At 42.2% G+C, this 120,621-nt stretch overlaps 3 protein-coding genes and 1 long non-coding RNA gene across 6 annotated transcripts in view; 1 reads left to right on the top strand and 3 right to left on the bottom strand.

Annotated features, from left to right (window-relative positions):
* The first annotated feature begins 5,245 nt into the window (after positions 1–5,245).
* On the top strand, positions 5,246–41,881 carry SLC2A12 (solute carrier family 2 member 12). 2 transcript variants are annotated; one of them, XM_034765613.1, is made up of 5 exons: positions 5,246–5,532; positions 12,137–13,474; positions 32,925–33,047; positions 35,991–36,123; positions 39,189–41,881. In XM_034765613.1, exons 1-5 carry the CDS (start codon positions 5,406–5,408, stop codon positions 39,286–39,288), a joined length of 1,821 nt encoding a protein of 606 aa, XP_034621504.1. In that variant the 5' UTR covers positions 5,246–5,405; the 3' UTR covers positions 39,289–41,881. The 2 variants fall into 2 exon arrangements, with proteins under 2 accessions (XP_034621504.1, XP_034621505.1); XM_034765614.1 differs by lacking the exon at positions 35,991–36,123.
* A 4,103-nt stretch (positions 41,882–45,984) lies between these two features.
* Positions 45,985–66,116, bottom strand: TBPL1 (TATA-box binding protein like 1). 2 transcript variants are annotated; one of them, XR_004645112.1, is made up of 7 exons: positions 65,949–66,116; positions 56,937–57,123; positions 55,451–55,533; positions 53,413–53,476; positions 51,282–51,385; positions 51,004–51,181; positions 45,985–47,997 (listed from the first exon to the last, which is right to left on the bottom strand). XR_004645112.1 is itself a non-coding variant. In XM_034765615.1 (7 exons), exons 2-7 carry the CDS (start codon positions 57,069–57,071, stop codon positions 47,918–47,920), a joined length of 561 nt encoding a protein of 186 aa, XP_034621506.1. In that variant the 5' UTR covers positions 57,072–57,123; positions 65,949–66,115; the 3' UTR covers positions 45,985–47,917. The 2 variants fall into 2 exon arrangements, 1 of the variants encoding a protein (XP_034621506.1); XM_034765615.1 differs by having other exon boundaries at positions 51,087–51,181; positions 65,949–66,115.
* Positions 66,117–77,226: 11,110 nt separating this feature from the next.
* On the bottom strand, positions 77,227–79,953 carry TCF21 (transcription factor 21). The gene is made up of 2 exons (XM_034765616.1): positions 79,319–79,953; positions 77,227–77,413 (listed from the first exon to the last, which is right to left on the bottom strand). The coding sequence occupies exons 1-2, from the start codon at positions 79,766–79,768 to the stop codon at positions 77,324–77,326; spliced, it is 540 nt and encodes a 179-aa protein (XP_034621507.1). The 5' UTR covers positions 79,769–79,953; the 3' UTR covers positions 77,227–77,323.
* Positions 79,954–103,657: 23,704 nt separating this feature from the next.
* The window catches only part of LOC117875617, a 52,925-nt gene continuing 35,961 nt past the window's right edge, over positions 103,658–120,621 (bottom strand). Inside the window, exon 3 of the long non-coding RNA XR_004645306.1 lies at positions 103,658–104,651. This is a non-coding gene — a long non-coding RNA (uncharacterized LOC117875617). The remainder of the gene's footprint in view (positions 104,652–120,621) is intronic.

Below are 120,621 nucleotides of genomic sequence, written 5' to 3' on the forward strand. Positions count from 1 at the left end.
GGGCACATTTTTAGGGGCGACATTCTGGCGCCGGCCATGCCACCCCTAAAAATGTGCCGTCCCAAGCACCAGCTTGTTTTGCTGGTGCCTAGAGCCGGCCCTGTCTGTGGACCACCAGCGAGTGCTCTGTGAACATTCTGGTTTATGACATACTCTTCCTATGATCTTCTTGGCTGTAGAGTTTGGGCATGAACTGCCAGCATTTCCTCTCTTTGTTTGTGTTCATTGACTACAGCTAGTCCTTTTCCAGTTCCTTCCTATAGTAGGATATCAATTAACATTAATATTATTGATGTCTCAGTTTTTCAGCCACTACTGTATGAATAGATTCTCTCAACTGCTGAGTTATGGATTCACTTACTCTCTGCTTGATACTGATGACTTGGCAAAAAGCCCTTTGTACCTGGCTGAGTGCCAAGCCATTCATCTCAAGACAAATGAGTAGTTCCCATTCCCACTGACAGAGAAATGCTCATCGTTCAAATATGAACAATGAATATAGTCTTGCAGTTTCTTGGATTGGGGCATGAAAAACCCTGAAAAATAGTAATGCCGAACAAATCTTGAGAGGGGTCACTTTATACAATGCTCACAGATGTTTCTGTCTTCTCACTATGCCTCTCCAATTGTCACTTAGATACATCTTTATCTCACCTCAATATTTAGAACCACTTAAAAATCTTTGTGAGCCACTTCAGTTATCTCTTATCTCTACTCCATTGACCTGTGCCCTATCTCATCTCCAAAATTAAAAGTTTCTCAGAACCAGAGACAAGGAAATTGTTTTTTGTTCATCTTTGCAAATCAGTCAGTTTTTCCTTTGCATAACCTTGTCTATTTTTATACAGCAGTCACAAATTCACCAACATGGAGAGCCCAATGCTTTTATGATTTCCATGTGTCATTTAGACATTCCATATGTGTGCCACAAAGGGGAGTAGGGGAGAGATGGCCAATGGCAGTGGTGACTTTCCCCAGTGCCCCATTCTAAATCCAAACAGCATTGCTTCTGAAGGTGACTCACATTCATATCCTTGATCTTCTTGTTATTTATATAAAATTGTAGGCAACACACTATCAGAAGTTTGGTAACAAATATTGGCCCTAGCCCCGAGGTCCTTACTATGTTTTTACTCAGCCCTTATTCAAGTAGACTCTTACTCATGAGTTTTGCCAGAGTAAAGATTAAGCAAGGATCTGACCCAGAGAGAATAAAAAATTAGCAGCAAATAAGTGGTTTGGAAAGTCTGACAATAGAGGAATGATGAAGAAAATATAACTTATATACCATAAAGAAACGGATGGAAAGGGCCAATAACATACAAGAAAATAATATACAGGAGGGAGGGAGGCTCATTCAATGTTGACTAAGGACATATTACAAGAAAGAATAGTCTTAAAATGGAGAAGTTCAAGTTTAGGTTAAAAATAAGAACAAACTTCCTAATGAAAGGAAGAATTCATCTATCTGAAGTACCAATACGGTCCCCATCATTATATTATCTGAGCATCTCAAGTCTTTTCTGTATTTACCCTCACAACTCCCTTGTGAGATAGGGAAGTGCTATTATCCCCATTTTACAGATGGGGAACTGAGGCACAGAGAGATTAAGAGTGTGGCTGTACTTTGAGCTGTGGGAGTAATTCCTAGTTTGAGGAGATACACCCACGCTAGCAGTGATCGAGCTAGCATGCTGAAAATAGAATGTAGTTGCAGCAGCACAAGCGTACATACTCGCTTCAAGTACAGACTGCTTCAAGTACATACTCGCCCAACACACTAGGTACGCACTTGAGAAGGCTACCATCTCCTGCCACCCACACCATTATGGCTACACTCTATGTCTACCACGCTAGCTCAGCCATAACTAGTGCAGTTACATCTCTTTGAGCAGGGAATTACACCTCCAGCTTTAAGTGTAGACATAACCAGAGAGACTTTCCGAAGATCACACAGGAAGCCTCTGGTGGAGCAAGGAACTGAATGCGGGTTTCCTTAAGTCCCAGGATAGCACCCTCTCCTCTGGCCAGACAAGAGAGATGCTATTAAGGCATTATCAGCGGAAATATTCAGAAAGGGATTTGAGGTAACACTCTAATCAGAATGATGAACAAGGCAGTTCACTGTTTTAGACTGAATATCATGTATTATTGTTTGTGTTGCTTAACAATCTGCTTAAGTAACACCATGTACAGACTGCTGTCCCACAAATGAAAATAAGAGCTATCTCTTGAGGCTACCTCAGTGGGAAAAGTTAGGTAAAGGCTGCCCGACAGCAGTGTTACATGGTAAAATAATGGCATTGCTTGGAAGAGAAACTGGGGCCCTGGTCCTGCAAAAAACATACATATGAGCTTAACTTTAAGGACTTGTGGGTCCCTTTGGCTCTCAAGTTAAGCATTCATGTAAGTGTTTTAAAGGATAAGGCTCTAGACCTCCTGACTCTTAGTCCATTTCTCTAAACTGATCAATTGGGAATTTTCTATTGAAATCACTAAATTTTATGTCTTTATTTATTTTGCACGTGTAATGTAAAATCTACCTAACAGAAGTTTTGGAACCTTGATGAGAAGCAGCCTCTTCCTTTTATTACCTAGACTGGCAGCAGAATCCTTCTCATACGGGGGAAGAGGGCCTTGAGAGAGAATGTTTTTAGATGGGGAGAGTAGGTAATAGCCCTCCTCCCAGTGCCACCACCTCTACCTAATAAATATGCCTTTCTTTAGCACTCTAAATGGAGAGATACATGTGGAAGGGAATGGAAGAATGGAAAAGGGATACAGTCATAGGGTCTCTCTCCAATCCTTGTGTCCATTGAAACTCCACAGAAAACAAGAAAACCCCCCACTTTGTCACACCTTGTAAAAAATAAACAAAAAGTAAATAATACTTGCACAGACTGCTGAAGCTGAATCGGCTCAAAGCTGGGAGTAAATATTTTATGAAGATTTGCAGTGTCCCCTTGAGGGGGGAGGAAGGGTAGAAGTTCTAAAAATTCTTGACATTTGTGAGGAGGGAGGAGATAAACCTAATTATAGTGCTTTCAGTGCTGCCGCCTCTGTTTTCTCAGAACATCCTTAGAACTCCTCAGGGGTTGTCTTTGTTTCCAGCAAAACAGCCTCTTATTAGTTGGAAGGCAAACATAACGATAACCCACAGAAACAAAATCAATGTAATCTCTGACATACATGATTATCTAGAGATGTGCCATATTTTCAGACCTGCTCCATCACTCATCCATGAACTCAAACTTTAAGGTTTGACAAAGTTTTGATTAGCCCCACCACCAAAGGACAATGAGATGGGGGAAGTCCACCATGGATATTATTCTACCTTTATGATTTTCTACTAGGCCCTTCTCCTCACAAACACAGCCCTCATCTTTGCTAGACAGCAGGGAGGGCCTAAAGGTCCTCTGATAACCTTTCTGTGGGGCCCCCGCTGCCACTAAACTGAAATCTCATATACTCTTGGCTACGCAATATATTATGGTATGTATCATCTCAGAGTTTGAAACACTATAGAGGGTCAAACAAAGAATCTAGCTTCCCCACAAACTAGCAGTCAAGAGAGGGGAATTGAGCCACATGTTCTCCCGAAGACAAGCATCCAGGATGAGGGACTTGTTTCCAGCCAATATGCCACATAGGATAATGCCCTCAGGCATCACCAAGATCATTAATGAGAGGGGTTAGGGATTTTGGACACTAGAAGAAACCAGGATCTGTGTAGGGATCTAACTGAAAAAGAGTCTGAGTTTTGTCTAATAGGAGGGAGGGAGCTATTTGAGAATCACGCAAGAAACAGGACAGGCCCTCAGAAAAGGCTGGGTACAAGTCAGATTGTCACAGGGAAATCTTGCCATAGATAAAATCATTTTCATAATTAAAACAGATTTTTCAAAACAAAATTACAGCTCCCCCCACCATAGAAACAGCGCCCCATTTTTATCAAAAATTCAAAATAAACATGATTTTTTTTCTTCTTTAAATGTACCCCATGAAAACATATCTCGCTGGAAGTAGTGAGTATTTTTTTTTTTACAGACTCTGACAGCATCCAATAGCTGCTGACTCCTGGATATGCTCTTATTTGATTTTCTTTCTAAAAAAAAATTTACTGGTGGCAGAAAGATTAGTCTGACTCTTGTAAGACAATGCCAAATGTACTGCCAAAAAAAAAAAAATAATAATAAGGCTGCAGCAAGAATCTTCGTTATTTTGGAATCCAAATGTTCCTGCCTCTAGACCTTCCTGTGACCCACCTGTCAGAAAAGACATTTATTTTCTCTTCTGTAGAATGTCCTTGTCAAGCAAAGACTGATAAGGGGTGTTTGGTGTCTGTTTTAATTAAGGTGAAAAATGTTTAGGAATGCTCCTTCCTGAAAATGGTACTAGTGCAAGAGTTACCAGCCTTCCACCTCTGCCCTCTGCCCTAGCCTTCACTCCCATTCTATCCCCACATGTTAATGCATTAACTGCAACAAAAACAAACAAAACAAAAAAGAAACAAAATTAAAAGTCTACACCACACTACCGGCTCACTTGGTGCGTGCCTACATGAGCAGCTAGCCTCACTGATGCCAATGGGCCTACTCAAGGGAGTATGTACATAGCTCTATGTACATAGCTCCTCTTTCACTGTTGTAACCCTTGTCTTTCTCCCCCCCCCCTTTGTTTATTATTGCCCCTTTCTTCGGTTGTAGTTAGTGGGAATTGTGGGTACTTAGCAGTGCCCAGGATTGGGCCCTTTGACTCTAAACTCATGTGGCAGGCACCTCTTTATTAATCTGTAAAGTGCCATGCGTAACTGTGGCACGGTAGAAATGACTAAAAATATACCATCACTACCACTGGGTACTGCACTCAGAGGCTGAAAGACTGACACTGCTTTGCTCTCTAGAATTTCTCTTAATAACTTGTTCATCATTCAAAAGAATTAATTGACACCATCTGTGTGTATTCAGTGCCCTAACTTTAGCTGACACAGCAAATAGTTTAAATTGCCCTTCATGTTCCTTCTCTGTTTTTTTTTTAAAAGGTACATTAACACAAGAGAGATCCTTTAAGCTAATGGCTAAAGAATGTGCCTTGAGCTCTGTGTGAATGCCTAATGGCTTCAACTGTTTGTTTAAAGGCAAAAACAATACTTCTGCAAGATGGCCCTCCCACTTGACTGTGATAGGCTACCAAAAATAGCAACAGCCTGTGTCACTAGAAAGGGCAAAGCCTTCTGAAATAGAAACAAAGTTGTTCACAAATCACTCTGTGCCATACACCCTGTAAGCTTCTGTATCACGCTGCCATGAGGAAAATAACCTGTGCGTTTGTTGGCAGCACAGGACGGACAATTGCCCTGTGAAGTGTTTCTACCCTGAAGTGTGGAATAGAGCTGTTAAACGGCAATGGTACCTGTGCAGAATGCGGAGGACCTCAACCAGCAGTGCAGGAAAATGAGAACAGGGGAGAGTGATGATAACAGAGGCGACAGCAGCAGCAACGCCAACCTACACAAGCTTCCCACTCAGACAGGTAATGTGGCACAGTTTGAATGCCAGCTGTGACTGAATGACAATAGGAGCAAATATATGTAAATAACATTCGGGTTTGGAGGAAAATAGCCTGGCAAAAGCCAGGAGAGTCTAAATTAACACTGTCCGTCTGCCCCCTAATTCCTGGCATTGCAAGAGAGGGAAAATGTGAGCAAAGAACGAAGTGTCACCTTTCCCTTTGAATGAGGGTGTTTGAAATACTTTCCCCAGAAGGCCTTGATCCTACAGCTCATGGATGCACCCTCTAATGTGTAAATCCTTCTCCTTTTGCAGATTAGTCACCTGAAAGATCAAAAGAGCCACTGATGCCCACAATGTCTATTCTATTGTGACCCATGCACACTGAAGACCAAATTCAACCCTCCTCTTGAAATCACTGGAGCTCATTGACTCCAATGGGAGTTGCACCTGCTTATGGCAGTTTGACTTTGGGTCTGCGGACTAAGAATCCAATATAAAATTTCTACTGAAAAAAATATTTGCAATCATAGAACAACTTTAATCCATCTGCACTTTGCTGTTTTAACTGTCAGTTTCTCCCAGCCTCTGGTGTAACACATTTTTTACACCTAGAGATTCTTTTACTGAGATCAGAAGGAGGTGACACAAAATCGTTACATTCTGTTACCATGATTTAAAGCTGAGGCAGAAAAAAGAAAACATTACTGTAAGCCAGAGAGGGCTATGCCTGAGTTAATGTTCGCTTAGAAATAAATGAATTGAAGTGAACTAACTAACCCAACTATGTTAAGATATTATTGGCACAAATAATATTGTTGGAGTGTAATAAAAAGTTATTGATGAGGCCAGCAATATCCACTGATATCTGGGATCACAGGGAAGCTAAGGTTAATGAACAAAAAGCCATTCAGTTTGCAGACACACTATTGAACTATTGTTTTTACAATCTGTACATTATTTATGCAACATAATCTTCAGGTTACAATGTACCCAGTACCCAGTACTTTCCAACACCTCAGTCTTTTGCACTAATGCAGCCACAAAGCGTGAACTAGGTTGGGTTTTCTTTTTGTTTTTGTTTTCTTTTTCAGTGACATAACAATTGTACAAATTTCAGTTTTAAAGTACTGTATTTTCAGCAAGATTTTTAGAAATTATTGTTAAAGGGCTGTAGAATTATGAATATATGAAATATATTTTCCACCAGCTGGCCTGAAAATAATCTCCAGTTTAAAGGATCCATATCCTTCTGAACTGTTTTTACTTCCATGGGAAAGTAAAACTTTTTTTCAACCCTCTTGAATCCAGTCTAACTGTCCAGCTCTCAGAGGAAGAAGAAAGAGATAACCAGAGGGAAATGAAGGAATACATTGTAGAAATCTCTAAAAATTACTTAAAATCAATTTTCCATATAAATATTGCAGTTTTAAGGTTTGATATCTTATGATCTACCAAGGCTACAAATAAATGCCTTGTCCCATTGGAGAGGGGGAATCCCATTGTGTCATATAGTCATATCTATGTGACAAACTCCTTTTATCATGCACTTTTGACTGCCTGATCTATTTACCATTAACCTATTTTTGACAGAACTGCACCCAACTTTCCAAATCTCTGGATAGTTGTAAATAGCGAACACTTTAAACAAACAAACAAACAAACCTTTCCAAAAGCTGTTTGCTTCTTTCCCGGAAATGTGAAATTTCTCACCCCAAATTACCCTTGAGACAGTTCAGGAAGGTGAGGGATTGAAAAAACAACCCATCTATTTCCAGACATTATGAAAGTGGGCTGGATTTGTACCAGGGGCGGAGTGATGAAAGATTCCACATCCCATAACCAACATATCCTGTTTGGGGCAGCAATTTCCTTCTGTCTGCATTGTGGGCATTACTGTACTACAAATAATAAATTATAACAACAAAATCATTTTATTTACATTTTTTTTTAAATTGTGTCATTATGGAGACAGAGAAACTGAAATGTGCTTTTTGGAGTAATTAAAAAACAATGTAGAAACATTTGTGCACAAAAGGAATCTCCATGCCTGGAGTAATCTTAGATGTGAATCTGCTGTGATGTGCTGGACAGGGTTCCGAAATGCCCATAGTCAGGAGCCTGCTACAAATTGAAGGGCAGATAAGGATGGTTTTACCTGCCTCTGACGGAATCACCCTTCCCCCCCGAATGCTTATAAACCTTCCCTGCAAGAAATGACTTACCTGTGCATCTCATAATATACAGTTACCTTTGAAATGGCTCAGATTGCACCAAATGACAGGTTAAAAAAATTATGGGGAAGGATGCACACCCTCCATAACATCTTCATCCCTCATCTCTACCCCTAATTTCAATTACACATTCTGAACTCTAGGCAATATTGTTACTATCCTCAGTCTGATTTTCAAGAACAAAGCATAAACATTTTAGAAAATGCTCTTAAAGATAAGTTTGTTTGTCAGGCAGTGCTGCTTTCTTCCTTGGTTGTGAGAAAGCATTTTTGTTGAAATGGAAAAACAAATGAATAGCTTTCTCAATCCTTTTTATTTTTAGTCACACACCCATTTGCCATGGGGTTTATCCAGAATTTTTTACAGAAGCCTCCCATTAAAATATATATATTAGCAGCACATGACAGTGAATTGCTATATATATTTTACGGTTCTCACAAAAACAAAATAAATAAATATATTTTTAAAAGAAGCGTTTTTAAAGGGAATGTCTAAAACCCTCTCTGCCCAGAAATATCACAAAAAGCCTGTATTTAAAAGGAATGTCTGTAAAACTACTGGAAGTCTAAAGCAAAAGTCACATTGAAGTCAATGGGAGTTTTGTCGGGGAAAGACTTGAAGCTTGTCTTCATATACAGCACTACAGATGCGCAACTGTAGCGCAAGTGAAGATGCTACTACGCCAACAGAAGAGCTTCTCCCGTCAGCATAGTTAATCCACCTCCATGAGAGGCCGTAGCTATGTTAACGGAAGAAGCTCTCCCGTCAACAGAGCACTGTCTACACCGGGAGTTAGGTCGGTATAACTACGTCAGTCAGGATTTTTGACACCCCTGAGCAATGTAGTTATACCAATATAACTCTATAGTGTAGACCTGGCCTGAGTGGAAGCTGAGTAAAGCTCTCAGGATTTAACCCAATGAGAATTTTGCCCAAGTAAGGACTGAGTATGGTAAGGGACATTAAGATTTGGCCCAGTAATAATAAAACCACGTATAGGCTTCCGGGAAAAGCAATGACTGCAGATTAAATGTGATTCACGTAGAACTGCTGAGAGAGTTTGCTGCTGAGATTGTAGAATGTTCTATTTGCCCCTTTCATGCCAGAAGGTGCTGTACATTCAAGGGCCAAATTTGAAAAGGCAGCACAATTCATTTCAAAAGGCTGCCAGGATTGACAGATGATAGGCTCATCTGCAGAACTGTGGTGGGTGGGGGGCACTGTCAGACAACAAACGGGAACCAGAGGCTTCCCTAAAAATTAAAAACCTGCTCTACTGGTGTAACTAGCTGTTCCCAAACCTGCTTGGTGGAAGAGAGAGGAGGTGAGAGTTGTAGCTCAACAGTGTAACACAAGTTTCTGCAAGTTTGTAAAACTGGGTAGATCTAATAACATGATCGTCAGGCCCTATAGGAGGTTCTCCAACTAGTAGTGAAAAAACAAAGCTAACATTTAAAATTACCAATACAATAACCATCCTATTCTTATTAAACATTGGCATGCATCAGTGGTGCACAACCTTTGTGGCCTTGAGTCCCACACTGGTAACTTCCAAGCTGTCTGAGGACCATACCAAACTGGCATACTTTTTTTAATCAAAAATAATTTATTTTAAAATAACCATAATATTTATCCCGGGGGCACAAGTCTTATTTCTGCCCCCACTGAATTCCTCCACAAGGGCATAACTGAAGGATTTCTCCCCCCAGCACTACTACTGAATTAAAAGCAGAGGATGAAAGGTGGGAGAAGGTTAGTTTCTGCAGTGAGGTTAACACCTGTATCACATATGTATACCATTAGCCAGATTTGTAGCAGGTGTAAATTGGGGTTGCTCAGTTGAAGCCAATTTATATCCCCTGAAGATCTGGCCCACAGATGCTTCCAATAAACCTATTGGTCTTGGATACTGTAGATATAAATGGAGAAAAAAGTATTGGATATAGTGCAGAGGAGATCACAGCAATTGAAAATAAATACAGAGCTATCCATTACTTTCAGATGGACTAGGTATCTTTCTACCATACACCACTCTCCAGCCAAGTTGACTGAACTATTCATCCAAACCTGCCCCAAAAGAATTAGTTGAAATACTGTCTGCACTATGTTGCAGAAGCCACTTCCCACTGGTACATGAGCTCTCTGCAACTAACTGGAAAATCAGCAGTCAATTCACTTGGCCTCCAATTGTATGGTAGCCAACATCATGCTGAGAAGAAAAAAAAAAAAAAAACTATGCTGAGTGGAAGAATTAACCCAACAATAATAAACTAGATTTATCCATCAAAGGATGGGGTGCAAAAGCTTCACAACAAGCAGAATATGATCAGTTACATCTTTCTTGTAGTAATAAACAATGAATTTCAGTTGTATAAAACACAGTTTATTTTAAAGTGGAGATACAATGGCATATGTTTCCATTTTGTCTATTCTATCACCATCTGGTTTTTATTCCCAATGGTGCAGCCATCAGAAACTATATGAAACAGAGGTGATGCTAGCCCATTGGGGGCCCTAAGCAGGAATATTTTTAGGGACCTCCCCACACACAACACATACTAATAATTAATTAGGGAGCTCCCTTGAGCTGCTCGGGCTCTAAGCAATTGCTTAGTCTGTTTATGCCTAGTGCTGGTTCTGATGTGAAATATCTGATCTTTTTGTTACAAAGAACCCAAGGATTAATGATGAGTGAATCCCAAAGTTTGCACCCCAAAATTCGGCTTATCTGAAATATCCAATCTATCTATCTGGAGCAGCAAAACTGGGTTGGAAATCTTAGTCTAGTTCCCAGTGGATAAGTGTCCACATTACAAAGGAACACCCCCAAAATCAGCAGCCTTAGCATTCTCAGCAAGGCCAGAGATTTAATGGGAGTCCAGGATAAACTATATTCTCCCATGTAGGAGTGGTCCCTCCAAGGTGGGATTGAAGCACTTTGGTTAGGAAGTATGTACTATTCTTGTCTATAATATACCAACTGTGTGGATAAGGGTTCTAGGGCTGTCAGTCTGATGCCTTTCGTGGTGACTAAATTCAACTTAGGAAAAATGTTGGAAATTTAAAAGGAAAAAATGCTTTCTTGGCAAAAGCCTCTTTATTGGATGTCTGTTCCATTGTCACTGTTGGGCAGGCTTACTTATTTAGGGTCTGATCTAAAAACCAGTGAAATCAAATGAGAGCTGGACAAATTTATGAGTGTGATTGTCTGATGGGGTTGCTTGTGATGGTAGCGGACAGGGCTCAACAGCCCTGGGGTTGGCCCATTTCTTGTTTACATCTTATGTTTCTAAAAGTTAATGTGTGAGGGCTTCAGCTGACCACTTGCAGGGGTCAGGATTGGAAGGGATTTCCCCCAGCACCAATTTATTTTTATCTTCTTCTTCTGGAAAATCAGGGATGGCCACGGCTGGAGATGGAACACTGGACAGAGAGCACCACGGCTCTGAGGTGGTGCTGAGCATTCTCTCTCTCAAGTGCTTGGCTGGTTGGTTTTTGCTCACATTCTCAGGGTCTAACTGATCACCATATGTGGAGTCAGCAGGTGGCAGTGACCTTGGGGTTTTTTCCTTCTCCTGCACTGTGTGGGTGTGGGTCGCTGGCCAGTATTATCTGCGTATATCTCACTTACTCATTCCCCAGGCACTGGTGCACCTTGGTCCCTCCTATTCTCTGTCTTGGCACATAATAGTCTAGTCTCCTGTGGGCCATAATACTTTGGTCTAATTTCAGGGCTTGTCATCATGTACAGCACTACGGCAGCACAGCTGCACCACTGTAGCACTTTAGCGAAGATGCTACTACGCCAACAGGAGAGCGTCTCCCATTGGCATAATGAATCCACCTCCCTGAGGGGAGGTAGCTATGTTGACAGGAGAAGCTTCCCCACCAACACAGCACTGTCTACATGGGGGGTTAAGTCACTCGGGGGTGTGAATTTTTCACATCCCTGAGCAACATAGTTATACCAATATACGTCTGTAGTGTAGACCTGGCCTCAGTCGTTGGGCTTAATATGCAGGTGCTGGGTAATGTTGGTGGCCTGTGATATACAGGAGGTCAAACTAGATGATCTGGTGCTCCCGCCTGGCATTAAACTCTATAACTGAATGGGAGTCTTTCTGTTATTTCAATGGGTTTGGGATCAGGTGCTTAAGAGATACTAAAAATAAAGGGGAAAAACGAAGTGCATTACATGATATATTTTTTCCTGCTTTCGGCAATGTCACTAGATATAACCAATGTTGTTGGGTTCTTCTTCATTTGATCATATTGTTGTTCCCCAAACTGAGACCTTAGAACAGGATTTTGAGGACAGATTTATAAAATAACTTTATTATTGATGATTAGAATGGTACAGAGCTCATTTTTGTTTTTCTTCTGTAATTCCAGGATGCGGAACGTTTACTTTTCTGTCATCTGCCATTGCTGCCATCAGTGGATTCCTAATGGGTTATGAACTGGGACTCATCTCCGGGGCTCTTCTTCAGCTAAGCAGTACACTAGCACTTTCTTGCAAACAACAGGAAATAGTCGTAAGCTCCCTCCTCATTGGGGCCTTACTAGCCTCACTTACTGGTGGATTCCTAATAGACCGATTTGGAAGGAGAATTGCGATTATTATAGCATCTTGTTTACTTGTACTGGGAAGCCTGATCTTGATACTCAGTACATCATATGGCATACTTATTGTAGGACGGATTGCTATTGGCATTTCAATATCATTATCCTCAATTGCCACATGTGTATATATCGCTGAGATAGCCCCACAGCATAGAAGAGGCCTGCTTGTATCATTAAATGAACTTATGATTGTGATTGGCATTCTTTTTGCCTACATTTCAAATTATGTATTCGCCAATGTTTCCCATGGCTGGAAGTATATGTTTGGCCTTGTGATACCAATAGGTGCCTTGCAAGCTATTGCCATGTATTTCCTTCCACCGAGTCCTCGGTTTCTTGTTATGAAAGGTAGTGATGAAGCTGCTAGCAAGGTACTGGGAAGGCTAAGGGCAACTTCAAATACTGCTGAAGAACTCACTGTGATCAAGTCTTCTTTGAAAGATGAACATCAGTACAGTTTCTTGGACCTGTTTCGTTCAAAAGACAACATGAGAGCCCGAATGCTAATAGGCCTCACGCTAGTGTTTTTTGTGCAAACCACAGGGCAGCCTAACATTTTATTTTATGCATCCACTGTTTTGAAGTCAGTTGGGTTCCAGAGCAATGAAGCAGCTAGCTTGGCCTCGACTGGAGTTGGAGTGGTTAAAGTGGTTAGTACAATCCCAGCCACTGTTTTTGTGGATCAAGTTGGAAGCAAAACCTTTCTGTGTATTGGTTCTCCTATTATGGCAGTGTCACTGGTCACCATGGGATTGGTGAATCTTAATATACACATGAATTTCACTAATATCTGTAGAAACCAGTTCCTGGAAGATTCCATTTTTCATGGACCAGGAAACGTGAGCGCCAGCAACGAGAGTCTCAAGGAGCAGTTTGCTGGTATGCCTTCCCAAGGCAGAACATCACTAACCACGCTGAGAAAATTTGAAATTGCTAAGGAGGAGGAGCAGAACAGCACATCCTTGGCAGGAGGAAGGACCTCTGCAGCAAGCCAAACAGCATCCCACATAGTAATAGACACTGTGGAAGTTCCAGCTGCTCTGAAATGGCTGTCTTTGGCCAGCTTGCTTGTTTATGTTGCTGCTTTTTCCATAGGTCTTGGACCAAGTAAGTATTTCATATTTTTTATTCCTTTTAAATGACTTATTTAAAAGTAAATTAAGCACTGGTGTAAGATGCCCATGTTGACATCACTGGAAATTGAAGTTCTCAATCCACAGAACAAACATCACAATAAGCAGCAGTATGTGTTTCCACCATGCTGCTCTGCCAACAGACTCTGATCCTATTCCTGAGAAACCAGTTCAAGGCGTGCGAGAGAGCAATTCAGTCTCCATTGCCCAGTCAGTCTTTGACCTCTCTGCTAAGATCGCCACTAGAGGCCCTAATAGTGATGAGGGCATGTTACCACTACAAAGTAGGTTGAGAAATTTTAAAATAGGGCTATAGAATATCCAACTAGCGGTAATTTTCAGGGTGAAATCCTCGCCCCATTGAAGTCAATGGCAAAGCCAGGATTTCACCCTCAGTCACTGCCAACTGGTGTTGATTTGAATCAGCGACCTATAAGTGAAAAACTCTGTATCCCATTGACTGTGTGTCCAGAGCCATTTTTAATTCCCCACACTCCACCCCTTTTCTTTTCTTTTTTCTTACCATGTAAACGATACTACATAAGCTATACTGTGATGGCTCATAAACCCAAGTTAAAAACATATTGCTAGATGCTTCAAATGAGCATAGCATCCCCAACTCGACAGGAGCTACACCTATTGACTCCAGCTGAGGTTCTGTCTCTCTGAGCATGTAGCCACACTGACCATGTAATCCAACCTACTGCTAGGAAATGGAAAACATTTAATCCTACTGAGTAAACTCTCTTGGCCCATACACTTCCTATTCTGAACAGACTAAGCAACAAAAAAGTTAAGAATTGTTCAATCTATAAAATATCAATTTAAACCAAAGCGAGCTTTTAGAAAAAACACCACAACAGGGTCCTCACTAATGACAGAAGACAACTTTCCTGTCATTCCCATTCCCAGTGACTAAAACTACTCTTTTCCTTCTTCTTTTTCACAAACTCTTTCATATTATTTTACCCATCGGATTGATTTTTTTAAAAATCAGATTGTAAAATGTGCATGCACAAAGCCCATTATTTATTAACAGACTTTGTGTGCCTGTGTGCCCTGACACAAAAATGGCTTGGAAACATAGTGTACTCCTTGCAGTTAATTACGATAAAGAGTTTACCATGAGCATAACAACCCTACTGTCATACTAAAGGCAAAAAAGTGAAGACAAAACCAACAATAGTTATTTATTTAGGATAAATAGCTCACTAGGATAGCTGCCTGAGATAAACATTCATTGCCGAGAGGGACCTAAGGGATAGCAGTTTGATAATTTTCAGAGTAACAGTCATGTTAGTCTGTATCCGCAAAAAGAACAGGAGTACTTGTGGCACCTTAGAGACTAACAAATTTATTTGAGCATAAGCTTTCATGGGCTAAAACCCACTTCATTGGATGCATGTTACTCCAGAATACTTTAGTACGTTATAACCAGTCTAAGGGCTAGATTCTGTTCTCGGTTACACTGGTATAAATCCTGAGTAACATCACTAAAAAGAGTTACTTCAGATTTACACCAGTGTAACAGAGAGCACAAACTAATCCTAGAACAGCAACCAGTAGGGAAGCATCACAATTTCAATTCCTATTCCATTAACAAGTTTTCTTAAAACAAGGAATTAAAAGGTTCTTCAAATGAAACAAAATGTGGACGTCTATTTTATTGGAAGGGGCAACTTATTCTAGCATCGGGGATGCAATTGAGTGTGCTTTCCACAGACACTTGAGTTCTAGGGACTTTAAAATAGATAGGTTTGAACAAGGGCACGTTTGCAATGTACACTGGCTATGAAATAAATGTGCCGGTGTATCTATACGGTGTAGTAAGTCAGTGTCCAAGGCTCAGTTAAAACTGATTAAATACAGAAAGTTCAGATTAACTGAATCAAGGAATTGCTGGAGTCTGTAAATAATAGAAGGTTTTATATATTGTAATTATATGTGCCGTGGCTGAAAGGCAGGATAAGGATTGAGTTTCATATGTAACTCCTGGCTTTTCTGCTTGCAGCTCAAACCCTTTAAAGATATTTCAAATGTTTAGATTTCATCTGTTAAATTCAGTTTTCTTAGTGTTAGCTTTTTAAAGAAAACAATCCCTCAATTATAAAAATTGGCCCATTTAAAATGTTTGGATTACTCATTCCCTCAACCTGTTACACTGGCTGCCAAATTGTTACTTTTAAACCACAATCCATGTGGGAAAGGGAGGGGCCATGCCACAGTATAAGTTCCAGAACATTCTGACTGACAAAGCCAGACAATCTCCATGGGGCCCCCAGATGGTGCAGACAGTAGTGGAGGTTTCACTACCTTTTCAGTGAGTGCAGCATGCAACTTCCCTTCCATGTCTGGCTTGCTCCGTTGGTTGATATGAAGGAGGGGAGCTGGGGATGACCTCACTTGGCATCTGTATTCTCTCTTGAGTAATTAGCACCCCCAGGCAGATGGGATTGTGCCTAGCCTTGAAAGGGGCAGAAGGTTTCCACCACCTCATCCAGTGGGACAAAGCTGGCCACAATAGCCTTCTATTTAGAAAATATATGATATTTAGAGTATGTGTAGTTCAAATTCTTATGGAGAGTACATATGAATCCATCTGGAACATGGCAATACATACATCGGACATATTATTCCAATCCAGCTCTTTAATCTTCCTTTTTTCCTACTGTGCAAGGAATTTTGGCTCTAATGTGAGTCCAGTTATTGCTTAAGCTTTCTCAATAGCCATTTTTTGTTTTATATTTTGTACCTCAGTGGTTTCTTCTTTTTACCAAATTACCAGAAGCAATTAGATTTTCTTATGAACTGATTCATTAAATATCACTGTCTATTACTGTTTATGAAAGCACTCAGACACAACCATTATGAAAACAGATAGATTAAAGCCTTTTTGCATTATAAAAGAGTTGTAGACAAGAGAGCAGCTGTCTAGTCCAATTTTAATTCCAATATACTTTATATTTATATAAACAAGCCCTTATGCAAGATAAGAGGGGCAGCTTTATTTGTCTGTTTTGCATTAAGTTTGATGAAGTGCGATCCAGCTTCTCGCTTACACTCGGTTTCAGACAATTATTAGGGTACATTACAAGCGCAATAAATCAGTGTTGCACCACACTGCAGGACAGCACACATTGTCTCACTGACAATACTCACATAAGCACCATGAGCGCCTATTAACTAAGGTGCAGATGTTAGACATACTTGACACACCTTTGGTTTTTTTATCTTCTGTCATCAACATCTGGCATTTCAAAAAGGTCAAATGGGGAGGAGCCCCATTAATCAGGAAACAAAAATACGTGCACAGCAGATAATTATCAATCCATAGTGAAAATGAAGCTGCAAAGGCAAAGTGAGTGAGGTGGAAACTTGTTTGATTTCAGTGAGTGTTTACAAAGAGATATGGGCCCTCAGGACCTATGTTCAGGCATAAGAACTTGCCATACACATAGGACATGAAAAATTAGAGCCTACAGATGACACTATGCCTAAAACAGAACACAAAACAGAAGTAGGATGCTGAGTTTAATGCTGTACGTACATGGATCACAGATAAGTTGCCTACATTGAAAGCTGGATGCAATAGTAAAAATGTATTTAATAGAGACTAGGAAACAAACGTCTTCTACAGAGGGTATCTGCTCATGATCACATTCTGAAGGAAAGAAAATTAATTGGAATAATAGAAAAGCAAGTCATATCTATGATGTGATAACCATTTGGGGACAGAAATAAAAAGTTCTTTGTTGTAAATAAAAGTAAACTCCATTGGTCACCATTAAGTTGTAAGACCGAGGCAATGGAAATTCCTGATGATGAAACTATTTTCCTAAGTGAGACCTGTGAATTTGAGTGTGATAATCCTGTTAGAATCATAGAATCATAGAAGATTAGGGTTGGAAGAGACCTCAGGAGGTCATCTAGTCCAACCACCTGCTCAAAGCAGGACCAACCCCAACTAAATCATCCCAGCCAGGGCTTTGTTTTTTGTTTTTGTTTCTTCCCTGCAAACAACAAGGCTACTTTCAGATCTGATATAAGTGTGTACAGTTCCACACTAACAGTAATGGAATGACACCCGTTTACAAAGGATCAGATTCTTTGTCCCAGTCTGCTCCCTTTGTGCCACATAGGACTGAAGCTCACGCTGTGCAAAGAGAATGGAAAACTCCAGTAAATCCCCTGCTGGGGATATTCCCAGCATCTGGAATTCACAAAGAAACAAACAAAAGTGATGGCAGAACCAGCTTCTATGTGTTCCACCAGACATCCTCTGGCCCAGGGGTTGTCTCATGGTTGAGGAGAGTGAGAGAATAGCCATATGAAGTGCAGTTATAGCCAACTGGTGTGTGATCTGTAGAGGCCCGTACCTAACTGGCATAAGTTAGAGCAGCGTTCAGGCAGCTCAAACCTGCAGCAGGGCCAAGGCCAGGGCAGATTATTAGGTAGCCATAACCAGTTCCTGATGGCCTCTCGCTAAGATGGACAAAGCACAGAAATGTATGGCAAGGTCTGAATTTATTCCAACAAGTGAAATTAAACTCATGGACACAGGAGCAATTCACAGTTTGAACAGAGCTGAGTTTGGGGCAATGGCAAAACTAACACAGATAAGGGGAATTCTGCATGCGATTCTGAAATTGCGGGGAAAAGTAATTGTCCAGATGAGGTCTACACATTTCCCAGAGCTTGTAAAGCTGTGAAACTGCCAACACTGACTTCTGTTATAGAAACACCAGATGCAGATCACTTCTCCCAAAAGGTGGAGGGACTTTTTCTGCTGTTTAGGAACATCATTTGGCACTTATTCTATGGTGAGGAATGCTTTTATTGAAGGGGAGCATGAATAATTTTCTGCATTTTGGTTATATATATATATGTGTGTGTGTGTGTGTGTGTATGTATGTAAACCCCGCCCCCCAGCATGTTCTCTAAATACTTCTAAATACTTTCACAAAGTGACTCCTCTTTCTAATGTAAAATCTTAATCTGTTTGCTTTGCAGTTGTAGAGGCTTTTAGGCAGTTGAACAATACACTTGAGGCCTAATCCTCTGCTGGTATAAATTAGTGCAGCTTCCTTGACTACAGTGGAGATGCAGTAATTTACACCAGCTGAGAACTTGGTCCTTTGTTCCCAAATATCATCCTCAATAAAATCTCACCTCTGGCTCTGTCCCTTCACACACTACGGAGGTCTGATCTTGCACACACTGACTATGATGAGTACTGCTGACTACCTTGATTATTCCTATTGAAGATCTATTACAAAGTAGGCATTTGCAGGATCAGGCCCTATATTTGTATTTGTTATCATTAGTTAAATAGTGGGATTTAATATCTGGGAGTCTTATCCTAAGAGTGGAATTGAATGTCCTTTACAGGGCTTCAGAGGAAAATTTATTTCCCAGTAAGCAGCTTTATAAAATTGCAAAGGCAAAGCCAACTTTAAGTTTTTGTTCTCAGGGGTGGGTTTTTTTAAAAAAATTCACAAGTTGACATTTTCACCAAGAAATAAATGGACATTCTGTTAACCTCAGCCATTCGTTATTCAGCACTGGGAGAATAGAACAGAATTACATATCGATTATTCAGTTAATCACTTTTCCCCCTTAACTTCTAGAGTCAGAATATGTTGTGTAGCTAAGCAAATGGGACCTAATCATGCCTCTGTGTCTGTGGAGTGGTCATGGCAATGCAATCACTGCACGAGGGGGAAGGGCAGTGTTGAGTTCAATTTCTTGGCCTTTGCATCCCACTATGCAGAAAGTGTTTGTGAGTGTGGTATAAGGGGACGGGGAGGGCCTAGGCAGTTACTTGGACCCTCCCCATTTCTGTCCCCACCCCGTCATGGAAGAAGTATGTAGAGGTCCAGTGCAGCCTCAGTGTTGCAGTAGCTGTCATGGAGCAACACCGCAGCTGCTCTGTAGGGAGAGAGGATTCCTATACTCACTCCCACCCATCTTCCGAGCACCCAACCTAGCTACTATGGCTTGGCAATGGGCCCAGTAAGATAAAAAATGATTCTATTTGGACTCCATTAGGTGCCCTTTTGAATTAATTTGCATTGAACAGAAGATTTTTTCTCACTAATGTCGTCACTGCAGAGCTAACTGTGTGGTCAGCGCCAGGGTTACTTTCGCTCGGGACTGAGCAGCCATACTGCAAAGCCATACCTGAGTTACTGAGGGTTCATCTACACTTCGAGCTGGGACGTAATTTGCAGCTTGAGGAGACATGCCTGAGCTAGCTCTCATGAGCTAGCATGCTAAAATTAGAAGCACAGTCAGACCAACAAAAGGGATGAGAGGGTCTCACAGCTCCATACCTGTCCTAGATGCTAGCTACATACTTGGGTAGCTCTCCCCTTCCTTTGCTGCTAGCCAAGTATCTACTTAGCATTTTGGATGTGTGTATACTGGGGGTGGCTATCCCCTCCCGCAGCCGCAGCTACACTTATATTGTTAGTGTGCTCTCTCGATCAGAGCTAGTGTGATATGTCTCCTCAAACTGGAAAATACAGCTTCCAGCTGCAATGTGGACATACCCCGTCTTCTCACACTGGTGCTGCAGTCACCTGTGTGTGTTGCTAGGACTTCTGGGGGCATATCTCATGGTCCTTTATTCCGCAGTAAGCTGAGCCACTCTCTGTTTCTATCCCAGTGAATTGTAGGACAATGTGTCTGTCCTTCTGGGCAGACAGGGAACCGTGGAAAAGCACTGAAGGATTAACAGCACTCCAGTGATTTAGCCCACATCCATGGCACAAAGGGGAGGAGGGTTACTAGTTTGAGTGTAAGAACCACTTGGGTTTTAGCCTATATCTCAGGAGAGGCCAGTAGCCTAAGTGTAAAGTACCACTAAGCTCTGATGAGAGGGTTTATGCGTGGATGGAGCCACATTAGGGGCAACCCAGTGAGAGCCTAAGTTAACTCTCCAATGAAGACATACTCTATGTAGGACCAATCTTTACTAGAGGCCTGTGAAATTTCTAATAATGAAATCTAACTAAAGCAGGATGAAACATGGCTAGCTTCAGGTTTTGCTGCAAACCCAAATTTGGGCCAGTTTTGCCAAACTCACCGAGAATGGGTTGAAATTCAGATGAGATGGAAGCCAAATTCTGAGTGAAACCGAGATCATTTATGCCTAATCTAGAAACTTCGGTTTTGGATGAGTTTTGCTGGGAGTTTCTGAGCTTATGTAAATCCAAAGACTTAAGGCAAGACGCAGGAGGCAGTGTGTGTGTATGTGGAAATCTAGTCAAAGCAGTGAAATATTAACCACTGGAGGAAATGAAAGGGACAAATCCCCATCCAGCTTTTTACTATTTTGGAGTAGTCCTCTTCAGTGGGGACGCAGATCTCATGTGTTTTCATGTAGTTTAGAATAATTAACTTCCAAAAATCCCAAGTATCTGCCTATACTGACATGCCCTTGCAAACCAAAACCATCATCCTTGCAGTAATTCCACTGAAGTCATTGGAGTTAAATCAGGGATGATATTGGCCCACTGCATTTTGCACATCTGTAATCATTAGTTTGACTTGTTACATGGTTTGAAGATGCTAAGTGTCTTGTTTTGTACATTTCTTTGGCATATTCCCTTCAAACACTTGGTGCAAATTTAAAACAGAACAAAATAGCCAGCTTCACTTCTGGCTTTGATCAACCCACTGATGTGATGACAAGGGTAATCCGCCATGCTTATATTTATGATCAAGCCACTATTTCCCTCCACCCCCAACATATTGCTGCAGAACCCAACTTTGACCAAATTTTAAATGGGGACATTGCGTCTCCTTCAAGACATTGGAAAATCTGGTAAAGAAAATAAGTGAGTGAGGATGCAGTGTTACTTGCACATCATTAGAGCTGTGCAAAGTTGAAAAATGTTTGTTTGGATCAAATGAAATGTTCCATTTCGTTTTTGCAAGGGGTGAATGCTTTTAAAAAGAAAACAAGTTAAATTCAAAACAAGTCATTTTGAATAAAAATATTTAAACATTTTTCAAAAATGTCAAAATGAAATGTTTTGATTTTTTCAGGGTTTTTTCCCTGACTGAAACAATTCTGCACATTTGACATTAATTTACAAAACGTTTCAGACAACCCAAATTTGCATTTTTCAGTGAAAAAGGTTTCAGCCTTAAAATTTTGCCCATCTCTAAACATAACCCATTACTCTCAGCAGTTGTTTTAGTTGGACATTATTCAGCTACAAAATAGTGTAAGCCACATTGCCTTACAATAGATTGGAAGACACTGGTAGAAGCTGAGTGTTCTACAGCTCTCATCAATATCTCTGACACTAGGCAAAGTAACATTTCAAGCTTTTATAAGACATCAATTTACTATATTTGTTTATAGTGCACAGAAATTTAATGTTAATCATTCGTGCTACAGTGTTCCCTTGTACATTTGTTTGAAGCATTGTATTTATGAGTTCATAAGTTTTACAAACTCTTCATGATCTTGCCTTACAGTTCACACAAATAAAATGTCCAGCGTTTACATGACTTAAAAAAAGCAAGGTGCTTAAAGTTAATCATGTGCTTAAGTGCTCTGCTGGACTGGAGCCAGAATGCTCAAACCTGGAAAATGTGTGTTTAATCAGTTTACAGCAGGGGTTCTCAAACTTCATTGCACTGCGACCCCTTTCTGACAACAAAAATTACTACACGACCCCAGGAGAGGGGACTGAAGCCTGAGCCCACTCAAGCCCCCCTGCCCTGAGGGCGGGGCAAAGCCCCAGGGCTTCAGCCCCATGCAGGGGGCCTGTAACCCTTGGGCTTCAGCTTCAGCCCTGGGTAATGGGACTTGGGCTTTGGCCCCAGACCCCAGCAAGTCTAAGCCAGCCATGGCGACCCCATTAAAATGGGGTCGTGACCCACTTTGGTGTCCTGACCCAAGTTTGAGAATAGGTTGACCAGATATCCCGATTTTATAGGGACAGTCCCAATTTTTGGGCCTTTTTCTTATATAGGCTCCTATTACCCCCCACCCCCTGTCCTGATTTTTCACATTTGCTGTCTGGTCACTCTATTTGAGAACCACTGGTTTACAGTATAGAAACCCCCATGCTCAAACGAAATAAAAAAGTGGCATATTTTAGGGTTATTTTTCCTAGAAAACAACTGATTCATCTTTTTATTTTGAGGTTCATAGCATAGCCAGCATGTACAGCAGAGTCATTTGAGAGTTTGCTCTGCTCTACTACACTGATGTTATTTTGGATTTGATGTAGATAGAACTTATCCAATTCATTGTTCATGTGCTAGTCAAATAACACCATATGTAGTCTTCATTTCATATTATGTCCACAGGCTGATATGCTGCTGTGTAGTGAGAGCACATGCCAAAACACAAGAGAAAACACTTGCTGTGGATTGAACACCATCCATCTGCCAGCATTCAGTTTGACTTTTCATAGAATACTTGATGCAAGTAAAGGGCCAGCTAGTTTGAATTATCCTTAGGTAGTCTGAAGCTGAATTATAAACATCAGAGAGCAGTGTGAGTTTTCTAAACTACTCCTAAAATAGATTAATCTGAGCCAAGGTGGTGGAATAACTAAATATTGTTCATTTTATAGCAAGAAAGGGATTTACTTAATCTATGCATGAGCACTGACAAATTTCATAGAAACAGGGCCGGCTCCAGGCACCAGGCGAGCAAGCTGGTGCTTGGGGCGGCAGCTTGTAGGAGGCGGCATTCCGCCCAATCCTAGGGCGGCACGGCTGCTTTTTTTTTTTTTTTGATTGGTTGGTTCGCCGATCCGGCCACCCTGTAGGGGGCAGCGGCGTGGAGGACGGGAGCACCCTGCAGCAAGCCCGGCAGGGCAGCCCATGTCCTTCCCTCCCAGCCGACCGGAGCAGTGTGGAGCCCTCCCGGCAGGGGGCATGGTGGGAGGGGCTGCGTGGCAGCGCCAGCTGAAGCCCTGGCTGCCCCCCTTCTCTCTCTCCCCCCGCTCCCTCTCCCTCCCCCCGCTAGCTGGGGCACATCTGCAAGGCAGGGAGTCCCCCTGCACCCTGGCTCCGGCCGCGCCGCAGGTTTTTTTTTTTTGCTTTGCTGTTCTGGCCGCCGCAGGTTTTTTGTTTTTTGTTTTTTGCTTGGGGCGGCCAGAAAGCCAGAGCCGGTCCTGCATAGAAATCATTTTTTAAAAAATGCTGAGATTCCAGAGTTTTCCCTTAGTTCAATTAGGATTCAACTCTGCAAGGTGCTGAGTAGTTTGGCCCAATTCAGCAAATCACTTAAGCAGTTGTCAAGCTTTTAGCGCAGGAGGAGTCCCTCCCAGTGACTTCAAAGGGCCCACTCAAGTCCTTAAACTTTAACCTGTGATGAAGTGCTTTGGTAGATCAGGTTGAAGTGCTCAACACCCTGAAGGATTAAGCCCTTAGCTACCTCCAAACAAATGAGTTGCATGTTGAGAGCATAAACCCAATTCTGCTCTCAGTAATATATCCCTGTAACCCCACTGAAGTCAATGGATTGCACACGTGTAACAAAGGGCAGAATTTGGCTTTGTGAGAAGAGAATTGACAAGGAGTAAGGCTAGCTGCCTATTTCTATAAAAGACCTTCAGTACAATGGATTAAAACTTGATGCTATAATGTTAGGTGTTCTGACCCCAGTTCAGCACGGTATGTAAGCATGTGTTTAAGCTTTGTGTAATCCCACTGACTTCAATGGAACTACGTGTTCTTAAAGTTAGGCATGTGCTTAAGTACCTTGCATAAGCAGGGCCTCTGGTAGGTGCAAATCCAGTTCCATATTGCTATGCCATAGAACACTACTTAGAAGCAGAACTGGTGTAGTTCCACTGTGCAAAGTGGGAGGTTGCATGTAAGGGAGCTGTGCAGGAGATGCACACAGGGGCTGAGAGGGATAGGACCTGGTTAGCTAACATGGGTAAAGTGTTTTGAAGAGACAAAGCATTACATTTATGCTGAATGTTATTTAGTAGTAGCAATAGTAATGCCACTGACCCAAACTCACGTCGAATGAATTTTACAAATGCATGCAGACCATCTCATTCATATATATATATTAGTGTAATAACAGTACAGTCTAACATTTTATTTTTATGTGACAGTGAAATTTTCTTCTGCAAGGCAGCACACAAATAAAAATATAGAACCTTTTATCTGCTATCAAAAGGCCACTATTAATTACTGAATGTTTGAATTTAACATTTGCCCTTCATGTAGTGTAGGTCAAATGTTACATTCAAATATGCAGTAAATAGTGGCCTTTGATTATCATAGTAAAGGTTTTACATTAATTTCACTTGACATTCACTGGAGCAAGTCTGTATGTGGTCTGTATGTGGTAATTCTGTGAAAAAGTTTTTTAAAAGTGTGTCAAATTCAACACAGTCCAGTTTCCACACTTGGGAAGATGATATTTTCAGAACTTCTTTGATCTTGAGAAGGCTTAGTACAAAAGCCCAGAGCAATTTTTATTCAATAGGACCCTAAGTACAAACACACTACTTGATTTCACCTGCAAAGATAAACACATCATATCTAGTATTGTAAGGTGACAAGGTGCGTGATGCCAAAAAAAAATATATTTTTTAAAGTCACAAGTTTATAGCTTATCCAAAGTAGAAAGTTCAAGGGGGCATGTTTTTCAAGATTGCTTCCCAAAGATACATGACATATGAAGGTAGATCAAGCCTGCTGCTGCATTTTGCTGTATGAGGCCTCGATCCTGCAAACATGGGTGGGCTTAAATTTAAAGCATGAAGCCAGCACACAGAGTTGTCTGCAGGATTGGGGCTTTAGGCTCCAAAGTAACTGCTTCATAAGGTTGGTCTGGATTTACAGCAGTGCACCTGTGAGAAAGATCTAATTCATTTGATCTGATTGTTTGCTAGGGGGAATATATGCAGCTTTTTTAAAGAAATAAAAAAGCATGTGCAGTATTGCCTGTATCAGGCCCAACTCTACAAACTTTCCATGCACAGAACTTTGCCTTCAATGGGACTTGTAGGATCAAACTTCAAAGGGAGATGCTCAGAAGACAATCAAGAACAGATATGCCCTGAACAACCTCACTTCATAGGACGGAAACATCAAAAACATTCATATTTTTTCCTGTTAAAAGAATACACTTTCTGTTTGAAAGCATAAAGACTAGTATTGCCCCTGTTCCTGGGTCTCAGTCAGCGGTCATTTCTATTCTGTGGTCCCCTCGGGAGTAGATTGTACCCCCTCTTCCGTACTAGAAAAGCAGGTACATTCACCCACCCAAGTTGTGTATTTTTTTCTCTCCATACTTTTCTGGAGTGAAATATGCAATAATCCTGAGTAGTTTGTGCATAACTTGTTTATGAATTAGAGCCTCTGGCTTCTATGGCCATTCCTGTGCGAATGCCTCCCAGGATTATCCTAGATTCAATATTCTGAACAAACACCCACAAGTAGGAATACATATTCCCTGTTTTAATAAGAAAGGCATTTCTTAAGCTACAGTACGTGACTTACTATAAGCAATCACATTTTCCATTGAAGCTTATTTTTTCATTCTTGTGTGCTTGCCTGCCAAGTGGGCTGTTTGTTGATGGGGCAGCATAAATGCCGACATGGGCAAGAACAAAAAGGAATCAGATTGTGCAGTAAGGTTACAGAGAGAACCTTTACCTCATACTTCAGGGTTTAAACCAATCTCTGTTAGAGATTAGGATGAAACCTGATGTGGGAAGCAAATTGCTCCATATCTGTCTACTGTGGGGGTTCTTACACTTTCCTTTGAAGCATCTGGTATTGGCCATGTTCAGAGACAGGATATTGGTCTAGGTCGGGGTGGACAAACTACGGAGTGCGGGCCACATCCGGCCCACCAGCCATTTTAATCCGTCCCTTGAGCTCCACTGGGGAGCGGAGTCTGGGGTTTGCCCTGCTCCGGCGCTCCAGCTGGGAAGCAGGATTGGGGGTCGCGCCAAGTGGCTCCCAGAAGCAGTGGCATGTCCCCCCTCCAGCTCCTATTCATGGGGCAGCCAGGAGCTCCGCTCCACATGCCGCCCTTGCCCCAAGCGTAGCTCCCATTGGCCAGGAACTGCAGCCAATAGGAGCTGCAGGAGCAGTGTCTGCGGACAGGGCAGCGCGCAGCAGAGCTGCCTGGCCGCACCTCCGCGTAGGAGCTGGAGGGGGGACATGCCGCTGCTTCCAGGAGTCGCTTGAGGTAAGCATCACCCGGAGCCTGCACCCCTGAGCCACCCCCTTTCCCCCCGCACTCCAACCCCCTTCCCCAGCCCTGATCCCCCTCCCGCCCTCCAAACCCCTCAATCTCAGCCCAGAGCACCCTCCTACACTCCAAACCCCTCATCTCCAGTCCCACCCCAGAGCCCACACCCCCAGCTGAAGCCCTCACCCCCTCCCTCCCTGCCCCAGCCCAGAGCCCCATCCTGCATCCTGAACTCTTCATTTCTGGCCCCACCCCGGAGCCCGCACCCCAACCCCAATATCATGAGCATTCATGGCCCACCCAGATGTGGCCCTCAGGCCAAAAAGCTTGACCACCCCTGGTCTAGGTGAACCTGAGTCCTGATGCAGGATGGCAATTTTTATGTTCTTGTAGAACAGCTCAGCTTTTACACAACAGTAATCACCTTTTACAGGGAAGCAATCCACATTCATGAATATTCTTTTTCTTCTACATATAATTGAATATATTCAAAGAAAAATATTGTATTGCTTCCCAAAGACACTAGAATTGCTACAATTCTTGTCAAGTATCGAGCACACAGAAAAGAGGCCCTGGGTTCTAATAGGGATGTTTAACTACTCTGTTCTAACATGAATTGGAGGAGCAGACAGAAGGAGGAATGAGGAAGAAGTACATATTTTATGGTTCAGAAAAGGGCTCCTCAAAGGGTGCTTATATTATTGCTCAGCTTATCTCCACATCATTGATGCTTATGGTTTGGACACAGACTAATTATTTGTAAGGACTTGAACACTGTTTTCCACAGTCCTGATTGTCATCCATATGGACTTCAGGGATTTGGCCCAAAGAATTTATCACAGCAGAAGAAAAAAAAAAGTGAATTTAAAATTTGCCTCACCAGTCCAGATCATTGGTCTATCAATTCTGGTATCCTGCTTCCAGCAATAGCTAATGCCCAGTTCATGTGAGGAAAGTAGAAATAAGATACCTAAAACATCAATGTACCTAGAAAACTGTAGAATGAGGTACATGGGAAAATGTTTATTTCCTGATCTCCCAAGGAGCTGGGATACACACTGAGGCATGACATTTGATTACCCTTGTCTTAACTTGCTAGTTTTACCAATGGTAATTAAATGCAGTCCTTTTTCAAATCTAGATACAGTTTTTGACTATAGGCAAAGTAATATATCCTTTCACTTGTTCCATATTTACTGACTATTAATCTTGAGTGACCACTCTTGTAATATTATGGGATAGAGCCAAAAAGGAGGATTGTGTTCATTTACACACATTTTAAGGCCAGGAGGGACTGTAATGATCATCTAGTCCAGGGGTTCTCAAATTGGGGGTCGGGACCCCCCAGGGGATCACAAGGTTATTACATGGGGGAGGGGGTCGCAAGCTATCAGCCTCCACCCCAAACCCCACTTTGCATCCAGCATTTATAACAGTGTTAAACATATTAAAAAGTGTTTTTAATTTATAAGGGGGGTCACACTCAGAGGCTTGCTATTTGAAAGGGGTCACCAACTCAAAAGTTTGAGAACCACTGATCTAGTCTGACCTCCTGAACAAGACAGGCCATTATTAACGCATCTTAACTATCTTACCTGGTTTGGAATAAAACAAACTGCCTCTAACTCTGCCTTTTTTCAAGTTTAAACATTCCTAGCTTTTGCACTTGTTTGTTTGTAAGCCTCCGCATACTTCTAGCAATCTTTGTTGTCCTTCTCTGGAGTTGCTGCTAAAGTATTTGCAAATGATCAAATTCACCGGGGTCAGTGTTAAAACACCATACCGGGTGATGTTAATGAGGGTCACATGGCTCTAAGCTCACCACACAATTTACAAGTGTGATTTTCCACAGTATGCTTTATCTGCCTCAGAAGAAAAAGGTTACAGAAAAAATAATCAATTATGGCAAGATTGTCACGTTTCCCATCCATGCAAGAGAATAAGGGGGGAAATGTTCCACCTTGTTTCTCTGCTTGGGCTACCAGCACCACTGGTCTGTAGAAGTGGGGAGAGAGCAGGCTCCATGGGCAGCTGCTTCTTCTTCCCACCCACCCCACTCCCAACATCCATTTAGATGGTGGAGAAACAACTGGAGAAGGAGAGAGAATGGGTAGAAGTAAAGTGCTGCTAGTATGGGGCAGTAGCTGATTTGTTCCAAGGGGGAAATAAAGGCAGACCAGGGAAAAAATTGTCACTCACGCTTTGAAAGCAGCATAAACTAAACCAGAAAAGTCTCTTATTCCAGAATAAGAGTGTCCACACGGGGAGTTAAAGTAGCATAACTGTAAAGGTATAATATCAGTATATCTCCTCATGTAGACAGGCCCTCAGAGCCACAAAGCTACATGTTCAATCTAGACCCTGTTACATGTATCTTACTCTGCAAGAAGTCCCATTGAAATCAGTGGAAATACCTGTGGAATAGCATACTATTTTTGAAGAGTAAGCAGAGCATCTGGCCCCAGGTAGTTTAGCAAAATGTGGAGATGTCCTTCACTCAAAGTACTTCATCATCTAACTCTTTGGAAATACTTAGAGCCAGGAGTCCCGCTGGAGAAAGACCTAAGGAGAGTCTGTCCTCAGAGCAAACTTTACTCATTAGCTGCACCCGCTGATTCATTGCTTCTCTGCGCAGTTTCAGTGTCGTGCCTGGTTTTTTATTTGCTCACTTATTTCTCTCCTTGACTTTGAAAGTTTGTTACATATTCTAAGAACCCTTTGCCTACAGATATTCTGCTGACATTGCTTATGAGATAATCCCCTTCTTATCTTCAGTTTGGACTTCTTGTTGCTAATAGACCATTCCATTCCTTTCAGTCTTGCATACCTCTACCTCTTTCATTTCTAAACTGTAAATCCTCCTAATCTCGTCTCACAATTTATGCTGCTAAAAGCCTGAATTCTTTCAAGTACTCTGCTTTTTAAATCTGTCCATCAAGGGCTTGATGCTGCACAACACAGGTGCAGGAAAGGAAAACACGAGCAGGGAACTGAATGCACAAGCCCAATTTCTCATTGAAAGCACTGCTGTGCAGCTACTTTGCTTACTAGAAGGAGTGAGATCAGAGAGGGGACTTCTTAGTCAAGTGCCTCATTTGCATATTGAGGATCACACTTAAAGCCATGTAATTCTTCAGATATGCTCATTTTTAGCACACCCTGCCCCTGGTGTGTGGTTTTGTTTGGTTTTTTTGCACTCCATGCTTGAGTGTAAGTGAGAGAACACACAGGGGCTGAGGCATACTTTCACTTAAGCCTCATCTAAAGCCCATTGAAATCAATGAGAGACTTTCCCTTTGACTTCAGTAGGCACAGGGCTTAGCCCTCAGCACAGAGGCTCACGCTTAGACTGCATCAACACTCAAGCTGAAGGCACAATTCCCACCATAGGTAAACGTACATGTGCTACCTTTGATCGCACTAGTGCACAAAAAATAGCAGCAGAGCCATGACAGCACAGGTGATGGGATGGACTAGCCACCCAAGGAAGTGCCTAGGATCCTGGCTGGGATTGTACTCAGGGCAGCTAGCCCCTCTCCTCACCTGCACCACCATTAATACGCTGCTATTGTTAGCATGTTAGCTCAATCAAAGCTAGCATGGCTCTGCTCCCCTAGCTGGAAATTACACCTTCAGTGTCAATGCACCCCCTATTCTTAACCTCACTCCGCCCTGGCATTCCTTGGCTCACACTCAAGTTGAAAAACCACAGCTTTGTGCTCTCTGCAGCATGCACACCACACAAGGACTGTCCAGACGTATGCTGTGTGATTATTACTATAATGCACACTTGAAGCAATGCTGGAATGCTATACATGTCCGGGAAGGGCATTATTTTCTGACCCGGAGTTGAGTTTTGGGCTTATTGCTATAGTGCCGAACATATCTGCTGAAGCGAGGGCAGGTGGAGCAGTCAGTTACTCTGCAGAAGTGGCTTTAGAGATAGGCAGGTTAGATTTTCCAAGCTTTGCATGAGGACTAGATTCACAGCTCTCGGTATTGATTATGATGACAAACAGAAGCTGACACCTAGTTACTGGTATCCCAAGAGGAAAACACAGCCCCTTTGTGCCTGTTGCAGCGGCTGTTTCTTGGCAAAAAGACAAACAGTGATAGTAATTCCAGAGAGGGGTCAAAAGCCAAGAATCATTCATTATTTACTATTCAGGTTAGGGGAAAAGATGGACAGAACATACACCACTACCTCGATATAATGCGACCCGATATAACACGAATTCAGATATAACGCGGTAAAGCAGCGCTCCGGGGGGATGGGGCTGCGCACACCGGTGGATCAAAGCAAGTCAATATAACGTGGGTTCACCTATAACGTGGTAAGATTTTTTGGCTCCCGAGGACAGCATTATATTGAGGTAGAGGTGTATTAGGGTATGTCTACACTGGCAAAGTTACACCGCCGGCAGTTACAGCGCCGCTCAGCGAGCGCTGAAGGGAAACCGCTGTTGTGTTCACACTGACAGTTGCCTGCGCAATAGCGTGTTCACACTTTCGGCACTTGCAGCGGTATTCTGAGCAGTGCACTCTGGGCAGCTATTCCACAGAGCATCTTTTCCTCTTCAGCCGCTAAGACTTGTGGGAAGGTGGAAGGGGTCGCGGGGCATCCTGGGTCCTGTCCCAATGCCTCGCGATGCACTGCTTCACATCCCAGCAATCCCTGTGCCTCCGTCCACATTTGGCACCATCTTTCAAGGGTTTGTGTATTGTGCCCCCTGCCTCTTCAGGCTGCAGGAATGGATCTCGAACTGTTGACCAGTATGCTGCTCAGTCTGACCAACACATCACAAGTGGCAGTGGAGTTATTCCTTAAACTACAAAGACAAGAGGAGTGGCTTATATTTCTCTACTTCTCCTGGATACTAAATCCAACCACTCAGAGCCAGCAAAGTACAGGTTATCCACATTTTCTTCCCAGAAATATCTCTCTTTTACCCACATTTGTCACTGCCGTGGAGCAATGAGTTCTGCCCCTGCCAAACAGGAATCCTTTCATCATACTTGGTGTGGCACATGGCCTAACGGGAAGCACTGGCAAATGTTCTATTTTAAAATTGTAATTTTCAGAGATTTTAGTGTAAGTGTACAGGAAACAAGCAATTAGTGATCTAAAGAAAGAAAATCATTAAGGGCCCAGTTCTGGTCCAGAATCATGGCTGTGACCAAAGACCTGAAGATGCCTGTGCCCCACCTGTGTGCTCTCCTGATGTTGTCCACGCCTCCTGCATAAGCTATCACTATCCTCCGGCTGATCTAAGTAATGCTCTGCTGCCAATGACCTAAAGGATCTGTTATGACAACAACAGATTGTCAGGGCACAAGAAAGGCCTAGTATTCTTCCTTGGGACAGGTGGGCTTAGGAGCTACTAAACCAACTCTCCACCACAGGAAGATCCCCCTATACTAGGGTTCTCCTCTTGTATCTGGATAACCCAGTTTTTGGATCATTTTGCACTGGTGGTATGAAACATAAAGCAGCCACAGCACAGCCATAGATCAGGGCCTCTGTCATCAGTTCCACCTGTGCAATCCAATTAAAATCACTGTGTGTAAGTGAAGTCAGAATTTGGCTTTATGTGTATATGGATATTAGAGTGATACAATATTTTATATAAGACAAAGGCAAGAGACTCATGAAACAAGAATAGAAATATATTAATCATATCTACCTTTACCTCAAGAGGAAAGAAAGCTTATATATATAGCATATGGCTGGAATAGCAAACTTGCTGTATTTTTGGCAGGTATTCATAATTCAACATAACATGCAGTGCTGCTCACAAACCAGTGGGTACTCTGTTTCACTGCTTCCACATACATTAACATGTATTCTGAGAGAGAGGTTTAGTCAGTTCCCTCTTTCACATTCAGCTGTGCAGGGATTGCACTCTCAAACCTAGCCTCACGCTTTTCAGGCATGTAGTGTTATGCATACGCTTGAAACAGGAAAAAATTGTTCTAGTGTTGGGTTGCCCCTGAAAACCCTATAGTACAGCAGTTGACAGGCATTTTATTGACTGAATGTGAGTCACATGACTAAGGTACCACACACAGCTTGGAGTTCGGGCCTTGGTCCAGTGGGAGCTGCTGGTATTCAGCACCACAAAACAAAATCAGGTCACTCATTCAAGTGCCTAATTGTGGATTTATGTCCCTAATTTTAGTCACCCAGGCTTCCTTTCAAGAATAATGTCTTTTTTTCCCTTCCTTTCAGTGACCTGGCTAGTGCTGAGTGAAATTTTCCCTGGTGGGATCAGAGGACGGGCCATGGCTTTAACCTCTAGCATGAACTGGGGTATAAATCTCCTCATCTCCTTGACATTTTTGACTGTAACTGGTAAGAATTCTTTGTTTCTTCTTGAGTGTATATGCCCATTACTGGGCATTGTGATGCTTTCTCAGGGTGTCTAGAATTGTATGTCACCGTGTTAGCCCTGTGCCTCAGCATAAAAGGGAACTGTTGATGTCAAACTGAGTGATGACTCCCTGCCACTCCTGTTGGTTAGCCAGCCCCACAGATCCCTCAGGACTCTGCCAGTCCTAACTTTGCCTTGCAAGTTAACCCTTGGTGCACTTCAGTTCCTGAACCAGAAGCATCTCCCTGCAGCATCTAGCCGGTCACTGGACCCTCACAGAAATTACGAAGTGTGCTGGCTCTAAAGAGACACACCTGCTTGCTTGATTTAACCAGGAATTCACACTCTACTTAACACAACAGCACTGAGATGTACTTACAATGAAACAAAGAAGTTTATTAACCAAGAACAGAAAGTTATGTGATACTAAGCAGAGATAATACACAGAAAATGGTTACAAATAAAACAAAAGTATTATCACACTTTCTAGTGACAAACTTAATGGACTACAATCCTTGTCTAAGGCAATCTTCTCAACTACAGCCACTTCTTAGTGTCACCAACCCACCATTCATGCATCGGTGGTTCATGATTACAAAGAGTACTGACCTCTCTGTCCCCTCAGTGATGGATAACCAACGCGTCTTTTTGCTTCTCCTTATATTCCCCAAAGTTGGTCCTTTTCACTAGTCAGGATGAACCCCTGGGGATCAGACTCCAGTGTCTTCCTATGCTGATTTCTCATCCTCATATTAATTTGCTCCTCCTGTTTACCTCCAACTCAAAATGAACTGCCCAATGTTTCTGGCATCACCATGCTCACTTTACATCAGAAAGAGGGAGATAACTGTTCTCCCTCTTGTCTGGAAGAAAACCTGTTTCTCCCTTTGGTTACAGATTTTAGAGCTTAATATCAGTAAGTATCCATAATTCCTCCTATAGTGTTAATACATACATTTCACAATGATACTAATGACCAGGGCATCACCGGATTTCATTTGACATCTCACACAACATTCTTTACAGATAAACACTGTGACAGCAATGTGTGAGGTGTGAGTTTTTCAGGCCTGACAAGAGTTGCTGATGCAGTAGTGAACTACCAATGTGCCTGTGCATCACAGGCACAATGAACCTTTCCCGTATGGACAACATAACAGTCACTGAAATGTTAGAAATAAAATGCAAGGGACAAATTCAGAGGTGATTTGCTGGTGAGTGTTCCAGACCCCACAAAGAATACACTAGATCAATTTAGACTTCAACTGAAGCCCTCACTGCCTTCCACTCACGCACCCGTAAGTAGGGGGTAAATATGCCTGAGGAAACGTAATGGAATCAGAGTACGGGACTAACTTCTATTACCTCTGAATCTGGCCACAGGTCTCTTACTCTGGCTATCAAAGATCTCTTCACTAATAAGCTATACAAATAATAGTTAGGACTCAATCCTGCTTCCCCTGAAGTAATGGAAGTTTTACTCTAGACCTGTGCTGGTTGAAAATTTTCCAGTCAAATGTTTTTCCATTTAATCAAAACTGACACGTTCCTGCCAAGTTTCAATTCTGATGAAGTTCTGTTTAGGAAAAAACTGGAAAAAAGTGTTTTGATAAGGCTGAAAACATTGTTTCAACCGTATCAGAATGAAATGTTATGATTTTTTGTTTTGAAAAAAAAAAAAAGACTGTTTATAAATTATAATATCACAAAATAAGAAGAAGAAATAACTAAAATGATTTGATCAACCTCAAACAGTTTATTTCCAGAACTTTATTTCACCAGAAGTTTAGAAATGTTTTGGTTTTAGACCATTTCAAACAAAAACAAGTTTCCAAATGTCAGAATTTCCTGTAGAACAGAGTTTCAACCAGCTAGAGTTCAGCAGAAGCAGAGTAAGCCCTCAGCTGGTTATCTTGGAACTCACTGCAGGTCAGTGATGTTAGATAGAGTGCTGAGATTAGATTATCAAAAAGAGGTAGGATCCAGACTTAAAACAGGGTAAGGAAAAATAGACTGCTTTTCCCTGGTTAAAATGCAAGAGAAATTTCAGGCCAAATTCTGTTCAGTTAAATGACTGTAAATCCACAAAAATTCGTCTAGCAAAAGTGGAGTTAGTCTGGATTTACACAGGCAAGCAAATTTGGCTGTTAGTCTTCAGTCAAAAGACTGAAGGTGCATTCAGGTTCCATTGAAGCAAGCAGGAGTTGTACTTGCATATCTGAGCGTACAATAGAGCCCAGAGTGTCAGCCTTAACTTTCAGCTCATGACACAAATTGACAGATGCTAGGAGATTGTGATTCTAATCTCTTGTATTCTCCATTGTTCCAAATGTATTTTCAAAAACTGGTTATTCACTGGAACCAACAGTAGTTAACTTCTTGATCCATTACTGGCACAGAGTGGACTATCAGCAATGGAAGTACTGGAAACTGCCAGCATGAAAGGATTAGTTAGAGCTGGCAACTACAACTATGTGAAATATGTTATTTTTGCATCAAAATGTTGGCATCAAAAATACATTTCAGAGCCTCTGACCTTTCTGACCTGCACCAGTGGTTACCAGACCTGCTATTGGGGGATAGCAGTTAAAAGTCAAGCCAGTAGAACATGGCTGAATTCTCTTTGTGGTTTCCTAGTTTGCTTGCACAAGGCTGGAACTACGGGTGCTGCCGTATCCCCTGGCTTGAATTGGTTTCCTTCCATTATAGGGTTTATAGTTTGGTTCAATGGCTCTCAGGACCCCCTCTATACACATTGTTCCAGCACCCCTGCACCAGGCACCAATTAAAAATGTAAGTTTTCCTTGTGGCATAACAGTTACTTACAGATACGAGGGCTCAGTGCTGTCAACCCTGAGTTCAGTGGGATTGCCAAAAAAAACCCTCTTGTAATACTAACAAAACATATTTTTTTTCTTTTATAGACCTAATTGGTCTGCCATGGGTGTGTTTCATTTACTCAATAATGAGTCTAGCATCACTGGCTTTCATCATTGTGTTTATACCAGAGACAAAGGGATGCTCTTTAGAGCAAATATCCATGGAACTAGCTAAACAGTAAGTATCAAGTGTATTTGCATCCTCACCACACTCCTAGTTAACTTGTGGCCTTTTACTGCCAGATTAATAAATGGAAAATTACTTTAGGTTTGCTTGCAAGATCAAACTCCTTGAGGGTTTGATCCTTCGTTCACTGAAGTCAATGCAAACCCCTCATTTATTTCAATGGTGAAGGACCAGGTCCCAAAAGAGGATTTAAAGTCTCCCACTATCAACTTCATTGTGATGAATAAGTAAACAGTAAGAATATCTAGACTAGAGGTCAGGTTCTCCCAGTACATTCCAGCTGCTTTGTATCAGAACAAAAGAGGAAGAGTGCACTAGTGAATCTGTCCTTTAATGATGGGGAGGACATCAAAAGCTTCAGAGATTCAGATGAGTTTTAAGCACACAAAAATCCTGATCTGAAAGAACCTTCCAGATTGCTCAGGTCTGCAGATTCGTTGCAATGAAGGCTGCTTCAAGCAGGGCTGGCTCTAGCTTTTTTGCCGCCCCAGGAAAAAAAAAAAAGGTGGCCGGACTGCCAAAGCAAAAAAAAACCCCCAAAAACCGGCAGCTGCAGGGAGCGCATGGAGGGCGGTCAAGGCAGCTTGCAGGGGAGTGAAGGGTGGCACCCGCCCGCGGGCAGCCAGGCGCTGCAGCCCGCTTGCAGCCTGGCGAGAGGGGCTCCCCCCTCCGGCTTGGGGTGCCTCTCCCGGCCAGGCAGGTTCCAAGGGGGCCGACACAGGCAGCGCTGGCTGGGGTCTGCGACCTCTGTGTGGGGCCAGCATTGCAGCGGGGCTTGGCACAGTGCAAATGGCGCCGGGATCAGTGGGGCCTGCCCCTCCGCTGGCCGCAGGGCCGCCGCAGAATCCTCCCTCCCTCCGGTGCCTGCCGGGCCACTGCAGAACTGTCCCTGCCACCGCTGCCCGCTGGGCCGCCGCAGAACCCTCCCTCCTTCCGGTGCTCGCCGGGCTGCCGCAGAACCCTCCCTCCATCCGGTGCCCGCCGGGCCGCCACAGAACCCTCCCTCCTTCCGGTGCCCAGGGGCTGCAGGAGGTGATGGCTCAGCTGCTCCTTTAAAGGTGGCTTGGCCAGGCCAGGCTCAGAGCGGTGCGGGAGGCGGAGGCCGATGCAGGTGGTGGGGAGTGGCGCGTCCCGGGGGGGATCACTACTTCCTGCCCCCCGGGTCGGGGTCCGTGCCCCTTCAGGGCTGGGCTGGCCGCCCCAAGATTGGCCGGAATGCCGCCCCTTACAATGTGCCGCCCCAAGCACATGCTTTCTCGTCTGGTGCCTGGAGCTGGCCCTGGCTTCAGGGCCTCACTCCTCTGATGGCGAGAAGCCTTTAGCTACACCAGCTGTCTGCTTTAACAAAGATCAGCCTCAAAGGAGTCCAACATCATGGAAAAAGGGATAGGGAAATCACAGAAAAATGTAGTTGGCCACTGTAATTCTTATGCGGTCATGTTACAAATGTTATAGGGTGAAATCCTGGCCCCACTGAAGTCAATGGGAATTTTGCTACTGTCTTTAGTGGTGAAATCCTGGTCCCATAGGATTCTTTTGGCTAATCAAACCAACCATTATTTGAATTTGAGTAGACTATTGCTATCCAATTTCTGCTGCTGCTCTGTGCCCCTTCATTAAGTACTACTAATTTGAAGGACAGGATATAACAAGTTCTACTGGCTGGATGTTGAAATGAGAAAAAAATCTTATAAGAAATAAGACATTTTTGACAGGGAGGGTAATTAGCCATTGGAGAAACTTATCAAGGGAGATTCTTTATGACTTGGAGTCTTTAAAGCAAGACTGAAGGTCGATTGTTCTCAGTGGTGGCAGATGACAGAACAAGAAGCAATGTCTCAAGTTGCAGTCGGGGAGGTTTAAGTTGGATATTAGGAAAATCTATTTTACTAGGAGGGTGGTGACGCACTGGAATGGGTTACCTAGGGAGGTGGTGGAATCTCCATCCTTAGATGTTTTTAAGGCCCAACTTGACAAAGCCTTGACTGGGATGATTTAGTTGGTGTTGGTCCTGCTTTGAGCAGGGGGTTGGACTAGATGACCTCCTGAGGTCTCTTCCAACCCTAATCTTCTATGATTCTATGGATGTCTTTCTGACCTTAAAAATCTGACCTTTCTGACCTTAAAAATCAATGAACTTGAGAATAGAATGGGGTAGTTGCTGACTACCAGTCTGAGAAATGCATATTTATTGGACAAGATTTAAGGACTCAATCTCCTTTGCTCTCACCTTTCTCCTCTATCATTAAACAAACTGCAGAAAGAGAAAGAATCATTACAAAGATCAAAGCTAGCAACATACAAGTGTCTGTTACACATGGCATAATAAAGTACACCTCTATCCCGATATAACGCTGTCCTTGGGAGTCAAAAAATCTTACCGCATTTTAGGCGAAACCGCGTTATATTGAACTTGCTTTGATCCGCTGAAGCGCGCAGTCCCTCCCCCCCATTCCCTCCCCCAGAGTGCTGCTTTAGCCGCGTTATATCCAAATTCGTGTTATATCGGGTCGCGTTATATCAGGGTAGAGGTGTATTTTCCTTTCTCCATCTAATTCAAATTTAAAAAGAAAAAAAAGTTAAGCAAAAACTGCCACCTAGTGGATAAGTAGGGTAACATGCTCCCACAGTTCATGGGACCATGTCTTTCTCTTCAAAGCTCCAAAGATATTTATGTTTCTGAATAAATAGTAAAGTAACTAAAATACTTACACAGACAAAAATTAAGCTGTAGGAATCCTGTGTCAAAACTAAAGCGGTCCGAATGATATCCCAACAGTCTAGTCAATGAATTTGCCAGTTTTTGTTCCTTACGTTACTCAGCAAATAATGTTTTACATGATAAGCTGTAAAAACTGCTTATTGAATAAATCTATTCAACAAATCCTTGAAGCAGTTATTGAATGTATTACTAGCAAATGATTGTGCATTATGTGACCAGCTGTAATCAAAACTTATTTCTGTGTCACTGAACTGGCCAAAGAGGTAGAAATATTTACAAGGGGAGAACAAACTTTGCCCATTTGATTGAATGCTAAATGTTTCTTCTCTTTCAGGAAGTATACAAAGAGCTCCATTTGTTGGATGGGCCAACATAGAGAGAAACTAGTGCCAATAGAACTTCCGAAGAGAGATCATCATGAGCCGTTCTACTAGACTGGAGAAGAATATTTGTCCAAGGGCAACCAAGACAGTTTCTCTAGAGAAATAATGCTCAAAACCATTCTGCAATACTGACACTACTACACAACACTTAGTCTGTACTCCATTCTTTAGTAGCTTTATATTGTCACTGAAAGAAAAACATTTAAGATTTTTGTAGTTTAAAGTTTATTAGAATGGCTTAAAATAAGTAAAGCCAACATTCCTCACCTCCTCCAAATTAACCCACCTCTGAAATATGGGAGGTGAATGGGTATTGAAATAAAACAATTACGATATTTAACATAGAGATAACCACACTCCTAACTTCTTCAACTTGTGGGGACCCTCAGGGAGATGGAAAGGATTGATATCGCCTCTATCCTAGCAACTGGAGTCAGGAACAATCAGAGTTGACTTCAAGATCACTTTGTGTTGCAGCACAGGTCACATTAGACTGGAAGCCTTGAATATATAAAAGGAAGAATCTATGCAGTGCAGTTAGCAGCTTTATTATTCACATCTGGCCATGCTGGAGGTCTCCATGACTCTCTCAGCACCCTTGGCCCAGCGTGCACAAGGTCTTGTGTGAAACGTGGATTGGATTTCACTGTCTACTTTAGTTATTCCAGAGTCAGGAACATGAAAGTGATCTTCCCCGAACAGTCACCACTCACCCTGCGGTAGGCACTAGCTAGCTCACGGTCAGTTGTTTTGCTGAGCAGTAAGCTTGATTAACTTTTAAAACAGCAGCAATAGCCATTAAAGCTACGCTGTTGAACTTCTAGACTTGGGATGCTTGCTGGACTGGTACCTGCTAAAGGAGTACTTGGAAAAAGCAAATCAGCAGGACACAAATAGCCATTTTCCAGCGCCCTCTTACATGCTGAAACACATAGGACTTCAATCTGTATTCAATGGTGACCATAACTAACTGGTTGTACTGCTTAGAAATGTCAAGCTGTAGCTTTCACCAAATGCAGCCTCCAGTACTCAACAAAAGTATATGGAGTGGCCATGGTGGTTACCCTGGACAGCTCAAGTGGAGAAACTTCTACTCTCTTTGCCTAGAAGGTCATTAATGTTCTGGTAGAGTGAGCTCTTAGAAAACAAATAAGTGACCCAAACATATGGGTATCAAGTCTTTTTTTTTTAGGGAAATCCTGATGGCTCACCGCAATCATACAGTGGAGTCTCTTCTCCTCATGACCAGGATTTAGTCAAGGAATCAGAAATGATACCTTCAGTTGATATTTGAATGCAACTTTGGGCAAGAAATGTGGCATTACTTTAACTACTCTCATCTCATTGAAAAACCAGATTTTTTTGCACAAGAGGAACCGTAATTTTCTGACCCATCTGGCCAAAGCTATAGGCCTACTCAGGATACAGGTTCTAAAGCAATTAAGGATTTAAGAAGTGCATATATTAAAGCATTGAATACTAAGTTCAAATCCCATAGAAAAGCTAGAGAATAGTCAAAGATACAATTTACTAGCAGCTATTAGGAATTTAGCTACCTCAGGCTGTGAGCCTACTGATCACAGCTTCACCTTATCCTGCAGGCAATGGAGGGCTACAGCCTGATCTCTCAGAGAATTGACATCAAAATGCTACCCAACCTTTTTATACAGGAAGTAGCAGTCATAGTCCATCCTCCTGCCAACACAGGAGTTTTAATACCATGATATTTTCCAGAGCTCTCCTTGTTTTAAAGGTCACAGGCCCTGGAACTTCCATCAAAGCCCTTAGATCATTGCTCCAGAGACTGGTAAAATCTCATGGTTGGCCATTTTTTCCTGTCACTGGTGTTGTCAATACTCACATTACCAAGCGTGTCAATTTTGGGCTGAATTCTGATCAATCAGACAGATCAAGAATTTTGCTTGAGTCATCTGCAGTTTCCCTTTTTGAGCAGAGCTATACTCACTGCTTGCAATACAGAGGTATTGCTGTGCGCTCTGAGTGGGGCAGAGCCCCAGAGCAGGCACAGCACAACAGGGTGAACCCAACCCTTCTATTGAGCCCAGCAGCAGGTTCCTCAAACTCCCCCTTTCCCTCCAAAAGCACTACACTGCAGAAAGAAGGAGTTAATAGAGGTTGGAACCTCACCTGCAGGCTGGAGCCAGGAGGCAGCTGTTGGAACTGTGGGGGCAGCTGGAGTTGTGCAGTGAGAAGCTAAGGAGTGGGGAGGGCCAGAGACAAATGGAATCCAGGAGAGCAGGATGTGTGCACACACATACATTTTGTAGGCATTCAAGTTTGAATTTTCAACCTGCCATTGTTATATACACTTTGAAGATGGCAAGGGGGTGTGCAAAAGCCAGACCAAAACTTACAATTTATTCACCTTTTGAAAGTCTCAGGAAATTTTGGGTTCAGACTCATGATTTTCAAACTCTTAGGGTTGGCCATACTGTAACTCAGCCTGAATTTTCGTTCCCTTAAGGCAGTATAGGCCGGTTAATAATTTAAAAATACTAGTGTCCTTCCCTATATTAAATGCTCCACTTTGGACTATTGAAACTGAAGAATATTAAAGGTTGTAGTGTACTGTTTATGCCATGTGTTTATTTTGTGTTTCTCACCACGTGGATAATAAAGAATCTAGGCTGTTACGTTTTATGTTTTGTTTGTGTGTTAAACACACACCAGACAGAAAAGCAAAAAGAGACAGATTCACTTTCATTTTCTCATGCATTAGCAAAATATTGTGCTAGGGCTGCAAACACTGCAATGTTGAAAAAATACAGTGAAATTAAACAAAGTCACAGAATATTCCTGTTGCTCCTAGACATTTGCACAAATGTACTTTTAGAAAAGAAGATTTGGACCACATGTAATGCAACAGTGCTCTATTATTTATATGAGGCTGTTCTCTGGGCTTCCACGTGCAACTAGTTTTCTCATTTTTAACTTTTTGGCACTGGAGGAGAGTGACTCCCCAATCAGCAGACCCCCTCATGGCTCAGGATGGGGTAGCAGGCTCTCATCACCTGGAACCTGCTGCCAAACACCACTCCAGCCCTACTGTAGCACACTTCTTCTCATGACTCAGCTCTTTAGCCAGGTCACTTATAGTCCCTCCTCTTCCTGGGGTAACAGGAGTTCCTACCAATAAATTATTCAATGACCTTGTGTTAGGTCTTCAGCCCCTGTCTCTGGTCTCTGTCATCCTTACACTCCTTGTCTCAGAGCCTCACAACATCTCTACCTTCCCAGGTTCCCCAGCCTCTCTAGGTTCACCTTTTTTTTTCAAGGAAGGGGCTTCCAGGTGTCCCCTCTAGAATTCCCAACAAATTCCAACTAAAACCACAAACTTAAACCGCTTCTATCCCCCTCAGGCTCAATTTCTCCTCTCTCTTAAATTACCCCTAGGTGCCATTCCTTAGCTGAACATGGAGTCCCAAGGCTATCTCTCTTAGACTCTAACTCCTATTTCAAGGCCCACCACAGAAGCTACCTCCCTCCTACATCTTTCTCCCAGTTATCCTGCTACCTAACTTCTATCAGACCTAGTTCAAAGAGAGGGAACTCTCAATCTTCTAGGTGTGTTCCCCCGCACTAAGCTCTTTCTCTGTCAGCCTTCCTTTCCCAGTTCTCCAATAATTGCAATCAAGCTACCAAGTCAGGATCAGCAGGAAAATAGTTGCTGCATCACAGGTGATGCTGAGCTGCCCTCACCTCCACCTTAACAGGCCAGCTAGCCTCTGACAGCCACTGATCCTGCACTGAGCTCTACCCAGACAGACCTCTAAGCCCTCTTCATAGTTACACTTGTAGAGAATTATTATCATATTCCAGTCAGGCAGCTTTGGGTAAGTTATCTTTTTTCACATCATCCATTTCAGTCCTTCAATCATTCTTGTTACTTGATAAATGATTTGCTCCCAATTTGTCAACATCTTTACATTACTAAGTGCCCAGGAATAAATGCAGCTTTCTTAAGTTGTTATAGTCTTAGCAACAGCATTTGGCAGGAGACCATCAGCTTCCTGATTTGTGCCTCTATATCTTCACGATGCCTCTACGCAGGTAGTCCAAAGCTGTATTGGTTTATTATTACCACCATACTACATTCTTTCTACAGATCTCGTGTAATTTACTTTCCACTATCAATCACTTGGTCCTTTGCAGAATTACGGTTTTCTAAATAAATGTCTGCCACTGAACATTGGTGTTATACCCTGCAAGTGTTCCCACAAAAAAAAAACAATTGGCTGAGGAAATCCCATGGCAGTTACCTACCAACCCATTCTCATAAAGGACTGGACATCTTTATACCCCAGCTCTCACCTCATATTCCCCATTGACCTGGCAGAAAGAAAGAAAGGAAAAATTCTCTGGGTGCCAGGACAAAGCCACCATTAACTTCGCTGCAGCTATCTAACCGGACATCCAACATCTCCAAAATGAGATGATGTAGACTGTGGCTTTCCTTTTTACTGTGCAAAGCTCTATGCAGCCCTATCCCCCTGGAACTCCAGTAGGGGGATTTACACAAGGTCACAGTGAATGATGTATGATGGCACAGAACTGGCATTTCCATCTCCATGGTCCACCTAAGTAGGGTCCCTTTTGGGATGGAAGTGGAGGGGAAGATAAGGATCTATACATCTAATCACAGGGGCCTTTTGTATTATTTCTGTCTTAACACAACCTCCCAATTTGCAATTATCTGGAAATTTAACTATCACACCTTTTGTCTCCTCTTCCAGATCTTTAATAAAGATATTAAATAAAATGAACATGAATCACTGCAGCAGCCCATCGTATGCCTTCCCCCCCATCTTGATACATTGCTGTTTCTTTATCCTTCATTCATACTCCATCAGGCAGCTTTCACACCAAGTAACTACTAATATCCAAGCCAATGTTTTTTTCTCAAATTAATTTTAATGAAAATCCAGAAATATTTCATTGACTGCACCCAATTGATTTATGATTTGATACAAAAGAAGCAAGCAAGTCCACCTCTTGCAGTTGCATACCCCAAACTCTCCTTCAGCAGTTAAGGACTGAAGTATCACAACCCAGCCTTTATACCAGGATTTTGTTCTTTAGAAACCCATCATATTTACTGCTCATTATCCTGTTATCTAAATCAGCATGAATTCAGAAGTGCTGCATGCCTCACACACTGAACCCGAAAGTGAATTATGCAGCTCCTCCAAACTAGCACCACTAAAAACTTGATACCATCATGCATTTCTTTACACATTTTACATAAACTGTTTTAGAAATTATAGAGTTCAAAAATTGTCCCTATAAGTTATTTTTCAGAAATGAACAATTGGTTCAGTGATCAGGGCAAAAGCCTGGCACTGGGGAGTCCTGGATTCATGTCCTTCCTCTGCCACATGTTCTGTGTATGACCCTGGGAAAGTCATTTAGGGATAGATTCACAAAGTGGACCAACATCTAAATCCTAGGTCTTCTGCCATCTGGAATTCACAGCCCCAAGGTAGGGACCCAGGCTCCCTATACATTGTAGTCAAGTGCCTAAGAAGGTGACGCTCAGAAGCCAGCAAGCTGAGCAGGGAGATGTCTAACCTAGCCAGCAGTGAAATGCAGAGGAAAGGGGTGGAACTGAGGGCCCTGAGTCACAAAGGTACCTCAGCACTAACTCCGATTGAGATGGGCCTTAAGTACCTGAGTGACAGGTTGGAGGTAGGAACCTAAGTCCACTTAGGATTTGGCATCCTCATCCCATTATAGCCAATATCCCAGTGGCTACAGTATTCACCTGCTCTGCTATAGAGCAGGAACTTGAACCCAGGTCTACCTGATTCCAGGTGAGTGTGCTGACCACATTAGGGGGAATTCTGATGTGCGTATCTCTCACTCTCTTCTGTTGAAGATGGATAAATAATTAGTCACTAGGCAACAAAACACAAGAGACTAATTTTATAGCCCAGTGGTTAGGGTACTCACATGGGTTGCGGGGAAGAGTTGGGTTCAAGTTCCTTCTCCAATAATTAACTATTTATACAAATCTTCAACAGGAGAGACTGAGAGAAATCCACCCCAAAAACTAGTAAGCTGGTAGTTTGGGCACACACCTAGGATTTGGTTGACCTGGGTTCAAAACTTTGATCCAAATCAGGCAGAGTGGGGATTCAAACCTGGGTCTCCCCTCACCACAGGTAAATATCCAGTGACTAGGCTATTGGGTACTTGGGAATTTGTGTGTCCCTGCTCAACCTGCCCAATCCCAGCTGTTTTGTAGGGGCTAGCAATGCTCTGAGTACACCTACCTAATGGGTCCCAAAGGCGGGGTGGGTGAAAAACCAAATTTGCAAATTCTGCTGAGGATCAGGTGTGGTTGCTCCCGGCAGCTCATTAGGTGGTGGGAGGAGGGGGTGTGTGGCAGCCAAGACCGCTCTGTACATTCCTACTGTCAAAAATTTAGGCTGGCATATATGGGGACTTGAGCACCAACAGAATTAAGTAGCAGCTGAGCAGTGGTTTTGTGAATGTCAGAGGCACTTAAATGTTAGACTTAGGTGCCTAAAGAGGTAGTTACATGCATAAGTCCTTTATTTGTAAAATATGGATAACAGCACTTCTCTAGCTCACAGGGGTGTTGTGAAGATAAATAAGAATTGTGAGGCACTCAAATGCTATGGTGATGGGGAACAGATAAATACTTCAGATAGATACATAGCTGCTTAATTTCTTAGTATGATAAATTCAATATAAATACTTAAGACAGATGATACATAATTTTATTAGGCACATTTACTTAACAGTAACGAACAAGATTGGCTACCACATTTGCTTCCCCCTTCCTCCCTCATCTTGTTACCGCCGTTGTTCTCCATGACTTTTCAAATAACTCCCACTGGTTCAGGACACTTTAGAATCCATAAGATATTATACAAACATGCCAATTTGTGTTTGCAAGTATTCCTTTAACTGTCTTTTAACCAATATCTGTAGACATATTTCTCTTTTCATCTGCTTAAAGATAAATTTTAAAAATGTTTCTCAGTGATTTTAGACTGTTTAGTTTCTCACTTTTATTGAAGGCCAGACATGCTCTCCCTACCCTCACACACCACCTTCAGTGATACAACTATAAAAACCATTCTTATTTCACTTAATGCCTTTGGCTACCAGTAACTGATTCTGCCTTTTGACTGATGGATATTCTTTTCCTCTACCAACCTTGACTGTATATTTACTGTTTGTTTCCCTTCCTCTGCCATTTCCCCATGAAGACACAATGGCTGTTCCCAACTCCTTCCATTTCTTCCTTACATGCACGTATAAAGGGTAGGCTGCTGTGCTTTAGCTATGATTTCTTTAGGGTGCTCTATTTTTGTTTCACATTTATGGATTTCATGTACTATGAAAGTTCACAGTATATTTTTTTATGACTCAAGTTAAGGTTGTACACTACCTGCGGCACCAAATATGCACTTTGTGTTAATTTCTGAAGGTTCAGACAGGGGAAAATAGACATATATACATTTATACATATTTATTGTCACTTTTAAAAGTAACATTTTCATTTACTTTAAGTATTCACCCCTCTTGTGTTCCATATGTGCATGTGTTAAGAGGATAAATACTGGCTTTCAAGTCCAAAATTAAAACCAATGAAATTACATGCCAGAGCCAAGCTCTGTTGCTTGTTGGCAGTTCTTGTCAGGATAATACTATTATACAGTACCAATAGGACACAGGACTTGGTTAGTCTTCAGAAATAGCATGGTAAATACATTGCTTCGCTTCGGCTCCAAGAAGATGATCTTTCCTTCAGTCAGTCACCAAGAACGGGCTCATGCAATGGCTCCTTCTTCACATCCAACCAGTAGACAAGGGTTGCTTGTCTTTTCTACTGAGGCTTCTTCAGAATGTAAGCTTTTCCCGTCACCTAAAGATGAAAGCTCATCGGCCATTATGCTTAGAAGCATATTCTCTTCAACACGACAGCAAAAAAACTGTTAAAATCTGGCATTTAGTTAAGAGAACTAAGAATATAACAAACCAACTTCTGCCCTCTGATACACGTATGCAACTACCACTGATTTCAGTCTAGACCTCTGCATATTACTTTATACACACACACTACAACTAGGAACAAAAGTATCAGCAAAAGACTACACTTACATTGTTTCCAAATTAGTTTGCAACTATACAATTTTAATTGTAATAGAAAAAGGGGAAAGGAATATAACAACAGGTATTAAGAGAGATATTTTCCAAATTTTTATTTGTGCACATTCATCAAGTGAAAAAGGTAACTTTTACAGCTTCTTTGGTGCCCAATATTCAGCATACAAAAATGTAAAAGACTATTCACAAATAAAACACAAGCTCAAACTAAAAAAATGTTTGAAAGGTAGTGCACATCGTGACAGGTTCACTTATGAATACACAGAAATTACTGCAAAAATAAATAGAACGTCTTTTTAAAAGCAGCAATTTCATATCTTGTAAACTTTTGTTTTTACAATACAGCACTGTTCAAAATAAAATCCAAAGGGACTGGAGTTTACACTGTGGCCATGAACAAGTAAAAGAGTCTGTATTTCCTCAGCTATTGTTGGTCCAGTTTTCCTTTTTTTGCTTTTAGTCCAATGTGCAGCAGTCTTTAAAGGTGCTTGGTTAGGGAACCTAACCATTAAGTGGTGAATTATAAAATTTCTTTCCTGCTTTCAAACACGAATGGGTAAATCTGTTCCACAGCACTGGCAACAGCCTTTACGTTTGGCCCTGAGACATTTAAAAAATGGAGAGAAGAGGGAGAAAAAGTCAGGGCAATGTAACAGTACCTCAAAAACCATTCAGAATATACTAGCTAACACAACTTTCCTCTGTAGACACACCTTTTTTCATATTTAAGGAAGTTACTAAGTACTTAGAGGAAGAAAATAATATGCAACCTCTAGAGCCTGTAATGACATTTGAACTGGTTGTTGACTAGATTAGAAATTAATATCTCCATATCTGTCACTTTTATCTCATAAGAAATTATATACTGTCTAGTGCACTGGAATAGAAGAATCCCAGAAAGAGCGAGTTGGTAATGTCTCCTGATGGCACTAAGTCACTATGTAACAAACTATGAAGGTTGCAGATGATTGAGCAGAATGACAAATAAAATTAATCTTGGATAGGAGCTTAGTGATATATTGACCAAAATAGTCAACTTTTCAACCACACCGATAGCATGTGAAGTTGTGATTTCCTCTGATGAAAACTATTTTGGAGGCTCAGTAAAAAGGGTCTGCCTAATTTGCAGCAGTATTTAAAAAAAGTATAGAAAATGCAGAAAATACAGCTAAAATTGTATCAAACGCAAGCATGCCCCCATTTAGAGTATTGCCAATTTTTGGTGACCCGAGATTGTGTCTGTGGACTTTCTCAATGAAGATGATTAAGGGGAAGATTTGGGAACATGCCTGGCCTTTATGCCTTTAAAAAGCCCTTCCTAAAGGTATTTTGGATCATGTAGGTGGAAAAATTAGGATTACTTACCCCAGAAGGGAACAGAGTTAGAAAGGAATTCATTAATTTATTCAAAATTTTGCAACCCATAACCTTCTGGGTCACCCAATAAAAACAGCCAGTATTTTTAGACAAAATAAAGATAAGGACAATAATATTTCAGACAACTTATATAATTCACTGCCTCTCAAAGTCAGTATCAAATATCATAGCTGGATTTTTAATGGCCTGCATAATTTTAAAACCATTAACAAAATCTGTATAAATGAAAACTAGGACAAGGGTAATCAAGTCACATGTTTCATGGCATAAAATTACTGCTGGGGTCTCTCTCTGCCTCATGGATAACACTGCCAGTTTGGTTGAGTGAATTTGGGGAGGGTTTTCTGCCTTCCTGTAAAGAACAGCTGTTGACCACTGTCAAAGACAGGATACCCGACTTAATGAACTAATGGTTTCACCAGGAAGGAGAAGAGGACTCCAGAAGTTTCTTCCTAATGTAGTGATCTTTAAAGAGATCACAAATCTTTGCATGTCCTATTTATGTGCAAATTTCAGAAAACAGTATTTTAGTGCTTTTTTGAAAATAAGAAAATGGACCAGGAAGAGGATCCTTCTCATATTTTCAAACCTTGTGAGGATTATACGAGGCCTATCAGTCCACATACTCTGCTTTTCACGCAGGCACCACTGAATGCACTGCACCTCCCTCCAATTTCTCTGCTACCACAGAAATATGAAGTTCTAGAGAGCAATGCCCAGTAACACCCAGCAGGCTGTGGAAAGCAAAAAGAGCATGAGCAGGTAAATGGGTCTTGAAGGATAGTAGTGATTCTCCCAAGGTTGAAGACCTGGAAGGGACTCTCCACAGCAAGACAGAGGATTGTGGAGGTTAGCACAGGGAGAGAAGAGAGACAGAAGTTGAGAAAACCCAACACTCATTTTAGGGGAAGAAAAGCTGGAATTGATGACACTTCCACCAGCTTCCTCATTTCTTTTTCTCTCTTCATCGAACCTGCAACCCTCCCCACCCACGTCATTTTTAAAAAAAAAAAAAGTATTTCTCCTGAATTTTAATAGAGATTCTTAGTTATGAAATACAAATAGTTAAATCACAATTCAATAAGTTGGCTGCATTTCTGGGGAACATTAAAGCTTCTCATTTATCTGAAAAGTAATTTTTCTTCTATGTTTGGCTGTTACTAGTTCAAATTAGCTTGCTGGAACATTTACGTTTTTGGTAGGTTTCCATTTTGGATGTTTGTGGGTTTTAGCTATAATGATTACAGTTAAAAGAAATGTATTCTATAAAATGTTAGATATTTGTAAGGATCCCATATCCCACACACCCCCAATACAAGTGTCTCTAAGCATTATTTTAGATACCAATATCTTATCTGTCATTTTCAACCAACAGAAATTTAGTATGGGATAATTCCATATCATGCGTGTCGAAGTTCTATTTTAATTTCCCACAGTTTCTGAATCTTTTTTATTCATGTTTTTTCCCCCCCATTTTAGCAAGTATTGTATTTGCTCTCAGCTGATGTTTTGTGCATATCTGGGAAACACAGTAAAGTCCTTTTTGAGATATGGGGCAGAGGATGCCAAGTACGAATAGAGGGGAGTGGGAAAGGTGGCACAAAGCCTCCAAGAAAATAAATATATATATATTTTAATTTCAGGACCAAAGTTAACAAAAGCGTTCCAATGACTGAGGAAATCCGTTAGATGTCTGGTAACTAGGAAGAGGTTGCCACACAACTATTTAGTTGTTTGTTTCATTTTAAGTTTCCAGCCAAGGTTGTGTGTAATGTTTCCATCCAAAAGGGGCAGGAGGAAGTTTACCCAAGCATTTGATAGACTAGGACCAAAACCTGAAATAGGGCAATCTCTAACACCCCCTAGTTGTTGGTCACAGGATGATGTTGCCATTTTATATTGGCTGGGCCTCTCTAGTCTCAAGGTGTATGCCTGTGATAGGAACTCTTGCTTAAACAGCAGTAGTTTATGGGACTGTACTGAAGGAAAATGAGAAGGAAGGTTAAAAGTTTTAGAATTTGTAATTAAACAAGCAAATATCCTCCATCTCTGGTATATAAGCTCAATTTCCTCATATGCCTCATCTCCTCAGAAACTGACTACAGCCACGTGTATAAAACAAACACATTTGATCTGCTGGGAGTATTACATTCTCCCACAGTTATTCAGGCATTTTCACTGAAAGACAAGTTATCTGGCAGCATTAAGTACAAATGAAATCTCACATGCCTGTCTCTCTGTTGCTTTCAAAGTCTAACTGAACTCCCATGAAAGAAAGTAAGTTAAATATTTATTTTGGCATCATAAAGTACCCGTTACTGTGATACTTCCTGTTGAAAAAATCTGTAAGGTAGCTCTGAGAGGTTTTATTCTGTAGCACACTGCAGGATGAAGCTCCGGTTCATAACTAGAAAACAGAAAAGATTGTCAAAGACACTTCTATATTTGCTAATAAAAAGCTGATACATTGAAGAAAAAGATAAGAATTCTCTTAAGACCTACTGTACCTAGCATGAGGTCTATTATTCTTCGTAAATTCTGGCAATCTGATTTCAAAGGGCATGTTGCACACTGCTAAAACATTGACAACCTTAAAATCTGTGAAAATTACCTTTTGGAGAGAGAAAGAGAACAAGAATAAGAAATGTTATGATATCTGATATGGAAAAGATATCTTCTGACAATAATTTGATTATTTCAACCAATAAAACCCTGTGTTTAACACAAAGCTGGTAAGAGTAGGAATCCAAACAGAACTAGGATAAATTTTTAAATACCTAACTTAGTTCTGAACTATGTTTGTAATCCAATAACTTGTCTAGCAAAAAAAACAAAAACAAAAACAAAACACAATTGTCTTCTCATGTAGATTCAATTACATTTAGAATGAACATGCATGGTCTATATCACTGTAGTAAGCACTTACAACTAAGTTAAAAATTAACTAAACCAAATTATTCATGAAACACCAAAATAAATGACATAGGAAAGCTTGGTTTGTAGTGTTACTAGAACCCACTAAGGTGCTACATAATTAGTTCAGATTAACAGTTTATCATTGTTTTATTTAAGTTAAAAATAAAAAAGAAAATGCGAGAAAATTAATTGTTTGTTTGCTTTCTTTCTCCTGTGGCTAGTACAGAGAAAGCCATTTCCTTTTTCTTTTTGAAACAAAAAGCTAATAGCCTTTTATCCACAGCCACAAAATGCTACAATATGGTGGTAAAATGCCTGTGGCGAATTACCAGCAAAGCCAATGCAATAGTGGGAGATTTTCCTGAAACTGTTAACACAGACATGGCCAATGAAGAACCATTTTTGCTCAAACTTAAATAAATAAATAAATAAATAAAAAAAAATAAAAAATGTTTGCAGCTTGAGAATGAGTCTACCAAATTTCAGTTTGAACAATTAAATTACAAGCAGATGAAAATGACCCCCTTAGAATGGAAATGCTTGTGCAATATTAATTAGACATCAACATGTGCTCTGCCTAGAACGTTCACTCTTACAATAAAGAGAAGCCACGTTAATCTGTTTCTGCACATAAATGAACCTGTTTATTTCCTATAAAGCCATTACTAAAGCTTTACATGGGTATATATTTCATTTGACTTAATTCAACATTCTGCTCCATCATTTTCACTTTTACATGATATCCAATGCTTAATAGCCCCATAACTCAGTTTTTCAGTTTGATTTAATGCACTCAGGCTAGTAAGAGTGGCTGTGGGCTGATTGCCCACCTCTAAAATTTGGTGGCCATTTTATATGCTAAACAAACTTGGAAGTAGGACAGTCTTACTTTTGAATCATCACTCTGATGTCTAGCTACTTGCCTGATAGTAAATTTATGGTTTATTTAATTAAATTAGAGCAACTGGTTGCATGATAGCTCTAAAATGTCATTACATGCCCTTCTGCTCAAGGAACAAACACCAAACTGAATGGTTCTATCAGCCACGCCTAAGTCACTTACAGTAGCAGACTTTGCAACTGATTGGTAGATGTAACTGACCCAAGCTCAGGCAAGAAGGAGTTCCACTTTGTGAGTTCTAATTTAGGAGTAAATTCTGGTCCCAGCGCACAGTCTGATTAGACTATAGCAACTTGCTTTAGTTTAATTTTTTTTTAAATCAAACTTGTAGCAGTTAGGAGTTGTTCACCATAATGGCTCTCCTAAAACTAGATCCACTTGGAAAATGTGTCTGTTCATATGACAACCATATTTATGCCAATCAGCATATTTTACAAATGGAGGGGGCAAATTTCCACTTTTCTTCAATGCAATCCTTTTAGAGATTTTGAGAATAAGGAGGACATTATATATATGCAGGTGGTTAATTTACCCAATTTCCTGAAACAAATTTCTGCTCATGAGCTGATAAGAAAGCACGATGCTGAACTACCAAGTGGGAGCCCCAAATACAGTAAAATAAATACAATCTCAAGATAACCTGTGTTGTTACACAATGAGAATTTGAGTGAGAAAATGCTGGTTATGAAATTGTTATAGCACCTCTTCTGCTGACCATCAGTTTTAAAAGGTCCAAACATGCTAGTCCCTATCAACAGAAATACATACATATACTATTGTTCACCCCTAAAAGAGAAGGTTATTATCAAAAGGATCATTACCTGAAAACCTAGTTTTTGCAAAGTACGAGCTAAACGTCTGGCACCAAATTTAGCTTCTTCTTCACTATAATTTAAAGGAGAGAAATAATAAGGGACTAGTTTTACTAATAGCTACTGCAATAAAACTAAAATTGTAAGATGTATACATACACACGTTCACATACTTACATATGTAATCACACCAAAAACTATATTAAAAGAACATTAAAATGCAAAGTCAAGTGAAGAAGTGCCAGCATTAAGGTAACCTGTACATATGAAATCAGCCCCCTTGAGCATATGCATTGACAGCGTTTTCCAAACAGCAGGTCTCGATCCACCAGTGAGTCTTGGAAAGCATCTAGGTGGGTCACTTGTGGCCCAGAGGTGCTCTCTCCACCCGCACTTTCACTTCCCCTGGAAGGCAGCAGTGTAGGGAGAGGGATTTGGGCAGCAGCAGCATGGAGGAAGCAGCTGAAGCCAGAATTGGACAGTCAGCAGTCTGGTAGTGATCGCAACCCAGCTGCACAGAGAGAGGGGCCAGCTGAGGCTGCAGGATGGGGCAAGGTGGGGAAAGCAAGAGCAAGGGGACTAGGGGGGAGTAAGAAGTTGGTGGGCTGAGAAAGGGAGGAAGGGGGAGGAGAGGGGATAATGGTGGGTCCCCCAAAAAGACAAAATGCATTTGATGGGTTGCCTTTGTAAAAAGTTTGTGAACCACTGTATTATGTTACAGTCTTCAATTACACAATCGATACTATGTTTTCCACAGGTCCCTTGCTTCATTCAGTTCGCAGAATGGACCTGCTCTGGGGATAAATCGGCTTTGTGTATTGAAGGAGACTTTTTTGTCTGTAGAACCCTGCTTCATTTCAGTCCCCTTGCCCAGCTAGTCCCAGTCCCCCCTGTCCCAAGTCCCAGATTCTGCCCCTCCCTTCCCCCAGCCTGCAATTTCAGTCTCCCTCCCGTCCCAATCTAGTCCCTTGTCCCCTCTGCATTGGAGTCAGGCAGCAACCTGCTCCACGCTGCCTGGTCCCAAGCAGGAGGTCATGGAAAACACAAGAGAGACATGCTCCCAGTTCAGGTGCCAGGATCTAGACTTAGCACAGCCCACAGCAATTGTAGGGAAAGTCCTGCTCAGTTCTGGGGTGGAGTATGCCAAGTGCAGACCAATTCTTCAGGGAATGTACCTGCTAAAATTAAGCCTCTATTGAGAATGTGCAAATGGAGATTCTTTTCCCGCAGGGTTTAGAAGTTGGCCAAATTTGGATGGATTTTCACAGGGACAGCAAAGAATACTTCCCTGACACAAACTACCCCACTTCCCCACACTCCAATTTCAAGTCATTGCTCCAAAGCATGGAGATGCTAGAGCAGGAGTCGGCAACCTTTCAGATGTGGTGTGCCGAGTCTTCATTTATTCACTCTAATTTAAGATTTTGTGTGCCATAAGACATTTAAAGTTTTTAGAAGGTCTCTTTCTATAAGTCTATAATATATAACTAAACTATTGTTGTATGTAAAGTAAACAAACATTTTAAAAACCTTAAGAAACTTCATTTAAAATTAAATTAAAATGCAGAGCCCCCCGGACTGGTGGCCAGGACACTGGGCAGCGTGAGTGTCACTGAAAATCAGCTTGTGTGCCACCTTCAGCACGCGTGCCATAGGTTGCCTACCCCGTGCTAGAGTATTTCAATGAAAAGGTTGCCAGACTTTTTTTTTAAATGTAGGTAAAACAATGTATTTTTCCCTAGTGTCATTCTCAGAAATAATGGTTGAACTGTTTTAGTTAAAATTTTCAAAAAAATTCAGCCTGAAGCAGACATTCAGCACAAAAAAATTCTGCCCAAAGGGTTAAAATTTGGCAAAATTATAAGCAACTGAAAACAGGCTCTTATAATGGGAACTGTCATGCAACCTTCATAATAGATGGTTGTACCAGACTTGCCAATAATATATGCAATAGATTTCATGACAATAAGTGGTATTTTCCAATGTCATATACAAGAGTTTCATCCAGGAACAATTTTTTCCTTCTCCTACAAAAAAGGAAGTTTACCTTGTGGCTCCTGTGCAAATAACTTTTCCTGAGGACCAAATTGTGGCCGTAATCCTAGGTTTCCTAAGCTTCATTAATACTTTCTGAAAGAATTAGAAGAAAAATAGGTTTCAGTGTATGTGTGATTTCATACTGAAAAAACAAGTATTATACTAATAAAATACTTCCTTTATTCTATTTTAGCCATGAGGACTGTTCCTTCCTTGCCTTCAGAAGTTAAATCAATATCAACTCCTGAGAAGAGCAAAATAAACCTTAAGTATCTTAGCCAATGAGCAAGTATTAAAGTAACAGGTTAGCTGGTGGCTCAAGTGAACAGAAATTATTTAAATAAGCTTTTTTAAGTCTGGTAGCACTGTGCTAGAATCATCTCCTGTCACTATGACCACATCACTGTTCTGACTCTTTCCACTGATTGTCTCCTTCTGCACAAATTCAAACTTCTTGATCTCATCTGCAGAGTTTTACACAACTTCACTTTGTCTACATTTCAGATCCCATTTTCTTTTGCTTCCCCAAGCATCCTTCCTCTGCTAATTCCCTCTTGATTTCTCACTGTGTTTGTCTCCTCCTCTAACCTGCGAAGCTGCCCATTTTTTCACACCATATACCTGGAAGAGCCTCCCTACATCAGTATACCTAGCAACCTCACTATTTTGCTTCAAAATCCCAACTCAAAACTCGTTTTTTGACTAGCATTCAGCATTGATCACCACTTGAGCACTTCCCTGCTACCACTCATGCTTGACCATGCTAGACACACAAACACAAGATTGTATAATATCTTTCTAACAAGCTGTTCCCCTTACCCATACATGGGAGCCAACTGTACACATCAGATTAAGTTTCTCAAGGCAGTGATCTGTGTCTTACTTTATTTCTGCACAGATATGTGCACATCTACAATAGGGAGCAATATAAATAAATAAGATTCAAGCCACGTTTTTGGCATGTCAGAATGAGTATTTTTCTGGTCAGCTCAACTAGCCCTGCATGGACAGGAAGATGGACTAGATCAGTGTTTTTCAACAACCAGTCCGTGGATTTGTGCCGGTCCCTGAAATTTCCCGGACGCAATTTAGGAAGGCAGCAAGCTGGTCCCTTGACCAGAAAGTTTGAGAAACGCTGGATTAGATGACCAAACAAGACTTTCTCCCTGTTTATTTTAATATTAGCTGAGTGTGCACTGGAAACAAACTGCAGAGATTTAATTTCACAACATTTCTTATGGCTTCCAAGCACTGCAATATTTATCACCTCAAATTTAGTATCAAAGAACAGATAGAAGCCTGGCAAACTTGAACAAGAAAGAAACTGGAAGAAGTCAAAGAGATAAGAATCCAGCCATTCTAAACACAGTTCTGCTACACTGACTGAATTCACACTACCAACTGTATCCACCATATGGATATTGACAGAGCTCAAACTGATAAACATGTATAAAAGTTAGTCTAGTTTGGCATTTGAGATATGTTAAATTTCTTACCCCAACATCACGCTTGTAGATCACATTTGCTCCCTCTAATGCAATCTTCCTCAAGTTTAAATGACATCTTGTTCTAAAAACACACACTACATTTGTGATTAAAATGTCCAATGCAACATCACTGTCTGCATCCATTGGGGTGGTTGAAAACTCAAATTCCCCACCAGCACACCATGAAGATCACATTCTGAAAAAGAAAACAATACAATTAAAAATACTGTGTCACACAGTTATGTAAAAAAATCCCTTTCATGTACCTTAGTTCCTTAATTGAGACAGTCTTAGAATCTGGAACTGAAAAATAAATTTTATGCCATTCTGACTCATTTATAGTCTCTGTTAACCACAAAGTTTTGCATCCTGTATATCAGAAAACAGGAAATCTATTGCTTATTAAAACTCACATTTCAATACAGTGAAACCAACTTATCAGAAATAGTCATGAAAGAACTAATTATATATAAAAACTGAAAAAAAAAATAAAGGAATAAGATATCTTAATTATACTTTGCTGTTCTTTCAACAAAAATATTTTTAAAAGCTGAATATGAAGATGATTTAGGATTTCTATGAAACAAAGGAAAAGCTTTCTAGTACCTATAAGTGATAACCTTTCCTCAATTCCTTCCTCAAATCAGTGCAGGATAGATTTAGACATAAGGAAAAATTTGTTTCTCTTGACTGTTTCGATTAATGATGATTACATGGATAAAATTTAATTCCAAATATAAGGATCAAATATTTGCCAAAGTTTATGCTTTGGAACTATAAGCCTTCTCGCTGCCTTTGAAACATTAAGATATGCACAAAACACGCATACATTAAAAGAATAAACATACCTTCAAAGTATTTTTTATCCTTAAATTAGCTTTCCTGTGTATAGTCAATGCTATGAATGAACTGGGAGGAGAGGCACTTGATTAGGGATGAGGGATGGGACAAGCTGTGGGGGCATCGGGGGAAGGGGGTTGCTGGCTCTGGGGTGGGGCTGGGGAGCTTGGGGTTCAAGAGGGGGCTCTGGGTTAGGATCGAGGGGTTTGAAGGGTGGGAGGGAGATCAGGGCTGTGGCAGGGGAATGGGGCACCCGGGGGGGTGCTCAGGGGTGCAGGCTCCAGGCAGCGCTTATTGCAAGCAGCTCCCGGAAGCATGCCCCCCCTCCAGTTCTGTGGTGTGGCCAGGTGGCTCTGCGCACTGCCCCATCCGCAGGCACCACCCCTGCAGCTCCATTGGCTGGGAACCGGGCGGATGGGGCACAGAGCCGCCTGGCCATGCCGCCGCGTACTAGGTAGGAACCGGAGAAGCCGGCTGCTTCCTGGGAGCCGCAAGGAGCGGGGCAAGCCCCCGATCCTGCTTCCCGGCTGGATCGGAACAAACCCCCAACCCCGCTCCCCAGCAGGAGCTGAGGGCCGGATTAAATGGTCGGATGGGCCGAATGTGGCCCACGGGCCGTAGTTTGCCCACCCCTGGACTACAATATAAAAAGAAACTTTCATCATTTGATGGTTAAAAGTAGTTCCTGTTTTATGCCAGAAACTACTTCAGAATCTTCTCCCCTACAAATAACACATACTAGCATATTAGAGAGATAAGGTGAGTGAGGTAACATCTTTTATTGGACCAACTTCTGTCATACTTAAGGATTGTTCAGTTTCTCATTTGTGAAAATCAGTCCAACACAACTAAAATAAATTAACTCTGAAACATCCCAGAGTTCAAGTGCTCTACACTGAACTTTCATTTCCCACTGCAGACTTGGTTTTTTTTAAACTAATTATTTCAACACAATTTTGCCACTAACAATTAAAATTCAAATAGAACTATGCAATGACAGCTTCAATGTTTTTTGTCATTTTTACCAGCATACACCCATCCTCCCTAAAATTGGATAGGAAAGTCAGCTCCTTTGGTTTTGTGGGGGTGTTTTTAGTTTTGTTTTTTGAAGCAGAGAGGAGGCAGGGGAAGGAAGAGAGAAGACATATATCTAAGGGTATATCTACACTGTAGTTGGGACAATGCCTTCCAGTCTCAATAGACAGATAAAAGCTAGGTCCGCTTGAGCTAGTGTGCTAACAATTGCGGTGCTGCCATTGTGGCATTGGCTAATCACCTTAGCCCAGGTGTGCATAACCCTCCAGGTCCAAGGTCAGGTGACTAGCCAGTGACACAACGATGTCTCCACTGCTATTTTTAGCATGCAATTCACTGAACTCAGACCCAGGAGATCAGAAGTGTCTGAACTTGGGTGATTAGCCACTGCCACAAAGTGTGCACTGCTATTCGTTATGCTAGCTTGAGTGGAGCTAGCACATATCTGTCTATCTGGGCTGGGAAGCATGCTCCAAGCTGCAGTGTAGACATACACTAAGGGTCTCACTGAGGCGCTGCAATTATTTTTGTAACTTTTTACCAATATAGAAAAGTAAAAATTTTAATGCTGCTTGTTAGGAAAGTCCTTGAAACATTACCGGCAGGCAAAATGGGCAAGAATTTGGCAAGGAAAGATTCAAAAGCTAAAGCAGACCACAACTCAAGAGATGGAGGCCACAGTTAAGGTTAAGATTTTGTCAAAGTTATTTTTAGCAAAAGTCACATACCGGTCGCAGGCAAAAAACAAAAATTCATGAAAGCCTGAGCATCCCAGTGCAGAGGTGACAGCCTGAGCCTCACCGCCCAGGACTGATAGCCCGAGTCCTGAAGTCGCGGAGGTAACGAAAAAATCACAGAATCCGTGACCTCCTCGACAGACTTGTAAGCCTTAGCCACAGTACATCAAATCACTGTTGATCCATTAGCTGAAAATCCTGTAACACCTCATACTGAATGAACACAACAAACAGCAAAGAATATAATGAAAGAAAAGCAATCAGCCTTAAGATAAATTCTCTATGCTGATTCGTTTTATCAAAAAAGCAGGAGGCCACAAGACAAGAAACTGCCACATGTAAAAGGAGATCATCACATATACTCCCTTGCTAAATGAAATACAGAGGCAAGATCAAAATATGTATTAGAAATAAGCAAGAGGGAAACCAAGATTGTTAGTATCAACTTTTCCACCTAAGCACTTTTAATGTTATTTTGCCATGCATTCTTGGCCTCCTACCACATGGCACCCTGCCACAACTTCTGACCAATAGCCTTCTCAGACACACCTTGTGTGGAGGACTACAGCTGGATAACAAAAGAGAAGCAGAAACAAAAGAGAACCATCATATAGTAGTGATGCATTGAAATGCAGATGTGTTTTACATATAGAACTGGCTGCTGTGTGATCACTGATCTATTTCACTGTGCAGCTGGCTCCATATCCAAAATATCATGTCATAGCTCTTGGCTTGTCAGAGGAAAAAGGAGGCAGGGGGGAGAGAGTAAAAGAATCAAAGGAAAGGCCAAAGAATAGTGAGAAATAGGAAGAAAGAACAGAGGAAACAAAAAGAAGATGATGCAGGGTCTGGAGGAGAAAGAAAAATGGTAACTAATATTTTTCTACTGAGAACTATACATATCCCTAAGCTTACTAATGCCCTACCAGGTCTGTTTTTGCTGGCCTATTACAGTATAATGCTTACTTAACTGCACCACAGCAGCTTGTAAATAATATAACTGCTTTCCTGAGAGATGCCTCCAACTCTTTATCACAAAACACCCATCTTTTAGAAGTAAATGCCAGCTATATGATAGAAGTGGTTAAGAACAGTGGGTACAGGGTGGAGAGATTACAAAAACAAACAATCCACAAGTTCAGTATGGGAGCTGAAAATTACCAGTAAGAACACTAATATACTGGGGGTCCCAGCCAATCAGAGTGATTTCATCCACAAGAATATCATAAAGAACAATTTAAATGTGCAGATTTTGGCAAGCTGAAATTTTAAATTGTAACAGTAATGCACCTATTTTCATCAGTGATATTCTGAAAGTTAACATGATGCAAAGCACATAACTGGAAATTTCAAAATGAATTTTAACCATCACTTTATAATTGTAGTCTACAGATTGTGACAGTTATTTGGTAAAAAGCGACATTTGTTATACAAGCAATATCTGAGCCCAATGTAAAAGACTGAAAACCACTTTCCACTCCAGTGGTTGAAAAAACAAACAAACTTGAACATTTAATATTTCAATGCTGCGAGTTTACACAGTAAACTACTTCAGATGTTTAATACTGATTTAAGTTCCCTCATTAACAGCAGCATGTTGAACAATCTACTTAATACAAAACATTATTACTTTAGTGTTCTTTCAGAATATGAACCCACAAGAGTCAGGAATTTCATAGCTGGATTTCTTGTTCACCCTTTGTTACATATGCATAATGATAAGATCTTTCATTACATGATCTAATGACATTGAATAAAACAGGTGAGTTCCCTTTTGTGGTGTAAAAGGCGGGGGGGGGGGGGGGGGGGGGGGGGGGGGGGNTGTTCACCCTTTGTTACATATGCATAATGATAAGATCTTTCATTACATGATCTAATGACATTGAATAAAACAGGTGAGTTCCCTTTTGTGGTGTAAAAGGTAGGGGGGGGGGGAAGAGGGGGGTAGGTAGCTGTCACTGTCTCAGGAACAGTCCAAGAAGTTGGATAAAGGAGGAAATCTAAAACAAAATCTTCAGACATTCATTTTAGTACAGTATAAAATTATACTGAGAAGAATGAAAAGATTCTGGGGAAATGAAGTCTGGTGGGCCACCGTCCTTCAAGATAGAAATACAGATTCAGCTGCATGGTTATTCCTTTTTAAGAAAAGGGCAAATCAACAATCTTAACAAGAGGAAAGATGCAAAAATATATTCAGAGTTTATATACAACTGTTCTTTAAATTATAGATAACGTATTTGAGAGGCAGCATGGTCCAGTGAACATGGTCCAGACAGGGGGCAGCACACGATAGGGTAAAATCCTGACCCCAGTGAAGTCAATGATTCACCTCTAGTATCTATCCCTAACTCTGCCACTGACTTGCTATATGACCTTCAGCAAATCACTTAATCACTGTACCTCAGCTTTTCTATCTCAACAAACAGCTTTATAGGGCTCGCTATTATTACTCCAGATGTAGTAACTATACTTGTAAAGGAATGGGAACAAAGTTTCCAGTTCTAATTGTGCATTTATTATTTATTAATTATAATTATTATTAAGGGCCAAATTTCTAAACCTGCCCTATTAGACTCCACTAGATTTTGTTGATTAGCTCTGTTCATGAACTTTCCTACCTAAAAGTATTAAAAAGATACTGTCAACTTAAAGAGTACTGCAACATTGTGCCAGTGCTTGAGAAGCACTAGTTAGCGTACTTTTTATTGTCCAGCTTAGAAAAATGCCTAAGGTGAACGGCCTATTTGGGGGAAAGAAAATTCAGTATTATGTTTTTCACTTTTAATAACCTAAAATATTAGTAGCACATGCACAAAAACATTTTAAATAATACTTAACCTGACATGTTATTTTAACTGATAAAGCTACTACCTTAAGATAGCTAGAAACAATTAATTAATAAAAGTTCAAACCAGTCTGTAATACATGGACACCTGTCATAGATTTACTGATGACAAGCCTTAAGGTCTTTCAGCATCTTGATGCTATAAAGAACTGTGAGGGAATTAGCGGATGTAAGGGAATAACTACTCATGGTTTATGGTGTTTCCAGAGTCTTTTAATGGGGAAAATGACACACACTTACTTTTATGGAGATACTAGTCTTGCTCTGCAAGCCACTTTGGCCTCAGTCCCACAATTGGATCTGCGTGGAAAGACCACTGTGTAGTTGCAGAGTTCACTCATGCAGCTCTGAATTCAGAACTAGGGCCTTCATAGGCTGTTAGCTAATAATGGTACTGTCAGTCTATTGTACCAACATCCACATGATGAAATGATTAAAACTACAACATTTATTTTATATGATAGAAATAAAGCTGTAATACAGTGCTTCATGTTTGCTTTCTTTTGTAAACAAAGACTTTGGTTCTAATTGGACATTATTTTACTTAAATGCTGAGGTGTTCCTTAAAACATAATTGACGGTCTGAATTCAGCAGAAAACATTCCTGGCCTGAGTAAGCCTTAAGGGATGCAGATGCTGGCTTCACAATAGTCTGTTTTATTTAAGGGAAAGGTTAGCTTGCCATAAAAAAAAAAAAAAAAACTCCCTAAATCTCTAGCTCTGTGGCAGGAAGTTGGGAAGCTACTCTGGGCAGAGCTTTCCAACCAACTAGTAAGCTATGCAGCTCTCAAATCTTAGAAAACATCAATGCCTCACCAACGCTGCGTAGCTCATAAGTAGGGCCCTACCAAATTCATGGCCATGAAAAATGCATCAGACCATGAAATCTGGTCTCCCCCGTGAAATCTGGTCTTTTGTGTGCTTTTACCCTATACCAGTGGTTCCCAAACTTGTTCCGCCGCTTGAGCAGGGAAAGCCCCTGGCGGGCCAGGCTGGTTTATTTACCTGCCGCATCCGCAAGTTCAGCCGATCGCGGCTCCCAGTGGCCGTGGTTCGCTGCTCCAGGCCAACGGGAGCTGCTGGAAGCGGCGGCCAGTACATTCCTCGGCCCGCGCTGCTTCCAGCAGCTCCCATTGGTCTGGAGCAGCGAACCACGGCCACTGGGAGCCACGATCGGCTGAACCTGCAGACGCGGCAGGTAAATAAACCGGCCCGGCTCGCCAGGGGCTTTCCCTGCACAAGCGGTGTAACAAATTTGGGAACCACTGCCCTACACTATACAGATTTCACAGACTTTCAAAAGTAAGGGTGGCAATACCATACCATGCCATCCTTACTTCTGTGCTGCTGCTGGCAGCGGCTCTGCCTTCAGAGCTGGGCAGCTGAAGATCGGCAGCGGCTGGCCAGGAGCCCAGCTCTGAAGGCAGCGCTGCTGCCTGCAGCAGCACAGAAGTAAGGGTAACAGTGCCGCAATCCCCCCCCCCACAATAACCTTGTGACCCCCCTCTCCCCACACTCATTTTTGGGTCAGGACCCCTACAATTACAACACTGTGAAATTTCAGATTTAAATAGCTGAAATCATGAAATTTACAATTTTTAAAATCCTATGTCCATTAAATTGACCAAAATGGACTGTGAATTTGGTAGGACCCTACCCATAGGAGTTCCAGTAGCACTTGTGTAATGCCTCGATAGTCTCAGTGGGGAGATGGTTTGAGAATCCAACTTCTTGCACACTAAAAACAAACTTTAGAAGAAGAAGATGAACCTTTCCTTTCACCTGACTGGCGGTCTGCGGAGTCTAGTGTATGTTTTTGTGAGAGTGTATGTAATATGTATATTACAATCTCTTTCTCACACACACACAGTTGTCATGCAGTGGTTCTTCTTAGTTTCCTAATTAGATGACTGTCAGCCAGGGAAGAAAGAACCCATCCTTACATAAGGATACCAGGTGATAGTTATTTTGTCTCTCAATATCATAACCATCACATTATATGGCTGTCAAGCTGATCAGAGGAAAATTTCAAAGATGGCCATCGTAATGCCTAAAGTAATATTTTGTTTGCACTGTATCTCATTTCCCTCCCTTGTGTTTGGTGTGTTGTGTTTATTTTGATTTTGGTTTTTATAGATTGTAAGCTTTTAGGGCGGAGTCTGTGTGTTTGTACAGCACCTACCACACAGGGGCATTGGTTCCTACTGAGGCCTTTAAGTGCTGCTGCATATAACTATTATTGCTTGTATCCACTGCCAAGTAAGTATTTCCTCTTTTGAGATGGTGATTCTCTACAGATTCACAGTTTAGGAAACTCACCGCATCCAAGACACGTTGCTCCTAGGTTAATTTTTCCTTTTACAGAGCACTTACTTAGCAGCACAAAACTGTTAACATGCTCCACTCATATTTTTCTTAGGGACATTGTCAGGAACTTTAGGTCCCCAATCTAGGTTTTGCGAGGAAAGGAGGCTTTATAAAGCCTAATATTTATAGAAATATTTTCATTAAATATATAAAAAATTGCTTTGAAAGCTTTTTATAAAAGGTGCGTTAAACATTCCTTTGCAGTAGTTGCTGCAATGTCTAGGTTGAATCATACTGCTGTATCAGAACCAAAAAATAAAACTGACTAGATTCTTATTTTGGAACAAACTGAATGGAGTACAAAACATAAATGAACATAAATAGAGAAAAGTAATCAATCATTTTTAGCAATTATTTGTTTTTTAAACTTAGCCAAAATCTTTTCATGGAAACATATGAATGTTAGATTTTTGCTTAACTTTTGTTAAACTACAAAGCATAGATTTCAGGCCTAAATCATTTGACAGTTTCCATTTCACAACGCTGATCATCTAGGACAGATTCTAGATCTAGTTTAACATGCCACCACCAGGGTTTAATCTAACCAACAAATGTTATTTTAAAAACTTACAAAAATCATCATTTGGGAGGAATGGGGGGGAAAGGGTTGGGTAAGTATTTGCCATTTTGAGGAGCCCCTACTGGTTGCCAGGAAACAGTGTTTCCCATGGTTGATGCTCTTGTCTCGTTCTCCTCCGCCTTACTTTCCCCTTCCCCTGGAAAGGGGGGCAGGGAGTGGATGGGGCGGCTGGCAGCTTGAACTACGTTCTGTGCACACACCGTTATTTTTGCAGCACACCAGCTGTTGGGACAGGGGGAGGGGAGGCCCAGACATTGCTCGGATCTCTGCCCCACACCGCCCAGAAACGAACCACTAGGCGAGAGCGGACGTGGGAGCGCCACGGGGCTGAGGAGCCCGAGCCCTGCGCCCCCGGCCCCGCTCCGCAGGGGGCAGCACCCAGAGGCGCCTTTATTGGGGTGGGGGCGACAGAGAGGCCGCGAGGGGCTCAGCGCTCGCTCTTGGGGGATCGGGCTCAGACCGCGGGCCCAGACTGGCGCCCCCCCGTCCCCTCCGCGGCACCTGCCTGCCAGGCCCCCTGCAGCTGTCCCCGCGCCCCGGCCCCGCAGCGCCCGCCCCCAGCGCCAGACTCTCCCCGGCCAGCGCCCGGGGTGGGCGGCGGCGGCTGCAGTTACCGCGTGGGCCGGCGGTTGAGTGTCCCCGGCTCCGCCGCGCGCGGCCCGGTTGCTACGCGCCCCGTCGCTCTCGCTCTTTGTTGTTCCGGGTCCCGGGCCCTGTCCCCGCGACAATAAACATCGCAAAACGCGGCGGCCATAGAGACGGCTCCGGCTAGAACGGCCGCCGCCGGAAGTGCCACGAGGGCCGCGCTGGACGCGCGCTTCCGGGTTTTCTCGCCTTCCTCCCTCCCGCCAGGCAGCGCAGAGCAGTGTGCGCGTGGGGACATTTGCGGAACGAGGCGAGGAGCCGAGCGCCTTGTTCAGGGCGGAGCGGGCTCGAGCCTTTTTTTACCCTCTTTTGCAGTCGGCGCTGCGCCTGGGTTGCTAGTGGCGGCCCGTGCGATTGCCCAGGCTCCGTTCACTGCTCAGCAGCCCGCGAGATCAATGCTTGGGCAGTGCAGCGCAAAGCACTTGGGCTACAGCTGTTTGCTCCCCCCGACCGGGTTATAATCGAGCAGGCAGTATCTGTCCCAGCCTAGCCCCCTGCTGTCTTTGGTTGTTCCAGGTATTTTGCAAAGTGGTTTTGTCCAACGGGTTTGCCGCTGCCCTTTTAACTTCAGTATCATTTCCAATTTTGTAAAAGCAGCAAAGAGTCCTGTGGCACCTTATAGAGTGACTAACAGACGTATTGGAGCATGAGCTTTCGTGGGTGAATACCCACTTCGTCGGATGCATGTGGGTATTCACCCACGAAAGCTCATGCTCCAATATATCTGTTAGTCTATAAGGTGCCACAGGACTCTTTGCTGATTTTACAGATCCAGACTAACAGGGCTACCCCTTTGATAGTGTTTCCAAATTTGTATGCTGTGTGGTTGGAGCTGTGTTGTTGGTCCCAAGATATTAGAGAGACAAGGTGGATGAGGGAATGCCTTTTATTAGACCAGCTTCTGTTGATGAGAGAGACAAGCTTTTGAGTCACTAAGAGCCCTTCTTAAGGTCAAGCTCAAAAGCTGGTCTCTCAGCAGCAGAAGTTGGTCCAATAAAAGATATTACCTCACCCACCCTGTCTCTCTAACTTCCAGATCAGGTTTAAATTGACACCACAGTTAACATGAGAGAGAGAGAGGAGCCTGGATTTGATTTGATTATGTTTGTTTTTAAATTTGTCTGGTCAAGAAAAGCATCTGGAAAGTGGAACTTCTAAGAGGTCTACATGTGACTGCAGCTAGCAGGAAATGTTACTGCTTACAGCCTGACAGGCTTCACTATTGTGAAAGAAATGGTCTGTGGCTATGCACATAAAGAGTGTGATTGCACTATATTCAATATTCAGTCTCCCAAAACATCGTTTCAGTCAGATACATTGCTCTTTAAAATGTAACTTAAGAACATGTAATAGCAGAAAAACTAGATTAATAGGCGTATTCCAATAATGTCTGTTGGCAGGGGGGTACTTGTGATTATGGTGTAGTGGTTAGAAAACTTGGCAGTCAAGACTCCTGGATTTTGTTCCCAGTTCTGAAATGGACTTGAAATGTGACCCTGGAAAAAGTCACTTAACCTCTCTGTACCTTAAATTACCTCCTCGTAATATGGATATGATACTACTTCATTGTGGAGTCGAGAATGTTAATTTTGTAAAGCATTTTGAGAACCTTGTCTGAAAGGTACTACACAGTGCAATGTATTGCTCTTATTTAAGGTTTTCTTAAACTTTAGTTTTATAAATTAGTATGTTTTATGTAAGAAATTACAGTGGAATAGTACTGATTGTGTATAGGACAAGTGAAACTGAATTACAATTATTTTAAAAACCATCTCTCAGCATTGGGACAACTGGTTCAAAATCCACATTAATTTTCACCCCAAAAATAGGAATTGATCAGGAGCAATTTTCTCAGATTTCCCCACTTCAAATATTTTATCTAGCCTTTGGGAGACTATTAAGAATAGCACTGCTTCTTATAGCAATTTTTACTTTTTGCAGCATTGGGAACATTACATCTTCTGCCCTGTCTTTGCTTAATGCTTATGTGCAACAGGACTGCCACCTTGTGGCTCATGAAATGGACAGAAACTGATCTAAAGTGAGGGTGATATCTGTTATTGGACGAACTGCCGTTGGTGAGAGACTCAGAGTACCTTTCCCACATCTGAAGAAGAGCTCTGTATAGCTGGAAAGCATGTCTCTCTCACCAACAGAAGTTCATCCAAAAAAATAGTACCTCACCGAGCTTGTCTCTTTAATATCCTGGAACAACATGGCTACAACAACAGTGCAAGAAATGTACATGGAAGATACACAGTAAATTGAGGAAACTCATTAAAAGGAGGGATTCTTATAAATTTAGAGCAGCTGCTCATATCCTGTAGTTGAGTGACACCCCAGAGAATTGCTAGCAGTGTTCTGGGGTGTGTCATGTGACTTTCCATTCCTTGTCTGTGGTCTGCTCAGTCACCCTCAGATGTTACAAAAAATCTCTTAGCCATTGCACAGATTCCTATGGTGCCTTCTGTGGAACTTGGCAGTTCCTCTGGGGTGCTAGATATACTATCACAAAGGATGCTGAGGTTTTTCTCTGGAGGACTGTGGTCGATTTGTGAGTAACTAGGCGGTCATGTTATGAAAAAAAGATAAATAAATTGCGGTTTAGCTAAACTTTTGGCTTTAATGCCCAGCTTTTAAGCATGTTATTAAATGCCTGGTGTTACAAACAGTGTCTCTCTAAATGTACTTATTTTCCACAAACCTACTGTTACTTTTTCAGGTCCTTCTTCTAGTGTTATTTCCATAGAGATGCTTAGTCATGACCCTGATGTTATTAATATAGTTTTGTATTCGAAAGAAATTAATCCCACATTATTTTGAGCTTCCAATTATCTGTTTATCATTTGTTCCTCATTCATACTGGGCTATATTTTCAAGACAGGGCCTCTAATTGTCCACATAAATATGCACAGACAGATGCATATATAGCTATTGTATTTGCATGTGCAAACAGACAATTGTGCATACAGATTCAATGATTGATAAGTTTGCATGCAAATGTTTAAGTAAATGTTTTCACACAATTAGAAACTAAGTAAAAAGTTTAGATGTTTAACCAGATACCTTGAAATTCTTCCCTATACTCTCCCAGAGTCATCTTCCCCTGTTTCCTCTCTACAAGACCTTGGATTACTTGCACTCCCCTACAGCATTCTAAATTGGACTGTGGCTGCTTCTTCCTCTAACACACAACTAATTCTTTCCCGCCTCCCTGTAATTCTCTACGGGTTGGATGCTCCCTCTCACCTTCCTTTGAAGATCAATTGCTTGGGCCAGCTATTGCTATCTTTTTGATCCCGTGGATAGTGTCCTGAATTGCAACTTGGGAGACCTGTTTTCTATTCCTGCCTCTGTCATTGATCTGCTGTGTGACTTTGAGCAAGTCACTTCACTCTCTCTCCCTCTGTTTCCCCTTCCACCATTTGTGTTGTCTATTAGATTGTAAGCTTCTGGGAGGTGGGGCAGTCTCTTACTATGTTTGTACAGTGCCTAGCACGATAGGGCCCTGTTCTCAAATTAGGCCCCTAGGTGCTATGATAATGAAAATAATTATAATTGAGCCCTAGGCATCTCCAGTTATTGTTTGTTTTGTAATGCCTGGTGTAAGTATCCCAGACTACACTGAAAGAGCTAGTGTGCACTCCGTTTTAATAATAGATATCTAGAGACAATCCGCTCCTGCACTAAATCTTAAAGTGGAGGCAGCAACATCTTATTGGGGAGATCATCATCAAGGGAGAGCTTATATTGAGCATCTCAGGGATTGTTGAGGAGCATTCAGAAGGCAGCAGCCACTAGGGAGAAAGACACAGCCATGGGAAGAGGCTTGTAAGAGAAGGAACCCACTGGTTGCTGAGTTTGCTATCAGATTGAATAGTGTAAGCACTCTGGCTTATCTGCTGCCCTTGCCTTCAGCATACTCATATGCTTCTGAGATAGATATGCCTTTATGTGCAGTATGATAACTCTCATTCGGTGTATTCAATCATATGATGACATGTCTGGTGTAAATAGTAAAAACAGCTCCACAGTAGCCATTTATATCCAAGCAAACAAAAGGTTATTTCCTCAGATTTTATTTTACAACCTAATGCATGAAAAAAAGTATAGAAGCGCTATACCAAAAAGAAAACGGAAAAGATAAAGAGCTACTGACAAGATTCTCCTTTAGTAACTTTACAGCAGGCAGAATGGTACCATCTTTCCTTCTTAACCATATCTAATTTCAGCAGCTGGGATTTAATCAAACATACAGATTGTATCCTTAGCATAAAAAGATTCTGTTGGCAATACCAAGGAAATAAAGAATAATAAAATTAGAAGAGCAACAGAATATTAATCAGGGTCTAGAACTTAAGAGGTGTTGAATGACTCTTGTGACATGCTGAGCACTCTAAATTGCCACAGATTTGGCTTCTGCTTTCCACTGATAAAATGGCTGGATTGTGGTGTGGGATAAAATGGAGAAAAGAGGAAATGATTATGTTTCTGTTTGTTTCTAGTTTCTTCCTATGTTCTTCAGAATCACTCATTCAGTTTCAGATTCTGTATTTCTATCATCAGTTTCTCCGGGGCCTGATCCTGAGAATTGCTGAATTCTCTTTGCACAGAAGTGCTGAATACTCTCCACTCCCAATGGCTGTGCTCCCTTGAAAATACAAAAGCCTCATCCTCACTAAGGAAATTGTACAAATGTTTCAGTTGCTATTACCAGTGTTAACAATGTTGGGATCCCTAGTGCAAATGGGTTGCTGACTGTGTTTTTCTATTTCTATATTAATTTTCACCCCAAAAGCATTATTAACTAATTTTTTATTTTGCCTGTGGGAGAACTTTAAATATAGAAGAAACATGAAAAGCACTAAATGTAAGTGGTAGGTGGTGGTGTTATTCTGCAATCTCTTATTTTGTTTGTATAAAAGACACTGCGTATTATTGTTATATTGTTTCAATGAAGAAAAATATTGCCTTGATGGTTAAATATGTCACAATAGGCACAAACCCAAAAGCCGGGGTAGCACAGTCATTCTGGTCATTTGTCATACACTGGCTTTTGTCTCATATATGTTTGAAGGGTGAGAGGTATGTAGCTGTAGTGATCTGGGCTGCCGTCCAATTAAACAGTTCTCTCTCTGTGTGTGCTTCATCTCTGGGAACGTTCATTGTCTCTTTCTCCTGCTCCTCCTCTTTGCTGCTGTAATCCAGAATTTCACAGATGTTCATCCCAGAGTAGACAAAGGCAGCTGCAGCTCTTAGGCTCACTCAGCTATGTTCCCTTCCTCTTTGGTGGTCTGACTCCGCCCTTTTGTGATCTAGATGCTTATGGTCCATCCCCTCCCTTTCGAAGGACTGAGCAGTAGTGGGAGAAAGAGAGATCATTCTATGGCTGTTCATTCACCTCTACTCCTGACTCCTCCTTGGGTAGCTATACAGACTCACAGGCTCCTTCTGGGGCTAACTTGCTACCTCTCCCCTTTCCTGGCCTCTCTGATCTGGAATGGCATTGTTGTTTGCAGTGTTGTAACCATATTGGTCCCAGGATACTAGAAAGACAAGGTGAATGGAGTAATATTTTTTACTGGAACAACTTCTGTTAGTCCAATAAAAGATATTACATCATCCACAGTGTTCCAAACAACAGCTAAACAACCCCAAAAGGACGTTTCTAAAAGATATGCCTTAGGAATTATTTTGGGGGAAATTCTATAGCGGGTGTTATACAGAAAGTCAGCTTAGATGATCACAATGGTCCATTCTGTCCTAGGAACCTATGACTCTAGTAAATAGTTAATCCATATTTATAGCTGGGAAATGGACTTGGGTACAGTTTATGCTAAAGAGTGCAGTGGAATATAGATCTGCTTGTCTTTTTCACTCTTTTGGTGAAAATTACCTCACATATTTTAAGGAATCAGGAGGGATATTTTTCAAATGTCTTTCTAACCGGGGACACTTCAAATTCTTCACTTGGTGCCTGTGCCTATTTGTACACACATATTAATGTTTATTTAGTAAGTTTAGAAGTTCAGGTTTCAGGGCAAAACTATAAGACACAAGAATGCCTAATTTCAAGACTGTTCTGACAGTACGGGCTTGTTCACAAAGAGTTTTTGGACTGCTTTAACTATATCCATTTGAAACCTATATAGTTAAAATGGTGACCCTTGTGTAGTCATAGTTATGCAGATATAACGTGCTCTTGAAAATGTATGGGCACCTTCATTTGGTTATAACTGCATCCACAGAGGGGTTGCACTGATTTAACTATTTCAGTAAAAAAATATCACACCCCTGAATGACATAATTAAATCAGTACAAAAACTGTGTAGACCAGGTTTTTCATCTGTGGGAAAGGACCATGTGAAACCAATATACTATGATCGGACACTGCAAAATATTGTGTATTTGGCTGAAGCATGAACATTTTTGACCTCACACTTGTGACTGATTGCCTAGGAAAATGTGCTTGTGACTTCACCAATGCCATTGCTTTCATATTCTTCATAATACCTATTTTCAAAAAAACCTGGTCCTTAGATCTCATTGGTGTTATTGATTATCAGTGCTGTAAAAACACAGTCCCTATCCTCAATTCACCGTCTAATTCAGATACAGATAGCAAAGTTCACACACATGTGATGCACAGATAGAGGGTACAGTCTTATAAGAGTGCTGTGTGTGCTTTAATAACCATCTGGATTATTGAGTCTAGACTGCTGTACAAGGGCTCCACAGAAGAAGTATGTTTTCATGAGGGATATGAATGATGAAAGGGAGATCAGGTAGGGCAATACAATACTCTAGCAGTATTTGGGGTGGGGGGAATTGAGATACATAATTTCTGTGATGTTTATTGGTTCAAATTATCCCACTTTGTTCCTGAGATGTATGGCAATGGCTGCTGTGCAATTCCCAAAAGAAGGCAATGCTTCCAAGTCAATGGGTTTACATGGAATATATGCAACTCCATATTCATTATATATCTGTGGATTGCACTATACAGCAACCAAGTGCACTTGACTGCAGACAGAAAAATAAACTGACCTTGGGTGAAAAGTAGGTGGTTTCTGTCTCAACCCCCACTCCTTTCTATTTCCTTGCTTAATTCAGGCTCTAACCTGGAATAACAGACTGTGATGCAATAAGGCCACCTGTCTTCCTTTCCATAGAGGAAGTAATTCAGCCACCATTTGTGGCTTCTTTGCCCTGATATTCTGGCAACAATACCACTGGTGTTTTATGGGCTGGCGGGTTCCATCATACAGAGTAACAGAGATGATAGCATAGGCTTGAATGGAGAAAAGAATTTGCTGTCCATTCCTCCCTGTTTCATGAGGATTGCTATTGGCAAATACACTCTGAACATGAAACCCTGCAGCATGGGTGAGGACTGGTTGAATAGTTTAAGAGACTAGATTTAGGATCCTAAATCCCATTTTCAAAAGAGACTTTCAAAAGAGACTCAGTGAGAGTTAATGGGAATTAAACTCCTAAGTGCCTGAGTCACTTTTGAAAATGGGACTCAGACTTGCAAGTCACTTAGAAGTTTTTGAAAATGTCACCTGTTGTCTCTTAAATACATGTAAAGAAAAACATTTGGTTCATTTTTTTCAATCTAAGTAAAACCATTTACTTTTTTGTTTGCTGCACAATTGGTCTCACTGGGCCACGTTCCAATGCCTTTACTCATTTTGAGGGGTACATTACTCCACAAGTAGTCTTGAATGGGACTACTTGCAGAATAAGGTTTTACCCAAAGCGAGTGAAGGTGGCAGAATCTGTCTCCTTGTATCTACTATGTGACTATGAACCTGTTGTCTCTACATTGGTTTAAATGCAGGCTTTTATACATGATTGCAATTACATTTCTCATATTTCCATTTTAGATGATTTCCTTTTTCACTACCCTGTTCCTGTACATTTAAAGTGGCAAATATCCCTTGAAATCCTAGCCTCTAATGAACAATTAATATCACCAGATTAAAAAAGGAGCAGAAAAATGTTGACTAAATTTAGTCATTGTTGAGAACTGGAGTTATTTATTTATGTAGGAAATCTGGAGTCCAATCCTGCATTTTTTGTACATCCAAAACTCCAATTGACTTCAAGGAGTGAAAAGAGAACAGCACTTGGCTTCAATTCTTTAGCAAGCAGTAGTTAATAATGACCCAATTCAGGATTTTAAGTATCAATAACATTATTTTTTTCTGTTTCATTAGGTAACATAAAAATGTGAATCTCAAGGGATCCTTGATTATAAAGTACACCTAGTTTAAGGTCACGGGATTCTGTTCCTCCTGAAGGGAATGGTAAAACTCCGGTTAATTCTGTGGAAATAAGAGCATGCCTCTGGTCCTGCAATTTTTATTCAGGCAAGGTTCCCATCATCTTTAGGTGTGCAAAAATTCAGGATTGACCAACTTATATTTACCCTATAATAAGTAAAATATTCAAGACCAGATCTTCAGCTGTTTTAAAGTGGCATAGCTCCACTGAAGTCAAGGGGATTATGTTAGTTTGCCCCAGATGGGGATGTCTCTCTGGGTTTTTAATTTCATCAAGTGTTAAGTTAAAGAAGTGAAGAAAATGAAATTAAATAGCACTATTATTAAAAAGTATTAGAACAGTTACTTCAAATTCTCACACACACACATATTTCCTACACAAACATGTTTATATATATATATATATAGGTAGTTGTTTTCTTTAGCTGTATTTATGAGACCATAATGTGTTTATCAGTTTATTGTTAGTTACATGAATTCACTAGATCTTAGTTCTCTTATAATCTGGATTCATCTGAGGGACTAAATAATTTGTGAATCTAAATGTAAAATTAAATCAGAGGTTAGTAAAAGAGAAATATAATCAGTAACTCACTACACTGATATATTGGACAAATCAGGAAACCGATTTGCAATAAGCTATTATCCTAAACTATTATTAGCATTCATCTAATAATACAGAGTCTGTGACCTCACCACTCCTTCCTATTTGAGTCCGGACTCTGTTTATGTAAAACAGGGCAGGATCCTACCCCCCTTTCTTCAAGAGGGATTTTGCCTGAATAAAGGATTGTAGATCAGATTTACACGGGAGGGAGACGTCAGAAATGAAATGGAAGAAATGACAGTGTGATGGAGTCTAGAGCAAAAAGAAAAAGCGTTAACAAAACATCACTAGAAAAAGAAGAAAGTGCGCCGGGTTTGGAGATACAAAATCGGAAAGATATACCTGGGCCTCAATCTCTCAGTCCTTACTGGAGCAAAACTTCTATTGGCTACTATCTATCTAATTTATTTATCTTGGCCAAAATTATCAAATGTAGAGGTCTGATGTCAAGGGGAGTTTTGCTGTTGACTTAAAGGGTTCAGGACTGAGCCGTAGATAACTAATGTTTGGCACTGAAATCCATATTTAGGCTCTTGAAGAAGTAGTCTGTTTTCCCCAGGTGCGGAGCATCCGCAGCTCCCATTGACTTCAATGGGCTTGTATAAATCAGGGTATTAGATAGCTGAAAACCCGGTCCTACAAAAACTTTTGCATCTAACTTGACTTAGCCCAGGGGTCTCAGTGGCTTCAATGAAATACATTGAAATGCACAAAGTTACTCAGGTGCAAAAGTGCTTGCTGGGTCAGGCCAGAAATATGAATGTAGGTGCCTAATTTTAAACCACTAAATTTGAAAGTTCTGGCCCTAGATTTTTCTAGCTGTCTTCCCAGTGATATCGAATCGGATCACCACCTAGCCCCTAATGTAAATCAGCTATATTGCCTGCGCGGTCTTATCTTCCCCTGACTCCCCCAAAGCAAGCCCTTAGGCTTCTCCCGTGACACTTTTAACTTGTATTTCAGCGGTTGTTGTTTTGTTTTGTTTAGATTTTTGTTCTTGTGCAGTTCTCGTTTCCTGGTAAACTCTTCCTGGCGGAGATAGAGACGGTGTAAGGCAGCGACCAGAAAGCCAATGTTGTCTATTTTCGTAAAGAAAAAGAAAATACCCAGGTATCAAATTGAACTGAAAAAAATATTGAAAGAGCAAGTGAAGCGGAAATTTAAAGCCCCTCTGCTAATAATAACAGTATAAATAACCGAAGACATCTTGTAAACAGTGCGGTCATAACCCTGAAACATTAAACAGCTCGGTGGGATCTGGCGCATCAGCTGCCTGTGGACTTCGCTGGCTCAGGGGAAAGAGCCCGGCGCGGTCTGTTTATTTCAACTTTAATCTCCCACAGACTATCTGATCAATAGAGGGGAAGATGTTTAAATTAAAAATTCTAGGCACCAAGAACCCGGGCCCAGGGGAAATCCTTCCTCTAGCTGCACTTCGTCAATAAGTAACTCATTAACACCTCTTCCCCCAAAACTTAAATTGTCGGGGAGGAAAACCGCCTCCAGAATGGATCAGGCCTCGGATTTTCCTCCCCCGTAGTTACTAAAAGTTAGTCTTTTTAAAACTAAAGTAAGGAGCTAGTCTCGACAATCGATATTAAGGTGTACTTCGCAATAAAACTGCTATGAAAACTCGAGCATCACATGCGGAGCAGCAGGCTGCGAACTTTGTTGCTGGTCAGTTTCAAATTGCAGGCGGCTGCTTTAGAAATGCCTGAATCCCCAATCTGCCAGGTTATTATTGCACTTCAGGGGTAATTCTTTTTCTCCACAAAATATAAAAAAGAAGTGCGAACTGGCAAACAGGCTCCAAACACCGCCATCCTCCCCACCCCCCAAAGGATATAGTCTAAATCTTCTTAATTGGGAAAATAAACACCTTATAATCTGGGGTCAAAGAGTTTTGTTCCCGGATCTATCATCTCACATAAATGTGGTTGCTTTCAGAAGAACCGAGAATGTGGTGTCATTTCACAAAACGCTGAAATGAAAATTAGACCGCTCTGTATTTATTTTCAATAGAAAGGAAGATTTATTCACAGAAATATAGCAAAACCTGTTTGAAGAAAATATATCTATATATCTTTAACGTGAATTACTTTATAGATGTGACTATCAAAGTCAATTATTCTATGAATCTACATATGTCACAATGTATCATACAAAAGATACACATTGGTACGTTCTGTTTGATCTTCCTCGCTATTAGCACTTGAACCAGCAAGGCTGCTTTGCAGGACAATCAACTGTACACGCGTTAATAAAGTTAAATATGTGGGATCTTTGGGGTGGAGTCTTTGCTAATGTACATTTGGTCTCCTCTTTACTGAGGATGAATCCCCTCGTCTCTATAAAGTGTTCCTTGGGGGTGGGGGGGAAGAGTCTCCAGCTTCCCTCTCCATTTCCCCCGCCTTACACACTGAAGATGGTCTCCTAGGCTTGAGGTTGGTCAGGATGCTGTAGGTCCACACAGGCGATTTGTGTTCACCACTTCTTTCAGGTCACTCTCGGGTTTGCCAGCCACCATAAAAGGCCAAGTCTGTAGCAGGAAATGACATGGGATGGGAAAGGGGATAAAAAAAATGGGGTTATCACTATGATATTACAAGTGTTTAGTGAGACTGTGCTACACCAGAACACACGGTCAGAACAGCCTCGCCAAACTTTTATCAGCAATAAAAAGTGGTTGAGCTAGGCAACCAAGTGCCGGGTTAATCATTTCTAGCGATGACTCCGCCGGATTGTACGCAGTGGCAACGCACATAAAAACGCTTAGCCTCCCAAAGTCATTCGTCTCTCTCCCTTGTGATTATATATAGTCCTCCCAGTGATGAATCGTGTTCTATCCATCCCAGAAACCGCTCTCTGTCGCTTTTTAGATAACCGACAGCGTTTTCCTGAGCACATAATTAATACTAGGATATAGGAGTAAAGACAGATCAAAACCGTTCTTCCTAAACTGGGTAATGTCAAGGCACCGCTCTCATGTGCTGCTCCTCTGCTTTTGAAATGAAACCCATCTTACCAAAAGTCTCAGCCTTCTATGCTGTACCGATTACTGTAATTCTACTATTAGAAAGCCAACTCCTGTTGTTCTTACTCGGGAAAAAGTCTCACTGAGGTTAAGGGGAGGTTTAGCTGAGTAAAGAGTGCAGGATTAGACCCATAATTTAAATTATATTATTTCCCCCTCGTTTTACCGCTGCACTAAGAACAGCCTCCTTTAATAGCCTTAGCAACAAAAAGCTGCACACCCGAAAAGATTTTGCCAGGAGTACAAAGGGGTTTCCCTCAGACTGCAGTCTGCCCACTTGTTAGATTGCTGGGTCTACCCACAAGTTAAGATGCAACTATTTAAAAAAGAAATAGCGCAAACCCTTATCAAATCACCTTGTGGATAGCAAACTGCCAGTTATTTTTCTGCTGAGCCCAAAACGTTTGAAAAACAGCTTAAAAAGATCACCCCACTGAACGGCCACAATGTTTGATGAAATTCATTTATCGTGCAATGTCCAAACGTGTATTAAAATTTAAACGCTAAATGAAGAGTAAGAATGATCTATTTTAACCACCGATTTTAGAAAATGTATTCAGTCCTTGTAGCGGCTTGAATTATTACTATTATGGATACGGTTGGCAGTACAGCGAGAATGAATTACACAAACACACACACACACACACGAGAGAGAACTTGTGTTTCATTTATCTTTACTGTACTTCCAACGCTACAGTAATAGCTACAATTACCTAATACATCTTTTGAATCCGTGGTTAAATTAGAAAACTCTCACCTAGGATTTAGAGGATTTTTTTTCTACTCTAAAGTTCTCATTTATAAAAGAAACATCCCGAGAACAGTAAATCCGAGGTAATGAAAGAACAGATCTATGGTGATGTTTAAAAAAGGCAATTTTTTTTTGTGTGTGTGCTATTTTACATCAATAAACACCAGAAAATAAAGAAGAAATGAAGGCTGAATCTTAAGAAATCGGACCTGTTCCTATATACTGAACAATGCTAAAGTACTTAATTGAACGAGAAATCCTGGTTGGATAAATACAATGAACTTGTTACACAGTTTTTTTAGGGACGTCATCCCTCTCCCAACAGTGTGTGTGTAAACGATGTTACTGAATCGATTTGCACAGTTGCAGCGCTTTTGACCTGTCACCCCCTTTTGAGCAGATTAACACAGGAAAAGCTAGTGCCATTATAATGTTAAGATCTTTTTATAAGTCAACTAACAGCGTTTGGGGAGGGAGGTGACTTGGAAGGCGTCTGATTTATTCTAATAAACGCAATAATTCAACGCCCCAAATATACTCTCAGTGGATCTGCCAGCAGTCCCCTCTGAAGGGTGCAACACATGTTGATTTCCCCCTCCCTTCACCTCAGTGATCAAGTGTATTGATGAACTATTAAACGCGACCAGGCAGGAACTTACCAGATTGACTGGGTGAATGTAACCATTTTCGTACTTGTCATTGGCCAGGATCTGTCTCAGGTGAGCAATGTAGCTGGATGCCAGTCTCAAGGTGTCCAGTTTGGAAAGCTTGGTGTCTGGAGGTACCCAGGGCAAAGTGGTCTTAAGCCTCGAGAAAGCTTTGCTGAGTACCCTCATCCTCGCTCTCTCCCTGGCGTTGGCAGCGTTTCTCTGGACTTGCTTCCCCTCTTGGCTCACTCCATTTAAAGGGCTCTTTTTGGTGGGAGCCTTTTTCCTCTTGCCTGGGGCGCCTCTCCCCTTTTGGGGGGACGCATTCTCGCAATTGGAGCCCTCTTCGTTGCTCTCGTTCGACGTCCCAAACTCTTTGTTAGAATCCATTTTCAGGCCATCGCATTCCAGCATTTCCACCTCCTGAAGGTCTTCCACATCGCTGAGCGAGCCAGTGGACATGGTCTGAGAGATGCACAAAGATCAAAGCTTCCTCAGGGGCAGGCGTTGGGTGAATACCTCAGGTTGAGAAGACGTTTCCCCTCGCCCTGGGGTGTGATAGGTTTGCAGGCAAGAGAGGATCCCCGCCCCACCCCCGCTTCTTGCCCGTGTTTGAGTGAGAGAGAAAGCTGAGGAATTTGGTGAGGACACTAGTAATTTATCTGGGGAATAGAGAGGCGGATCCGGCTGCAGCCCAGGGGAGGGGCCCTGTCCGGCCACTGCCTGTTGCTGCTCACCAAATTCACAAACCTCTGCTCAAGAACAGGACGGGAAAACAGGCACCAAAGAAGAGTTCCAGTGATCTCAACATTGTAATTCAAATCTTCCCAACTGGAGCAAGGCAGCTCCCCCCTCCTCTGCCCCTTAGAACTCTGCATGGCTCTCCCTCCTGCCTGCTAGATGACCCAGGCGTCTGGTGTCATCCTTGTCCCTGACTCCTGATGAAAGTTAAAGTGCCTCCTGATCAGGGTGCCCAGAGGATCTACCAGGTAGCTGACTTGGAGATGGATTTTTAACACAGAGCTTCTGAACTGTGTCCTGTAAACTCATCTGAAAGAAATTTGTGGATGATTGTTTGAGAATGCATCCTATTAGGATATACTCTGAAACACGGAAGCTGGGTCCCTTAGTGAAAGCACAGAAATTGAAGCCAGGAGATCTAAATTCTGTTATAGGCTTCCTGTGTGACCGTGGCTAAGCACCTTAATCTCTCTGTGTTTGAGTTTACCCATGTGTAAAATGGGAATAATAACAATAATAAAACAACAACAACAATAATAAATGTAATTAATAATTAATTCTTCCCTAATTCTCAGGTATGCTGTTCAACTTATTTCATCAATATCTGCAAAGCACTTAGAAATTCTTCCAATTGAAGGCCCTGTATAAGTGCAAAGTGATATTATAATTTAATGTTAGAATATTTTCTTTTAATAAGAAATAGAATAAAAATATATACCTGCAAATTGAAATGAAATCAGGAAAAATATTTACCAAATGTTGCAAAGTTTGCATAAAAAGTTGCCTTTAAATAAAACATCAATTTAAATAAATATATTTCTTTCAAAGATTTTGGTACTTATGTTAATATTTATTTTGTTCATTTATATTGTAGAAATAGATCTAGTTGTCTATATTCAGTTTACTGCATGATCCATTATCAAAGACCTGCTGGGAGGTTTGTCTGAGTAAATACAGCATGAGGTGGCCCATAGAGTAAGAATTTCAAAAGAACTCAACTTTGGCCTATTTCTGCTGCTATTGAAGTTGATAGGAATTTTACCACTGATTTTAATGAGTGCAGAGTTAGATCGATACTGAGTGTTTTCATAATCCCACCCATAATGTGTACATGTGTAAATGTTATTAAAACCCATGTAAAGCTTTTTCTGAACTATATATAGTAGATTTTTAAAAGCACTCATCTCTGGCCTAACTCCACTTCCACTGAAGTCAATGGTTACATGCCTCTGTCCCTGGAGGGGGCAAGTGTAGAGGGAGCTCCATAGAAAAGTAAATGCAGCCTGTTGTATTTCCTTCCCTATCTTGTCCCCTCCCCACACATAGATCTTGGACCAAAAATAAGTCTCTCTGGAGATTGGGTTGTGCATATGTGTGGGAGGAGAGAACAGGACTACAGAAAAGCAGATCCACATATGGGTGGTGCCCTCTGAACGTACTATCTGGTCCCCAGGGAAAACAATTACTTAGTAGACTTAATCACAATGTGTAACTTAATTGCTCCAGGCCTGATCGAAAGCTCCTTGAAAACAGGAGAAAGACTCTCATTGGCTTCCGTGAGCACTGCATCAGGCCCTTTGTCCACACTTCTAAAATAACCCTCAAACCAACATAATATTTAGGGGATACTGTGATGCTAAATTAGTAAATGATGGTATAGTGGTCTGAGATCTTCAGATGAGAGTTTTTATAGAGGAACAAATATTATTAAATATAGATTTTAATAAGCAATGAAAGTATCTCTTACCTCTTCATCCATTTAGGTTTTCCCTTAGTTATATAAGCCAGAAAAAGAAGTGCAGATCTAAACTTTAAACCAGTCCTTGCCATTTGGCTGCAAGATAACACCCCCTACTCAGAATAGGATAAGAATATTAAGATATCATATCTTCAAGCTCTGGGATCTGTTGGGAATTCACTAACCTCTAATGTCATGTTATGTTAACTGTGCCCTGTTTGCGTTTTCCCTGTGCTATAAACTAAACAAATTGTCAGCATATCAGCTCTAATGAATGAATTAGGATTTCTTTCTTTATAACATCCTTGTTACAGATCCAAAAATTACTAATCACCAGCATGGAGATTTATGAGCTTTCTTATTTTCTGTGCCTGATTGTTGTTTGTGCAGGTGGAGATTTAAATGACCATATCCACTGCAAAGATTTATGGCCTAAGTGATTGATGTTATTAACCAGCAACAGGATTCTTCCCAGAACAGGGATGACAGAAATATCAAGTTGAAGGTGCGTGTTTCTTTGAGCACAAGTGACCACAGAGTGCAATATGTAAAGCACAAGAAAAGCACAGAAAATAGTAAAAGGATATCAAGCAGTATGTCTCCATAGGCTTTCAGTTAAGTGACTTTTAACTGCATCCTAGAAATTTCTCAAAGTCTTGACTAGACGGGAAAGCAAAAATAATTTTCAGATTTTATGAAAACATCTAAAACACATGCTAATAAATACATTATAAAATGCATCTTCACACACATACAGTATGAATCTGAATTTTAGAGACAGTGTGCATCTTTGGCTTTCATTGACTTCAAATGGAGTTTTGAGTCCTCAGCACTTCTGAAAATCAAACTAATATAGATTGTATTTTTTTATAAAAATGGATACAGAGGGTGTGGGTGTATACATGCATACACATGCACATATACTCTGAAAATCAGAATAATCTAGATCATATTTTTAATATAGAAACATATGGAGTGTATATATATATATATGCTTTTTTGTGTGTGTGTGATTAATTTTGTAATAGTCTTCATTGAGAAATAGACAATGAAAAGTACAAAAAGTTAAATGATTTACAGCTTGTATATGTTTCCAAATCCCACACATTTCACAGGATATCCAATAGAATTAGGCAATTATGCTGTTTTACAACTCATCAAAGCCACAAAGCCAGACACTACAAAAGCAGACAATACTTCATAGACATAACATGTTAGAGGGGTTGTGGTAGTGGTGATGGTAGTGGTGGGGGGTCCTCAGGCTTAAGACAGATGAATGCTGCCCTGCAGAATTGGATTCTGTCCCTGTTTCTGCCACAGAGTTCTCATGGAATGCTGGGCAAGTCATGAAACCAATCTTTTCAAAGGTGGTCACTAATTGTGTGTTCCTTATTTTCTGGGTACCCAACGTGAGACCCTGGGATCTGTTTTGCAGAAGTGCTGAACACTCACAGCTGGAACTGAAGTCAGTGGGAATAGTGCTTTGAACATATCAAGCGCTAGAGAAAGTTAAATACTGTGAAGAAGCAGGTCTTAAGAGTCTCAGATTGGGCACCCCAAATTGGTGGTCACATTTGACTTTAATCTCTCTGGCCCAGATCCTCAGAGGTATTTAGGATCCAAACTTCCATTGAAATAAAATACCAAAATACCTTTGAGGATCTGGGCCTCTGTGGCTCAGCTCCCCATCCACCTGCAGCTTCTCACCCCAGTCCCAGTCTCTTTGTCCAACCAGTCCCAGTATCTCCCACTGGGCTCCTCATCCAATCTCAGTCTCTCCACACACCTTCCCTAGCTACTTGTCTCAGTCTGTTTGTCCAGCCAGTCACAGTTCTCCCCTTGCACCCTGGATCCCTGTCAGATATGTCTTGTCTTCCCATAGCTCTGTTCACCCCTGTTGGTTTTCAGTCCCAGTCTCCTTATCCAGCCATTCCCAGTTTCCTCCAGTCCCCAGTATCAGCTCTTTGATCCCAACAGGCTCCCAGTCTTCCTCCCTTGTTTCCCTTCCTGGCTCCCAGTCTCCTCGTCCAATCAGTCCCAACTTCCCTTTTCTCCTCACCCTGCTCTCAGCCCTCATCTCTCCCCAGCTCTCTGTCCCAGTCTCCTTACCCAGACACTCCAAGCATCTCCTTCCTGGGCTCTCAGTCCCAGTCTCCTTATGCAACCAGTCCAGTGTCCCTCAGCTCCTAGTCTTTGTCTCCTCCATTCCTATCCCAATCTTCTTGCCCAGCCCCTGTCCCTCTGCCCTAGCTCTCAGTCCCAGTTTCTCTCTCTCTATCCCCCGCATCAGCCTCCCGTTGCTGTCTCCCTGCTTCCACTAGGCTCCTTATCCTAATGTACTCCTCCCCCCACTCCATATGCCTCTTGTCCTCTCTGCACCTTTCTCCTCAACACTGCCTGGCATCAGAAGGGAATAATTGAGATCACAGGTGAGACAGGACCCCACGGTTCTAGTACCTTGTATAGTTCCAATTTTCATTATATAATTTTTACAAAAAAATCTTTTGGGGCTGACAGTGCTCATAGTCGTGTTTGGTCTCAGCTAAAAGCTAAATCTGAGAGAGTAGAATGACCCAAAAAACCCCATACAATGCTACATGCTAATTTTAAATAGCTATCATCATGATAATAATTACATACAAAAAACTACATTAAAAGAACCTTAGGTTTACAAAATCAAGCAATCAAAAGTTAGGAAATGCCAGAATTAACGTTGTCCTTGCAACACTAATTTGGCTCCTTTTGTGCCTACGCTTTATGATACAGTTTTTAATTACATGATCACATGCTATTTTTTCTACAGGACCCCTGCCTCATTCAGTGCACCAGAGTTGTGTAGTGAAGGAGGTTGTTGTCTGTAGGATCCTGCCACACTTGCTGAAGGAGTTGGAAGGCATCTAGTGAATGAGACAGGAAACTGCAAGAAGAGAAAGGATGCTCTTGTTTTTAAGGCAGCCAAATGATATCCTGGAGAATTGGTGCAAAAGGCACATCCCTGACACCAGAGTGAGTCCCCTGCCAAATGTTAAGTTCCTGCTCCAAAGCATGGAGATGGTAGGGCTTTTCAACAAAATGGCTGTAAGAATTGTTTATCATGGGCCACGCAACATATTTTTTCCCTAACCTCATCCTGTAAAATAGCTGAACCATTTCTGCTGAATTAACAAACAAACAAACAAACAGATCAAGCCACCATGGAAAATTTCAGACAGAATTCTTAAAATTTGCCAAAATAATAAGCAATTGAAAACAGGGTTTTATAATGGTAACTGTCAGGCAATCTTATATATAGGTCATCATCTATAATTGTCTAGATTCTGCCACTCTTACTCATGTAGAATAGTATCTTACTAGTTATGCAGTCCCATTGAAATCAACAAAGCTTCCCACAAAGTGATACTCCATGAATAAGAGTGGCAGAATAGGAACAGGGTTGACTTCAGGTGATATTAACGTTCAAAACAGAAGCTGGAAACAAAGGAAGTGTGCGTGCATTTGTGGCCCTAGTTATGAAGCCTGCAGTCATGTCCCTCGTGTGACTCACTTCCTGCCTCTGTGACAGGTCTCAGATAAGTACTACTGGGAATCCTTTTGCCTTGCTGGGTTAAGTTTGTATGGGATCTATTAATTACCTTTACTGGTGAACAGCACAAAATGTAGAGGCATATTTATAACAGCAGAAGATGGATACATTTTTCCTTCAAGAGATACATTACAATTATAGGCACACACAAACAAGTAGTTTCAGTATTATCACCAATATAAGTTTATCATCATAAGTTACCATTTGTGCTGTCCATGAGCAAATGAACAAGCTTACAATTTGCTTTTCACAACCATGCACGCAAATAAGCCTTGATCTCTCCAACGTTTGTAGGAGCCAAACACAAAAAGGGTGTGAGCACGGCTGATGCACATGCATTTTAAAATGCAAGCAAGAACTCACAGACAATGATGTGTAGTATCCGCCCATCTGTGCTACACAGCATATTATCTAATGCTTACAGGATGCATCTCAGAAACATTGCCACATAGTTGACATTATAAATCACAGGTCCCTCTACCAAATGCTCAAAAGAGAAGTATGCAAGAAGCAATATATTTCATGAAAAATTATCACTGAAGGATTAAAGAGCAGACATAACTGTTTTTATTTTGAATATCTCTTTTCATACTGTTTCTATGTTGGCTAATTCTTTGCATTTTTGTGGTTTTAAAACACGATGAAGCTTGTTGATAAGAAATAATTTCCCCCTTTTGTCTTCCAATAGTTAGTACCTTGGACACAGTTGTGAAAGATGGTTTCAGCTTCTTGAAAAAATGGAAAAGCAGGATGCAAATGCCCAGACCTTGTTGTCATTGTTGGGGTGTGTGTGAGAGGGGGAATCACAACAATTTTGGTGGGTTTTGTTTCTTTGGCCACACACACACACACACACACACACACACACACACACACACAGCCTGATTTGCAGAGGGGTTGAGAATCTGAAGCTCCTATTGACTTGAACTTCGTAAAATCAGGCCCCAGGATAGGGTGACCAGATGTCCCAATTTTATAGGGACAGTCCCAATTTTTGGGTCTTTTTCTTATATAGGGTCCTATTACCCCCACCCCTGTCCTGATTTTCTCACACTTGCTGTCTGGTCACCCTACCCCAGGAGTATCCATCTTTTGTCAAGATAGGGGCTGCAGTGGCAACTTTCCAAGATGTCAAGGGACACAGGTATGTGGTATAAAATGCAACAGATTACAGCTGCTACTCTCACCCTTAATAGACTGGGTCATTCTATGTCCTCCATCTACATCCAAATTAAGCACCACATGCTGGGACCCATTGTTTTCATGGGCTGGATTTCTCTCTTACAGGTGGAGTTGGCCACAAATTGCACTGTAGGCCTCCATGGGCTCCACTGGGCATGTAGGGTGCCATTCTCCCACCTCTGATATGGGGCCACATTAAGCCTCCAGAGGCACATGTACAGCTCCACTGAAATCAATGGGAGATCCATGCCCATCAAAGCCAGTATTCAGCTGAAAATGGTACTACAACAAACCAGAAAACTAGTTACATACATACACACACATATATGTGATTGCATGCAGGGACATGGATTTGCTCAACTCAGTAGTTTCTTGGAGATGTGTGTGTATGCATGGCTCTGAGCTGGTAACAATTAGCCAGAACAAATGGAGCTGGGGCCAGGGGTACACAGAGGAAAGCAAATGTTGCATCTCCTAGGGGGTGCAGAGACCACAGTCACCCTGCACTCCTTTAAGCTCTGACAGGCCTTGTACATGTCTCACAAACAATGACTCTCCTAGCTCCTGGCACACCCCCAAAGTGGGGTCATGGCTGTTTGCCACAATCCAGCCCTTTGGTTTTATGATGCGTCTAATAGATGGAGAGCTGTAATACATATAGAAAACATGGTTGTTTTAGAAAGCAGTGTTGCAAAAGCACATAATAAAACTCAATGTATGTAATTTAGAGAAAAACAGTTTTTAAAAACGAAATGGGGAAGAGAATAAAAAGACTAGAAAAACGTGTGTGTGTGTGTGTATGTATGTTTGTGTGTGCGTCTGTGGTGTGTGTGTGTGTGCGCATGTGCATGCTGAAGGGGAATTTAGCATGGTTGGGAAAGGACTGAAGAACTAAAATTACAGGAGAAGTGAGAGGAAAAGATGACAAAAACTACAGAGTGGAAAGGAGATCTTTCTTCCCCCATACTACTACTCCATAAGTATAGCTAGGTACAGATCATATAGATATAGAGGCCAAGATTTTCCAAATAAACTAGAGATCTGAATGCCTGTGCTTTAGATGTCCATCTTGAGACCCTTTAAAGAGGCCTAATTTTCAGAACGTGCACCCCCTTTCTGAAAATCAGGCCTCTTTAAGGTGTATCAAGTTGGGCGCCCCAAAACTGAGGAATGAAAATCACTAGTCACTTCAAAAGAGCTGGGCCGCAGATTATTTTTTAAACAATTTTCTAGGCGGCTAGTATGGAAAATCATACTCACAAGCATCCTGCTACCAATTTCCATTAATTTTCCTCTACAACTGTTCTTCTTGCCCATTCCTGGTGTGAATCGTACTCTTTGAGGCTGCTATCTTCTACAAATACACCTCTACCTCGATATAACGCTGTCCTCGGGAGCCAAAAAATCTTACCGGGTTATAAGTGAAACTGCGTTATATCGAACTTGCTTTGATCCACTGGAGTGCGCAGCCCTGCCCCCCTGGAGCGCTGCTTTACTGCATTATATCCGAATTCGTGTTATATCGGGTCACGTTATATCAGGGTAGAGGTGTAATAATCCTTTTCCCTGAGAAGCCTCTCACTGGGGTAGTGTAGAAGAAATATTTCTCCACTCTTCTGGGGATTATTTGAGGGCACACCATTGCATCTTAAATAATATTATCTTACAGTTAGGGTGCCTTTCATCCTAGGTTATCCCCAAATTTTAGGAATTTGACCAAGACATATGAGTTAACACAGTGGTCTTTGCTAGCATATCCCAAGGAAGGATTACGTCCTAGACCTGGACTTGCTTATCTTGGGAGATCTGCTGAGATCACAGCCCAAGGTGATATGGGTAGAAGGCATCTCTCTTTAAATGATGCCTTTTAAAAGTTTTAGTTCTTGCTGTATATTTTTATCCCATAAATTTATATGGGTTTAATGTATTTTAATTTGTTCTGTCATCTCTAAAACAAGCTAATGGTAAATCTTACATTTAAATCTGAACTTCTTTGATTATAATTTATGAGGAGAATTTAGATAGGATATGGAATATCCCCCATAATCAAGGAACATTTTGGTAGAGCTTGAAATCATGTGACATTGAGGCAAATTGTACTGTGCTGCAAATGTACATCATGGTTTGTTAGGGGGAAAATCCTGATCCAACTGTTTTTGAACTAAACAAAGATATAAATGTGATCATTGTGGCAAATATTGCAATCCCATGCAATATCTTTGGGGACCATATTACTTTAAGTTCATATATCTCTATGGGCCAGGGATTGTATGCAACTCCATTGGGAGGGTTACCACAACTCCTTCAGGAACCAAATATAGTGGAAGATGATTAAGGTGATTCATATAGGTTGTAAAGAGACAAGGTGGGTGAGGTAATATCTTTTATTGGACCAACTTCTGTTGATAAAAGAGACAAAGTTTTGAGCTACACAGAGCTTTTCTCCAGATCTGGGAAAGGTATTCAGAGTGTCACCGTTAAATACAAGGTGGAACAGGTTGTTTAGCATAAATAGTTCACACATATTGTAAGAGACCATTCTAAGTGAAGTTGCCTATTAAAAGTCATAGGACAAAAAAGCAAGGCTACTGGGTTACAGATTGTTGTAATAAGACATAAATCCAGTGTCTTTATTAAGATGCCTTGGTGGGAGGGATAGCTCAGTGGTTTAAGCATTGGCCTGCTAAACCCAGGGTTGTGAGTTCAATCCTTGAGGGGGCCACTTGGGGATCTGGGGCAAAATCAGCACTTGGTCCTGCTAGTGAAGGCAGGGGGCTGGACTCAATGACCTTTCAAAGTCCGTTCTAGGAGATGGGATATCTCCATTTATTATTATCATGATTTTTAGTGTCTTGTAAAGTGATAAATTTAAATTTCCAGACTCATCTTTTGAAGGTGTTGTGCAGGTTTTCTTTGAGGATGAGGACTGAGAGGTCAGCTACAGATTAATCGCTTTGTGAAAAGTGTTCGCCCATGGGTGATATGGTGTTTTCGTCTTTTATCCTTTTTTCTGTGTGAGTTCATTCAGAGAGGCAGCACCCCCTGAGAGGATTTGCATCGACTGGTTCAAACTGGGATTCCTGGAGACCAACAGACAAAGAAAGGGCTTTTGGCATAAAGAAGCTGCAGTTAAACTGCCTCAGGGCCTCCCTTCTGGTCCAGCAATTGGACAAGATCGACTGTCCAAAGTGGGTCCAATCCTTGCAGAAGGGTTAGAAAGACTGGCCTACTAGGGCCACATAAGACTGATGGGTGACATCTGGTGAGCTTTTAGTATGCATATAGGAACTTCTATTGGTTTTATATGTTTTCTCTGAAATGCTCATACCTTAAGAATAAATGTGCTTGCTCAGAAAGAACTGGGTATTAACTGCTGGCAATACATAGTTCATAGTCCTTGGAGAGAAAGCAACACACAGGTGCTCACCTTTAGGCAGACTGTCTTGCTGGGGACATCACAGTGTAAAGTTGGAAGCTGACCAGCCTTAAACCCCCTGGTCAGAAGGGAGTGGGATAAGGGTCCCTGCCCAGAGACAGATGATGGCTAGAGACTTGAGACCTGATTAGCCACCCCTAGAGTGGACCATGGAGAGGGGGACAAAGGTGCAGTTACCCTGAAACTGTGACAACAACATACCCACATTGCTGACAAACCCTATTGCAGAGATTCACCCCAAAGTTGGAAGGTGAACATAAAATTAACAGACATGTAGCTTTGCATCCAAGCCCTTCCTATTCATCACTGTAAGTGAATTCACACTGCAGATTTGTACAGGTAAAACCAAGACTTACATGGTACAGCTACCCTTCTAGGACAGGATTTTCAAAGGGAGTTAAGCAATCAATTTCTTTGGACTTCCATTGGGCATCGTAATCTCCTAGGCCCTGTGATGGGGTGTTCGACCCAAACTAGCCTTGGAGGCAAGAGAGACCAATTAGCCATAGGCTGCACCTGGAGGGGAACTAGGACGCAATGAGGCTTAATTGGGGATGAAGCTCACGTGGGCAGAAACAGGCAGGGCTTCTATAAAGCCAGGGAGCTGGCAACAGAGTAGTAAGGAAGTCTCCAGTCACACTTCCTTATACAAGGGGGAGCTTGTAATAGGAATGTAGGAAGCAGTCCAGGGAAGGAGCAGTAAAGTATGAAACCATATAGACCTGAACTACTGGTTTAAGGGTCCCTGGACTGGAACCTGGAGTAGAGACTGGGCTCAGGTTCTCATACCAGCTGCTGTGGGAATGGCATAGTCAGTGTAGTGGTAGGGAGACTGCCTGAGAGACTCTGATGGAATCCTGGAAGGGGAGGGTGACTGTGACTTGTCTGGAGGGCTAAACTACAAAGATGAGGTGCTGCAACTCTGGATTAGAAAGTGAGGGGCTGCAGAGCAGGTAACTGAGGTAACCAGCTGAGAAACTACAGGATGGGGTGTGGACGGTGATGAGCTAATTCCCCAGATGAGCCATGAGGAGGTGCTGCCAAAAAGTGAATAGCAGACCCCAGGACAGGCCCCTTTGAAAATCCCAACCCTACAGCCATAGTCTACCTTTAAGGTATCAGCCTATATAAGAACTGGTGTGGAAATACCCCAGGCAAAGCTTCCCAGATCTCCCTACTCCACCCCCCACCCCTGCAGTGTGTTCTCCCTTCTTCTGCTTTCTTGCGTTTCTGGCTGGCACATAGGAGGGTCTTCTCTGTGCCTCTCCTTCTCCCTTTTGAGGTGACTGGTGCCTCTTTTCGGGTGTTAGCCAGGTGCAGTCCCTTAAGTCATTGAAGACAATGGGACTATTCATATATGTAAGGGACCCTCCCCATGAATAAAAGTTACACATTCTAGTCTATAAAGTCCTCAGTGTGAAGATAATATAGTACAAAGTAGGCTAAGGCAAATGAGGATGGACAGGGTGCTACCTGGAATTTTGGATAGCCACATACAATTCCTTGCTCTGACCTTGGGCAAGTGTCTCAATGCCTCAATTCCCCCTCTGTAAAACAAGGATAATAATACTTTTCTACATCACAGGCCTATTGTTTGGTGCTCAGTCCCTATAGTAACAGGGACCATATCAATGTCTAGGATAAATAGACTGATAGATAATTGGAAGGTAATGATTAATGTCAGAACAATAGAAATATGATGAAAGTTTTGAATCTTTGATCTCATCTTATTTCTTGAAACCCCAATTGAGATGGTAAATTTTTATACCCCTGTGTCTTGCTCACAAGCTGGATGCTTTACTGACTTTAAGGCACTTTGATTGGTCAATTTATATTATTTTAGATAAGAGCACTGGTACCCCGATTTGGACATAATTCAGAAAGGTGTAAAAACAGATTCTGTAGGAAGAAAAATGCTAACTTTGATCATCTTAGTGATGACCCTGGGATTTAACAGGAAAACCAAGAAGGCCATTGTTGGTAACATTATAGCACAAGTAGCAAGTGACCTTAGCCTAAATTACTCAAAAGTCCCCAAGCTCTCCAGGAAAGAAAATAGAGTGTTGCTCAAAGTTTCCTGTAATTCTCTCTCATTGATGACACAGGATTCCCTTGGGAGATCTAAAGACATTTATAAACGTTCCTTACACCCTTTGTAACACTAATTCCCTTCTATAAAGAGTCTTACTCCAGGCCACTTCTGTTGAATAAATAACTAATGCATCTTCTCAGGGTGAAATGATGGCCCCATTGAAATCAATGGCAAAACTCCCATTGACTTCAGTGGGGTGAAGATTTCAACCCTTATTGTTTAAAGATTACCTTTATTAGCCAGTTATCCTCCAAAATGATTTATTATCTGAGCATTTTAAAAAAGCATCTACACAGTATTTTAACATCGAATAGTTTATGCTGACACATGACATGCTAGAGGTGTGCAGAGAATCAAACCTTGTTTGCCTCAATCTGTTTTTAAAACCCAGTAGTTTCACACATAATAAATAGGAACTTTTTAATTGTTTTATATTTAAAAAAAGTTTCATTTAATTGGTCCATCTGAGGCCAACAGCTTAAATTAAAAAGAAAATAATGAATATTTACATTCCCAAATAAATATTAAGAAATCCTAGTTTAAACAATCCAGGAGCAGCACAATTGTGAAGATCACAACGGGCATATTTTCACCATCAGATTTGGCTGACACATTAGGGATTGAACCAGAGATTGGCAAAGCTAAAAGCATGAATTGCTACAACTTGCATTAAAGAGCCAGGATTTGAATTTGTGTGTGAGAACTGAAACATGCAAACCCAGAGGGATACACGTAACACACATACTGACACCAGTGGGTTACACACACTTAAATGAGTACCCAGTCTTTCCAATGAGTTCAGTACTCAGCAGCTCCAACAGGAGTTGTTGGATGCTTAGCCCTTTCGAACATGCAGCCTCTTCTTTAGCTCCCCATAGGGGAGCTGAGCTCTATTGAGAATCTGACCCAGGAAGTTTTTGCTTGGGGGCCTGGTCTTTTAGGTCTCCAGCCAGGGCTGGTTCCAGGGTTTTGACCGCCCCAAGCAGCCAAAACAAAACAAAAACAAAACAAAACAAAAGCCGCGATCGTGATCTGCGGCGGCAATTCGGCGGGAGGTCCTTCGCTCCCAGGCGGAGTGAGGGACCGTCCGCCGAATTGCCGCCGAATACCTGGATGTGCCGCCCCTCTCCGGAGCCGCCGCCCCAAGCACCTGCTTGAGAAGCTGGTGCCTGGAGCCGGCCCTGTCTCCAGCAGACTTTCAGCTCTGATAGTACCATGCTACAGTGGGAAATGAGCATGCTCAGCACCTCACAGGAGGAGGAGGAGACATTCAGTACCTGCAGTAGCAGGATCGGCCCCACAAGTGAAGAACTTGTACATCATAGAAGGACATTTGTTCATTGCAGATAATCAAACAGCAATGATCATGACACAGAACAAGTATGAGTTTGATATAATGAAGGCTATAGCTTTATTGGCTTTACAGCAGAAGTGATAATAGAATATGTATAAACAACTTTAACTCAGCAAGGGAAACCTAGTTATTTCTGCTTTCTAGTTTGGATAGCTCTATATATGCTTCCTTTCTTCTCCACATAAATTCCACATTCTTCCATTTTTCTTCATCCTCCTTTGCTTCCATCCTATCTTTTTCTTCTCAATCTGCAGTACCTCTTAACAGATCTGCCTTTCTGAACTTTCTAATCTGTCTTCCAGTGGTTTTCTTAGTGATGTTAACAGCTGATATGAGTCCACATTTTCAAAGGGGTTTCTACATGAGCTGTAAAATTATACTCACAGCTTTTCACAATTAAATGTGAAAAACTCAGATTTGCATGTCCATAAACTGCATTTGTGCATGTAGGTTTGATTTTCTGTGTAGGTTTGATTTTCGAATATGTAGCTGTGAATACCTGTGGGCACAATTTGAGAGGCTGATTTTGCAAATGTAGCTCTTTAATATTAATGTTACTTTTATGTAGTGGACATGTAAGTATAGATGGCAAATACAACAACAATAATAATGTTATTTACCTGGTGCTCTTCTTTAGTGAATCTCAAAGTGCTTTAAGAAGTATCATTCTCACCAAAATGCATTATTAATTCTCTCCAACAGTTTTTGTTAAAGATAAATTGTAAAATACAGACAAACTACTCTAAACTCATTGTTTTCACTTAAAAAAAATGGATAAGGAAAGCAAAACAGCTCTGGAATACATGTTGGGATACATGGAGGTGTTGGGGAGGGGGAGGGGAAGTTCAGTGATGAATGATCAGTCGTTCAATTGTTTTCTTTCTTGCAGAAATCAGAGACAGAGTACAGTTTATCTTACCCTGACTTTTAGCAAGACAGATTGCCATGCAAAACCCCCAGGCTGAAATCATCCAACCACCAAGCAGGGTGAAAAGACCATCCCAGTTGCACTCTCATAGCTCACACTAGCTCCAGCTCCTGTTAAGATTCTGGGTTTTTTTCCCACTGACTCTGAAAACATTAGCATGGCATTTAAAATCCTGGGTTTGCTAAATTAAAGGCAAGCTGAAGTGATTCATTTAGGGCCAGATTCTGCCATCCTTACTCACACTTAGTACTTTAATCCACAAGTAAGAGTAAGACTACTTGAAAGGTAAATTATTATTCACCCTGAATAAAAGAGGTAGGCTGAGGCCCTTAGTAACAGCAAATGGTATAACATAAGTAACATGCACATTACTTTAGATTAGAACTGGGTGAAGTTTTTCAGACTAAACTTTTTTCACTCAATAATGCAGATTTGGGTCAACTGAAATATTTAGTTGACTAAATTTTGACAAATTTAAGTCAAAATGCCTTTATGTTTCAAAGTTCACTTCAATTTTATTAATTTGTTACAATGGTAAATAACATTGCAAGCAAAATGAAATATTTCATTCTGGCTCAGACAAAACATTTTGAAATGGAATGATTTTTTTTTCAACTTTTTCAGTTTGCCACAAACAAACAAACAAACAAAAAAACCTAAAAAAAAATCATTTCAGATAGACCCCAAATGAATTTGGTTTTTGATTTTTTGGTTTGGCCCTCAATCTGATAAATCAGTTATTTGCACATCTCTGCTTTAGATATCACTGAGCCTGATTCTTCTCTCAAATGCATCAGTTTTATATCAATCTTATTCCATTGAAATCTGTCAACCTACTTCTGATTTTTATGGTGTAAGTGAGAGGAGAATGGGGCCATATAAAACTAAAAACCGCAGAAAATGGCAACTAAATTCCTGGAAGGGCTGTTATTCATTTGGAGTATATCTCTATTTATCCTTAGCATATGTTTAATCTTAATTCCTTCTCACTTGGATCAGCACTTTTGGATCCAAATTAAGTATTATTTATTTGTTTAATGAAATCCAGTGGAGGTGAGCAGAGGGCAGGACAGACAAATGAGTGTGCTAGAAAAAGGTAGGCTCAATACAGTATCTGTAACACACCAGCAGTGGCCAAGTGCTCAGACAACTGTCCTGCTAGTGGGCTAGCTGATAATAAGAGGGAAGTATCAAAGCTAGAGATTTTAATGAGATTTATATGAGTGTTGAATTAAGAAAGTAGCAGACGATTCTAGCCCTGCCTTTCTCAGTGTGGGCAAAGGAGTTAATGTGGGCAGCTGAAGGAGACAGGAGGTGGAGGGAGAGGGTTAAAGTATACTACCAATAAAATTAGATTTCAAATTGATCCTAACAGTTATAGATTATAAAATTATAGATTATAAAGCCAGAAGGTACAACTGTGATCATCAAGTCTGCTCACCTGTATAACACAGGCCATAGAACTTTCCTAAATCTATTCCTGCTTGAATAAGAGCAAATCTTTTACAAAATCATCCTGTCTTGATTTTAAAATTTCCAGTGATGGAGAATCCACATTTTATCCAAGCATTTTATGAATTCTGACACCATTGGACAAATGTTTTTGTAAGGCTCCAGTTCAACAATCCATTTGATTATGTGGTTAAGTCCATCCGTATTTAGCAAAGCAGTTAAGTGCATATTTAAAGTTAAGCATGTGCATAAGTCTCATTGGAGTTAAGCCCATGCTTAACTGCTTTGCTGAACTGGGGGTGACTAGCTCCTAGATGGGCAGAGCAGGCTTTACAGATGATGTGATCTCTGTGCATGTTTCTGATCAGGCAGAGAAGTTGTTACCTGTTCTCATCTCAGCCCATCTGAAGGGTCATAGGAGACTGTCCTCCCTGTGCATTGCACAGATCACTCGGCCAATTTGTCAAGAATCCCATCGGATAAATAGCTGTCTCCAAAGACCTTTATAGTGACAAATCCAAATAAATCAGAGTCACTTTTACTGAGCACTTCAGTGGACAGCTCTGGTTTAATGAATCAGCCGTCAGACCTCCAAGGAAGATCTCCCTTTCCAAGCCCACAGGGAGCAAACATTTGCAAAAAGGTGGCTTTTAGGGTGAAACTTTATTGATCCATTATATATGATATTGCATGATTGCTACTTGGCAATATCACTAACAACGGGACCAGTCTGCCAAACAAGAACAGGGGTTCTCTGTGCAGCGCTGCTTTAGAGAGGCTATTGGAACCCCTGAGAGTGGCTAGTGGGTCTCAGATCAGTTGCATGATCAAACAATCCAGTGCACATGAACAAAAGCATGCCATAAACTGGAGGCTTGCTATAAGTCTGAAGATTTTACACATTAGTGTTTAGGGAGGGAATCTGGCATTTCTTCATGATTGCTCCTCTACCCTCTCAGATGGGAAAAACACATCACATGCCCAAAACCTTGTGGACTAATCATCACAGGTCTTGCAAACAGTTTTAAGGTTTAATGCCTTGATCCCGCCCCACAAACTTCCATCTCCATTTCTTCTCCTCCCCCCGCCCCCTTTGGGATCCATCCAGCTGCCTGCTCAAATACCTGCTGGCGCCAGAGGAAATTCCCCTGTAACAGATACCCTGCGGTGTAAAACCAATATTTTGTTTCCAGGGTCATCTCTCCTCCTTTCCCCCCCGCCCCTGCCTTTCTTGCCTCACCAACCTGCCTCTTGGCCAAGCCAAAACATCAGGAATTATTGTGAATCCTCGGGGTGAGATTTGGGAGCACTTTAATAGGCTTGGTGATTGCTAGCTTACATGTTTCTTCTGTTTGCCCCTTACTTTGTGGAGGTTTCACTTCATAATTTGTCAGGTTATCAGGCTGCTAGGCAGATCCCTTGCCAGACTTTGTTTAGGAGAGCTTGACTGTAATTTAATCAGACTGCAAGTGCTTATTAGGGGCCAAATTTTCACACCCTTCTCTCACTCAGTCTCTTACTCCATGTGAAGACCCAATGAAGTCAAAGAGACTAGTTGTGGAGTAAAGTACTACCAAACTTGAGTGAGGGCATCAGGATCTGGCCTTAAATAAGAAGGTTCTATTAAAAATGCTTTACAAAACTCCTCCTATGTTCCATTTAGAAATACCAAACACAGGTTTGAAGTAACACAATGATCATGTGATCACTGCTGATATTTTATTTTGGGAGTAAAATCATCACAATAAAAAATGAAATGTTGTAATAGAAATGTTGTCAGGAACTCTTATCTGATTTATATTTTAATTCTATTTTCATTTTAATTATGCTTTTTTTTTTGCAATATATTGCTCCTAATATATTTGATATAATAGTTTCTAACTTGCTTTAGATCAGTGGATTGTATTTTGTTCTTTATCTGTTCTAACAGGTGGCATATAAATTATAGATCCAAAAAAGGATATAAAATAAACACACATTCTTTGAGCTGCCCATTTTTCATTAAACTTTGCAATACATCACAACTTCTTTACTTAGGCAAAAAACACATTCTCTTAAATAAGTACAGCAGGTTAATATTGTTCAGTTATACAAAACTATGGAAAATGATGTGACTATGTGAAATTAAATTAAACATAAGAAGAAAAAATACTTTGCCTTAACGAAGACTCCTCACAGGTCTTTATCACTGGACTTCATTTGAGTTTATGTTTAAGGGCTTGTCTACATGGTCCGACAATGAACACCAGAGGGGAGTGAATTCTGCTGTGCACCAAATGTGTTACACACTACCTGGTCCATGTGGATGCTACTGGAATGCACTAAAAGTCCATCATGTGTGTTAACATAGTTGAAACACTACTTTATCAATGCACACTAGGAAATGTTTAGTTTGCACTAGCAGAGTCTACCCAGACCAGTTAGTGCACAACACCATGCTTTAGAATTTACACCCTGCTGGCGTGCATTATCACACCATGTAAACCAGCCCTAAGCAAGCCTAGTTTTTTCACTGCTTCCTCAGTGAAACGAATACAGTAACTGACTTTTTGTTTGCTTTTCATGTTCTTTAATTTAAAAACAACTGGTCACACAAAAGGGCACAATACAGATGTTCATGTGAATACAGAAATTTTTGCAAGATGGCCTGCAACTTAGGCCACAGTACAATTTAGGGAGGGAAGTTTACTGCTCTATGGAGGTGTCATTCAAACTCTCGTATAATGTGCCAGAAGCCTTTTTCACTTCTTAAGAAGGTCTCTTCCATTTTTTACACAATATATTGCATAAGTTACAGGAGACTCATAGTAAAAATGTGGGTTATTCAGGGCTGAACTTGCTTGGACTGAGTCAGTAGAAAAACTCCATGGAATAAAGAGCCCCCATTGAACATATGGGCACAGATAAGATATTGTTTTCTGTGGTCTTTCTCTTATTGAGAACAAAATGTAAATAAAAATATTTGTGCATGTTTTATAACTAAATTATCCCTATTACCTCCTATTATCCCACCTATTTAAATCACTGAACACAGGAATTTGTCTATCTACTCCCGAAGCCTGCTTCAGGGACCCACCAGACCATAATGGACCAAGCTTATTGTGCAGTGATGTACATAGGGTAGATTCCTTCTTGTCCCCAGCAGGTGGCCAATTCATTCATTGAAGCATGAGAGTTAATTTCCCATATTGTAATCTTAGCTCTCCTACACAAATGGTGTTAGTGATTCTAAAATCACCCAACCGTTTCTTATATGGAGCTACAGTATTTGGTAAAAGTACCAAGTATCTTTGGGCCAGAGCTTGCCTGGCCTTAATGCAGCCACACATAATGGGAGTAATGTCCCTGGTCCTCCTCCCCCTTTGTGACCTGTCTACATCTTAGCATGTGTGTGTGCGTGTGTGTTGCAGGCGAGGTAAAATGGGGCTGCACACCTAATATTCCTGGTCCCCCCTCTCCCTGCTCTGCCCCCCCCCAGGTGGGTGGGAAGTGGATGAGGGAAGGGCAATTGATAATCTTGGTTTTGCTCCACCAGTACACCACCCATTGGATTTGGCAGAGTATGGGACTGGAAGCAGGGTGGAGGGATTAATCTGTGCCAGGTAAGGGAGTGGTGCACATTATTTCCCTCTGAGAGTAAATGGGGAGCAGAGAAGGAATTCTGTCTCTGCAGGTCACAGTTCCTTTCTAGAGCTTCTGCTGGGGAGGTACAGCAACACGCCACCCTTATACAGGTGGTAGAACCCAGGCTCAGTCTAGCTCTTTGTAAGAAGAAATATTTGTGCAAAGGGCCCAAATAGTTGTTAACAGAACCTTCAGGGGGCAAGGAAACGATTTTTAAAGCTCCGCTTAATTGCTTCAATGGCATAAAACATGAGTCAGCTTATATAATGCCTTCCAAGCAGACTTGAAGTTGTGTGAAAAAATAATTATTTCAGAAATAGGAGGTGGCTCACGGTGTTGTAACTGTTCTGCAGTAATGTTATTAGTAAGCGTGAGGGAGTGTGAGGGAGTTATTTACGATAACCTACATAGATTCCTAAATTGGTCAGACAATTCATCAGAGAAGTCATGTGAAATGTGCAAGGCAAAGTGAGTCGATACAATCATTCTCTTCTCCCTCTGTAGCATTCTGGTGGGTGACAGAGCATAACAGTGTTGTTTTTGACATTATTAGGTTATTCTGAAAATAAATCTCTTTTGATAGCCCTAAAAGGTGAATAATTGGACACAGCTTAGTGCTGACAAAGGGGAGAGGAAGAGCGCGTCCATCCCAGGAGGCCACCAACAGATGAAGAGCTTTAAGCCTCACCCTAGTTTGTGCTTTTGCAAATTAGGATAGTAGTTGCTGTGAGAAAAATCAAGCTGCATTGGTGGTTTCTGAAACTATTCTTGATCCAGCAAAGAACTGAGACATATCTTGTCATGTAATCTAAACTGTGAAAAGTATATCACTTCCCCATAAAATTAAAGGGCAGTAAATTTAGAACAAGTAAAAGGAATTTTCCACTTTTCTCAGGATTTAGTTAATATGTGGAGTTCATTGCCATAGATGGTCATTAAGATAACATATTGTGGCTGGATTTTTAAAGGAGCTAGATCAGGGGTTCTCAAACTGGGGGTCGGGACCACTCAGGGGGTCATGAGGTTATTACATGGGGGATCGCGAGCTGTCAACCTCCACCCCAAACCCCGCTTTGCCTCCAGCATTTATAATGGTGTTAAATATATTAAAAAGTGTTTTTAATTTATAAGGGGAGTCGCACTCAGAGGCTTGCTATGCGAAAGGGGTCACCAGTAAAAAAGTTTGAGAGCCACTGAGCTAGATAATTTTACGACTGTGAGCAACATCTCTAACTAAAACTAAACTTAGTAAATGCAAATGCAAACTAAAATTATGATAATGGTCATCTAACCTCCTATTTTATGGCATAAAATGATCCTCTTGTTCCCATATAATTGGCTAGATACATGATGGGTAATTTTTCCCCTTCCTTTGACACCTAAGATACTGGTCAGAATCAGAGACAGAGTACCAGACTATTTGCTTGAACCTACTATGCCTCTGAAGTAAGTGGTAAGGCTCCCATGACATGGAATGGCACTTCTGTGGTCCTATGGAATTGTCTGAGAGATTCAATACCAAATACCTGTATTGCCATTGAATGTGCGAGAGTAAGAGTGTGCCTTGTGTCTAAGGACTGCACTGGGACAGGAGATAATATTCCCTTTCTCTTATTCTAGCTTTTTTGTCTATTTAAACTATAACCCCCTTGGGCAGGTAACATCTCATACTATTTGCTTGTTCAGTCCTTAGCATAAAGGAATCTCTTTAATGGTCATAAATCATATCCAGGATTCATTTGCGGGCACACATCCCACTAGTATTAATGAGCCCAAACCTGCAGTCCTTACCAAACAAAACTGCCATTGACATCCATGGGCATTTAATCTTATGAGGGATTCAGAGCTGGGCCCAATGAGAATTACCTACATGCAGGAAAGGGAGAATAAAGCCCCCAAAGTGAAGGAAACCTGTTTCACTATTTTTGCATTTACTTTCACCCTCTTGTTAAATTGTGGGGTAGAAGTGCTTTAAGGGACTGACCTTGGCCCTATAGAAGTCAATACCAAAGCTATTGAAGGATCAGGCCATAAATAAGAAACACAAGGGCCTGCTCCTGCCTCTTTATACTAGGTGAAGCACCAGTGGAAAAGGCCCTAAAAGCCCCAGTTCTGAATAGGGTGGGTTTCCCACTGTGCAGGCATTGTTGAAGATATCTGGAATGTCTTCCAGAATGCAGCCAGGGTCGTGCATGGGTATCAGGAGCACAGCATGCAGTGCTATGCAGATTTGGGGCAGTGCTGAAGCCCATACAGTAACCCAGGGAGGCTGCCATAACTTAGACTGGCTCCCAGAGCTATATAAACTACATTGGGGGTCTTTCCAGCCCCTGGAGCAGCCCAGGATCAGGAGAGCAAATATGTGACTTAAAGCCACCCTAGCCCCCTCTCTCCCTTGGCTGCAAGTTCTGAGCTATGCCTGTTAGAGGTGTAGCACAGAATCTCACCCAAGATGTGTGTTTGTCAGTGAAAATGGAAAGATAAGGGTCAGAGTAGTTCTTTAAATATATTTGGGGATTAGCAGGATGGGACGCTCACTCTCCTCATTGCCCTTAATGTTCTAGTATTTTTAAAGCAGGGGTCGGCAACCTATGGCATGCGTGCCAAACATGGTACGCGAGCCAATTTTGAGTGGCACGCTGCCCGCCCGGTGAGAGGAGGAGGCGGAGGGGCAGGAAAGCACCACGCTGGGGGAAGAAGCGGGGGAGGAGGGAAGCTTGGCTGCTGCAGGACCAAGCTTCTGCCTCCTGCCCCCGCAGGGGAGAGGGGTGGGGGGGGTCCCGGCCCCCAGCCCCCCTCAACTCCCCCCACCCACCGCTCTCCCCTGCGGGGGCAGGAGGCAGAAACTTGGTCCTACGGCAGCCAAGCTTCCCCCCTCCCCAGCTTCTTCCCACAGCGTGGTGCATTCCGGCTCCTCCTCCTCCCTCTCCCTGCCGGCGATGGCCCTTGGCAGGGGGAGGGGGAGCGGAGCGGAGCAGAGCAGAGCTGAGCGCAGCATGCTCCCTGCTCCGTAGAGCAGGCAGAGAGAAGTAGGGATGGGCCTTGGGGAAGGGGGTGGAACAGGGCATATCCCTTCCAGCCCCCTGCCGCGAGCCGCTCAGGGCAGGGGGCTGGGAGCACCCCCATGAGCCGAGCACCCCAGCCCTCTGCCCTGAACCCCCCCCACACCAAGCCTTGTGCCCTGCACCTCCACACCCCCCCCAGCCCTCTGCCCTGACCTCGAGTCCCCCCAACACCCAGCCCTCTTCCCTGAACCCCCCCCCACACTCAGCCTTCTGCCCTGCACCCCCACACACCCCAGCCCTCTGCCCTGACCCCTGAAACTCCCACTGTCTTGACCCCTGAACACCCCCCCAGGTCTAGGGTCCTGGCTGCCAGCCCCTTGCCAGCCAGCGGCCCGGCTGCAGGCACCGCTCAGCCCGCTGCCGGCCTTGGTGAACAGAACCTCAGGCTGGAATCGGGCTGAGCAGGCTGGCGGCGTAAGATCAGCATTTTAATTTAATTTTAAATGAAGCTTCTTAAACATTTTGAAAACCTTGTTTACTTTACATACAACAATAGTTTAGTTATATAATATAGACTTAGAGAGAGACACCTTCTAAGAAAATGTTAAAATGTATTACCAGCACACGAAACCTTAAATTAAAATGAATAAATGAAGACTCGGCACATCACTTCTGAAAGGTTGCCTACCCCTGTTTTAAAGTTTTGTGAAGACACAAGTGAACTTCTTATTTAGAAAATATATGGTGATATGCTAGTTCATGGCAGCAAAACACAAAAATTAAATTAATAATTTACATAATTCACCAGCTTCTAGGGTTCTACAAAAGCCAAAACTAAACCCAGTGCTCTGTGTTCTCAGGGAACTTACAAATGTATATTTTTTGCAAATTACATTGGATAATATGGAGCAAGCCAAAAAAATCATTGTGATAAGGTTTTAAATGATAAGGAGGAGGAGATTTCAGGCTACAGTGATGTTAGGACAGGCTTATTAGAATTCATTTGCACTGACTGACTACACCAGCTTTTTACAATTATCAGAATTGCTGGTTGTTTGTTTTCTTCTGCCACTGACAAATAGGGTAAAGTAAAATGAAACAGATCATTGCTCAGTCTGATCACTGATAAGATACATTCCTAGGAAGAATTCTGCCAGACTTGATGCACAAACATTGTTTAATTTCTTTCATTATACATTTTATTTCACCTTGCAATATCAATTCATTTTCTCCTTTCCTTTCTTTGGCCATGTTTGAAAGCAACCTGAAATGGAATAGGATTCAGGCATGGATCCACACATACTGAACTTAAAAAAAAAACAAAACACCTCCGAGTAGAAAATGAGGCTGTGTTTTATGAACATATGTTTTGTGTACAGATGATTTCAGTCGACCTACCTCTCAACAGAAATACAGACTGAATAAATAATGAATAATTTAAAACCTTACTTGAGTAACAGAATTATGGTATATCATCATCTTTCTGGATAAAAACTGTTATAATTGGCTAGGATTTCAAACATAAGGATGGGATTTTCAAATTCCTATTGCAACTCAATTCCCTTAGGCACTTTTGAGAATCCCACTCTAGAATTCCTAAAGTTAGGCACCTACATGCATAGTTAAGCTCCTAAAAAAGAAGTGACCTGATTTTTAGAGGTGTTAAGCATCCACTGCTCCTACTGACTTGACTGAGTTAGAACTGTTATATTTGGCCCATAAAGAAGATCCAGCTATTATCAAACCCCAAGATATACCTTGCTATCACATTTTGCCATATTGAGCTACATAATATATAAAGTGTAAACTAATTAAAGTTGGTAAATGCTTTGAGATCCATTTATGAAGGGTGCCAAATATTTGTAGTACTTCCAATTATATTATTAGAGATGTTTTCTTCATGTCACCATCACTTTCCTCACAATGTTCTTCTGTTAGGGCAAGGTGCTAAACACTCTGGCCCTGAACTTCTGCAAGATGCTCAATACTTTGACCCTGATCCAGCAAAGCATCTAAGCATGTAATTGACTGCTGCTCAGTTCCTGGCAGAATCAAGTCCACACACTTCACCTTGCTTCTGATTAATTTCTTCTCACTGACTTTTCCCTGTAGTTCAGTCAGTAACCCACCTTCTCGTCAGATATTCTGTCTCCAATTGCCCAGTCAGAATCCATGTTGAACTTTTCAGTTCCAAGAGTTCTTCCCTCCTCCTATTAAAGGATAAAATATTATTTAATGTATTTATAGTCATTATCAAGCTTCCTGGACTTCTCTCCACAACCAGTGATCAACTTGCCAGCCACTGGCACCAGAACTGGGGGGTAGGAGGAAGGTGGCCAAGGCCCTTCACTTTTAAAAGTGGGAGGGCCATGCCCCTCACTTTTTAACAAAAGAAACATATGTGCTGTTGGAAAAACATGATCATACGGCTAAAGGCAAAGATGCACTATGTACTCCTGGGAGAATTCTGCCCCAGTGCGCAAGTACAGAATTAATGTCCCCTGCAGATTCCCTCCACTCTGCAGAATAATAGATTCTGCCAGGGAGGGAAGGGGCATTTTGGCCTTGGCCACCCCACTTCTACAATGGTTCCGGGGCCCTTGCTGCCAGCTGTTCTTGCTCTCACACAACTCCAAGCTACCTACTGTACCTGGTCCCCTCTATTACCATAGGATAGTACCTCATCTTTCTGTACTCCGAATTATTCAGCCCTCTACAGCTTGGAGGTTGAACTGAGTAACAGTACACTTCACTGGCTACATCCTTCTGGGATGAAGGGGAGGAAGCCAGCAATGAGCCCCAGGTTCATTACAATTCTGTTTGAAACAAAATCTTGATGTTGTATAATGGAAACAAATCTGCACGGAGTAAAGCAATGCTAGTTTGATGGGGATGTGAATAAAGGCATGGCGATGCATTTCCTAAGCCTCAGTTCTTTGATCAATTTAATACCCGAAAGAAATGTTGACAAATTTGAAGCAAGTCACAGAAGAATAGGAAAGATTAAGGACCAGATTTCAAAAGGATGTACATTTAGACCTGATCCCACATCTATTGCAGGCAATGACAGCCTTTCCACTTACTGGGATTGGGCCCTTTCTGAGTACCTAAAATCAAGATGTACGCTCAGGAAGAGAACATAGAAGGCAGTGAGTCTACTGAAAAGCAGCAATGAGTATCATTTTATTACCCCTTCTGGTCCTTAATCTCACTTGTGCATCGCCTAAATACATAGGCCTAGATCCTCTCCTGTTTTGACATCTGCCGAGTGCAAGACATGGGGCAGAAGGGCTGTCAGGGAGCCAGTTGCAATTCTCTGATTCTTAAATTGCCCCTACCCCAAAGTACGTTAAAATCCAATGAACACCAGCTGACTCTGTTCCACTGGGGACCACGCCATATGCCAGTGCAGAACTGGTAGAGCACAAACACACTTTGCAATGCACCTTACACCAGAGCAGGGGAGGGTAGTTGGCGTAGGAGCCAGCTACGTTGGCTTTATACCCACTGAGAGATTCTCCCTACATATGTGAGGAATTCTCAGCTACCTAGTTAGGGCCAGACTCTGACCGTTTTGTAGCATATAGAGGTGGAAAGTGATCAGAATAGGGGAAGATAATCTGGTTTATAGGGCTAAACCCATAAGCCAGATGCTGATGCCACTTGCATAACTGTAAATGTGGATTATCAATTCAATTACTCCCAATTTACATCAGTGTAAATGATCTCAGAATCTGGTCCACAGGGCCAAATCCTGGTCCAATAAGTCAATAATAAAAGGCCCATAGACTTCAGTAGGACTAGAATTTAGTCCCTTCCTTCTCTTACTGATATTTGACTGCAAATGCAGGATGGGAACATTTTAAGTAGCAAACAAATGTATAGACTTATTTTGCCATGACAATCTGTTGGTGCCCGGATTAATGATGATAGGCTTTTCATTGAGAAATAGTATGTTGCCATACATGTGAAGGTGATGCTATGTTAACCTGCTTTTTTTAGCACAATGGAGCGGTTTGTTTATTTTTGTCAGTCAATGCAGTAGAATTTAAATATTATATGTGAATGAAAAGTAATAATTATTATTATGTTCTGCTGTTAGAGGTTCCAGTGTTTTTTGTTTATTTAATAATTTTCTGGAATAGCTCACAGACATTGGCTCCCATTGTCCAAATATTTCATCTAGATTCAACTTTATAGCTGTGCTGAAATATAACTGGTCATCTGGCCTAAACCAGAAGGCAGCCAATTATATTCACAGGAAAACATTAATCTAAACTGAAGAATTTACAGCACATATGTGCAATCATTCCTTCTTATACATACCAATTTTGTTCATCATCTCCGCCCCTCCATGTTTCACCCATCTACCGAGCCAGTGCCAACTTCACCAGCATTGTCCAAAGGAAAGAAAAAATTAACACAAGTGTTGCTTTTCTTTCGTGAATTCTGAACCTGGTCAAAAAGCCCATTGAAACGAATGAGATTTTTGTTTTTCCTGACTACATGGAGCTTTGGAGCATGCCCTTAATCCTTATTTCTAACAAATATAGGTTCAGAGCAGGAGGGAGGCATGGTTTCAGAGAGAGGGGCTTGAATAAGGTGTGTGTGTGGGGTGGGGGGGAAGTACCAGGAGGCTGGATAGGAACAGAGGTCAAGAGCTGGGGGCAGGAGCAAAGCAGAGGGGGAGATATATAGGCAGGGGGCACAGGGGCAGTAAGTTCTACAGCTACTGGAGAACACTCCCCTCCAGAACCTGGAATTGAATCCAGGAGGCCTGAGTCTCTACATTCCTCTGCTGTCAACAAATAGCTCTGAAACCCACTGGCTTGTCTGGGATAACAGTCTACTACAGTTATCAGTTACTCTGTTATCTCAAGCGGTAGAGGTCTGTGCTGTGGATCTAAAGGTCCAAACCCCTGGTAATGACCCAAGATGGGGGTAAATATAGTTCCACATGATGGAATTTCTGGGAGATTTTCCAGGGTTATATTTAAATTAGGAAATTGTATTAAAACAACAATCAACTTTAAAACAATGTGAAGGTTCCGAAGCCAAGTATGCAGTTAGAAAATAGAAAAAAAGAGTTAGAAAATACCAGTATTATAGTTGGCTGAGCAATCTTAATTTCCTCTCCTTATGTATATGCATTAGGATTCAGTCAATTATATGATCACATACTTTTTTGCATTATTCAGTGCACAGGATGGACCTACTTAGGGATGAATCAGGGTTGTGTAGTTAAAGAGGCTGCTTGTCTGTAGGTCCATTGCTTCACTTGTGGCAGAAGTTGGAAGGTGTGTAGTGAATGAAGACAGGAACTGTAGGAGGTGAAAGGCCTCATGGTTAATGCAGTTGAATGTTGTCCTGGAGTACTGGATTCTGTTTCTCCCTCTGCCACAGGGTTGTCATGTGATGCTGCACAATTCACCTCCATCAAACTTGTCACAGGTGGTTACAAATTGTGAATTCCTCATTTCTGGTTGTCCAGCATAAGTGCAGGCACCCCCTTTTAGAGGAGCCTCTGAACTTAACTGGGGGTGTTCCAGACAGGAAGATACCGAGTGCTGCAATCCAGCCTTGGAGACTACAGCTCCCATGATGCCTTGGGGAAAAGAGATTTCGACTTCTAGAAGTGAGGGGAGCTGAGATCCTGGTCCGGGATGGGAGATTGCCTTGTGGAGCTCTGTCCAAGACCGGAGCTGCTGCTAAGAAACTGCTGGGGTTTTGACCAAGCATGGAGCCAAGGAGGCTTCATTGGAGCCAGGGCAGAGATCATTGCTGTGCCCACAACTGACTGAGGTTGTGTCATGGGGCACATCACTCACTGCCAGACTGGCACCTCCCCCTGGTACTCTGGGGATTAGCTCAAGGCTGATGCCTCCCCATCCATGGTTTGCACACTGTCACTCTGTCTGTCTGCAGCTCCTTCCATAGCCCCAGGAGCCACAGTGTCCTCTTCATTACTCAGTCTTCTGGCTAAGTCACTGTCTGTGTTCCCCCCTTCCAGGGGAATTTAGTTCCTCAATAGTCCTAGGCAGTCCTCTCGCTCACTACCTGGGTGCTACTTGCCCAGTGGCTGGTAGGGGAACCAGGGCCCGTCCTTTTCTCCAGATTCCAACCCAGGGACCCTCAGCTCAGCAGTCTGGGCCTCCTCTCTCTGGCCTCACTGCTCTTTCTACTACTCATTCCCCTTTTCTTCCTGGGCCTACCAGTTCCCCAAAGCCTCCTTCCTTTCTCCTGGGAGTGTCTACCTTTTCCCAGTAGCCTCTTCTCCTTTCAGCTCCTGGGCTTTAAAGGCCCCACCAGTTGAGTCTCCTTTATCAGCTGTCTAATGGATTAATTGGCCCATCTGGCCTGTATTAAACCCTGCAGGGTGAGTGTGGGGGTAGTCACCCCATCACAGGTTGGCATGCAGTGAAAGTTGTGTGAGTAACCACAACCTTCTTTGTTAGGAAAGTGCTATTAAGGGAATGGGGATAGTGAAGAGACTTTGAGGGGTTTTCTTGAGTCTGAAAAGAAAAGACATGCTCTCATTGGCTAACCAGGATCCAGAGTTACTGACCTGTGGTTGTAACAACTCCTATCTTGAGAGGGGTTGTGCAGCTTGGAATGATCCCAAGTTACACTCATTCTGCCCCTCGTGCCTTGGCTGGACTTCTCTACTGTACTAGCAGAGTGCTGTCCCCAGCTTCAAGATCTTCAAGCATGCCCACATGACCGTCTGTGTAATAGAGCCCTCAGAGGGCCAGCTGGTCTAGTGGGTAGTACACTCAGTATCACAACTCAGTGAGATGTCCTTTCAGTCCAGTCCCTCACCTGAGGATGGGCTTAGCTTCACCCCAGGCTTGCAATGTTTTTGCCCTCTCCTTATCAGAGGGGGAGTGAGATTGGATGTGGTTTATGTCCCTGCTGCAGCTGGGGCAGTTGTTGGGGGAGCACGGGACCTCCCACTCCACCGGGCTCCAACCTAGGGCCTTACAAGGATCAACAGCATCTGGCACCCTGGAGTGTCCTCAGAGTTACCTTCCCTGGGTCCCTTCCTATTGCCTGTCTCTTCCCAGAGCTCCACGGCTAATATAAAGTAACAAAAGAAAAGACAACTAAGCCTTCAATCTCATCTGGGCTCAGCATGCAGTCCTGTTGCTCGCAAGGAAGCTAAATCGGCACCCTTGTCCAGGAGCCCTCGTGATAGGTGTGTCTTCCTCCCTAGTCTAAGATGGGTTGCTCCCTTTAAGCTTCCCCTCCAGGTCTGGAGGGGTGGGGCTGCCTGGGCCCAGGATTGTCCTTTAATCCCTTCAGGCCCAGGGTGGAGTTTGTACACCCCATCATGGTCTAGAACGCTGAAATGAAGAGGGGTGCATGTTCAGGCATGGGTAACTGATGGCAGTATGAATGTAAGTTGGTTAAGTTTTATTTACTACTGCAAACTGCATTTATTAATTGATTTGTTTGAAGTGCCCCTGCTGATTTAAAGTAGCTGTGACATTTTAATTAATTTCAATGTTATATCATATTTTTCTAAATTGTTAAGTAAAGGTGTATTAACTCTAATCTCAGAGTATACTGTTTGTATAGACTTTATAATTGATACTTTGGAGTTAGACTCACTGCATAGATTAACTGAGGTTTATTTCTGGAGGCTCCCAAGGAACACCAGTGTGTGGGTGCACAGGGCCCCACCAAGTGGAGGCAGTGCCAAAATGTATTTACTTATATGTAAAAGGATTGCAGGAAGGGGTGGATAGAGGATTCCCACCTATCCAGCTTTGCCACCGGGATACTCAGGAATTCCTTTACTGCCAACAATATCAGGTCCCTGAGCACACAGGTGCGTGTTGCCTGCTTCTGAGTAACCCAGGAAGGAAAGGGAACTGTTATATAAAATACTTGGGGCCAGATTTGCTCCCACCGCTGCAAAAGTGCCCTGAATTTTCTAGGCCTTCAATTGCTCTTTTTTCAAATGTGAATAATAATACTATGTAATCTCACCTGCCTCAGGTTTAATTTATGATATTTCATGACCCTTCAGGGTCAGATAGGATTTGTACATGCATGGAAAGCTGTTTTAGGTCACTTTTAGAAGCTGCAAAAATTGTAATATATATAATGCTATTGGATGAAAGGAATGATATAGAAGTGGCCTTATACTATACATAAGAATCTGTACAAATTATGGCCCCATCACAATACCATCACTAAATATGGCATGTATTAGCATCTTTATTCACAGTCTCAGCAGGGAAACCAGGGATTGAACGGGCATAGAGGCTGAACTCCCATTTCACCACTAGAGGGGGCCCATCCAGAATAGGCTTGGGTACGTTGATAAAGCAGTGCTGCTAGTGTTGTACCTATTCTAAGGATAAGAAGAGAACTCTGTTCACCAGGTAATATTTTCTCATGCCGATGCGCACACACACACACACACACACATAGGATTCATATCTTAAATCACAACAGATATTCAAATACATATTCAATTATATATATGTGCATCCAGGCAAATTATTAAAAATAAAGTTGTGTGATGTAGTATGTACTGTGCTTTTGTTTTGATTGTGTCATTTAATTCATAATTCTGTTGAGACTTGAGATGAATCTTAAGTAGTTTTTTGGCATCAAGACATGCAAAGTTTTAACACAATGCTTTTGCTTATGGTTTCTGGCAACACTTATGCCTTGCACGTCACTTGTGGAACTCTCAGTAAAAAATGTGCAGAGTTGCATTTGTTTTTTGGCCTTATGGACTGTATAAAAGCTATTTTAGTGCTTATTCTAAGCTAGCTATTGAGAAAAATGTATGTTACTTGAATTTTATAAACAAGTTTCTATAGGACTGTTTTATGTTATTATAGCTACTTAGTCTTTACATTGAAGAGGCAATGCAGAAAACTTTGTATTAGTGAAAATCCAGAAAGCACATGTGGTAGTTTCAGGTATGTTAAAAACTTTCCTTACTGTTGAGTCCAAGGAATCTTTTCCAGAAAGAAGAGCAAAACAAATTAGACGACAATTTATGGAGCTGAAGCAGCTCTCATTCAGTCAATAGAAGTTTTGCCATTGATTTCAATGAAAGAAGGATGAAGCACGAATGTGAAGGATTTCACTTAGATAGTAAACTCTTCCTAGACTATAAACACCTTGGGTCAGAGGCTGACTTTTCATTATTTGAATAGACAGTACCTAGCACATGGAGATCCTGATCCCTAATTGGCGGCTGTAGACACTACCACAATAAAAACACAATTATTATATTTGTTAGTTTGTTAAAAGCAGAACCTGTTACATGGCAAAGCTGAGCACTCTTAACAATGATACAATTTGCAATAACGATGTCAGGTATAGTAAATATGTCTGCTGCCTAGTATATAAAACAGAAGCTGATCCATTTTCAACATATGATAGGCAAGTGTTACAGGGTGACTGGCCCATGCAAGGAGAAAGGGGGCCAGCTACACCTGTGCCATAATTAACTGTGTCCCAGCCAGAGGGGCCAGGGCTAATGGGGGGGAGGAGATATTAACATCAGGCTAGGCTGGGCTGGGCTTGGGAGAAGCACAGACACGGTCCTCAAGCAGCAGCATAGGCTCTCTGCAAACTTTCAGGGTGCCAGGGCGAATGGGATAAGGTGTTAGCATGATGAACACCTGGGCCTCATAATAAAAAGGCTTGCGAGAACACTGTGAAAAGGCTCAGGAGAAAGCAGTGATAGGAATGCCAGGGAGCATCTTTGGCCTATGTGGGAAGCCTTGAGGTAGGGTCTGTAGGAAGCAGGGAGGTCCCCAGGAGAGTCTACTGGGAGCTGAGACAGTAGGAACCTGCTAGGGAAAAGGGCCTCCAGGGAGAAAATTCTGGAAAGAAAAGCTCAGTTAAAATGAGTGAAGAACTCTCCAGGGCCTACAAATAGGGGCAAAGAGTCAGGAACTTCAGCCAGTGAATGATAGACTACAATAGACCCACAAGGGGGAAAGCCTAGTACAGAGCAGAAAAGAATTGTAAGGTAGACCAGAGCAATATTCCCTCTAATTATTCCTATCCAGGTGCGGAATGAATTTTGCTATGTGCACCAATATGGAAGTGGTATGTGGTAGGATTTGGGCAGAGTGGTTCAGAGGGTGGGAGGGGGCTCAGGGCTGGGGCAGAGGATTGGGGTGCGGGAGCTGAGATCTCCGGCTGGAGGTCCGGGCTCTGGGGTGGGACCAGGGATGAGGGGGTCAGGGTGTGGGAGGGGGATCAGGGCTGGGGCAGAAGGTTGGAGCGTGGTGGGAGTGAGGGCTCCAAGTGGGGATGTGGGCTCTGGGGTGGGGCCAGGTATGAAGGGTTTGGGGTGCAGGTTGCCATGGGGAGAGAGGACTCCCCCCAGCAGCAGCTCCGGGGCTGAGGCCCAGGGAGATGTGCCTCCCCCTGCCACAGCAGCTCTGGGGCTGAGGCTGGGGCTGGGGCCGGGGGAGTCCTCTCTCCCCCCTACAGCCCCGAAGGTGGGAGAGAGAGGCATGTCTCCTTGCCGCGCCACAGCTTCGGGGCTGGGGGAGTCAAGTGTGTGGCCCTTGGTGGCCTTCTGCGCGGCCACGCAGGCATGCACTGTAGAGGGAACTTAGGCCCAGAGGGTGGGCTGAAGAGAGTGGGCCCAAGACTTGCAGAAGAACTTTATTTTTGTTTGACATTTAGGTGGCCTTTTGCTTCCGTTGAAGGGGACTGAACTTTAAGTGTGACTTGGCTGGAGAGCTAAGTCACCCAGAAGAAGAGTGCTGCAGAACCAGATGAGCTTACAAAAGGAGATTCTAGAGCAGAAGGATCCCTGAAGTGCTGCATGCTGGTCTAAGGAGTTGCCTCAATGACAGCAAGCTTTGAAGGGTTTGGATTTCTGGCTCAATCTGCATGAGCATCCAAAATTTCAGAAGCTTTTCTATCCCTCCTAAAACTGGTCTGGGAGTCGCATGGGAACAGGCTGACACATTCTAGTGCTTTCAGGTGCAGTCATGGCTAGTAGTACAGCAAGAATAGCTTCTTTTATGGTATTTTAGAACTTCTAATTCCAGATATGGAAGACATTTTAGAAATTTTTGTTCTTGAAATGGCCGAAGGTTCAAGGATATTCTTAGTTTTGAACCTATTCACCAGTTGTTACATTCAGTGTGGCAATTTCTCTTTGGGGAAAAAAAGAAAGGGGAATGAATGTCAGGGATCTTTGAACCAAGGCTGAGATTCTGTGCTGCACCTCCAGAAGGTTCAGTGCAGAACTCATAGCCCAGCGGGAGGAGGGGCAAAGATGGCTTTAAGCCACCTATGTCTCAGGGGTTCTAGGATGCTCCATGGACCAGTGTGACCACTGGTGTGCAGCAGCCTCCTAAGTTATGCATCTAGGCTGCTCTGTCCCACAGAGCAGCACAGAATCTGTGCTATGGAGATTCCCTGACATGCTCCTTCCTGCTTCCTATCCTGCCCCTGGCACTCTTCTGTAGCTGAAGGGGGCAAGGAGGAGAAAGCCAGAGCCGCCCCTTGGGTATGGTGAATTGGGGTGACTGCCCTGGGCCCCGCGCTTTGGGGGGCCCCACGCTTCTACAAAATCATGAGGGGGCGGGCGGGGAGGTGAGGCGGGTGGGCGAGCAGGGTGAGGAGGCGAGCGGCAGGTGGGTGGAGGCAGGCAAGGAGGAGCCCCCCTACCAGAACCTCCCCCTCCCCCCAGTCCCTCCTGCCCACTGGTGGGCCCTGCCAATCAGCGCCCCCCCTCCCCACCCTCTCAGCGCCTACTGCCTGCCGTGGATCAGATATTTCACTGCGCCAGGAGGCACTGGGGGGGGGTGGGAGGGGAGAGGAGCAAGGGTGCAGCACGCTCGAGGGAGGGGGCAGAACTGGGTGGGGAAGAGGTGGGGCAGGAAGATGTGGGGAGAGGCGGGGCGGGAGCAGGAAGAGGTGGGGCAGAGCGGGGGTGGAAGAAGCAGGGCAGGAGTGGGGCCTTGGAGGAAGGGGTGGAGTGGGGGCAGGGCCTGGGCGGAACCAGGGGGTGCACCCCCCTCCCCCTCTCCCCAGGCAGATTAGAAACTCGGCACCTATGTCCCAGGTCCCACACTGCCCTAGGGATGGCCCTGGAGAAAGCATAGGGACACTTAGTTGTCATGGTCCTGTGTGGAGCTTGTGCCAGGAGTATTCTCCCTAGAGCACACGCAGGGACCACAGCAGAGGGGAAAATCCTTCCCTAAAAATAATTTAAGAACTGATTTGGGCTAGAGACTGCTTGATATTGAGGTATAATTTGGACCCTGGCAAATGAGACCCATTTTGAGTGTGCCATTGTCAGTGATTTCCAGAGGCTCCAAGGTGATATCTATTCTTTAGCATTTAGTGAAAAGAGTTGTCTACATATATTGTTTTCTTTAGATTTGCATTGGAACCGTAAAATCTTCAGCTGTTGTGAATTGGCAGCGTTCCACTGAAGTCAGCAGAGCCATGCCAGCTGATGATCTGGCCTGGCTATTTTGAAGTATTAGATATAGTGAAGGGACTGAACAGTTAGTAGTTTGCTCAAGGATCTGCCATTAATTTCTGCCTGGATATCTATTTATGTGACATCATTTTTATGAAGATGTCTCTAGAAATATGGACGAGAATACTATTGGATAAAATCAGATCGCCAGATACTTTAAAGGGCTCACTAGTGGAGAAAGGCATGACAAAAACCAGGTGAAGCCAGACACATTCACATTAAATATAAGGCAAACTTAACAGTGAGGGTGATTAAGCATTAGAGCAAACTTCCAAGGGAAGTGGTGCCTTTCCCATCTCTTCATGTCTTCACATCGAAACTGGAAGCCTTTCTAGAAGATATGCTTTAGTCATACATAAATTGTTGGGCTCAATGTAGGGGTAACGGGATGTTGGCTGGTGTTAAATAGGAAGTCAGACTAGCTGATCCAAAGATCCCTTCTGATCTTAAAATCTATTAATCAGACACTACAAAAACGGTGACCATATAAGTACCTAAGTAGCTAGAACTGACTCAAACTGTCAACTAGAACTCAGTCAATACCTGAACCTAAACTATATTTTAGTTTTGAAAAAGTTGTTTGTTTTGTCAATTTTTCACTTTTATTAACATTCAGCTGCAATCTGCAAGTCTAGAAGAAAGTGGACATACCAAATTCTGGAGCTTTTACTGACTGCCTGAACTAGGAGGTACTGGAAATATTATAAAAATGTCCATTCTTGTGTGACATCCAGACTTCTTTCTAATCAAAAAGACCCAGACTCAGATAAGCATCCAAAATACCTGGAAGTTTATCTAACCCACCAAACTGGAGCTATTTGAAACTTTCAAAACTTCAATGGAAAACTTTTTTGTGAAATACTATGACAATTTTCATCTTGTTCTACTCCAAACCTTTGGCAGGGGTAGCTATCTCTACTTGCTATTCAGCTTTGTGTACCACACATCAACTATACTGTGAGCCAAGGTGGCATCTACGTTAGAGTGTGAAAGCTCTGCTGAATGCAAAACTAGACCGCTTCTGAAAACTGTGTAATATCTTAGGAGAATACTATATTCAGTTTGTTTTATTTTTGTCTTTCCAGTTCTGTAGAATTGATGTGAATTGGCTTCATAACCCCTACAGAAATGTGCCAGGATATTTAATAAACACCTTTCTACAGATTTTATGAGTGATTATTTTTATGATAGAGAATTTTATCACTGTTATAGATTTCTACAGAACAACTTAAAAAAATCTTTTGGAAGATCACGTTATTAAATTCCATAGGTTTTAGAGTAAGTTTTGCTAAAAAAAAAAACCTTATTAAATTTAGATATAATCCTATTGGTTTCATTTTTACTCAGTTCTATTGGACTATTCCATAGGAACTGAAATAAAATAAAACCCTAAAAAGGCCACATTGTTGCTGTAGCTTATGCACAGCTCCTTCTCACTAGGTACCTGCTAAATAGACAGTATTGTAACATGGTTATAAAAATATCCTCTTCAGTTTTGGTTAGAGAAATTGGTTAGAACACCACAAGTAACAACTGTGCACAGTTTTAACCATAGTGCGCATAAAGCCTTTGGGACTTTCTATAATAGGCTAGTTTTGATTCAGATCAAATCAGAGCAGGGCAGTGAAAGGGGACACTGGCTTTTAGCAGAAGGGAGTTGACAAGTGATGAAGTCAGGAATGTGCTGATGTCCTCAAGCTGAATGAGGGGGCAAAGTGTGGGAAGCCACAGTAACATAAAGATGAAGTCACTGTTGGGTTAATTAATTAGGGTGGGATGTCTGCACATAAAGGGGAGGAAAGGAGCAACAGGCTTGATTTGGCATGGATCTCAAGTAGCAGTTACAAAGGATTCTGGAGCCACAGGAAGGCTGGGAGAAGTGTTGGGTACAGCTCAAACTGGCTGTTGGCCAAAGAAACATGTCAGATATTTGTGAAAACAGGCTGCAGCTGCTAAGGACAGGAGTAGTTCACTTTATAAGCACTGTATCAGGCCTGTGTGGGAGCCTCCATTTACTGCTTTGGTAACTCTCTGACAGGAATCCATCAGCCACAAGTCAGGTTACACACACAGGGCCTGATTCTGAAAACACTTAAGAACAGGCATAGTGCTTTCTATGGTGATGTCAAACAGTGTCAGCTTTGGAGATTCAATGGGACTACTCATGATAACCAGACCCAGAAATAAATGATTGCAGAATTAGGATCTATATTTTGTATCTGACCTTTGGCTCAGAGACAGCCACCAAGTAGAAGTTGATGCTCATTAATGTCAAAGAACTAACTTTAATGTATGCTATTAACATCAGTACCAGATATAGGTGTGTTTTTTTTAAGTTACACAGCGGTGGTAGTTCCTCTATAGTTAAGGCAGCACTATCTTTAGCCTTACATGCCTGGTTTTCAATCTTCCTCTAATCTCCCCTGCAAAAAACAATCTTCCTGAAATTTTGCATACTACTTCTCATCCCATTCCCAGGGTGAAATTTTCCTGGTAGATTTGGTAAAAACCTGCATACGAGTTTTAAAAATAAGGTTTTCTTAAAATGTAGCTCTAATTTACCTTTTTTTAAATGACCCTAACACTGTTCTGGTTTAGCTTGTCTCCAGACTTGCTTGGCTTAGAAACTCCACATTTATTTTATTTTGTTTGCCTCTGAAATATATTTTTAGTATTTTTGAGAAGTTTAGTTGAGGCAGGGGTTAAAAGTTATCAAGATTTGTTTCTGTTTAGACTGCAGGGTGAAAGTAAAAAAAAAAAGAGGGAATAGTTGGCATGAGTCAAGTGGATATATCCTCATTTCCAGACTTTCTTATTTGTTTAAAGGTAGATATTTTATTCTATTAGAAATTCTAACTCAGTTTCAGGGTAAATACCATTGAAATACACTCTCATCCTGCACTTTCCTATCATAGTTTTTTCTTTACTAAGTTAAACAAGATAAGCAAAGTGTCAGAGGGGTAGCCGTGTTAGTCTGGATCTGTAAAAGCAGCAAAGAGTCCTGTGGCACCTTATAGACTAAGGCCTGGTCTACACTAGGCGTTTATGTCGAAGTTAGCGCCGTTACATCGAATTAACCCTGCACCCGTCCACACCGCGAAGGTATTTAGTTCGACATAGAGGTCTCTTTAATTCGACTTCTGTACTCCTCCCCGACGAGGGGAGTAGCGCTAAATTCGACATGGCCATGTCGAATTAGGCTAGGTGTGGATGGAAATCGACGCTAATAGCTCCAGGAGCTATCCCACAGTGCACCACTCTGTTGACGCTCTGGACAGCAGTAAGAGCTCGGATGTTCTGAACTGCCACACAGGAAAAGCCCCGGGAAAATTTGAATTTGAATTCCTTTTCCTGTCTGGCCAGTTTGAATCTCATTTCCTGTCTGGACATCGTGGCGAGCTCAGCAGCACTGGCAACGATGCAGAGCTCTCCAGCACTGATGGCAGTGCAATCTCAGAATAGAAAGAGGGCCCCAGCATGGACTGATCGGGAAGTCTTGGATCTCATCGCTGTGTGGGGCGATGAGTCCGTGCTTTCCGAGCTGCGATCCAAAAGACGGAATGCAAAGATCTATGAGAAGATCTCTAAAGACATGGCAGAGAGAGGATACAGCCGGGATGTAACGCAGTGCCGCGTGAAAATCAAGGAGCTGAGGCAAGGCTACCAGAAGACCAAAGAGGCAAACGGACGCTCCGGATCCCATCCCCAGACATCCCGTTTCTACGAGGCACTGCATTCCATCCTCGGTGCGGCCGCCACCACTACCCCACCACTGACTGTGGACTCTGAGGATGGGATAGTGTCCACGGCCGGATCCTCGGACATGTTAGCGGACGGGGAAGATGAGGAAGGAGATGAGGAGGACGAGGCAGTCGACAGCGCTCACAACGCTGATTTCCCCGACAGCCAGGATCTCTTCATCACCCTTACAGAGATCCCCTACCAACCCTCCCCAGCCGTTACCCCGGACACAGAATCTGGTGAAGGATCATCCAGTAAGTGTTGTAAACATCTAAACATTTATTTGTAACAGAACATGATTATTAACAATTTAAAAAATGGGTTTCTCATGATTAGTTTGATTAACTTAACGGTTCAGTCATGGGCAGTGCAACTATTTGAAAAAAATCTAGCAATGTCCGGTTTTGCATGATTGTCCTGCCCAAGCCGCTCTACTGTTTAGTCCCTGCTACTGCAGCTACAGTAAGATGCGGTCTATATGTCCGGGGATGGAGCAGAAATCCTCCTGGGACATCTCAAGGAAGCTCTCCTGCAGGTAATTTGAAATCCGCTGCATTAGGTTCTTGGGGAGAGCGGCCTTATTGGGTCCTCCGTAGTAGGACACGTTGCCGCGCCACGAGACTAGCAAGTACTCTGGAATCATTGCTTGGCACAGCATGGCGGCATACGGCCCTGGTCTTTGAAGGCTTTCCCGGAGCATTCTCTGTCTGTCGCTCTCAGAGATCCTCATGAGGGTGATGTCGCTCATGATGACCTGCTTTGAATGAGGTAGGGGAATGTTAGTGTTGGGACTGCTTTACCGTTCCTTTACAGAACTGTAACCGCTGGTTTGCAGCCACGCGGTGGAGGCGGGAGAGGGTCAGCCGAAAGGGATCGTTCCCGGGGACAGCCGCGAGGGTGTGGGACAGGAGCAGACTTCCTGCTTGCCGGATTGCTGGCAGCAGGGACCGACATTGATTTCAATGTGAAATGAGGCCATTGCTAATATTAAAGTTTTAAGCTGCCACGAATCTACGGCTTACCATGTCTGCGTGCAAGAGCAATTCCGTTGTCCTGACAGGGTTCTCAAAAGTGCTCTGCAAAACCCCAGACACTGAATGCGAAGGCCGAGAATTCGACCTTGTGCTGAGTGCGCATGTGATAGGTGCTGTGCATGGTCCTGTTCACAGAGAAAGACTATGTTCTTTGTTCACAACTACATTTATCTTTCTGAGGAATTCACTCCCTTTTTCCCATTCCCACAGCCCCATCTGCGACTGTCTCACAACCTAGCCTGTCATCACACTCCCAGAGGCTAGGGAGGATTAGGCATAAGAAGAAGAGGACACGGGAGGACATGTTCTCAGAGCTTATAGCCTGCTCCCGAGCCCAGGCAGCACAGCAGACCCAGTGGCGGGAGAACTTGTCCCAAATGCACCAAGCCAACATGGATCGGGAGGAGAGGTGGCGTCAGGAAGACCAGCAGGCGACTCAAACCCTGCTTGGACTACTGAGGGAGCAAACGGACACGCTCCGGCGCCTTGTGGATGTTCTGCAGGAACGGAGGCAGGAGGACAGAGCCCCGCTGCAGTCCATCTCTAACCGCCCTCCCCCGCCACCAAGTCCCATACTCCCTTCACCCAAAGTGCACAGAAGGAGAGGCGGCAGAGTCCCTGCTAACTCTCACTCCACCCCTGCAGAGAGCTCGAGCAGCAGAAGGCTCTCATTCCCCAAAGTTTGACAAGTTCTTTCCTTCCCGCCTGACACAAGCCCCCGTCCAAGTTTCACTTCCCAGTCCCATGTGTAGTTGATAATAAAAAATATGTTTCTGTTAACTACTGTTTCCATCATGTTCTTTTGGAGGAGGGGGGGGAAAGGGGGTTGGTAATTGGACAGGACAGTCACCTTTGGCAGGGTACATAGTAGGGGGCAGGCACAGCAGCAGGGCACATACATAGTGCAGTGATGCAGTG

The sequence above is a fragment of the Trachemys scripta genome, chromosome 3 (genome assembly GCF_013100865.1).
Source record: "Trachemys scripta elegans isolate TJP31775 chromosome 3, CAS_Tse_1.0, whole genome shotgun sequence".
In the NCBI taxonomy this organism is placed as follows: domain Eukaryota; kingdom Metazoa; phylum Chordata; order Testudines; family Emydidae; genus Trachemys; species Trachemys scripta.

Coding starts and splice junctions, on each gene's coding strand:
- TBPL1 (XM_034765615.1), bottom strand. CDS start 57,071: ATGGATGCAGACAGTGATGTTGCATTGGACATTTTAATCACAAATGTA. Junction 53,477..55,450: donor ATTTGCACAGGAGCCACAAG/GTAAACTTCCTT, acceptor TTTAAATTATAG/TGAAGAAGAAGCTAAATTTG. Junction 47,998..51,086: donor AGGAAGTATCACAGTAACGG/GTACTTTATGAT, acceptor TAAATGTCTCAG/GGCCAAACGTAAAGGCTGTT.
- TCF21 (XM_034765616.1), bottom strand. CDS start 79,768: ATGTCCACTGGCTCGCTCAGCGATGTGGAAGACCTTCAGGAGGTGGAA. Junction 77,414..79,318: donor ACATTCACCCAGTCAATCTG/GTAAGTTCCTGC, acceptor TTCCTGCTACAG/ACTTGGCCTTTTATGGTGGC.
- SLC2A12 (XM_034765613.1), top strand. CDS start 5,406: ATGGTACCTGTGCAGAATGCGGAGGACCTCAACCAGCAGTGCAGGAAA. Junction 5,533..12,136: donor CAAGCTTCCCACTCAGACAG/GTAATGTGGCAC, acceptor CTGTAATTCCAG/GATGCGGAACGTTTACTTTT. Junction 36,124..39,188: donor TCCATGGAACTAGCTAAACA/GTAAGTATCAAG, acceptor CTTCTCTTTCAG/GAAGTATACAAAGAGCTCCA.